Raw genomic sequence first — 144,179 nt, 5'->3', positions numbered from 1 at the left:
TATAGGACTTTAGGCAGTACATTAAGTATAGGACTTTAGGCAGTACATTAAGTATAGGACTTTATGCACTACATTAAGTATAGGACTTTATGCACTACATTAAGTATAGGACTTTAGGCACTACATTAAGTATAGGACTTTAGGCAGTACATTAAGTATAGGACTTTATGCAGTACATTAAGTATAGGACTTTAGGCACTACATTAAGTATAGGACTTTATGCACTACATTAAGTATAGGACTTTAGGCACTACATTAAGTATAGGACTTTAGGAACTACATTAAGTATAGGACTTTAGGCACTACATTAAGTATAGGACTTTATGCACTACATTAAGTATAGGACTTTAGGCACTACATTAAGTATAGGACTTTAGGCAGTACATTAAGTATAGGACTTTAGGCAGTACATTAAGTATAGGACTTTAGGCACTACATTAAGTATAGGACTTTATGCACTACATTAAGTATAGGACTTTATGCACTACATTAAGTATAGGACTTTATGCACTACATTAAGTATAGGACTTTAGGCAGTACATTAAGTATAGGACTTTAGGCAGTACATTAAGTATAGGACTTTAGGCAGTACATTAAGTATAGGACTTTAGGCACTACATTAAGTATAGGACTTTATGCACTACATTAAGTATAGGACTTTATGCACTACATTAAGTATAGGACTTTAGGCAGTACATTAAGTATAGGACTTTATGCACTACATTAAGTATAGGACTTTAGGCACTACATTAAGTATAGGACTTTAGGAACTACATTAAGTATAGGACTTTAGGCACTACATTAAGTATAGGACTTTAGGCACTACATTAAGTATAGGACTTTAGGCACTACATTAAGTATAGGACTTTAGGAACTACATTAAGTATAGGACTTTAGGCACTACATTAAGTATAGGACTTTAGGCACTACATTAAGTATAGGACTTTAGGCACTACATTAAGTATAGGACTTTAGGCACTACATTAACTATAGGACTTTATGCACTACATTAAGTATAGGACTTTATGCACTACATTAAGTATAGGACTTTAGGCAGTACATTAAGTATAGGACTTTATGCACTACATTAAGTATAGGACTTTAGGCAGTACATTAAGTATAGGACTTTATGCACTACATTAAGTATAGGACTTTATGCACTACATTAAGTATAGGACTTTTTTAGGCAGTACATTAAGTATAGGACTTTAGGCAGTACATTAAGTATAGGACTCTAGGCAGTACATTAAGTATAGGACTTTATGCACTACATTAAGTATAGGACTTTATGCAGTACATTAAGTATAGGACTTTATGCACTACATTAAGTATAGGACTTTAGGCAGTACATTAAGTATAGGACTTTATGCAGTACATTAAGTATAGGACTTTAGGCAGTACATTAAGTATAGGACTTTAGGCACTACATTAAGTATAGGACTTTAGGCAGTACATTAAGTATAGGACTTTAGGCAGTACATTAAGTATAGGACTTTAGGCACTACATTAAGTATAGGACTTTAGGCACTACATTAAGTATAGGACTTTATGCAGTACATTAAGTATAGGACTTTAGGCACTACATTAAGTATAGGACTTTATGCACTACATTAAGTATAGGACTTTAGGCACTACATTAAGTATAGGACTTTAGGAACTACATTAAGTATAGGACTTTAGGCACTACATTAAGTATAGGACTTTAGGCACTACATTAAGTATAGGACTTTAGGCACTACATTAAGTATAGGACTTTATGCACTACATTAAGTATAGGACTTTAGGCACTACATTAAGTATAGGACTTTATGCACTACATTAAGTATAGGACTTTATGCACTACATTAAGTATAGGACTTTAGGCAGTACATTAAGTATAGGACTTTATGCACTACATTAAGTATAGGACTTTAGGCACTACATTAAGTATAGGACTTTAGGAACTACATTAAGTATAGGACTTTAGGCACTACATTAAGTATAGGACTTTAGGCACTACATTAAGTATAGGACTTTAGGCACTACATTAAGTATAGGACTTTAGGAACTACATTAAGTATAGGACTTTAGGCACTACATTAAGTATAGGACTTTAGGCACTACATTAAGTATAGGACTTTAGGCACTACATTAAGTATAGGACTTTATGCACTACATTAAGTATAGGACTTTATGCACTACATTAAGTATAGGACTTTATGCACTACATTAAGTATAGGACTTTATGCACTACATTAAGTATAGGACTTTAGGCAGTACATTAAGTATAGGACTTTATGCACTACATTAAGTATAGGACTTTAGGCAGTACATTAAGTATAGGACTTTATGCACTACATTAAGTATAGGACTTTATGCACTACATTAAGTATAGGACTTTATGCACTACATTAAGTATAGGACTTTATGCACTACATTAAGTATAGGACTTTAGGCAGTACATTAAGTATAGGACTTTATGCACTACATTAAGTATAGGACTTTAGGCACTACATTAACTATAGGACTTTATGCACTACATTAAGTATAGGACTTTATGCACTACATTAAGTATAGGACTTTAGGCAGTACATTAAGTATAGGACTTTATGCACTACATTAAGTATAGGACTTTAGGCAGTACATTAAGTATAGGACTTTATGCACTACATTAAGTATAGGACTTTATGCACTACATTAAGTATAGGACTTTTTTAGGCAGTACATTAAGTATAGGACTTTAGGCAGTACATTAAGTATAGGACTCTAGGCAGTACATTAAGTATAGGACTTTATGCACTACATTAAGTATAGGACTTTATGCACTACATTAAGTATAGGACTCTAGGCAGTACATTAAGTATAGGACTTTATGCACTACATTAAGTATAGGACTTTAGGCACTACATTAAGTATAGGACTTTATGCAGTACATTAAGTATAGGACTTTAGGCAGTACATTAAGTATAGGACTTTAGGCAGTACATTAAGTATAGGACTTTATGCAGTACATTAAGTATAGGACTTTAGGCACTACATTAAGTATAGGACTTTATGCAGTACATTAAGTATAGGACTTTAGGCAGTACATTAAGTATAGGACTTTAGGCAGTACATTAAGTATAGGACTTTATGCACTACATTAAGTATAGGACTCTAGGAAGTACATTAAGTATAGGACTTTAGGCAGTACATTAAGTATAGGACTTTAGGCAGTACATTAAGTATAGGACTTTATGCACTACATTAAGTATAGGACTCTAGGAAGTACATTAAGTATAGGACTTTAGGCACTACATTAACTATAGGACTTTATGCACTACATTAAGTATAGGACTTTATGCACTACATTAAGTATAGGACTTTAGGCAGTACATTAAGTATAGGACTTTATGCACTACATTAAGTATAGGACTTTAGGCAGTACATTAAGTATAGGACTTTATGCACTACATTAAGTATAGGACTTTATGCACTACATTAAGTATAGGACTTTTTTAGGCAGTACATTAAGTATAGGACTTTAGGCAGTACATTAAGTATAGGACTCTAGGCAGTACATTAAGTATAGGACTTTATGCACTACATTAAGTATAGGACTTTAGGCACTACATTAAGTATAGGACTCTAGGAAGTACATTAAGTATAGGACTTTATGCAGTACATTAAGTATAGGACTTTATGCAGTACATTAAGTATAGGACTTTAGGCACTACATTAAGTATAGGACTTTATGCACTACATTAAGTATAGGACTTTATGCACTACATTAAGTATAGGACTTTAGGCACTACATTAAGTATAGGACTTTATGCAGTACATTAAGTATAGGACTTTAGGCAGTACATTAAGTATAGGACTTTAGGCAGTACATTAAGTATAGGACTTTATGCACTACATTAAGTATAGGACTCTAGGAAGTACATTAAGTATAGGACTTTAGGCAGTACATTAAGTATAGGACTTTAGGCAGTACATTAAGTATAGGACTTTAGGCAGTACATTAAGTATAGGACTCTAGGCAGTACATTAAGTATAGGACTTTAGGCACTACATTAAGTATAGGACTTTATGCACTACATTAAGTATAGGACTTTATGCAGTACATTAAGTATAGGACTTTAGGCACTACATTAAGTATAGGACTCTAGGCAGTACATTAAGTATAGGACTTTAGGCACTACATTAAGTATAGGACTTTAGGCAGTACATTAAGTATAGGACTTTAGGCAGTACATTAAGTATAGGACTTTAGGCAGTACATTAAGTATAGGACTTTAGGCACTACATTAAGTATAGGACTTTAGGCAGTACATTAAGTATAGGACTTTATGCACTACATTAAGTATAGGACTTTAGGCAGTACATTAAGTATAGGACTTTATGCACTACATTAAGTATAGGACTTTAGGCAGTACATTAAGTATAGGACTTTATGCACTACATTAAGTATAGGACTTTAGGCAGTACATTAAGTATAGGACTTTAGGCAGTACATTAAGTATAGGACTTTATGCACTACATTAAGTATAGGACTTTAGGCACTACATTAAGTATAGGACTTTAGGCAGTACATTAAGTATAGGACTTTATGCACTACATTAAGTATAGGACTTTAGGCACTACATTAAGTATAGGACTTTAGGCAGTACATTAAGTATAGGACTTTAGGCAGTACATTAAGTATAGGACTTTAGGCAGTACATTAAGTATAGAACTTTATGCACTACATTAAGTATAGGACTTTAGGCACTACATTAAGTATAGGACTTTAGGCAGTACATTAAGTATAGGACTCTAGGCAGTACATTAAGTATAGGACTTTAGGCAGTACATTAAGTATAGGACTTTAGGCAGTACATTAAGTATAGGACTTTAGGCAGTACATTAAGTATAGGACTTTAGGCAGTACATTAAGTATAGGACTTTAGGCACTACATTAAGTATAGGACTCTAGGAAGTACATTAAGTATAGGACTTTAGGCAGTACATTAAGTATATGACTTTAGGCAGTACATTAAGTATAGGACTTTAGGCAGTACATTAAGTATAGGACTTTAGGCAGTACATTAAGTATAGGACTTTAGGCAGTACATTAAGTATAGGACTTTAGGCAGTACATTAAGTATAGGACTTTATGCACTACATTAAGTATAGGACTTTATGCACTACATTAAGTATAGGACTTTAGGCAGTACATTAAGTATAGGACTTTATGCACTACATTAAGTATAGGACTTTAGGCACTACATTAAGTATAGGACTCTAGGCAGTACATTAAGTATAGGACTTTATGCACTACATTAAGTATAGGACTTTATGCACTACATTAAGTATAGGACTCTAGGCAGTACATTAAGTATAGGACTTTATGCACTACATTAAGTATAGGACTTTATGCACTACATTAAGTATAGGACTTTAGGCACTACATTAAGTATAGGACTTTAGGCAGTACATTAAGTATAGGACTTTATGCACTACATTAAGTATAGGACTTTATGCACTACATTAAGTATAGGACTTTATGCACTACATTAAGTATAGGACTTTAGGCAGTACATTAAGTATAGGACTTTATGCACTACATTAAGTATAGGACTTTAGGCACTACATTAAGTATAGGACTTTATGCACTACATTAAGTATAGGACTTTATGCACTACATTAAGTATAGGACTTTATGCACTACATTAAGTATAGGACTCTAGGCAGTACATTAAGTATAGGACTTTAGGCACTACATTAAGTATAGGACTTTAGGCACTACATTAAGTATAGGACTTTATGCACTACATTAAGTATAGGACTTTATGCACTACATTAAGTATAGGACTCTAGGCAGTACATTAAGTATAGGACTTTATGCACTACATTAAGTATAGGACTTTATGCACTACATTAAGTATAGGACTTTATGCACTACATTAAGTATAGGACTTTATGCACTACATTAAGTATAGGACTTTATGCACTACATTAAGTATAGGACTTTATGCACTACATTAAGTATAGGACTTTATGCACTACATTAAGTATAGGACTTTAGGCAGTACATTAAGTATAGGACTTTATGCACTACATTAAGTATAGGACTTTAGGCACTACATTAAGTATAGGACTTTATGCACTACATTAAGTATAGGACTTTATGCACTACATTAAGTATAGGACTTTATGCACTACATTAAGTATAGGACTCTAGGCAGTACATTAAGTATAGGACTTTAGGCACTACATTAAGTATAGGACTTTATGCACTACATTAAGTATAGGACTTTATGCACTACATTAAGTATAGGACTTTATGCACTACATTAAGTATAGGACTTTATGCACTACATTAAGTATAGGACTTTATGCACTACATTAAGTATAGGACTTTAGGCACTACATTAAGTATAGGACTTTAGGCAGTACATTAAGTATAGGACTTTAGGCAGTACATTAAGTATAGGACTTTATGCACTACATTAAGTATAGGACTTTAGGCACTACATTAAGTATAGGACTTTAGGCAGTACATTAAGTATAGGACTTTATGCACTACATTAAGTATAGGACTCTAGGCAGTACATTAAGTATAGGACTTTATGCACTACATTAAGTATAGGACTTTATGCACTACATTAAGTATAGGACTTTATGCACTACATTAAGTATAGGACTTTATGCAGTACATTAAGTATAGGACTTTATGCACTACATTAAGTATAGGACTTTAGGCAGTACATTAAGTATAGGACTTTATGCACTACATTAAGTATAGGACTTTAGGCAGTACATTAAGTATAGGACTTTATGCACTACATTAAGTATAGGACTCTAGGCAGTACATTAAGTATAGGACTTTATGCACTACATTAAGTATAGGACTTTATGCACTACATTAAGTATAGGACTTTATGCAGTACATTAAGTATAGGACTTTATGCACTACATTAAGTATAGGACTTTATGCACTACATTAAGTATAGGACTTTATGCACTACATTAAGTATAGGACTTTATGCACTACATTAAGTATAGGACTTTATGCACTACATTAAGTATAGGACTTTATGCACTACATTAAGTATAGGACTTTATGCACTACATTAAGTATAGGACTTTATGCACTACATTAAGTATAGGACTTTATGCACTACATTAAGTATAGGACTTTAGGCAGTACATTAAGTATAGGACTTTAGGCACTACATTAAGTATAGGACTTTATGCACTACATTAAGTATAGGACTTTATGCACTACATTAAGTATAGGACTTTATGCACTACATTAAGTATAGGACTTTATGCACTACATTAAGTATAGGACTTTATGCACTACATTAAGTATAGGACTTTAGGCACTACATTAAGTATAGGACTTTAGGCAGTACATTAAGTATAGGACTTTAGGCAGTACATTAAGTATAGGACTTTATGCACTACATTAAGTATAGGACTTTAGGCACTACATTAAGTATAGGACTTTAGGCAGTACATTAAGTATAGGACTTTATGCACTACATTAAGTATAGGACTCTAGGCAGTACATTAAGTATAGGACTTTATGCACTACATTAAGTATAGGACTTTATGCACTACATTAAGTATAGGACTTTAGGCAGTACATTAAGTATAGGACTTTATGCAGTACATTAAGTATAGGACTTTATGCACTACATTAAGTATAGGACTTTAGGCACTACATTAAGTATAGGACTTTATGCACTACATTAAGTATAGGACTTTAGGCAGTACATTAAGTATAGGACTTTATGCACTACATTAAGTATAGGACTTTAGGCAGTACATTAAGTATAGGACTTTATGCACTACATTAAGTATAGGACTCTAGGCAGTACATTAAGTATAGGACTTTATGCACTACATTAAGTATAGGACTTTATGCACTACATTAAGTATAGGACTTTATGCAGTACATTAAGTATAGGACTTTATGCACTACATTAAGTATAGGACTTTATGCACTACATTAAGTATAGGACTTTATGCACTACATTAAGTATAGGACTTTATGCACTACATTAAGTATAGGACTTTATGCACTACATTAAGTATAGGACTTTATGCACTACATTAAGTATAGGACTTTATGCACTACATTAAGTATAGGACTTTATGCACTACATTAAGTATAGGACTTTATGCACTACATTAAGTATAGGACTTTAGGCAGTACATTAAGTATAGGACTTTAGGCACTACATTAAGTATAGGACTTTATGCACTACATTAAGTATATGACTTTATGCAGTACATTAAGTATAGGACTTTATGCAGTACATTAAGTATAGGACTTTAGGCAGTACATTAAGTATAGGACTTTATGCACTACATTAAGTATAGGACTTTAGGCAGTACATTAAGTATAGGACTTTATGCACTACATTAAGTATAGGACTTTAGGCAGTACATTAAGTATAGGACTTTATGCACTACATTAAGTATAGGACTTTATGCACTACATTAAGTATAGGACTTTTTTAGGCAGTACATTAAGTATAGGACTTTAGGCAGTACATTAAGTATAGGACTCTAGGCAGTACATTAAGTATAGGACTTTATGCACTACATTAAGTATAGGACTTTAGGCACTACATTAAGTATAGGACTCTAGGAAGTACATTAAGTATAGGACTTTATGCAGTACATTAAGTATAGGACTTTATGCAGTACATTAAGTATAGGACTTTAGGCACTACATTAAGTATAGGACTTTATGCACTACATTAAGTATAGGACTTTATGCACTACATTAAGTATAGGACTTTAGGCACTACATTAAGTATAGGACTTTATGCAGTACATTAAGTATAGGACTTTAGGCAGTACATTAAGTATAGGACTTTAGGCAGTACATTAAGTATAGGACTTTATGCACTACATTAAGTATAGGACTCTAGGAAGTACATTAAGTATAGGACTTTAGGCAGTACATTAAGTATAGGACTTTAGGCAGTACATTAAGTATAGGACTTTAGGCAGTACATTAAGTATAGGACTCTAGGCAGTACATTAAGTATAGGACTTTAGGCACTACATTAAGTATAGGACTTTATGCACTACATTAAGTATAGGACTTTATGCAGTACATTAAGTATAGGACTTTAGGCACTACATTAAGTATAGGACTCTAGGCAGTACATTAAGTATAGGACTTTAGGCACTACATTAAGTATAGGACTTTAGGCAGTACATTAAGTATAGGACTTTAGGCAGTACATTAAGTATAGGACTTTAGGCAGTACATTAAGTATAGGACTTTAGGCACTACATTAAGTATAGGACTTTAGGCAGTACATTAAGTATAGGACTTTATGCACTACATTAAGTATAGGACTTTAGGCAGTACATTAAGTATAGGACTTTATGCACTACATTAAGTATAGGACTTTAGGCAGTACATTAAGTATAGGACTTTATGCACTACATTAAGTATAGGACTTTAGGCAGTACATTAAGTATAGGACTTTAGGCAGTACATTAAGTATAGGACTTTATGCACTACATTAAGTATAGGACTTTAGGCACTACATTAAGTATAGGACTTTAGGCAGTACATTAAGTATAGGACTTTATGCACTACATTAAGTATAGGACTTTAGGCACTACATTAAGTATAGGACTTTAGGCAGTACATTAAGTATAGGACTTTAGGCAGTACATTAAGTATAGGACTTTAGGCAGTACATTAAGTATAGAACTTTATGCACTACATTAAGTATAGGACTTTAGGCACTACATTAAGTATAGGACTTTAGGCAGTACATTAAGTATAGGACTCTAGGCAGTACATTAAGTATAGGACTTTAGGCAGTACATTAAGTATAGGACTTTAGGCAGTACATTAAGTATAGGACTTTAGGCAGTACATTAAGTATAGGACTTTAGGCAGTACATTAAGTATAGGACTTTAGGCACTACATTAAGTATAGGACTCTAGGAAGTACATTAAGTATAGGACTTTAGGCAGTACATTAAGTATATGACTTTAGGCAGTACATTAAGTATAGGACTTTAGGCAGTACATTAAGTATAGGACTTTAGGCAGTACATTAAGTATAGGACTTTAGGCAGTACATTAAGTATAGGACTTTAGGCAGTACATTAAGTATAGGACTTTATGCACTACATTAAGTATAGGACTTTATGCACTACATTAAGTATAGGACTTTAGGCAGTACATTAAGTATAGGACTTTATGCACTACATTAAGTATAGGACTTTAGGCACTACATTAAGTATAGGACTCTAGGCAGTACATTAAGTATAGGACTTTATGCACTACATTAAGTATAGGACTTTATGCACTACATTAAGTATAGGACTCTAGGCAGTACATTAAGTATAGGACTTTATGCACTACATTAAGTATAGGACTTTATGCACTACATTAAGTATAGGACTTTAGGCACTACATTAAGTATAGGACTTTAGGCAGTACATTAAGTATAGGACTTTATGCACTACATTAAGTATAGGACTTTATGCACTACATTAAGTATAGGACTTTATGCACTACATTAAGTATAGGACTTTAGGCAGTACATTAAGTATAGGACTTTATGCACTACATTAAGTATAGGACTTTAGGCACTACATTAAGTATAGGACTTTATGCACTACATTAAGTATAGGACTTTATGCACTACATTAAGTATAGGACTTTATGCACTACATTAAGTATAGGACTCTAGGCAGTACATTAAGTATAGGACTTTAGGCACTACATTAAGTATAGGACTTTAGGCACTACATTAAGTATAGGACTTTATGCACTACATTAAGTATAGGACTTTATGCACTACATTAAGTATAGGACTCTAGGCAGTACATTAAGTATAGGACTTTATGCACTACATTAAGTATAGGACTTTATGCACTACATTAAGTATAGGACTTTATGCACTACATTAAGTATAGGACTTTATGCACTACATTAAGTATAGGACTTTATGCACTACATTAAGTATAGGACTTTATGCACTACATTAAGTATAGGACTTTATGCACTACATTAAGTATAGGACTTTAGGCAGTACATTAAGTATAGGACTTTATGCACTACATTAAGTATAGGACTTTAGGCACTACATTAAGTATAGGACTTTATGCACTACATTAAGTATAGGACTTTATGCACTACATTAAGTATAGGACTTTATGCACTACATTAAGTATAGGACTCTAGGCAGTACATTAAGTATAGGACTTTAGGCACTACATTAAGTATAGGACTTTATGCACTACATTAAGTATAGGACTTTATGCACTACATTAAGTATAGGACTTTATGCACTACATTAAGTATAGGACTTTATGCACTACATTAAGTATAGGACTTTATGCACTACATTAAGTATAGGACTTTAGGCACTACATTAAGTATAGGACTTTAGGCAGTACATTAAGTATAGGACTTTAGGCAGTACATTAAGTATAGGACTTTATGCACTACATTAAGTATAGGACTTTAGGCACTACATTAAGTATAGGACTTTAGGCAGTACATTAAGTATAGGACTTTATGCACTACATTAAGTATAGGACTCTAGGCAGTACATTAAGTATAGGACTTTATGCACTACATTAAGTATAGGACTTTATGCACTACATTAAGTATAGGACTTTAGGCAGTACATTAAGTATAGGACTTTATGCAGTACATTAAGTATAGGACTTTATGCACTACATTAAGTATAGGACTTTAGGCACTACATTAAGTATAGGACTTTATGCACTACATTAAGTATAGGACTTTAGGCAGTACATTAAGTATAGGACTTTATGCACTACATTAAGTATAGGACTTTAGGCAGTACATTAAGTATAGGACTTTATGCACTACATTAAGTATAGGACTCTAGGCAGTACATTAAGTATAGGACTTTATGCACTACATTAAGTATAGGACTTTATGCACTACATTAAGTATAGGACTTTATGCAGTACATTAAGTATAGGACTTTATGCACTACATTAAGTATAGGACTTTATGCACTACATTAAGTATAGGACTTTATGCACTACATTAAGTATAGGACTTTATGCACTACATTAAGTATAGGACTTTATGCACTACATTAAGTATAGGACTTTATGCACTACATTAAGTATAGGACTTTATGCACTACATTAAGTATAGGACTTTATGCACTACATTAAGTATAGGACTTTATGCACTACATTAAGTATAGGACTTTAGGCAGTACATTAAGTATAGGACTTTAGGCACTACATTAAGTATAGGACTTTATGCACTACATTAAGTATATGACTTTATGCAGTACATTAAGTATAGGACTTTATGCAGTACATTAAGTATAGGACTTTAGGCAGTACATTAAGTATAGGACTTTATGCACTACATTAAGTATATGACTTTATGCAGTACATTAAGTATAGGACTTTATGCAGTACATTAAGTATATGACTCTAGGCAGTACATTAAGTATAGGACTTTATGCACTACATTAAGTATATGACTTTATGCAGTACATTAAGTATAGGACTTTAGGCAGTACATTAAGTATATGACTCTAGGCAGTACATTAAGTATAGGACTTTAGGCACTACATTAAGTATAGGACTTTAGGCAGTACATTAAGTATAGGACTTTATGCAGTACATTAAGTATAGGACTTTAGGCAGTACATTAAGTATAGGACTTTATGCACTACATTAAGTATAGGACTTTATGCACTACATTAAGTATAGGACTTTATGCACTACATTAAGTATAGGACTTTATGCACTACATTAAGTATAGGACTTTATGCACTACATTAAGTATAGGACTTTAGGCAGTACATTAAGTATAGGACTTTATGCACTACATTAAGTATAGGACTTTAGGCAGTACATTAAGTATAGGACTTTAGGCAGTACATTAAGTATAGGACTTTAGGCACTACATTAAGTATAGGACTTTATGCACTACATTAAGTATAGGACTTTAGGCAGTACATTAAGTATAGGACTTTAGGCAGTACATTAAGTATAGGACTTTATGCACTACATTAAGTATAGGACTTTATGCACTACATTAAGTATAGGACTTTAGGCAGTACATTAAGTATAGGACTTTATGCACTACATTAAGTATAGGACTTTATGCACTACATTAAGTATAGGACTTTAGGCAGTACATTAAGTATAGGACTTTAGGCAGTACATTAAGTATAGGACTTTAGGCAGTACATTAAGTATAGGACTTTAGGCAGTACATTAAGTATAGGACTTTAGGCAGTACATTAAGTATAGGACTTTAGGCACTACATTAAGTATAGGACTCTAGGCAGTACATTAAGTATAGGACTCTAGGCAGTACATTAAGTATAGGACTTTATGCACTACATTAAGTATAGGACTTTATGCACTACATTAAGTATAGGACTTTATGCACTACATTAAGTATAGGACTTTATGCACTACATTAAGTATAGAACTTTAGGCACTACATTAAGTATAGGACTTTAGGCAGTACATTAAGTATAGGACTTTATGCACTACATTAAGTATAGGACTTTAGGCACTACATTAAGTATAGGACTTTAGGCAGTACATTAAGTATAGGACTTTATGCACTACATTAAGTATAGGACTTTAGGCAGTACATTAAGTATAGGACTTTAGGCACTACATTAAGTATAGGACTTTAGGCAGTACATTAAGTATAGGACTTTATGCACTACATTAAGTATAGGACTTTAGGCAGTACATTAAGTATAGGACTTTAGGCACTACATTAAGTATAGGACTTTAGGCAGTACATTAAGTATAGGACTTTATGCACTACATTAAGTATAGGACTTTAGGCACTACATTAAGTATAGGACTTTAGGCACTACATTAAGTATAGGACTTTAGGCACTACATTAAGTATAGGACTTTAGGCACTACATTAAGTATAGGACTTTAGGCACTACATTAAGTATAGGACTTTAGGCACTACATTAAGTATAGGACTCTAGGCAGTACATTAAGTATAGGACTTTATGCACTACATTAAGTATAGGACTTTAGGCACTACATTAAGTATAGGACTTTAGGCACTACATTAAGTATAGGACTTTAGGCAGTACATTAAGTATAGGACTTTATGCACTACATTAAGTGTAGGACTTTATGCACTACATTAAGTATAGGACTTTATGCACTACATTAAGTATAGGACTTTAGGCAGTACATTAAGTATAGGACTTTAGGCAGTACATTAAGTATAGGACTTTATGCACTACATTAAGTATAGGACTTTATGCACTACATTAAGTATAGGACTTTATGCACTACATTAAGTATAGGACTTTATGCACTACATTAAGTATAGGACTTTATGCACTACATTAAGTATAGGACTCTAGGAAGTACATTAAGTATAGGACTTTAGGCAGTACATTAAGTATAGGACTTTATGCACTACATTAAGTATAGGACTTTAGGCAGTACATTAAGTGTAGGACTCTAGGAAGTACATTAAGTATAGGACTTTAGGCAGTACATTAAGTGTAGGACTCTAGGAAGTACATTAAGTATAGGACTTTAGGCAGTACATTAAGTATAGGACTTTATGCACTACATTAAGTATAGGACTTTAGGCACTACATTAAGTATAGGACTTTAGGCAGTACCTTAAGTATAGGACTTTATGCACTACATTAAGTATAGGACTTTAGGCAGTACATTAAGTATAGGACTTTATGCACTACATTAAGTATAGGACTTTAGGCAGTACATTAAGTATAGGACTTTATGCACTACATTAAGTATAGGACTTTAGGCAGTACATTAAGTATAGGACTTTATGCAGTACATTAAGTATAGGACTTTAGGCAGTACATTAAGTATAGGACTTTAGGCAGTACATTAAGTATAGGACTTTATGCACTACATTAAATATAGGACTTTAGGCAGTACATTAAGTATAGGACTCTAGGCAGTACATTAAGTATAGGACTTTATGCACTACATTAAGTATAGGACTTTAGGCAGTACATTAAGTATAGGACTCTAGGCAGTACATTAAGTATAGGACTTTATGCACTACATTAAATATAGGACTTTAGGCAGTACATTAAGTATAGGACTTTATGCACTACATTAAGTATAGGACTCTAGGCAGTACATTAAGTATAGGACTTTATGCACTACATTAAGTATAGGACTTTATGCACTACATTAAGTATAGGACTTTATGCACTACATTAAGTATAGGACTCTAGGCAATACATTAAGTATAGGACTTTATGCACTACATTAAGTATAGGACTCTAGGCACTACAATAAGTATAGGACTTTATGCACTACATTAAGTATAGGACTTTAGGCACTACATTAAGTATAGGACTTTAGGCAGTACATTAAGTATAGGACTTTATGCACTACATTAAGTATAGGACTTTAGGCACTACATTAAGTATAGGACTTTAGGCACTACATTAAGTATAGGACTTTAGGCACTACATTAAGTATAGGACTTTATGCACTACATTAAGTATAGGACTTTAGGCAGTACATTAAGTATAGGACTTTATGCACTACATTAAGTATAGGACTTTAGGCACTACATTAAGTATAGGACTTTAGGCACTACATTAAGTATAGGACTTTAGGCACTACATTAAGTATAGGACTTTAGGCAGTACATTAAGTATAGGACTTTAGGCACTACATTAAGTATAGGACTTTAGGCAGTACATTAAGTATAGGACTTTATGCACTACATTAAGTATAGGACTTTAGGCAGTACATTAAGTATAGGACTTTAGGCACTACATTAAGTATAGGACTTTAGGCAGTACATTAAGTATAGGACTTTAGGCACTACATTAAGTATAGGACTTTAGGCACTACATTAAGTATAGGACTTTATGCACTACATTAAGTATAGGACTTTAGGCAGTACATTAAGTATAGGACTTTATGCAGTACATTAAGTATAGGACTTTAGGCACTACATTAAGTATAGGACTTTAGGCACTACATTAAGTATAGGACTTTAGGCAGTACATTAAGTATAGGACTTTATGCAGTACATTAAGTATATGACTTTAGGCAGTACATTAAGTATATGACTTTAGGCACTACATTAAGTATAGGACTTTATGCACTACATTAAGTATAGGACTTTAGGCACTACATTAAGTATAGGACTTTAGGCAGTACATTAAGTATAGGACTTTAGGCAGTACATTAAGTATAGGACTTTATGCACTACATTAAGTATAGGACTTTAGGCACTACATTAAGTATAGGACTTTAGGCACTACATTAAGTATAGGACTTTAGGCACTACATTAAATATAGGACTTTAGGCAGTACATTAAGTATAGGACTTTATGCACTACATTAAGTATAGGACTTTAGGCACTACATTAAGTATAGGACTTTATGCACTACATTAAGTATAGGACTTTAGGCACTACATTAAGTATAGGACTTTAGGCACTACATTAAGTATAGGACTTTAGGCAGTACATTAAGTATAGGACTTTATGCACTACATTAAGTATAGGACTTTAGGCACTACATTAAGTATAGGACTCTAGGCAGTACATTAAGTATAGGACTTTATGCACTACATTAAGTATAGGACTTTAGGCACTACATTAAGTATAGGACTTTAGGCACTACATTAAGTATAGGACTTTAGGCAGTACATTAAGTATAGGACTTTAGGCAGTACATTAAGTATAGGACTTTAGGCAGTACATTAAGTATAGGACTTTAGGCAGTACATTAAGTATAGGACTTTAGGCACTACATTAAGTATAGGACTTTAGGCACTACATTAAGTATAGGACTTTAGGCAGTACATTAAGTATAGGACTTTATGCACTACATTAAGTATAGGACTTTAGGCACTACATTAAGTATAGGACTTTATGCAGTACATTAAGTATAGGACTTTAGGCACTACATTAAGTATAGGACTTTAGGCAGTACATTAAGTATAGGACTTTAGGCAGTACATTAAGTATAGGACTTTATGCACTACATTAAGTATAGGACTTTATGCAGTACATTAAGTATAGGACTTTAGGCACTACATTAAGTATAGGACTTTAGGCAGTACATTAAGTATAGGACTTTAGGCAGTACATTAAGTATAGGACTTTAGGCAGTACATTAAGTATAGGACTTTAGGCACTACATTAAGTATAGGACTTTATGCACTACATTAAGTATAGGACTCTAGGCAGTACATTAAGTATAGGACTTTATGCACTACATTAAGTATAGGACTTTAGGCACTACATTAAGTATAGGACTTTATGCACTACATTAAGTATAGGACTTTAGGCAGTACATTAAGTATAGGACTTTAGGCACTACATTAAGCATAGGACTTTATGCACTACATTAAGTATAGGACTTTAGGCAGTACATTAAGTATAGGACTTTAGGCACTACATTAAGTATAGGACTTTATGCACTACATTAAGTATAGGACTTTAGGCAGTACATTAAGTATAGGACTTTAGGCACTACATTAAGTATAGGACTTTATGCACTACATTAAGTATAGGACTCTAGACAGTACATTAAGTATAGGACTTTAGGCACTACATTAAGTATAGGACTTTAGGCACTACATTAAGTATAGGACTTTAGGCAGTACATTAAGTATAGGACTTTAGGCAGTACATTAAGTATAGGACTTTATGCAGTACATTAAGTATAGGACTTTAGGCAGTACATTAAGTATAGGACTTTAGGCAGTACATTAAGTATAGGACTTTAGGCAGTACATTAAGTATAGGACTTTATGCAGTACATTAAGTATAGGACTTTAGGCACTACATTAAGTATAGGACTTTATGCACTACATTAAGTATAGGACTTTAGGCAGTACATTAAGTATAGGACTTTATGCACTACATTAAGTATAGGACTTTATGCAGTACATTAAGTATAGGACTTTATGCACTACATTAAGTATAGGACTCTAGGCAGTACATTAAGTATAGGACTTTAGGCACTACATTAAGTATAGGACTTTATGCAGTACATTAAGTATAGGACTTTAGGCAGTACATTAAGTATAGGACTTTAGGCAGTACATTAAGTATAGGACTTTATGCAGTACATTAAGTATAGGACTTTAGGCACTACATTAAGTATAGGACTTTATGCACTACATTAAGTATAGGACTTTATGCACTACATTAAGTATAGGACTTTATGCACTACATTAAGTATAGGACTTTATGCACTACATTAAGTATAGGACTTTATGCACTACATTAAGTATAGGACTTTATGCACTACATTAAGTATAGGACTTTAGGCACTACATTAAGTATAGGACTTTATGCACTACATTAAGTATAGGACTTTAGGCACTACATTAAGTATAGGACTTTATGCACTACATTAAGTATAGGACTTTATGCACTACATTAAGTATAGGACTTTAGGCACTACATTAAGTATAGGACTTTATGCACTACATTAAGTATAGGACTTTAGGCACTACATTAAGTATAGGACTTTAGGCAGTACATTAAGTATATGACTCTAGGCAGTACATTAAGTATAGGACTTTAGGAACTACATTAAGTATAGGACTTTATGCACTACATTAAGTATAGGACTTTATGCACTACATTAAGTATAGGACTTTAGGCACTACATTAAGTATAGGACTTTATGCACTACATTAAGTATAGGACTTTATGCACTACATTAAGTATAGGACTTTATGCACTACATTAAGTATAGGACTTTATGCACTACATTAAGTATAGGACTTTATGCACTACATTAAGTATAGGACTTTATGCAGTACATTAAGTATAGGACTTTATGCACTACATTAAGTATAGGACTTTAGGCAGTACATTAAGTATAGGACTTTAGGCAGTACATTAAGTATAGGACTTTAGGCAGTACATTAAGTATAGGACTTTATGCAGTACATTAAGTATAGGACTTTAGGCACTACATTAAGTATAGGACTTTATGCACTACATTAAGTATAGGACTTTATGCAGTACATTAAGTATAGGACTTTAGGCAGTACATTAAGTATAGGACTTTATGCAGTACATTAAGTATAGGACTTTATGCAGTACATTAAGTATAGGACTTTAGGCACTACATTAAGTATAGGACTTTAGGCAGTACATTAAGTATAGGACTTTAGGCAGTACATTAAGTATAGGACTTTATGCACTACATTAAGTATAGGACTTTATGCACTACATTAAGTATAGGACTTTAGGCACTACATTAAGTATAGGACTTTATGCACTACATTAAGTATAGGACTTTAGGCACTACATTAAGTATAGGACTTTATGCACTACATTAAGTATAGGACTTTAGGCACTACATTAAGTATAGGACTTTATGCACTACATTAAGTATAGGACTTTAGGCACTACATTAAGTATAGGACTTTATGCACTACATTAAGTATAGGACTTTAGGCACTACATTAAGTATAGGACTTTAGGCACTACATTAAGTATAGGACTTTAGGCACTACATTAAGTATAGGACTTTAGGCACTACATTAAGTATAGGACTTTATGCACTACATTAAGTATAGGACTTTAGGCACTACATTAAGTATAGGACTTTAGGCACTACATTAAGTATAGGACTTTATGCACTACATTAAGTATAGGACTTTAGGCACTACATTAAGTATAGGACTTTATGCACTACATTAAGTATAGGACTTTAGGCACTACATTAAGTATAGGACTTTAGGCACTACATTAAGTATAGGACTTTATGCACTACATTAAGTATAGGACTTTAGGCACTACATTAAGTATAGGACTTTAGGCACTACATTAAGTATAGGACTTTAGGCACTACATTAAGTATAGGACTTTATGCACTACATTAAGTATAGGACTTTAGGCACTACATTAAGTATAGGACTTTAGGCACTACATTAAGTATAGGACTTTATGCACTACATTAAGTATAGGACTTTAGGCACTACATTAAGTATAGGACTTTATGCACTACATTAAGTATAGGACTTTAGGCACTACATTAAGTATAGGACTTTAGGCACTACATTAAGTATAGGACTTTATGCACTACATTAAGTATAGGACTTTAGGCACTACATTAAGTATAGGACTTTATGCACTACATTAAGTATAGGACTTTATGCACTACATTAAGTATAGGACTTTAGGCACTACATTAAGTATAGGACTTTATGCACTACATTAAGTATAGGACTTTAGGAACTACATTAAGTATAGGACTTTAGGCACTACATTAAGTATAGGACTTTATGCAGTACATTAAGTATAGGACTTTATGCACTACATTAAGTATAGGACTTTAGGCAGTACATTAAGTATAGGACTTTATGCACTACATTAAGTATAGGACTTTAGGCAGTACATTAAGTATAGGACTTTAGGCACTACATTAAGTATAGGACTTTATGCACTACATTAAGTATAGGACTTTATGCACTACATTAAGTATAGGACTTTAGGCAGTACATTAAGTATAGGACTTTAGGCAGTACATTAAGTATAGGACTTTAGGCAGTACATTAAGTATAGGACTTTAGGCAGTACATTAAGTATAGGACTTTAGGCAGTACATTAAGTATAGGACTTTAGGCACTACATTAAGTATAGGACTTTAGGCAGTACATTAAGTATAGGACTTTAGGCACTACATTAAGTATAGGACTTTATGCACTACATTAAGTATAGGACTTTAGGCAGTACATTAAGTATAGGACTTTAGGCACTACATTAAGTATAGGACTTTAGGCAGTACATTAAGTATAGGACTTTAGGCAGTACATTAAGTATAGGACTTTAGGCACTACATTAAGTATAGGACTTTAGGCACTACATTGTGACTAAAAGAAAGAGATAATAACGGTTGTCTGAAGCTTCACAGTCGGTGGTGCACGTCGGTGGTGTGTGTGTACTGTACACTAGCATGCTAACCCTAACCTGAACAGTGAGGGGGGGGGGAACTGACTTCCATAAGGTGAGTGAGCGGACTCTCACACATACTGTAGTGCTGAATTATCCCATTTTGACCCGAGGGCGATTCTACATCCCGACAGTTTTCTCGAAAAACTCACGTTTCTGTCATTTTCATGTCAAGGACCCCCAAAAATTATATGTATTTTGCCACTGACCCCCATCTGAAAATATGTTGTTCCAGGGAGAAGCAAAAACTCAAAGATTTTTTGCACCACATTTTCACGATAAAAAAAAAAAATTGCAGACCTACAAGCTCGTAGCGCTTGTAGATCTGCTATTTTTCAATAGCTAAATTATAACATAATGCTTATATGGGTTATATTAAACAAAATGCTGCCTTGGTTGTGTGTCACATGGTGTGTACTGAGAGGTTACCGTGCAAAAGGTTACTTACACAAATAGATCCACCTGGTTAGTGTCAACTTTCATTACAGAGCTCGGTTGAATGCCTGATGCTCAATCAATCACTAAACTCAGCGGTGTGTAATTTCTGGCTAACGACCTGCGGTTGAGGTTAGGTTAACCCATTCTGACCTGAGATCAGATTCATACGAGGTTTCCACTGGACAACACACTGGTCTGATGAACCCATTCTGACCTGAGATCAGATTCTAAAAATGTCAGTCGATTTTTCAAAAATAGCAGATCTACAAGCTCATATCGCGCCACTCGGTGGCGCGATATGAGCTTGTAGATCTGCTATTTTTCAATAGCTAAAGCATAACGTAATGCTAACACCAAAACGGGTTCCCGGTCAGGATGTGTTAATGAGCGATAATGACTGAGCTCAATAGCAGACTAATCAAAGGCTCAGAGCACCTGGCCGTGCAGCTTAATGCTGTGCTGAATCCAAGTTAAGTTTAAGAAACGTTTTATTTGGAAAGAATTCAGGATAAGAACCCAGATCTGTTTTGGATGTTCAGGTTGTTCAGTAATGAAGTTTTTTTGGAAAATGTATAGAGAAAGCATGGCAGTTACGTTGGAGAACGATGTATCCATGAGTAACTGTCTATTTGTGTATATGTATCATTATATTATATATGTACAATTTTGTGAGTGTCTTGTAAGCCGGTGCGGGCTGGGCATCTTATGATGTACAGTAGGACACTTTAATAAAAACTCTATCTATCTATCTATCTATCTATATATCTATCCATCCAACATGGCAGCCATGTAAATAAAATAATGCACAATGACATTTACAGCTGTACTATATACACACATGCACGCGCGCGCACACACACACACACACGCACGCACAGGATTTTATTGAAACAAAAATAATTAGCATATAGCTTTGAAGAAACAGAAGGAAAAGGGTATTAATAACTGGCTATACTAACATCATGTTTAACCTGACCTCATGCTAAAATAAACTACAATGCTCCTCATCTTTTCCTGTTCAACGAGCATGGACACGGGACTTCAACGGGAGAAAATGGGGAGAAATGACGGAAAGGATTTTCCACACAGCAGAGACGGACGACAACACACACACACACACACACACACACACACACACACACACAATGCAGACATGGCAGAGAGTCATCCTCTATACTATTGGGAGACATTTTAAGCCGTTACTCATAAGAGTGTGCACCCTAGCTGTGCTCAAGCAAGGTCACACAGAGGGACAGAAAGATTCCTATATAGTGTCTGAAAAGTAGAGACACGTCAGAGTTCTCCAGGACAGAATTCTGGTCTGCGCTTCAAGGGGCGCCCCGCCCCCGACCCACGGACTGATATGATCCAATCTCGTTCGTGATGTCGTATCCAATGAAGTGGATGTGCAATTGTGCATGCGTACGTACGTCAGACAGACAGCATGCGTACGTCAGACAGACAGACAGATCAGCTCCTGCATGCGTACGTCAGACAGACAGCATGTGTACGTCAGACAGACAGCATGCGTACGTCAGACAGACAGCATGTGTACGTCAGACAGACAGCATGCGTACGTCAGACAGACAGACAGCATGTGTACGTCAGACAGACAGCATGCGTACGTCAGACAGACAGCATGCGTACGTCAGACAGACAGCATGCGTACGTACGTCAGACAGACAGCATGCGTACGTCAGACAGGTCGTATTTGCTTTCATCTATGACATTGCTGTTCATATGCATATCACATGACCATTCAATTTGGGATAATTAAGTATCCCCGGGCAATCATTAAATAAAATATGCCGGATCTATGATTCCATGACTTATGTGTGTGTATACAGCCTGTTTATTGGACTATCAGATGACTCTCTGACGATAGTAAGGCATCACTAAACACACACAGAAAGAGCTGCATGTCATCTTTTCAGCCACAGCGACAGTGACGAGGGAGTCCAGAGGACCAGGACGCTGGTTTCAGGTTTCTTGTAAGCCTTTAACCCATTCTGGACTGAGGTCCATTAAACAAAAGGCTTCTAAATCCTAAATCTTTAATGAAAAACCCATGTTTCTATATGTCAGTGGTGCTCAAACATTTTCATGTCAAGCACCCCTAAGAATATATGTATTTTGCCACTGACCCCCCATCTGAAAATATGTTGTTCTAGGGACGTCACCCCACAGAAGCAAAAACTCAAAGATTTCCACCACATTTTCACGATTAAAACAAAATAGCAGACCTCAACCTTTTTCATGTCAAGGACCCCCAGAATTATCTCTATTGGGCCACGGACCCCCCCATCTCAGAAGCCAATATTTTAGTTCAAAATGTTCGCTCTGAAATCTATATTCAAAGATTTGCGCCACATTTTCCTGACTTTTCGAAAATAGCAGACCTATACAAGCTCGTAGCAGATCTACAAGCTCATAGCGCGCCACTCGGTGGCGCGCTATGAGCTTGTAGATCTGCTCCACCAGAAGGGGTTCCCGGCCAAAATGGATTAAGCCCCATTCTTGTCGTCACCCGTCCCGGACCTCCGAGAGGTCGCCACGGAGAGTCAGCGGCAACTAAAGGCACCTCTATGACCCCACGCTCTGAGAGATCAAACGGCATCACTTCATTGGATACGACGGACCCTCTCCAATCAGACGGTCTGTTTCACCATCTGACCCCGGATCAGATCTGGTGACGCCCGCTGCAAATGTATCCATTTGGTCAGAACTCTTTGGTGTTTACTAATTAATGTAACACAAATGGAGGGATATAAAATAATAGGGCATTGGTATGTGATTAATAATCATACAAATTAAGAATTAAGTCGATTATAAAAAATAAAAATAAACTTTGGGATCTTTTTTAAGTCAATTTGTTTAGTTATTAAATTATCAAAACAAGGTTCATGTTTTAGGTTGTCATTAGAGAAAGTAAAAGATGAGTGTTAATAGTTTTTAATTTGCTGCTTTCTTTCGTTTTAGGGATTTTAGCTGTTTTTGACAGGGGGGGGCGGGGGCATTCGAGCATGGGGCTAAATATGTATTTTTCTTACAAATTTTATAGCGGTTTATTTTTTTATTATTTACTGTAGTCCTACTAGACCACAATAAATTACATCTGGCCACGGAAGATCACAGGATCTACTGAATGTGAAGGTAGCCTACTGGGGGGAAGCCACACTGTAGGCTAAATATGTCAGTGTAACATTGCTTTTAATTGATCTTTTATTTTTTATTTTTGTTATTCATGTCCTCAATGTATTGCATTACTGCTTGTTCTTAATGTTGTTGCCTTGCTTTTCTTTTATTCTCCATTTTTCTGTAAAGCACTTTGAGCTGCATTTCATGTCATGAAAGGTGCTATACAAATAAAGTTTTATTATTATTATTATTATTAGTTTGACAAATAAAATAATAAAAAAATAAATCGCTATAGTACTTTGTACTTTTTGAGTTCATTAATTTAAATCGCCAACAAAAAAATCACATTATACTTTGAATGGTTAAATACCACTTAGCTATAGAGTCAAACCATAAAGATGTTGACACGTGTTCATATAAACTCACATTTTACTACAGATATATTCTATACATCACAATATTGGATGTATAGAAACGCGGTCAGACAGAATAAATAAATAAGTCCTTTTTGGACCCAATATGGTATGCAAGACTCTGAAACTTTCACACAAATCGTCTGAATGCTCAGATGTAATTATCTATTCTGTGCACGACCCATGTTCCTCTACACACACTCTAATCACATTTAAACCATTCTGACCTGAGATCAGATTCATACAAGGTTTCCACTGGACACACACTGGTCTGATTAAACCCATTCTGACCTGAGATCAGATTCTAAAAATGTCAGTCGTTCTTCGATTTTTCAAAAATAGCGGACCTACAAGCTCGTAGCGCGCCACTCGGTGGCGCGCTACGAGCTTGTAGATCTGCTATTTTTCAATAGCTAAAGCATCACATGATGCTAAGACCAAAATGGGTTCCCGTTCAGAATGGGTTAACCCATGACTAATTTAAATCATAGTATGTATAGCGTTGCCAGGATTATACAGTACATAAATAACATAACGAAAAACAATCTTTAAACCAATCATTTCCTTCAGCTACAGTATGTACTGTACCAGCCACTGCTGGAGTAGTGTGGTGGTGTTGGTTTATCTGCAGAAACACAGCAGTGCCCTCTTGCTGAAACTCAGTGTTTTCACACTTTGTTTTGGCAGACGGGGAAGGTTTTTGGTCTATACCAGGGGTGCCCAGATTGTGATCTACCAGTAGATCACAAAGGCTGTGCAGGTATAGAACACATGACATGCCCCTAAAAATATACATAATTTAAATATAAAAATGTATTTTTGCACCTGCCACTTGATTTAAGGTGACTTGATTGATTGACATCAAAAAGTGCCTGTCAGCTCAAACCCACAATGCAAGTCTTTGTTTTCAAGTGTATTGCGCACAGATGTCAGTAGCATTATACAGTTATATATATATTTAAAAACCCTACCAGTTCCATTTCCTCCCCTCCTCCCATCTATTCCTCAAGTGCGCTGCTAGGTACATTTAAAAATAAATCAGCAATGGGATAATACTGTTTTTGGTGGGTACACACTAAACCCAAGCGTTTAGGTTATAAACTGTTTTAAACACATAATATGTAACACTTTTTAAACGTGTCACAGTTTTTAGATTATAAACAGAAGAACATGTTTAATCGCCTGTAACACTTTTTAAACACATAAACGTGTTTAGTTTTTACAATCAAAGTCAGTCATATAGGTGTTTAGAATTTGAACACTATAGGTGTTCTCGTGAGGTGTTTGAGTGAACTTGTGTTCTACTGTATTGTATGAATATTAATAAACACTTGGCATTTTATTATTACACACATGGTGTTTAGGTTTAAACGCGTCACATGTTCCAGGGACTTACAGTGTAGATATTGGTGAGCTCGTCATTTTGAAAGTAGCTCGCAAGACAAAAAAGTGTGGGCACCCCTGCTCTATACCAAACCAAACAGTGAAAACAACCATGCAGCGAGAGAAATAAAAGCAATAAAAGCATAAGCGTTCTCATTATAAACATGAGAAATTGCATCCGGGGATGCAATCTTATATATATGCATCTTATAATTTTAAGTGCTGCTTTTTCCCCCATTTAGTTTTTAGATTATGAGTTAAGTCATTCTGAAAGCCGAGCGCCCTAAACTATAAACCTTAACTTTAAGGGTTTCCAAAGGAAGCCACAACACCTGCTTTTCTTTCTTTAACAAGCGAGAGAAATGTTTTTTTTTTATCAGAATGATCTGTTCAGCAAAGCTTACCGTCTGTGCACTGGCTTGAGGAAGGCTTGAAGATGTTATAGGAAAAGATGTTATAGATGTTAAAGGAAAAGAAAGGTTTCTGCTTACAAGTTCAGAAAGAAATTGAGACACTCTGAATGAAACGTCGATCGACTGTGACTGAAATAAAATCTATAGCCGATCACCGGCCTCTATATCTCGTGTTTTATAGCGCTCACACTCACACACACACACACACACACACACACACACACACACCTTTGACATTTATGCGGCCTCATTCAATCACACAGAGACAACAAACACACCCACCCACGTCGTACAACACACCAAATCACATGCACTCCTGCTCCTCCAGATCACAAAGGGGGCTTCCCCCGTAAAACCTTTCTACCCGCCCCGTACTCGCCTTCACGGCTCCACAATGACTCTCTATATTTTACAATAATCGAGTAAAGACAAGGAAACAACGAGGCACACACGGAACACGGTCATTCTTTACATCAGTCCATGTTTGAACGGTGGTCAGATTAAGGGCTCGCTCGGTAAACATGCTCTATTCTGTGTCTCCCTGTGTGTGTGTGTGTGTGTGTGTGTGTGTGTGTGTGTGTGTGTGTGTGTGTGTGTGTGTGTGTGTGTGCGTGTGTACTTACACACAGCCCCCTGTGTAAGTACACAGATAGACAGGCCTATTGTTTCTTAATGGTTGGATGAAACATGCATGTACACTTAAGCACACACACACACACACACACACACACACACATTTCAAAGTCAATGTCCAACACGCCCATCGTTGTCAGAGTTGAAGAGTGATTTATACGAGGCAGGACAAGAGGAAAGAGAGAGTGGGTGAGAGTGAGAGTATAGTGTGTGTGTCTATGTGTGAGAAGGAGTAGGCTTATCAGAACTGTTTCTAGACCCCCCTAAATGGGGATCTTATTCATTCCCTGTAATTCTACTTGGCTTATAATTGAACTAAAATGTTAATGTTACAGGGAACGAATAGGGATAGAGCCCTGACGCCAATATATATATATATATATATGCTTCATATATCTATGCTCAATTATGCTCAAAAAATATATATATATTCTAAATTCACTCTAAGAGTTGTCTGACTGAAATGGGAGGCATGCTTAATTTCTACTTATAACGTATAACGGTGTCACTCACGGCTCACCCACCGAAATCAGCAGATCTGCAAGCTCACAAACACATAGTTTGGCACCGTAGCACAATGAGGATGAATGTTTTGTTTGTTTAGTCCTGTCTTTTCCTGTACTATATTACTAGGGATGCACCGAAAGGGAAATTCTTGGCCGAAACCGAATACCGAATATAGGAAACAGTCGGCCGAAAACCGAATTCCGAATATGATTAATATTATATATTTTTTTTCCTACCATTGTTGTCATGGCCGTAACTTAAAGCTACCTGATTTATGGCAAAATAAATGGTTATGGCAAAACTTAAATAATAATCACTATTATGGTTCCATAAAACATGAATTCAGCTCTTTTGTATGCATTAATTGCATAAACTGATATATTTTCTGCCTATTCTGGCCGAAACCCGAATAGGCCGAAAATTTATTTGTAGCCATTTTCTGCCGAATATTTTCTGCAGCCAAATATTCGGTGCATCACTATATATTACTATATTATCCATTACATAAATAACATGACCAGAGTAAAGAAGAGCTCACTCACACACACAGCAGGACAAACAACCTGTTCCCTTTTTGAAGAGGTCATATTTACACTAAAGTGAAAACAAAGCACCACAAACGTAATCTAACACAGATAAGGTCTGGTAAACAAACAGCTTAGCCACGCGGACAAAGGCGCAAGTACTCTATGATACACACTCTGTCCATTTGTTCAGAAAATGCCATCCATTCTATGGAATATATACAGTAGGGCCCTCACCTCACGTACAGTAAGCCTATTCCAACAAAGATTGAGTTTACACACTTGTATATGGATAATCGTGAATCATGAGGTTTCTCTGAGGACGACCTAGAGACAACATGCTGTTATTATGGCTTTTGAGCCTGTAGCAGTAACTGCAAGCCCAAAAGCATCTTTTTATTATATTTACATATTTTACATCTTTATCATTGTTATGCTGGGAAAGAAACCGAGTTTCTGGCCTTGACAGGCCATACATCCATACATCCAAACAGAAAAGTCCTGTCCGATTGCGTTAAACAACGTTAAGCAACGTTAAACTCACTTTGCCACTAGAATTGCTATGCATGCGCACACCCTCTATTTCGCTAAAGCAATTAAGTGCGGAGGGGTGCCGCGTCGCTCTGAATGCGGTGACGTCAGAGTTCACCCCTGCTGCCTAAGACACAAGGGTTCACATGTAATTTATATTTGTAAGTGTAGCAACAGTGAAAACAGCACATTATATAGGTAAACAGTGCCCTTATTTTACATTCCACATACCAGAGAGCTATGGCCACGTTCAGGTGTTTATAGACAAATAAAATATCCTCTCTCAAACGAGCACTTGCCTGGTCGGGGCAACCTGAAAGCAAACTTCACCTGCCCGAACCTTTTATTTACCTGCCAAGTGCAGGCAGTGTACTGTCAACGCCTGGGGCTCTTTCAGACTACTGCAGGTCACACAGGAGACACACAGGGACTGATGAACTAACCCAGAGAGACAGGCAGGGGGCAGTAACACTAACATTATTAACAGGTTGAACAGATAGATAGATAGAGGTTTTATTAAAGTGTCCTACATCATAAGATGCCCAGCCCGCACTGTCTTACAAGACACTCACAAAATTGTATATATATAATAATACATATACACAAATAGACAGTTTGTCATGGATGCATCGTTCTCCAACGTAACTGCCATGCTTTCTCTATAAATTTTCCAAAAACAAAAACTTCATTACTGAACAACCAATTTAACACTGAACAACTGTAATGTGGAGGATTAAACAGCAGGGGGCAGACAAGACTCAATTCCATTGCACCTGCTGGTCTGGTACCACCTTAAAGGGCCAATTCACCCGTTTTTGAATTGGCTTGAATAATATGCCTATTCATGCATTAGTATAAGTTCACAAAAAAATACAAAGTGCAACTGTGTACAGTAAGTAGTCATGATATCAGTACTAGATGCATCAGTTCTGACTATAGTTAGGTGTAAACTACAAACTAAATTGTAATTAACCCATTCTGACCTGAGATCAGATTCATACGAGGTTTCCACTGGACACACACTGGTCTGATTAAGGAAGTGGGAACTGATCTGCGGCAGCTTAATTGCTTCCAACCTCACTAACGTTTCATCACCTAGGCAACTCAGCCTATAGTGACTGATGCTAAATAAACAAGTTAACTACCGGTACTCCTACTCCAAGTTATTTAGTTTATTATAGAAAATCTCCACTGCACACAGAATCAGAAGAATATGTCCAGACTCTGGACCACAATAATAACCAACACAAGGATCAATGCTAGCTGCCAGCTGGGCTACTTTAGATAGCCTATAAGTTGGACAATATGGTGGTCGACGTGTAGAGTAATTGTGTGTGAATAATTGCACACTACAACGGGTCGGGTGCAGTACTTAGTTTAGACAGTTTTTGGTTTAGACTAGTCATTGGTTAGACCAGTCATTAGTCCTACATCTACAACCTATCTCAAAGCCCTCACCCTAACCCTAACCTCCCACGGGGCAGCACACCTAAACCTAACCTTAACCCATGTCTAACCAATGACTAGTCTAAACTATAAGTATGCACCCCCACTGCAACTAAACATTAGCCGGCCCATGCTATAGCTCGCAAGCTGATAGAAGTTAGAACTCAAAAACAAAACTAAAATATCGTTTAAGTTTCAACAAACACGTACAACAGGCGAACAGTACACTGCCGCGTTGGGAGGGATGCGAGTGTGTCACTCACCGACAACCCTCCCATCTCTACAGTAAAGTATCTACAGTAGCCTACAGTACACGGACACTGAATTTGACACTCACGTCAGTCACGTGTCTCACACACACACACACACACACACACACACACACACACACAAACACACACACACAGCCATGCCATATGGGGCCAGGCAGCATCAAGTGTCATGCCTGCCTGCACCACAATAAAGCACACAGACAGGTGGAGCCAGGCTGCTCCTCCACTCGGCTCGCTCATCATGACTCATCCTACCTTTTGTCTTCTCCTTTCTCCCCTTATATCATCATCATGTCCGTCCTTTCTCCCGGCTTCGTGTTATTCCGAAGCAGAACGTCACCGCCGTCCACCGCGATTGGCTCCTCCATCCGACCTGCAGGCATCTTCTTCTACTACGGCATGTTTAGAACAACAACCACCGGGCCAGGTGAGGCGGGAAGCAGGTCAGCAGTAGCCTCGGAAACCCGGACGTTTTATTTCCTGGAAGAAAAGGTCAGCAGTGTCAATTTGCAGGCTCACTCTCTCTCTCTCTCGCTCTCTCTCTCCTGGATTTGGTAAGAACCTGTACCACTCTCTCTCTCTCTCACTCCTCTCCCCTCGCTGTGTTGTATGGGACGAACAGATGCTTGTGAATTTTTAATGGTGCTTCTATTATGCCTGTGTGTGTGTGTGTGTGTGTGTGTGTGTGTGTGTGTGTGTGTGTGTGTGTGTGTGTGTGTGTGTGTGTGTGTGTGTGTGTGTGTGTGTGTGTGTTAGTGGATTGGGAGGAGTGGATGCTGCCTCTAATGCTTTCAGAAGATAAATAAAACGGCTGGCCTGCCCGAGGAGGGATCTAAACAGGATGGGGGTCAGAGCAGAGGAGAGTGTGCACCTGTGCACCTGGTGTAAAGGTGTGCAGGTAAGCCTGTAATGCAGGGGTGTGTTCAACAAGTTGAATGACAACAATTAACAAATTGTGCCAAATGCCATTGTTATTTTATAGCCAACAATTAAATATTAATCTATAAATAATAACACAAGCAACCAAATATGAATGTTTAGGCCGGATAATTAATCTAGATTTGTAAATAATCCCAGGCCGAGGACAGCAAATTGAGTGTACTGGTGAATATATAAATCTGTGAAGTAGTCTAAAATAAATTAAACACATTTTGCAATGCAAGCATCCCACCATTACAAAAGAATTGCTCTTATTAGTCATTAAAAAATATATTTTGGATACTTGAATGAATCATGCCCTAGTCAAAAAGTCCAATAGGATTCCGATTGGAAATCCAGTTAAAAAATCCTATAAGATTTTGGAACAAATCCTATTGGATATTTTCTTATAGGATTATAATCCTATAAAAAACAGTCCAATAGGATTTTTTCTATGGGATTATAATCCTATAAGAAATTATCCAAGAACGTATTGCCATTAATATAGTGGTTGCAACTGTATTCATTGATTGCCCGATTGAGTCCCGTGGTGGGAGTTCTGCTCTGGTTTTTGTGAAATATTAAGTAGTTCCGGTCATTTCGTGGGGGGGGGGGGGGCACTGGAGCCACGCAGTAAAAGTAAATGAATCCACAAAACTAACATCAATCTTCGTTCCTACTCTCACCTATGGTCATGAAGTGTTCCTACTCTCACCTACTGTATGGTCATGAAGTGTTCCTACTCTCACCTATGGTCAGGAAGTGTGGGTCATGACCGAAAGAAGGTCGCGAATACAAGCGGCCGAAATTAGTTTTCTTCAACGGGTGGCTGGCATCTCCCTTAGAGATATAGGGTGAGAAGTTCAGTCACACGAGAGAGACTCTCGTGTGACTGACTGAACCTCTCCTTTAGGGTACTGGATTGTGAACACAAAATATATGCCCAGTAGGAGTCCCAGTGCCATGTGGTGACCCTCCCTGCAGGCTTTCAGCATCATCTTTACCTGGTCATCCATCGACAGCATGATGTGGTGACCCTCCCTGCAGCCTTTCAGCATCATCTTTGGTGTCGACATGTCAGTGCTGGTCTGAGCTTGGCCCTGGGGAGAGGGAATACCATTAACCATCAGACAAACACACACCCTCTGGCTAGTCTCCTGCAGAGCCACTGTGTCAAAAACAGAAACAACCTTTCTGTGTGGAGTTTGCATGTTCTCCCCGTGTCGCCTAGGGTAGGTACCCTCACAAAAAACATGCAGTGATCCTGGTCACTAAACTGCCTCCCCCTGGCCAGCCGGGGCGCCTGATGGAGGGGAAAGGAACTGGTTGGAATAACGTGTTCCTTCCACGCGCTACGTCCAACCAGGGAAACTCCCCCCTGTCAGGTGTAAAGGAGCAACTTGGACACTCAGGCATGAAGGAAGCATGAGTTCAAGTCCGTTGCTCTCCCATATATGGGGACTAGGTTGGTGGAGGGTGTGTAGAGCCCAGGATCACATTAGATGATTGACACAGGGGTGAAAAATGGGTTACAAAATCGTGGGATAAAAAATATATATATGGAGAAAAAAAAAAGAAACAAACAACCAGATGATAATATAAAAACTAATGCAATAATACAATGTGCTTCAATTACATAGTGCTTCTCACACTAGTGAACGGTTCATGGCTCACCTCAACTTCAAACAGCAACTCTGGTTTCTCCTTGAATAGTGCAGGCAAGAGCAGAATTGCTGCTTCCGATTGGAGGCCTTAATAAAAGAAAATACAATCATTTATTATAATAATGTTGTTTTCATAATCCTTTAAAATCACGAGAACAAATGTCAGTCAAGTAGTGAGTGAGTGATTCAGGGTGCTACTGCCATCAGTCAGTTTATGTAACTTGAAAATCTAACCAAATTAGATTCTGGCAATTACCTTTTTTCTGCCATCGCAGCGAGCTTATTGAGGATTTGTCGGTCCACATCAAAGTTGGCGATATCTCTCAGATCCCAAGCGAGCTTTAGAAGGCAAAGTAGAGGAAACGTGTATAAAATATAGTCATAACTCATGCAATTAAATGAGGAGACAATTGACACATTATTGTACTTGTACTATTTTGGATAGTCTGAGACATGGGAACTCTTCTGTGCTGTGGTTGGACAATTTTTGATTCGTGTCAACCTTTCTTGGGGAGCTCTAGGTCTGGATGGTCCTATTTCATGACTCTCAAATGTTCTTTAATGCTTCGGTAATCTTCTCCTGTAAAAATGCGTGTAAAAATGCATCCCATCAAACTTTCAGATGCTGTTTTTCTCCCAGTGTGGAAGAAGATTTAGGGTGGATGTTTACTGCCATCCCTTGCTCTTGAAATATACCTTGTTTTATGTTGTTAAGTATACAGTAGAGTACATGAATGGACCCCTACAATGACTGGTCAGTTATGATGATGTAACCTTTTCTCTCTCTCAAATGAAAATAATCTCTCCTCATTATTTGCAACATCCCGTGTGAGGTGGAATGGTCCATCTGACATGGATACTTCTAGGATGAATCTTTACATAGCGATACAGTGCAGTGCCGTGACAATATACTCAAGTTAGAATGGCATACGTAGTAGAAACGTATACATTGTTGTCTTACTGAGGTGGTTAAAAAGAGTCTGGATCAAAAGACTTGGTAGTTTTGTTTTACTTGCACTCTTCAGATCAGGATCTCGACTGTCTATATGGCCATCCTCAGCACTGGTGGACATCTCAACTTGGTTGGCTGGCGTGATCACATGATGTTCTTGTAGCGGGCTCTCTGCAGAGGAATAATGAGAGGAAGAAAAGATAACTCAGAGAGATGACCAGCATAAATGGTGAACTACAATGAAATCATCAGTATAGCTAAATTAATTACTATTCTGGTAATCTTTATGTAAACACATTTTCATACCAATACAACAAGTTATACATAACATAAAATAAAATAAATACATACTGGTAGATCAACTAACTTAACATTATATTACTCATGTTGGCTATTCAACATAATATCTGGTCTCAAGCCCCATTTTGCACCAGTGATTCCCATAGGAGATTTGTGGCATTAATTCAAAATTAAATCAGGACATTTCACAAAGTTTCAAGGAAAAAATAGCTCTAGCCAATCTACAAACTCACAGCCTATATTGCAATGCAATTGGCTTGCAATGCAATGTTGTGAGCTTGAGGATTGGCCATTTTGGAATAGCCAAAGTATAACATAGTGGTCTAACAGATTCTTTGCTATTTGACCTCCTGTACCCTAGCCCCTCTCTGGGGCCCATGGGTGAGCTCACCCAGGGGGTCCCGAGAGGGGCTACCAGCTGTACCCCGGCCCAGGCCCCACTTTGAGAACCATTATGCCCTACTATAGTCTACTTGCCAGCCCATAGAGACCCATTGTGAACCCGGACATGTTTGTTGAGTACACCAAGGTTTTATGTTAGAAATGTTGAGTATGGTTCCCCAGCATGGAGAAACTGCCGGATGCTAACTTGCATTATGTTGAGCAATTTTCATAACTGGCATAATATATAGAAGGCAAAAATAAATGTCATCATGCTTTATGTAGCACTTGCCCAAAATGTGCTGATGGCTATGTGGCCGTTCTTAGCCCAAGGTGTGTATTGTGTGCAAACCTAATGCTTGGTGTTACTGTCCCAGCAATGGGTATTTTGTAATTTTCTATTTCTATTTTATTGCTTACCTTTCTGAAAATATAATATGGGAACATTATAGGTATGGTTATTTGGGTACATATGGTAAATGCATGGTGATATAGTGCCATCTACTGTGCTCTGTTTGTGGGCTGTCTGGTTCATGGGCAGGTTGTATTAGGCTCACCTGTTCTAATCACCTCATTTAAATCACCTGTTGGGTCTTGGGCATGTCAGAGCAGAACAAACAGAGCAGAGCTGCAGAGAGAGTTTGACATGACAAAAAAGCTAAAGAAAATAATATAAAAAAGAACAAGAACTTAACTGAACTCCTAAAAATCTGTGCAGAAGGCGCATACGTTTTTCACTGTAACTGCTCCTAAACCATCTTCATCCGTAGGGCAGAAATAAGACAACGTCCCAACTGATATCTCTAGGCAGGGCCTTTTATTTTCCCAAGTGACAACGTGAAAAACTGTAACAAAAACATAACAATATTCTTTTAACTAAAATGAAACAAAGGAAATATGAATGTCCTTGTCAGTCAATCCTGATGTCCAATATGAACACAATGATATGTACACAAACACAATGAACTGTAAACAAACAATTAAACGATACAATGGCTATAACTTTTACAGAAACAAACAAACCAACGGGGAACATACCGTATGGGTATGCGCCTTCTGCACAGATTTTTAGGAGTTCAGTTAAGTTCTTGTTCATAATATTTTCTTTAACTTTTTTGTCATGTCAAACTCTCTGACATGAAAGAGCTCCTCTCAGCAGCTCTGCTCTGTTTGTTCTGCTCTGACATGCCCAAGACCCAACAGGTGATTTAAATGAGGTCATTAGAACAGGTGAGCCTAATACAACCTGCCCATGAACCAGACAGACCACAAACAGAGCACAGTAGATGGCGCTATATCACCATGCATTTACCATATGTACCCAAATAACCATACCTATAATGTTCCCATATTATATTTTCAGAAAAGGTAAGCAATAAAATAGAAATAGAAAATTACAAAATACCCATTGCCCATTGCCAATGACAGTTATGGATGGATTCAGCATCATGAAAACCCTTAAAGCATGATAAAATGTAGATGTTGTTTCCCTTATAGGTTGTTAATGGTAATTATGGTCACATATTATGCCAATTATGAAAATTGCTCAACATAATGCAAGTTAGCATCCGTCAGTTTCTACATGCTGGGGAGTGGGACCCATACTCAACATTTCTAACATACAATACAACTTTGGTACCGTGTACTCAATATGGCTGGGTTCACATTCTGGCAATTAAGTGGACTAATAATATATCAAAAAAGATTATCTACACCAACCGCCCTAAACAAGTCACTATGCGACCGTTGTGAGCTTGTCAATAGGGTATTTTCAATATTTTAACTTATGATTATGCCCTATATTGAAAATGGCCGAACTACAATTAAGCTGCGTCACATGTGTCGCGACGCCAGGGTTGACATGGCAGTTGTAAATTAATAATGGGCCTGCCCTGATATTGTTGGGCAACTGCACCCGAAGATAGTTAAAGCCTGTGTTTTTCCCCAAATGGAAGGCTTATATTAACAATACTTTATCCATAAACAGCCATTTCCACCGTCTTCAAAGCAACCATAACTTCAAAGCAACCATAACTTCAAAGCAACCACACCAAAACACGGTACAAAATAGCCCCTCCGCCGCGGTTCCATGTGTTATGCAAATAAAATAGCAAATTACCTAAATAAAGTTTCCCCAGTGACATAAAAAACGGAGTTCTTTGACATTTAATAAACAGTTAAAGACTCACCTAAAAAAAACGCTGAATAAACTGCTGAAAGTGCGAGTCCGACATCAGTCCAAGACGTGACGCAGTTTTTATTAATTTATTTCCCGACCGTTGTAAGCTTGTCAATAGGGTATTTTCAATATTTTAACTCATAATTATGCGGCTGCCCTATATTGAAAATAGTACAATTAAGCTCACATGTGTCGCGACGCCATGAGGGTTGACATGACAGTTGTAAATTAATAATGGGCCTGCCCTGATATCGTTGGGCAACTGCACCCGAAGATAGTTTAAAGCCTGTGTTTTTTTCCCAAATGGAAGGCTTATATTAAAAATACTCATACATAAACAGCCATTTCCACCGTCGTCTTCAAAGCAACCACACCAAAACACGGTACAAAATAGCCCCTCCGCCGCGGTTCCATGTGTTATGCAAATAAAATAGCAAATTACCTAAATAAAGTTTCCCCAGTGACATAAAAAACGGAGTTCTTTGCATTTTAATAAACAGTTAAACACTCACCTAAAAAAAAACGCTGAAAAAACTGCTGAAAGTGGGAGTCCGGCATCAGTCCAAGACGTGACGCAGTTTTTATTAATTTATTTCCCCTTCTGAAGTTCTGGAAGGTTCAAAGCTCCCGCTCAAAAACGAACAGATCTACAAGCTCACTCCGCATTGCGACGCGACGAGTTGTGAGCTTGTAGATCTAATAACATGAAACCGTGACGTAGCGTCAACCAATAACAAACAAGGAGGCAGTTTACGTCCTGCTTGAATCACGACAGTTTTCTGGGGGGAAATTCTAGAACGAGGTGTGTGTGCGCGCGTGTGCGCGCGCGTATCACCCCCGTCTCCCATAAATTCCATAGTAGCGCCTGTGTGTGTGTATTTATCACTCCCATTGTAACAATAACCTATATATATATATATATATATATATATATATATATAAACACATATATAGGACTAATAACCAAATTCCATTGTTATTTTATAGCCAACAATTAAATATCAATCTATAAATAATAAGCACCCAAATAATTAATCTAGATTTGTAAATAATCCCAGGCCGAGGACAGCAAATTGAGTGTCAGTAAATTATAAGTCTGTGAAGTAGTCTAAAATAAATTAAAACACATTTTGCAATGCAAGCGTCCCACCATTACAAAATAATTGCAAATAAAAACATTGAGAATATGCATAGCCATTTCAAGCCAGCTTGCTCTCATTAGTCATTAACAAAATTATTTTGGATACTTGAATGAATCTGGACTGAATTATGGACTCATTTAATTGATAGGAAGACATTCAGTATGTGTACACACCATTTAGTTGTTTAACCTGCATTTAACCATATGAAAATAACTAAATAAAATGTTTTAACAGCACCTGTTGGGGTTCTGTGAGTGTCTTTACTCAAGGACACTTCCACTTGGAGGAGCCGGGAACGGGATTGAAGAACCAGGAACGTTCCAATTCCCAAGAGGGACAAGAGGACACATCGTGTATTGATTCAGTCAGATGAGGGAAATAAGATGTGCCGATCATACATTTCCAGGAGAGCATCATGTTTCACTTGATCAACATTTCTAAGAATCCCATTAAGTTAACAATAATAATAACTTTATTTATATAGCACTTTTCTGGACAAAGTCACAAAGTGCTGTACAACAAATTGACTAAAAAGCAGGAAAATCGAACACATTTAAATGGATGCACCGATATAGCAAATCAAGAATTTACAGCCAGCTGGCCAACAGTAGAAAGCATAATCCGTCTATCCAGTGTAGCTCTTCGTGTTTGTAATTCACTAGTAACTTACAGTCATACATAAATCCACCCGAGTGACCCGACCAGCAGAACGCTTTTACTTACAGTGCATTTTAACGAGCATCGGCCGACACATCGCCCGGGAAGAGGAATTATTTGTATCTTTTCGGGCGACGATGCTCCGCCCACTGTTTGCCTGCTATCGCCGGGTCCTTGCACTTCAGGAAGGTTTGTCTGGCTGTCGCCCGCTGTAAAAGCTACTGTTAGAGCAGTGAACGGAGTCTGTAAAAACCTACTGTTAGAGCAGTGAACGGAGTCTGTGATTGAGAAATAAAACATTTGACAATTACATTTGTTTTTCTTTTCCTTTTTTGGAAATAAAAAGCAATTGCTTAGGGTTTTGCTGATTTGGAGAATGAATATCTATTAAAAAAAAAGTTACGTTGCCAGTAAATGGGTAATGAAAACATCAGAAACAAAAATAAATACAGGAGACATTTCAGCATTTTGGAATTTATTACTTTCTTACATTTTACTCTCAGAAAGCCATCTTTTTCCACAATCAAAAGTAATTGTAATGCAAAGTAAAATATGCCAATTTCCTGCCCATAACAAACTAATCAGCTCTGACCACTCTGGTTATAATTGCGTTGTTGTCGTTTAGTTTCATATATAAAATAAGAACGATGTTTTCATGTTGATTTTGCTGTGTATGTATTTACTCTGTACAACGGAGCTCTGAATACATCTTTCCTTTTCTTTTTGCACGCCAGCTCCTCCCACAAAATCGCCACTCCTCGGTCCAATCGGAAGGCCTGGTCTACTTCTTAACGATCTGAATGACATCTTCTCTGGCCAATCAGAAGGCCTGGTCCTACTTCTTAACGATCTGAATGACATCTTCGTGTTCCATAATGTGAGTAAGGCCCACCCTCTGAGGGTCAAACTTGGTGCTAGTGCCCTGGAAGACAGAAAATACAATCGCACTCAGATCTGACCTGAGATCAGATTCTAACGCACAGAAGAATGGTGGTTCTTTGACGCATTTTGACCTGAGGTCAGATTCAAAAAATGTCTTAAATCCTGACAGTTTAAAAAAATAGCAGACCTACAAGCTCGTAGCGCGCCACTCGGTGGCGCGCTATGAGGGTTAAAAAGGAAGCCGTGTGTCACAGTCATCACAGGAGGAAAGGGTTTTGACACCACAAATAGAATAAATCTAATAAAACTTACCCAAACCATGGCATAATTAATATGACTGGCTAAGGTTCTGTGGATACGATGGCACTGGAAGGCAGAAGAAACAATGTGTATTCATGAATACATTTATGATGATATGGACTTGTGCATTAATATGCAAATGTCTGGGTTTCATTTCATGTTACTGTACATGCAGAATATGCTGTTCAGGAGATGATCGTGGCCACGTCTATACCGTAGATATGTGTAAAGTACTCACCACATGTTCTACACTCGCTCCCCTTCTCATAATGATGGCATCAGAAAAGTCTGGACGCTCTGGCGAAGAAGAGTTTAGAATGCAATGAGCAACAACAATATTAATTATTGTGTGAACATGTGAATGTGAGGGTGTTTTCACACACTGTATACTGTACAACCAAGCCATGTAATCCATTTAAAAATCTTTACTTGCCATAAGGCCTGTGTCTGACAATTCACCATAGTTTCCTTTTCCACAGCAGTAATTATTCAATTCATGTGCAAAAAAAACATTGATAACATATTGTGGCGTCTCGATGGCAGAACACCGCCCAACAGGTAAGCACACCCCCGGAGGCCAGCAGAGGCAGAGAGAGAGAAGAGGAGCGCACCAACATTCCTTTCTGAGATATTAAATGCTATAAAGTTGAAGTCCAGAGACTTGGTCCCGTGACGACGACCCGAGAGCACCATCGTGTGGGAGAAAGAGGAACTGAATATTTGCCTGTCTTTAACCAGCTCTGCATTGACATTACATGAAAGTGATTGATAAACTGCTGTTTTGTCGAATTGACTCTGTGATTAAACGCCTTGGAATAGGCAAACGTCTTTCTGTCTCCTGGGTGTGTGTACCAGTCGCCACATTACTAGTATCATTACTCTTTCATTCAGAGTTTCACTTTTCCATAGTTCACGTTTTCGGAGTAGCCTAATAAAACTTGCATGGTAGAATGACCGATGGCTGTATAACGTTTCCTTTACCGATGCCATTAGGAAAGCCCAATATCCACTGGCAGCTTGTAAACAAAGATCACCATGGTTGTTTTGTTGTGCCCTGTGTTTGTTGAGTTCTCCTGCTAGTGAACTACTGTACTGTTACGTAATCATTATCATTTTCCCAGCCCATTGGTGTAAAAGTGTACCGAGTCGTGATCACTGTAGTGTCTGTTAAGGGTATCAATGCCAATCAGGCTCAACCCATTACTCTGGGACATCTCTAAAACCTGTCTGCTGCCTCTTTCCAAGAAGTTATTTAATTCATAAGAAATTAATAACAACACGGGTGTTGCACATTAATGTATTTAATTTAGGAAAAGGTGCAAAAGTGACGCTCCCTCTTCAGTTGAGGTGAACAAAGGCCCCGTCTACTATTAAAGGTTTTAAGGAAATTAGGGAAGAGTGCGTGTGCACGTGGGTCCGTGTGTGTGTGTGTATGTGCGTGCCACCGTGCCTACCTCCTCTCTTCTTGGTGTAGATGCAGATCAGAGCCAGGTATTCCCACAGCGTCTCCAGGAGGTAGTCCAGGTTCAGGCTCATCCCACAACTAGGGAACAAACACGCCCAGTCAGAATAACAACTATTCAATCACACAAATTGAAAACATTCATCTCTTGATCCTTTTATTAATTTTTTCCACAAGTACGCTTCATGTAGGTGCTCTTAGCCAACCTACATACAAGCTCACAACATGTCATAATGGGACAAATATGAATATTTTCACCAATGACCAAAATAGGAACGCCAGTTCTAGAACTCCATCTAAAAGTTAGATCTGTACGTGTGTTTTATCAATATTTAACCAATGAAAATAAACTCTGAGTTTCTTTTCTTTTTTGTATTACATTTTTTATCCCACAATTTTGTAACCCAGTTTTCTTTTCACCCAGTGCCAATTATCTAATGTAATACTGGGCACTACACTTCCTCTGCCAACCTGGGGGGGGCAGCGGACTGACCTCATGCCTCCTTCTATGCATGAGGAGTCCAAGCTGCTTCTTTTCACCTGACAGGGGGGAATTTCCCCGGCCGGACGTAGCGCGTGGAAGGGACACGTTATTCCGAACAGTTCCCTCCATCAGGCGCCCCGGCTGGCCAGGGGGAGGTAGTTTAGAGACCAGGATTACTGCATGTTTTTGCCTCAAAACAGTCGCTGAAGGCGGAACTACTCAGGCTGGTATTCCTAAACGTAACCCCAGTAAAACGGTGCCAAAAGCTAACCCTATTCCTAAATGTAACCCCAGTAAAATGATGCCAGAAGCTAACCCTATTCCTAAACTTAACCTCAGTAAAACGGTGCCAAAAGCCAACCCTATTCCTAAACGTAACCTCAGTAAAACGATGCCTAACCCTAAACTCATTTCTAACCTTATTCTCAGTAAAACAGATACAAGAAATACAAGAAGAACCGCCCCATAGAGCAGTCGGTGTGAGGGCGAGCGTGCCTGACCTGATGACAACGCTGTTCTCTCTGTGAGCCAGGCGGTTGACCTCAGACCTACCTGATGACAACACTGTTCTCTCTGTGAGCCAGGCGGTTGACCTCAGACCTACCTGATGACAACGCTGTTCTCTCTGTGAGCCAGGCGGTTGACCTCCGACCTACCTGATGACAACACTGTTCTCTCTGTGAGCCAGGCGGTTGACCTCCGACCTACCTGATGACAACACTGTTCTCTCTGTGAGCCAGGCGGTTGACCTCCGACCTACCTGATGACAACACTGTTCTCTCTGTGAGCCAGGCGGTTGACCTCAGACCTACCTGATGACAACACTGTTCTCTCTGTGAGCCAGGCGGTTGACCTCAGACCTACCTGATGACAACACTGTTCTCTCTGTGAGCCAGGCGGTTGACCTCCGACCTACCTGATGACAACACTGTTCTCTCTGTGAGCCAGGCGGTTGACCTCAGACCTACCTGATGACAACACTGTTCTCTCTGTGAGCCAGGCGGTTGACCTCCGACCTACCTGATGACAACGCTGTTCTCTCTGTGAGCCAGGCGGTTGACCTCCTCAATGGAGATCTGATCCACCTTGTTGTAGACCTTCAAATGAAACGAGCACACAAATGAAAACAACAGCTGTGCCACAACTTCAGGAAGAGTTAAAACATGCAAGGAAACACATGATGGCACAAACACAAAAGGGTTAGGGTGGGCCGGGCAGGGCTGGGAAATTAACCGAAAACATATCGAAAGAAACATTTTAGAAGCAATAACTGACAAATAACCGAATAATCGAGAAGCAAGTTTATATACAAAATATCCGCTCTGTAAACTCACAATGCATCCTAAAGACTGCTATAGGAAACCTCATAACTCTATAACTTTAGATTTTTTGGCATAAATCAGTGCTATTGAACACCCTTTACGTCTGTGTGTTGTTCCATAAATCAGTGCTATTGAACACCCTTTACGTCTGTGTGTTGTTCCATAAATCAGTGCTATTGAACACCCTTTACGTCTGTGTGTTGTTCCATAAATCAGTGCTATTGAACACCCTTTACGTCTGTGTGTCGTTTCATAAATCAGTGCTATTGAACACCCTTTACGTCTGTGTGTTGTTTCATAAATCAGTGCTATTGAACACCCTTTACGTCTGTGTGTTGTTTCATAAATCAGTGCTATTGAACACCCTTTACGTCTGTGTGTTGTTTCATAAATCAGTGCTATTGAACACCCTTTACGTCTGTGTGTTGTTTCATAAATCAGTGCTATTGATCACCCTTTATAAATGATGGTAAATTGATTTAGACGTTGTCGTACGTATAGGCAAGGCATATAAACTCGATTTCCGACGATGACGTCGATGAAGTCGTCCGGCGTGCTGTCCTCCCTGAACAGGACCTCTGCGTTGAAGATTTCTAAAGAATGACGTTAAAGATACAAACTCATTGGACATCGCAGTGATGTTGATCCAGAACATCTTTCTGTGTGAATAAAACGCTCTTATGACCATATATTAATACCATAACAAACGGACGAAAAAAATGGCACAAAAATATATTATTGATACAATTAATTATTTGCATAGCAAAACGATTCGATACTGATTATTTGCATTGCACAACGATACGATACGATACATAGTCATTGTTGCCGCTTTCTTTTCGATATACTTCGATTCTTGAAATTAAAATTGATTTTTCAATGCACTATATCGTTACACCCCTAACACACACACACACACACACACAAATGAAGGATACTGTATTCATGAAGAATAAGTTGCACAAGCTTCTCTGAGCACATGGTGAGGGGAACCGTTGAGTTGTACGAGAGGCCACCACCTTTCTTGGGCTACAGGAAGAGAAACAACATGGTGTCTGTCACATGGTGTCACACGGCACTTGTGTATGGACGAGAGGAGGATTTTGAGGAAATTATGTGGGGAAAGGAAAGGAAAACTACCTTGAAATAAATATTGGGTTTTTCCCTGTTGAGTCTAATGCCCACTGATTCTAACTCTTTTTCTAGGAGTAATCTGTAAGGGTTTAAAAAGGAAAAGAAACAGTTTTATACATAATAACAATTATGGGACAATATTCTTGGTAACAAACCATCACCCCTCATTCACACATTCATTCACCAACACTCAAACGCTACCACTTGCACACAACTACACACAATTTACAATTTACAATTTAGGCATTTAGCAGACGCTCTTAATCCAGAGTGACTTACATTAAGCAAGAACAAAAAGCATGGGGAATACATCACATAAAAACATGTATCATGAAACATGCGTAAGCTAAGAAAGTAACAGTGGAATATCTATAATGAAACTATACATATAAGCTATACATCTATACTACTATGATATACATTGTGTACTATGACGTGCTATGACTACATACAATGCACTTATGCTGTTTACATAACATGCTATAAGTCTGTATCAAATGCTATCTAAGTCTACAGAATTGCTATCTAAGGGGGTGGGGTAAGTGCTATACACAAGCACACACACACACACACACACACACACACACAGTAACAGCGATCATTCACCTCTGAACATCTCCCTTGGTGGCGTCCAACATCATGATGACAACATCTGCTGTCCTAGCAACAGCAATGACCTGCCGACCTCTGCCCTTTCCTAGTTAAGAGGTCAAATGTATAATTATCAAACTGCAGCAAACAGTGTTTGGCAAAACCTCTATTTGGAGTTTTAGCCAAAGAAATGAGAATACCTTGGGCAGCACCCTCAATGATTCCGGGCAAATCAAGCAGCTGTATATTGGCCCCTTTGTACTGAAAAGCAAGAAGGAATTATATAGATAGGACACTATACTGTAGCTTATTCCTGGAAATCCAACAATTGTTTGGGTCCTGGAAAAACCCTACTATATACAGTGGAGTGCAGTTCTGCAGAATTCAGCTGTTAAAAATCCAATTGTGAAGCTGTGTTCAACTTCTTATGAATGTAAATATATCATATATATTATCCATATTGAGTTTAAGTGTGCAACTGGCCAATTTCATTAAAGTGCAAGGACCCTTTGGTAGAGGTTTAGGGTTGTGTACAGAGTCAGGTGTAACAGCTCACTCTTTTAGCCCACAGTACTGCGAGAGTGAGGTCTAGCCAACACCAACTCGGGATTCCTGGATCGCTGCCCTCCACAAATTCCTATCCAACATCAGGTTCTTGAGCTCTGCAGCGTTGTCAGCCAAGCTGTCGCGCCGCAGCACGTCTACATTAGGAGGTTTACGCTTCTTTCCCCTCCTGGCTTTGCCCTGGGTTGGCTCCCATAGGGTCGATTTACTTGCCTCAAGTTCTGGCCTCTGGGTGCCCACAATACAGGTGAAACAGCTCACTCTTTTAACCCACAAATGAACACAAACAAAGCTGATTCTAGCACGTTTTCTGTTCCGCAGAACATCACTTCCTTGAACATCTGCTAGTGGAAAAATATATGGTAGGACAGTACCTTAGAGTATATATGAATAGAGAAGGCACCCGGAGGAAACCCTGAGGCGAAATGGACATAGTGGCCGAATTTGTCATTGCAGCTCGAGCCAGCGCTGCTCCGTTGACTATCATTGCGCACGTTCATGTGTTTGAGGCCATGACACGTGAACGAATGTTTCATACGTGAACGCGCACAAACGGCACAATAATAGTCAACGGAAGCGCGTTCATGTGTTTGAGGCAAATCCATCCCAGAATGCACTCTGTTCCTACACGGAAGGAGGAGTGAAATCGCCTCATGCGCTTTTGAGCAACTTAATGCAAGTGGATGGAAGGAGAACTCGGGTGTCTTCTCTATTCATATATACTCTAAGGACAGTACCCAAACATTAAGGAAAGAATCAACGATTTGCGTTTCCATGGTTAGCTAAGGCTATGTTTTCAAAGTGTGTGTGTGAGCACATACCTCTATGACGCCAGGTATGCAGGTGAGGGTGGTGAACTCATAGTTGGCTGCTTCACTTGCTGTTGATGTCATCAAGCTGAGGAAGGTGGACTACAGGAAACAAACGTGAGGATTTGTTTTAATGAGCCATTGTGATCACGAGGCTCACACACAACTAACTATTGCTATGCCATGTGTGTCATGAAAAGTATATTTACACTGTTGCATTAGCTATTACAGTGTGTGTGTGTGTGTGTGTGTGTGTGTGTGTGTGTGTGTGTGTGTGTGTGTGTGTGTGTGAGAGAAAGAGAGAGAGTAGTTTTATGGTCATGCATGTGATCCTGAACTCCCCCACTTAAACCCTATGCTATACTTCGTTCCCTATACTTACAGTAGTGGACTGTATTCCCAATTCCCCATGGGCTACACAAAATATCTTTGCGAACATAGCCGATCTACAAGCTCACTGTAGCCTTGTAGTTCTTCTATGTTTGGCGAGCCCAGAATGCTGGAGTTCAACTGGTTAAGACGTGAAGCACTGGTTTTTAGTGGCAGTGCAACCCCCACACCTCCCAGTTCTTCTGCGTGCACACAGATCAGAATCACACACGCGACAGTTTTGGTATGGAATGAAAATAATATAATAATTAAGCCTACATCGCTTTGGCTAAAACACTGAATTATGAAAAGGACAAGCAATGGGGAAAAAGCCACCCGCTGGCTCCCATTTTCAAATTATATTGTTATTATGCTTAATTACCTCGCTTTGGCTAAAGAAACGCTGAATCCCGCTGATAGAGTAGGCTATGTACATAACTACAGGCATCCATCATAACTACAGACATTAATATAGCCTACCGCATAGGATTTGTACAATTATGTAGCCTAAGCCTACATTTAACAAACAAGCTTGATTGACATTTCTAAATAAATAGGTCAATACAAAAACTGCTACGAGGATAAAACCAGGAAAAGCACCAAGACATCAGGTATAAAGTAAAAGGAACAAAGGAAAGGAAAGGTACTATGTTTACCCAGGATAACTGGACTAAGCTCAAGAACTTGTTTACAGCCAGGCCCTGCTCATAGAACATTTCATGGTAGAGGAGGTTCAATGCCTTGCTCAAGGGCACTTCAGCGGTGGTAATTTTAACGTGCCGGTCCGGGGATACGAACTAGCGACCTTCCGATATCAAGACCGCTCCGCAAACCGTTCGGCCAACGCTGCCCCTCAAGGTGTGGTAACGAGTGCTTTCGCGGTTAAGACCCCGTCCCCAAACCCCTTTCAGCTGACTCACCTTACCCACAGAGGGGACTTAAGACCCCTTTAGACTCACCTTACCCACAGAGGGGACTTAAGACCCCTTTAGACTCACCTTACCCACAGAGGGGAGTAAAGACCCCTTTAGACTCACCTTACCCACAGAGGGGAAACCAATGAGAGCCACACGAGCATCACCAGATTTCATGACATCGAAGCCCTCTCCTTTGGCGCTTGCATTTTTAGAAGGCTCTAGCAGCTGAGCTCTGTACTTGGCTAGCTTGGCCTTCAGTAAGCCCAGATGGTACTCAGTGGCTGGAATTAGAGATGGAACAAATTTCACATTGTGAAATAACTATTATGAATTGAACATGGTGGGCCCTATTGTAAACTGTAGTGTAATACTAGCGTCGTCCACAGTTAAAGGACCACTTAGCCACTTTTCAACCTATCTTCATATAATAGGTCCCCACTAAAAATCATGAAAACAATGGCGCAATTTTTTTCTCATAGGAGGGCTGTGGGCAGTTCAGAAACCGTCTTCCAGTGACATCATCGATGGGGAATACAAGCTAATAAAAACTGCAGGCTTTCTAGTCCTGAAAAGTTGCAATGCGAAAATGGAAGCCATCGTTCTCACGATAATGAAAAAAGAATCTGCCTAAAGATGGTTTCTAAACTGCCCACAGCCCTCCTATGAGACACAGATCGAGTAGGAAAAAAATCGTGCCATTTTATCATGATTATTAGTGAGGAACTATTATATGAATTATGAAGATAGGTTGAAAAGTGGTCCTTTAACAGTTTTGTATTGAGTTGTGCTTGAAATGTACTGTAATTCTCCAATATGTTAATAGATTCATCAATCAATCAAAAATGGTGTAGTTTATATGCCAAATAATGCAGAATATTAACACAAAGTGAATTAAAACTTTAAATCTGCTGGAGATTATGAGTACAAATATCTCATTCTCTAAAACTACAGCATCACCAGCATTAAGCACCACTTAACAATGACAGCACAGCAGAACAGTGACAAACTGACAATAGACATGGTTATCTCTTGTTAAATAGAGAGAATAGTTCAGAGACTGAGATCCTTTCATTGTTTGTCAGCTCATCTGGCAACAGTCGAGTCCTACCTTTGTTTTTCTGCGTACGGCCGATTTCCCTCTCTATTTCAGCGATTTTCTCCAAGATCCCCATGTTGGCGAGGCAAACGGTTCACCGATCACACTCCTGCAACACAATAAACCGTTTCTAAAAGAACAGAAACGTGTCAAGTGCTCTGTAGTAGTTAGCTAAATGGCTAGCTAAAAACAGCTAAATGCAAGAAAATAGTTGGTAAATCACATCAACAACCACTCGGGTAACGCATGCCGTTTTACCCGATCATTTGGGCGTACTATACATAATGACAGTGTGTGAATATAGCAGTAAAAGAACGTCAATTTACACTTTATTTCAGGTTGGACTCCGCAGCATGTACAGGAATATGACGTCACCAACCGGAACTAGACGTTCCGTCCGTGCGGAATAAAGTTCCGTGTGAAACAAAGAAGTCGAAAAAGTATATACCGGTATATCATCAACGTCGTTATGTTTCGTCTCGCAACCGGTAAAGACTACGTCACGTCACGGTCATTTAATTGTGTATATTTGTACTTTCCGAAGAATATAAGCGAGAGATTTTGAAATATAAACCTATAAACGATTGAAAATCTCCACCTACACTACAGTGCAATTATTGCGGTGATGTTGCATGACAGGAGGTGACTGACTGACTGTTAGGGGACTTGGAGATAAGTGAACATGGCTGCGTCCACGGGCACGGAGCCGCCGAGAGGAGCATCAGCCTCTCAGCCAGCCGGGTTTGAAGGCTTTCCTCTGGCCATGATGACCGGGATGACCGGCACTAGGCCATCGGAGGAGAGTCCCACCGGCAAAGAGGGGACCGAGGCGCCCAAAAAGAAGCCGTGTCGGGCCTGTACGGACTTCAAGTCGTGGATGAAAGTTCAGAAGACGCCTGTTCCAAGTGCAACGCAGGTGATCTGAGTTCATTGACTGGACTGGTTTACAGAGTATATGATTATGTCTGATAATGTACTGGAAGGTGTAGCTGTAATCATTACAGTGTAATGTAACAGCATTGTTAAATAATAGACCGTTATGGGTTTGCTTTGCTGCTGTATGAAGGTTGGCTACTATGCCTGTGTAGTGTAGTGTGTGTTTGTAATCAAATATTAACTTGAGCTATGCATTTGACCTTTGTACAGGTTTCGTTTCAGGACGACCAGAAATGTGGCTGTTGGGTTTTAATTGTCTGACAGACACACGACTATGTTATGTTTATCATCAACATGGATAGCTTGTACAGCCACTTGTCCTAAAACTAGTCCTGTACAAAGATCAAATGCATAGCTGTTAAGTTAATATTTGAGTACACAATTGATGAAGAATTGCTGTTCTCAAACATGACTCAAACATGTAAACCAGTATTTGTATGTGTAGTGTACTAGTGTCTACTTACTATTGTGTTCTATGTTACTATTCGTGTTTTGGCTTCTTCTGAAGCACACTTTAAAGACTAACGATTGATTTCACATACTTTGTGTTTCATGCCCACATTACCGTGCGATCTTTCAGGAGGCCGATACTGAACCCCAGAAGGAGCCACAGTGTCCATTGGACAGGGAACAGTTGGGGCGTAGCTCCTGGTCCTTTCTCCACACGATGGCAGCATATTACCCTGAGCGTCCCTCCCAGAGCCAGCAGCAGGACATGGGGCAGTTCATCAACCTCTTCTCCAAGTTCTTCCCTTGTGACGAATGTGCAGAAGACCTCCGGGGCAGGTCAGATCACTGTGTTATAGTCACACTGATTATGCCTAATAATAATGTATTTTTTATCTATAATCTATACCAGTGGTTTTCAACCAGTGGTCTGGGGACCACCAGTGGTCCTTGAGGGGGTTCCAGGTGGTCCCCGGCCTGCAGCTACATGATGGAGAGTTGGTACCCAAATGGACGCTATTTAGATCTTTAACACTTGAGAGCATCACGTTTTTTTCTTTTTTACAAGAAGTCTTTACAAGAAGTCTACACAATTAAGCTATAGAGAATGTAAATTAATTGTTATTTGTGGATGATAACATTTGTCTGAGAGGCCAAATCTCATCAAATGGTGGTTCCGTGTCTCAAATGCCGAATAAATATTGGGCCTTGATATGAAAAGGGTTGAAAACCACTGAGATCTATACCAATCAAAAGCATAACGGTCTAGTCAGATAAAAAAATAAAATCACTTTCAGCTTTGTGAGATACAAAACGAAGTAGTGGATTATTTAATGACGTCCCTTAATTCCTCTTCGCAGGCTAAAGAACAATCAGCCAGAGACGAGCAGCCGCCACACCCTTTCTCAGTGGCTCTGTCGGCTCCATAACGGCGTCAACGTCCGGCTTGGAAAGCCCGAGTTCGACTGCTCGCGTGTGGACGAGAGGTGGAAGGACGGCTGGAAGGACGGCTCCTGTGATTGACGCTTAATGTCTGGACACAGGCCAGGGACAGAGATGAAGATCCAGGCTGGACTATGGATTAAAACCCTAAGTAACCCGCTTAAACCCTACAGTTTATACTTCGTTGACTGGGGGGGGTCCCCCAGGGGTCTATACCTGCCCCCTACACCAAGGGCCCTTGGTACCCCTTATCCCTAACCCCTTATCCCTAAGCTTATTTGCCATTTTTTATCATTTTGAAAAATATTTTTAAGTAGTTCAACCAGCCGATTTAAATCGACACGTTGTGAGCTTGTAGCTCGGCTATTTGAACTATTTTAAAAGGTTTTTCAAAATAGTAAAAAAAAAAAAAAAAAAGGCAAATGTTTTTAGGGATATTTACGTTCTTGGCCTACTGGCCGTGTGTGTGTACAAGAAATGTGCTGCTGCACAGGCACGGTGGTCTGGAACCTCAGACACACTCAGACCCTCTTTTAGAAGGGAGTGCTATGCCATGAAGAATATTTATTTATAGATACTATATGGGGTCTGTTACCAAATAATGTGTTGACCACATGATTATCTCCTGTGTTTTGCATTGTCCTTACCCCCCACATCTGCCCTCATTTTCCTGTCTGCTCTCTTGTCTAAATAAAGCAGAAACTACACAAACAACAACCTATAAACCAAATACTGCAATTACCTCCTGAAATATCAGATCTGATTCTGATTCCAAGAATAAAAATAAATCAGATCTTTACTGAGTATTGAACAACATCCAGGAAAACCAAGTAAACTTTAAAAAAGCAATCCATAAACACCTTCACTCTTTTCGAGGGGCCAACACCTGGCTTGGCTTTGTGTGTGCCCCCGTGACGTCATGTTATATGGCTTAAGTCTATAGACTTTTTATTTTTACTTTGTTTGCTTTTGTGTGTGTGCCCCCGTGATGTCATGTTTGTATGTGCCCCCAAAAGTCTCCACTTCACACAAGTGTGATTTAATTTTTGGTGCTTTCATGCCGTTAGGAGATTTACAGTAGGGGAGTGACACGCAGAATCTGGACTGTGCCGCCCATCCATCGCACGAGACTCAGAATTATTTTTTACTGCTGTTTATTAACACCACTGTGCTGTAAAACACCGTAGAACTGACATACAAGACAACAAACAAAACAATTAACTTGGGACATTCATAGTTACATCCACAATAATACATGACTTTCACAATAAGATTCACAAACAAATACAATACTGACCACTTTGCCTGCTTGCACATGAATGGTGGGGGGGGGGGGGGGGTCGACTTGGATCCTTCAGTCTTTCTTGAAAACCCTCTTTATTTTCTCTATCACTTCTTAGTTTACTTTACTTCTTCTGGTCTACTCTGCTTTCTTCCTTCTGCACAGAGCTCTCTCTCTCTCTCTGTGATCTGCTCAGTGCACTCTCCTTCAGTGTAATGAGACTTCTGCCCTCTCTCTCACTCACACACAGGTGTAACCAACAAGCTTAATTATCAGAACACAGATGCAACCAAGACACATAATTGGGAACCCTCAACACATAGAACAACACATACTGAAACATGAAAACCTTGACATGGCTGCAGTAACATGGACACTATAATGGGTTCACGGGATAAGGACATACACACCTTCATATATCCTGCTGTCACACACACTGAGGAAGATGCGCGTACAGTAGCTGTCAAAAGAAAAACACACTGCTATTATTGGATCAACCGCACAATTGTTTTGCTTTGTTTATCATCACATTCAGTTTTGGGCATGTCAAGCCCAACATGATGTGCATTTGGCCCAGGGACCCACATCTCAACAATATGTTCTGCCAGCAGGGACCCCTAGAAGAGACCCCTAGAAGAGACCTCTAGAAGTGAAAGGTTGTGTTAAAAACAATCATCTTTGAGATTGTTCAATTATTTCCCGAAATAGCAGATCTACATCGCTGCACAAAGTGCACACGCTGTGTTTAAAATGATTGTGTGGTTCAGACGTATTAACACATTTCGCCGGGGACTTTAAAAATATGAAACATCCTGATGCAAGTTGTGTACATTTATGGAAATACTCTTGAAGTTTGACTCCTTTTAGTTGCTGATTGTCTCAATTGACCGCGAATTACAAGTAATATACTTTAATTTGCTCTTCTTGTACTATAGGTAATTAAGGCTCTAATTATAATAAGGCATAAATCTATGCCATATAATTATGACCTTGTATTCTTTATAAAAAAATACTTGAAAATGTTTAATACAATCGGTGTGTGTGCGTGTGTATATTTTATTGTAATGTCACAAGTGTGGGAAGATGTGTGTATTGAGTGTGTCTATATGAGCATGCACGTGTCCATCACTTTAGGTGTGTGTGTGTGTGTGTGTGTGTGTGTGTGTGTGTGGAGGGCATGTTAATTAATAGTGGAATGTGATGATTAGATGATTAATAACTGGTTTATTTGTCATTGTAATACCATGCACCATGCTATTGGAATGCTGTGTTATGTGCCATGCTGCTTCCTGTCTGTAGGGGGAGCTGTCATACCATAGCCATGTGGTTGTAATGTGTGTTATTAATAAAATATATACAGTACACCACCCTCTATTAATGAGATATCTTTGGAATCACTCACAAAGACACTGCATATAATATGGATTGGGTATAAATTCACCCAAGGCTCTCAGCTATTCTTATATATAATATATATGTTTATATTATTATGTATATTATAAAGCTATAGCAAATGGCCTAAAAGGATAGCAGGGTGAAACGATTTGATTGTTTAATAATGAATACAAGTCCATCATGTGTGGTCATAGAAACCAGAATTAAAAGTGTCCACCTTTTTTCCCCATGTGAAGCAGCGCCCTCTGGTGGTTGCAATCTGACCATGTGGGCGGTTGTGTTATTAATATATCTACGGTAATAATTCCCAGTGGGATGATGTGATGTGATGTGCATCGATTCATAACTACTAGAAACTACAAGATACCCTTACTCATATTGCATTATACTATATAGCACATCATCTGCAGAGGAGCTGTGTCTGTGGAATGCTGGTGATGCTGCTGGGCGGTATACTACTGTAGTCCTACAGTAGTAGTATTCCTACAGTAGTAGTATTACTACTGTAGGTATAGATGCTACCATCAGTGAGGAAACTGAAAGCATATATAAGCACTGACGCGGGCACACACATCGGTCGTGCGCGCCCCCGACCACCACAGCAGCAGGCACTGAGGCAGCACAGCCACACACAGCCGTGCGTCCCCCAGTCAGTCAGAGCAGAGAGAGAGGAGAGAGACCCGTCCCTGGTTACATCCATACAGCTGAGAGAAGAGACCAGTCCCTGCATCCATACAGCTGAGACTCAGAGAGAGAGGAGAGAGACCCGTCCCTGGCCTGGCTACACATCCATACAGAGAGGAGACCTGTCCCTGGTTACATCCATATACAGCAGAGAGAGAGAGGGGACCCGTTCCGGCTATACATCCATATAGCCCAGAGAGGAGACCCGTCCCTGGCTAGCAGAGAGAGAGAGGACCCGTTCCTGGCTACATCCATCCGTACAGAAGCAGCCCTGAGCCCCCTGCCCATCCATCCAGCCGTGGAGCCGAGAGGAGGAGCGCACCGAGGGAGAGCAGCGACGTCGTGTAACAGAAGATGGACGGAGTGGGGTCGTTCGGAGCGGGCCGGGCCGGATCCACCATCGACCCGATAGCCTTCGCCAAGCAGCCGCAGACCATCCTGCGGGTCCTGTCCTGGGTGGGTAACGTAACGTACGGCCGAGGGGCTGCTTCTCTCTCTCTGTGTTGTCGCTGCTGCTCAATGGGACCCGTGCCGTGACGTGTTCCAGCCGCAAATTAGGCTCTATATGAAATCTACCGATGATAATAATTGATGGGCAGGGTCTGTGTTGACTGTGCTGCACTGCTGCCTTCAGGCCTGTCTATGTGGATACATCATGATCATTACTGTTATCCTGTAATAAATGATAATTCAGTTGAATATAGCCTATTATAGGGACCATGGCATGGGCCTTGCAATTGATTAATTCCCAGATGTTTTGGGCTAGCCTATAGGACTTGGGCTATTTAATGTGAAACAGACTATAGGCTATACTACGTCCGCTCATTAATGTGTTCTTGGTGTATCAGCGCATTAAAGTATATAGCCTAGCCGATGGTCCATATGTGTGTCGACTAATAGGATGCTACAGGGCCTTATCCTTATATATGCCTGGCCCGATATTGAAATGCATGTGTACAGTACAGCGACCAGACCACCATAATCATTCTTCAGCATTCCACAACCTCATACTGTACTGTGGCCGTCATCGCTTCATTTACATTCTCTGTATAGGCATTAATTAACGAACTCGGCCAGCTTTGAGACTGCAGAGATTTTCGCTTTTCTTCTTCGCTCTGGACATTTTAACTTAAGGTTATTTTTCATATGATAGGCTAAACAGAAACCATACCAGTTATCCCTAATATCTACGCCAATTTAGCAGAACACGGTCGTGCGTCCGTGCGTGCGTGCGTGGGGCCATGCAGTCACGAGATGCGCGCGTCATTGCATCTTTGATTGGTATTGGTGGGTGATCATTAACGCACGCGATGGTCTGGAAACAACGTGGCGGTTCCTAACGTTTCATAATACTGCATCCTCCAGTGCATCGTCTGTGTGGACCAGGATGGATCACTGGCTGCTTGGAATATATAGGCTAAGATGCTATGGTTCTCCTGGTTCCCAACCACTGGAATATATAGGCTAAGATGCTGTGGTTCTCCAGGTTCCCAACCACTGGAATATATAGGCTAAGATGCTGTGGTTCTCCAGGTTCCCAACCACTGGAATATATAGGCTAAAATGCTATGGTTCTCCAGGTTCCCAACCACTGGAATATATAGGCTAAGATGCTATGGTTCTCCAGGTTCCCAACCACTGGAATATATAGGCTAAGATGCTATGGTTCTCCAGGTTCCCAACCACTGGAATATATAGGCTAAGATGCTGTGGTTCTCCAGGTTCCCAACCACTGGAATATATAGGCTAAGATGCTATGGTTCTCCAGGTTCCCAACCACTGGAATATATAGGCTAAGATGCTATGGTTCTCCTGGTTCCCAACCACTGGTACTGTAGTAGAATATATAGGCTAAGATGCTGGTTCTCCAGGTTCCCAACCGGTACTATAGTAGAATATATATAGGCTAAGATGCTGTGGTTCTCCAGGTTCCCAACCACTGGTACTATAGTAGAATATATAGGCTAAGATGCTATGGTTCTCCAGGTTCCCAACCACTGGTACTATAGTAGAATATATAGGCTAAGATGCTGTGGTTCTCCAGGTTCCCAACCACTGGTACTATAGTAGAATATATAGGCTAAGATGCTGTGGTTCTCCAGGTTCCCAACCACTGGTAGAACCAGAGGAGTCGCCCAAAAAAGGAGATAAAAGACAAAAGTGGAATGAAATATTTATATTATACAGGTACAGTAGGCCTATAGTTGTTCTACATGACCAAGCAATTGGTTGAAATAGCTGGGTTAATATATAGGCTATCCAGAGTGCTAAATGAGCATGGCAGCACACCTATAGCCTTTAATATATGATTTGAGAACGGATTAATGTGTGTGTGTGTGTGTGTGTGTGTGTGTGTGTGTGTGTGTGTGTGTGTGTGTGTTCCACATGGGAGACCCAGGTTAGGAGAGAGAGATCATCCTTATCCTGATGTCATATATTGAACTGAAAGCGAGAACATGTATAACGTCTGTTATTGGAGATTATTGAACTGTTTTCTCTTGGATCCATGTGGAAATTGACGCATCATGTTCCAATAAGGGCCTACAGGCCCTTATTGGAACATGATGCACAGGGGTTTATTTAACGTAAAGGTCTTTGACTCTTTTTTTCCCCAATTGAAAATACGAGGAATTTCTGAAATGCGAGTGATGTACTGTGAGCATCACTACACACATAGTGAGATATGGAGCCACTTTACCCCATTGTGTTTGATCTGTATCATATGACCTAAACCCTGGATGATGTGTGTGTGTGTGTGTGTGTGTGTGTGTGTGTGTGTGTGTAAGAGAGAGAGAGAGAGAGAGAGAGAGAGAGAGAGTGTGCGTGTGGATTTGTGAGGTGCATAGTGTGGGAGCAGACATCACATGGCCCTATTCTGCCACCAAGTGTTTGTCAGCTGATGTGTGTGCAGTGTGTGTGTGTGTGTGTGTGTGTGTGTGTGTGTGTGTGTGTGTGTGAGAGAGAGAGTTTTTGTTCCAGTAGTTTTTTTCAAGTGAGTTTTAGTGTTGGTTTGGGTTTTTTGAGTGGTGCAGTCTTGTCTTTGTCTTTGAGTGGTGCAGACAAGACTGCACCACTCAAAGACAAGACTGCACCACTCAAAGACAAGACTGCACCACTCAAAGACAAGACTGCACCACTCAAAGACAAGACTGCAACACTCAAAGACAAGACTGCACCACTCAAAGACAAGACTGCACCACTCAAAGACAAGACCCCCCCGGGGACCCCCACACGGAGTTGCACCACTCACTTCACACGGGTGTGATTTGTCAGGTTGAGATTCACAAAACGTATTGTGTAACAAAAACGACATACCATTTTAAAAATGGATTTACAGTTAAAGCTGCCACAGCTAAGACAATGGAAGATAGATGTCACTCACATCCACCCATAATACTAGGCTTATGTATGAATTATATTGCATAAAAACTGGAGAAACTTTCTCAATTATTTTTGTTTTGTAAATTTTACAATTACTATAGTAGTATTGTAAACACACACACTTTCGAGTTATCGTTTTTTTAATTTGTTTTAATTCATTCTGTTAAACATTTTATTTGTTTCTGTTTCTTTGTTTAGTTTTAGTTAACTATATAATAATCTTCTATCTGCTCTTTGTGTCCTGTCTCTCTACAGTCTACACACTTTATCCTATAGGAAATATAATATAATAATATAATCTTCTATCTGCTCTTTGTGTCCTGTCTACAGTCTCCTCTAGGAAACATGGCATGAAATGGCAGGGGGAACAAAGTGATCAGAGATCAACTTTCAAAATGTTGATCTACAGCCGTGGTTCCCAAACATTTTCATGTCAAGGACCCCCAAATTGACACTAATTAGCCTGCGGGCATTTAATGCCAGGGACCCCCATAAGAGAAGATTTATACAGCTCTACTTTCAAGGACCCCCAGTTTGACATGCATCTGGGACCCCCAATTTATATTGTAAAATCTATTTTAATTTAACTCTGAGAGTTACAGCTCAGAGTTACAGACCCATAAGAGTCCATTTTGGTTACAAACTATCATTTAGCTGGGGGGACCCCCTGGAACTCCCTCAAGGACCCCTGGGGGTCCACCGGACCCCACTTTGGGACCCAGTAGATCTACAGTGCAGTGACCTCATGTCCACCTCCCTTGCACCATGTGACGCACATCCAGCATCATCACACATGAATACACACTTTTCATCCACACAATCGCTCCATTTGTCTCACACGCAAACACACACACACATAAATCATGCATGTGATTTCCACGTGCACATTACTGTACTCTCTCACTACTCACTAATAAACAAACAAAACAAAACAAAACACACACGCACACACACACACACACACACACACACACACACACACACACACACACACACACACACACACACACACACACACACACACACACACACACACACAGAGCCCCAGGTCTGTGTGATTCTTAAAGGGAAGTGAAGCATCAACCTCTCCAGTCACTCAAGAGAGAGAGGAAATTAGGTCATGCCTTTGTTCTGATCACTCTCACGTACACGACATGTTCATTCATACCATGTTCGGATGTTTTCTTTTGTTAGTGAGGTGTGTACAGTGTGTGTGTGTGTGTGTGTGTGTGTGTGTGTGTGTGTGTGTGTGTGTGTGTGTGTGTGTGTCATTTGAATTGAATGTGTGCCATGCGTCTCACTGAAAGTCACTCATTAGAACCACAACCATTCCAGCTTCAGACACCTGTGCCTTTAACCACATCATGACACCCTACTGTAGTGTCCCCATTGTCCCCTATTTCGGGCATGTCATAATAGGTGTACATTCGGCAAACATTCGGCAAACAATGGAGCTCGCGTGTAACTAAACATGTTTCTGTATAATATACAGGGTTAAAGTGGTTAACCCTGTATAATGTGTATATTATACAGCAACATTGTTGGTGACAGCTATATGGGTCACGTGGTGTTGCGTGCTACTAGCCTACGTCACTCATAGTAAAGTCAGCTGTTCGCGAGGCGGCATTTCATGAATGGAAGGAGAGAGGGGGACAGGGGGTGAACGGGGAAGGTCCAACTTCGTTGACCGCAATCGCTTTCATTATGCTGTGATTCACTGTGGTATTTGTTCTAAGTTTAATAAAATATAACAAAGGAAGTACCCTGGACTGGAGCAGTGATTCTCATATATATGACAACGACTAAGGCAGCGAGTCTGACAGCTAAAACGTTTCCCCGCTTTAGCCTCTCAGCGTCATACGACATAGGTGCCATACGACACAGGCGCCATACAAACATGTTTAGTGTAACTAAACATGTTGCTGTATAATATACAGGGTTAAAGTGGTTAACCCAATTCTCTCTCTCTCCCTCCCTCCCTCCCGTCCCTCAGATATTCTCTCTGACGGTGTTCGCCTCCATCGTGAACGAAGGCTACGTCAACTCGGGCAGCGAGCGTCTCCACTGCGTGTTCAACCAGAACGCCGACGCCTGTAACTACGGCGTGTTCGTGGGCCTGGTGGGCCTGCTGGCCTGCTCCTTCTTCCTCCTGCTGGACTTCAAGTTCGCCTCCATCAGCTCCATCAAGGACCGGAAGAAGGCGGTGATGCTGGACGTGGGCTTCTCAGGTGAGGAGACGGAGACGAGCGTCGAGGCGTTGTTAGGACGGTTGTTACGATTCAGTATTTTAGCCGTGACGTGAGCGCCCCCTCCTTGCCGTCAGGACAAACAGGCTCTGCTGCCGACGTGATCATGAGCGCAATTTTACACAATATTATTACACTTGCGGAACTCGATTTTGTCTCGTTCCCCTACACCGCATCACTGTCGTGGCAATAATCACGTTAAACCAACACCCTCGAGTGTAATATTGCAATTCTACAACAATTACCCTTAAAACTAAGAAAATCGCTGAAAGAATATATTTTTTTAATGACAGATGTAGTCACTATACGACCACAAATGTCCCAAGAAACTAGCTAGCCTAGCCACCGAGCAGCTGATTTTTTTTTTTTTTTTTTTATATATTTTTTATCCCACGATTTTGTAACCCATTTTTCACCCCTGTGTCAATCATCTAATGTGATCCTGGGCTCTACACACCCTCCACCAACCTAGTCCCCATATATGGGGGACAAGGGGAGACCAACCTAGTCCCCATATATGGGGGACAAGGGGAGACCAACCTAGTCCCCATATATGGGGGACAAGGGGAGACCAACCTAGGGGACAAGGGGAGAGCAACGGACTTGAACTCATGCTTCCTTCATGCCTGAGTGTCCAAGTTGCTCCTTTACACCTGACAGGGGGGAGTTTCCCTGGTTGGACGTAGCGTGTGGAAGGAACACGTTATTCCAACCAGTTCCTTTCCCCTCCATCAGGCGCCCCGGCTGGCCAGGGGGAGGCAGTTTAGTGACCAGGATTACTGCATGTTTTTTGTGAGGGTACCTACCCTAGGGGACACGGGGAATTATTTGTTTTGATTAGGTGGTGAATGGTGCTGGTTTTATCCACGGCTAGAAGCCGTTTCAACCAATCAGATTGCTTCCTCAAAACGACCTGTTGTAGAATTCCCGTTCTTATGACAGCGACTGGAGGTGTGGTTTTGAGGACAACTGATTTGAATTGCTATTATTGTTCAAAGACAATCTGCAAAGTGTGATGGTGTTTCCATTGCATCTTATGAGAGGCGGGGTTATTTCTGGTGCTGCCCGTATGCGCCGTATGCTTTACAGTGTGACATAAGGCGTCTATTAGTCCAATCAGTGGCTGAGGAGCGGGGGGCGTGGCATAAGTCACATCAGGTCCACTGAAGCCAACCTCCTGAAGGTCCGCAAGGCCAAGTACCGCACCTGGACGGACGGACAGGGCCTTCTATGTTTCGGCCCCCAACCATCTCAGAGTTGCTCCCTCTCTCCTCTCCTTCAAAACCTCACTCTAAACCCACCTCTTCAGGATAGCTTTCCCTCCAGCTGAGGCCTCGTTTATCCTTTTATCTTTTTAACCCTGTGCTGTTGTTGTATCCGTTATGTTTTTCTACTTTTTTTCCCTTCTTTTCGTATTAAAGTCCGTTCTTAGTGTTCCCTTGTAAAGCGCTTTGGGTATTTAGAAAAGCGCTATATAAATTTGAGCTATTATTATTATTATTATAAGTTGGATCCCAAGATCCATTCCATACATCGCTCAATTGTGTTTTATTTTATTAGTAACCTAAACATTCTCATTGGCTTATTCAGGTTTTTGGACCTTCCTGTATTTTGTGAGCTTCTGCTTCCTGGCCAATCAGTGGTCTCAGACCACTCCGGACGAGCTGCCACTCAACGCGGGGGCGGATGCAGCGCGCGCCGCTATAGCCTTCTCCTTCTTCTCCATAATCACCTGGGTAAGGTTCTCCCAGTCTTCTCCATAATCACCTGGGTAAGGTTCTCCTTCTTCTCCATAATCACCTGGGTAAGGTTCTCCTTCTCCATAATCACCTGGGTAAGGTTCTCCTTCTTCTCCATAATCACCTGGGTAAGGTTCTCCTTCTTCTCCATAATCACCTGGGTAAGGTTCTCCTTCTCCATAATCACCTGGGTAAGGTTCTCCTTCTTCTCCATAATCACCTGGGTAAGGTTCTCCTTCTTCTCCATAATCACCTGGGTAAGGTTCTCCTTCTTCTCCATAATCACCTGGGTAAGGTTCTCCTTCTTCTCCATAATCACCTGGGTAAGGTTCTCCTTCTTCTCCATAATCACCTGGGTAAGGTTCTCCCAGTCTTCTCCATAATCCCCTGGGTAAGGTTCTCCTTCTTCTCCATAATCACCTGGGTAAGGTTCCCAGTCTTCTCCATAATCACCTGGGTAAGGTTCCCAGTCTTCTCCATAATCACCTGGGTAAGTTTCGCCTTCTTCTCCATAATCACCTGGGTAAGTGTAACCGAAGTCAAGGGCTGATCTTGGTGTGGGATAATGCAGAGAGATGCCAACCTTAGCGAAGTATCGTAAGGGATGGATAATGGGGTCTCTTGAGGCGAGCTGGTAAAAAGTTCTTAGGTCGATGTCACGATCTTGGTTCTTAGGCACCTATATTTATAGTGTTGAGATGTCATGTCAGAGGTATGTTAGAGTGACGTCACATCTGACACCACGGAGGCACTTCGTTCCTTCGTAACAGTAAGGTTTGACTGATACCTGTCCATTTAAACTCTAGACGGGCCTGTTGACTGATACCTGTCCATTTAAACTCTAGACGGGCCTGTTGACTGATACCTGTCCATTTAAACTCTAGACGGGCCTGTTGACTCTAATGAAGTACTGTCACCTCATAAACACATGACATAACAACCACACTGAGGGCTCTAATGAAGTACAGTCACCTCATAAACACATGACATAACAACCACACTGAGGGCTCTAATGAAGTACAGTCACCTCATAAACACATGACATAACAACCACACCAATAAGGGCTCTAATGAAGTACTGTCACCTCATAAACACATGACATAACAACCACACCAATAAGGGCTCTAATGAAGTACTGTCACCTCATAAACACATGACATAACAACCACACCAAGGGCTCTAATGAAGTACTGTCACCTCATAAACACATGTCATAACAACCACACTGCGGGCTCTAATGAAGTACTGTCACCTCATAAACACATTACATAACAACCACACCGAGGGCTCTAATGAAGTACTGTCACCTCATAAACACATGACATAACAACCACACCAAGGGCTCTAATGAAGTACTGTCACCTCATAAACACATAACATAACAACCACACTGCGGGCTCTAATGAAGTACTGTCACCTCATAAACACATGACATAACAACCACACCGAGGGCTCTAATGAAGTACTGTCACCTCATAAACACATGACATAACAACCACACCAAGGGCTCTAATGAAGTACTGTCACCTCATAAACACATGACAACCACACCAAGGGCTCTAATGAAGTACTGTCACCTCATAAACACATAACAACCACACCAAAGGGCTCTAATGAAGTACTGTCACCTCATGAACACATGACATAACAACCACACCAAGGGCTGTAATGAAGTACAGTCACCTCATGAACACATGACATAACAACCACACCAAGGGCTCTAATGAAGTACTGTCACCTCATAAACACATGACATGACAACCACACCAAGGGCTCTAATGAAGTACTGTCACCTCATAAACACATGACATAACACAACCACACCAAGGGCTCTAATGAAGTACTGTCACCTCATAAACACATGACATAACAACCACACCGAGGGCTCTAATGAAGTACTGTCACCTCATAAACACATGACATAACACAACCACACCAAGGGCTCTAATGAAGTACTGTCACCTCATAAACACATGACATGACAACCACACCAAGGGCTCTAATGAAGTACTGTCACCTCATAAACACATGAAAATCTGCCTGTAATCTCTTTCCCTTCCTCTGCCTGCCCTGACCCTGGGTCTCTTCTTCTCTGTCTTTTAGGCGGGCCTGACGGTGCGCGCGGTCCAGAAGTACCTCCTCGGTACCGACATGACCCTGTTCACCACCGACCACGTGGACGGCGGCGGCGCCCCTCAGCCCGCTCAGCCCTACCCGTCCAACGCACCGGAGGGCACCACCGAGACCACGGACACCTACCAGAGTCCGCCGTTCACCGAGAACAACGGGGCGCCCACGTACCAGGTCCCCATTTACTAGGAGGAGGAAGACGTTGGTTTGACGGATGGAGAGAGAGAGAGAGAGGGGGGCGAGAGAGGCTTATGGATGGAGAGAGAGAGGGGGCGAGAGAGAGGTTTATGGGGGATGGAATGAGACCAGAGTATAGGAAGAATGTGATGTCATACGTGATGTTGTCGTTCGTTCAACCACTGGATTCGGGGCGAGTTTCGATAGCGTAGAAGTGGCTTATTTCCTCCACCGCTGACTCCTGTCCATTCTTTAGTTTTTTTTCTCCTCCTCACTTTAACGTTCCAGCTATTTTCTCCATGGACTATTTAGTACTGGACAGGAGACATTGACCTACTGTAGCTAGAACCCCTTTTGGTTTAGCTATTGAGAAATAGCAGATCTACAAGCTCATAGCGCGCCACCGAGTGGCGCGCTACGAGCTGGTAGGTCTAGCTATTTTTGAAAAATCGAAGAACGACCGACATAGAAACATGGCTTTGTCAGAAAACTGTCAGGATGTAGAAGACATTTTTAGAATCTGATCTCAGGTCAAAATGGGTTAAGATCCGTGTAGAAGAAAGGGGGTTCTGTAGGGTTCTAGTGAATGCAAGGAGGAAGGACAGGAGATGTGGCCACTCTGCACTATTGAAACTCGTCCTCGGTTCACCTTTAACAAAAAGGAGGGATACAGACTGTCAACAGGTTAGTGACTCCACCAAAAAATCATAGTGAGATTATGAAACACATGTGCAGCAGTCTCTCACATACAGTAGATTATGAAACACAGTGCAGCAGTCTCTCACATACAGTAACCTATACGTTTAAAAGAAAATGTCCATTTGTTCAGTCTTCGTAGCACCTCGAAAGCAATTGTTGAATTTTCTTTTCATGCCAAACAAAATGGGGGGTGATTTATAGGTATTATTTGTTTGTCCCCTTTTTCACTGCTGCAGTTACAACTGACGACATGTATTGAATCTGCATGTTTCTGAATTTTAGAGAACAATTAAGTGCCATACTGTACTGTGTGTCTCAAAAAGTGACTTAAACTAGTAGTTTACCATATGCTGTAAAAAAAAAAAAAAAAAGTTAAAAAAAATTACATGACAGCAACAATGACAATATTTGTGACCAAGTGCAATATCTCATGTTCTGTAGATAGGTGGGTAGGTAGTTGGGTAGTTGGTTAGGTAGGTAGTAGGTAGATAGGTGGGTAGGTAGTTGGGTAGGTAGGTAGTAGGTAGATAGGTGGGTAGGTAGTTGGGTAAAACCACTGTCACATTAAGCCATGTCTCAAATCACACCCTGCCTCCACTGCTTTGTAGCACACTAGAAGCCTATACATTTGTCCTGAGAAATATTTAAGAAAAATGCATTCTTATCTCTGAACAAATAACATGTTGTTGATCAGGTAGACTCTACCGCACCAGGTGAGCTCATGGCTTTACCCGGTAGAGGGATGAGCTCACCTGGTGCGTGTGGAACGAGTTCCTTTAAACAGAAAAGGTGTGAAAAGGTTCAAAGATAATCCCCGAACATACTTTCACAAGACTATTAAAATAATAATACATGCTTATTGTTGAATTTCACAGTTGATTGATTCCAAGACTGGACTAGTAATTAGAGAGGGATTCAGATTTGTATAGGAATGTGTACAGTACACTGCAGGGATGTTGTTATTTGAGACACTGGCAAGGGTTGAGGGGTGAACAAGGGAGGGGTGAAGGGAGATTCTGGGCCAATCAAGTCTGTTTTGTTTCATTTCTAGAAGCTGCCAAACTGCCCTGTGTTCTAACGTCTTATTGCCATCAGGTCTGTCTGCCTGTCTCTGGTTGTTAAAGAGACACTTCACGCTTTTTGCAAAAAAAAAATAACATGTTAATGACGTTTAGAAGCTTTAGAACACTTTCATGGGGGTCTTTATGTGTGTAATATGTGGTTTTAGATGTTTTAGATTGTGGCAGTGAGCCCAGTGTCTCTGATGTCATGGACACTGGGCTCACTTCCTTCCTGGACTACATGTTGTCTCAGTAAGACAGCTCTCCCCCCTATCCACAAGGGGGAGCAGTGCACCAAATAATTATGGGAATTGTAGTCCAGGAAGGTAGTGAGACCAGTGTCCATGACATCAGAGACACTGTGCTCACTGCTACAATCTAAAATAGCTAAAACCACATTATTATTACACACATAAAGACCCCCAGGAAAGTGATCTAAAGCTTCTAAACGTCATTAACATATATTTTTTTTGCAAAAAGGGTGAAGTGTCCCTTTAACACAACTAAGGATTTAATTGTGTTCACAAAGCAGGAACAATGGGGTTTTAACCACTTGAAACCTATATGGGGTCCATTATATTCTGGGCTGCGAAAATAGCAGATCTGCAAGCTCACAGCGGGTCACAACATGACGCATTGTGAGCTTGTAGATCGGCTATTTTCGGCAAAAAAAATTATATGAGGGGGCCTGGCAGAACCCTGTGGTACTCCGGGTCAACGAAGTATATATATATATATATATATATATATATATATATATATATATATATACACAGTATATATAGGGTTTAAGTGGCTAATTATTTGATGATGGCGAATGATTCAGCTTGGTTTAAGAGGAAGAAAAAAAGAGGAAAAATCAGCTAATGTCTTTTTTTTTTACTAGACTTATTTGGTGTACAAAAAAGTATGTGTGTGTGTGTGTGTGTGTGTGTGTGTGTGTGTGTGTGTGTGTGTGTGTGTGTGTGTGTGTGTGTGCTTGTGCGCGCGTGCAAGCAAGCGAGGGAGCGTGAATGTGTGTGTTTCACATACATTAACCACTGAAGATGGTTTATGAGTGTGAGAGCATGTGTGCCTTTGTGTGTGTGTGCGTGTGTGTGTGTGTGTGTGTGCGTGCTTGTGCTCATAATATGTAATTTGTACGCCAGTCTGCCTGTTTGACATTGTGTGTGCGTGTATATACAGTATCTATGTAATTATGGAAATCAGAAAAACAGTGTATACAGTTTTTTTTTTTTTATCTGTGGGTTTCTTTGTGATTTGGAGGAATATATACTGCTGTGGACTTCATTGTGCTGGGGAGTTCTACTTCATTGTGCTGGGGAGTTCTACTTCATTGTGCTGGGGAGTTCTACTTCATTGTGCTGGGGAGTTCTACTTCATTGTGCTGGGGAGTTCTACTTCATCAATATGCGTTAGAATTCTAATTCTAAGAATTGTGATCAACATTCCTGCCACACACAATCATAGGCTGTCAACTAAACTGTATCGTATTATATTTATGGCACTTTCAAAACTATATGAACCCAACAGATTTCTTTGTTGTTATTATTGATACTTATGATGAATAAAAGGAGCCAAATATGAAGAGAATACTGTTAACCGTCCGATATCATGTTAATATTATTATATTATATTATTGAACTCTAGATTCTAGAATGCCTCGCCTGTGCTCTCCTTATTATCTGGCCCGATGTAAACGGCACCCCCTGCAGGTGAGGAAGAGTATTGCGCTGCAGGAGGGGGGTAAATAAAATAAATAGCCACTCGCAGAGAAATCTGTACAATTTTGATGAACGTGCATGAAATAACTTTACTGGGGTGAGTCACTATACATGTTGATTGATATGACTTTTAGTGTACTTTGATATATATATTTTTTCTATTCTTAAAAAATGTAAAGAGTTGATTTTTTAGCAATTTGAGATTAGCCTGATTTTGCAGAATCCATTGCTGCTCTCTCTTTGGTTCATGCAATGACATCATCTCAGCCTAATGTTTGAGGACCAATCATGTAGCCATACTCGTGGTGGTGTTTGTGGGGGGGGGGGTGGTTGGCACTGTTGGGTGGGTCAGGTGGTGAATGATCAGTGAGTACTACTGGGTAATATTTAGTTCAGGTCGTATTACTTGTTCTCAGTGCTTCAGTCTCTTCAGTGTGGTAGATTATGATAAAAAACAGCATTCTCTCTGTGTTCTGTGCTCTGGTCTTATAGGCCCACATGTACACTATTATACCGTGGTGTTGGTTGATTGTAACATTTCAGTATACGTAATATTGAAGTAAAATGGAACCTGTGTGTGCTGGTGGTGCTGTCCAGGGTCAGGTTTGTCCTGTACTACTGACCATAAGAATAAGAATAATTACTAATAATCATTAATTATTTAATACACACTCTCGTTTTTTGTTCAATCTTAAAGAGGCTGACTGCACCAAAGTCTAAGTTTTCACACCCTGTCATGCTGTGCTATATTTCGACCGAATGAATACATGTTTGACACCAACCAGCCACAGTAATAATACAGCATTATCATTTGCGGTGATGCAATGTTTTTTTATATATATTACAATTTTAGTGGATGTCACACAATTCCTTTGACCCAAGAATAGATTAATGATAATAAATAAATGCCCAAATGGAGTTCACGAATACATAAAGCGGGAAACATTGGTTTTGTAGCGTGCGGCCCCTTTGATGTTGTTAATCTTCAGTTTCTTCCTGTTCTGGTGGTCGTTTGACCTCCTCTGTTCTGGTGGTCGTTTGACCTCCTCTGTTCTGGTGGTCGTTTGACCTCCTCTGTTCTGGCGGTCGTTTGACCTCCTCTGTTCTGGCGGTCGTTTGACCTCCTCTGTTCTGGTGGTCGTTTGACCTCCTCGGTGTATATAAGTTACTGTACAGAGATGTATGTCACTGTCTATTATTATTATGAATGTCTCTGGACTGCAGTCTGACTGTCACTTGAATACATAAATAAATAAAGCAGACATGTTTTGGACCACTGGTCTCCACCACGCCATGTTATTAACGTCAAGTCCCAAATTCACCTTGAAAACAAAAAGAGTTGTAGAATTGTCTTTGTCATCAGACATTTTGATCTGTAATGAAGTGCCACAGTATTTTTGCCAGGTCATAATGTATACATAATAGTTGGTTAATTAGGGAGTTATCAATACTACAAATAATTTTGCATCCTTAGTTGGGCAGATAAATCATTCATGTAAACGTTAAAGAGAGCTGGTGAAAGTATCCCCCCAATATTGCCCCAGTTGCCCCGTCATCAACAAAGTCAATAAATACAGCTGACCTTTCAAGGCATTGATACCAAAACCCTCGCCTCCGAAACACAAGTCACCCCGAGTGCAAATCTGACGACCTCGGTATGGCCTCTACCTGGTATTCCTAAACATATCCTAAACCTAACCTCAAACCATGCCTAAACCTAACCTTATTTCCTAACCTAAATCTCAGTGGCCTTGTGGTTAGCCCTGAGACTGGGAGGTCGGGGTTCGATCCCCGGCCGGGTCATACCAAAGACTGTAAAAATGGGACCCAGCGCCTCCCTGCTTGACACTCAGCATCAAGAGTTGGATTGAGGTGTAAGTCCCTACTAGCGTCATGTCCAGGGGGTGTACTTGTACATCAAGCTGCCTCACGCTACAGAAACAGGAGATAGGCTCCTGCCCCTATGGGACTCATGGCTACAGAAACAGGAGATAGGCTCCTGCCCCTATGGGCCTCATGGCTACAGAAACAGGAGATGGGCTCCTGCCCCTATGGGCCTCATGGCTACAGAAACAGGAGATAGGCTCCTGCCCCTATGGGCCTCATGGCTACAGAAACAGGAGATAGGCTCCTGCCCCTATGGGCCTCATGGCTCGGCAAGGCTACTTAATCTCAGTAAAACTGTGCCTACAGTATATGCACAACCCTAAACTAATTTCTAATCTTATCCTCAGTCAAACAAATACAAAAATACAAGAACCGACCCATCGTGCGGTCGGCGAGCGGTGGAGTGTGTTTTGGGGCGAGCCTTACGGTTACTACGGCATACACAGATCGGTATGATTATCGATTATTGTATCCTGGCATGTTTTTCAGGGTTTTATGAAGACGACCTAGTCATAGTCACCACCTAGTCACACTGAATGCCTAGTCCTGATTGGCTGCCACACACGCTTGCCTAAGCCAATGGGAGTGTAGTATGATTGCCTGCCTCCTACCTAAGCGAAGGGGCTGATTTCCGCACCACAGCGAGCAAGCTTTACCCTGAGGCCCTCATTTATCAATAGAGTGTAAAATCTGCCACAGATTCGAGTGCAGGTTTCGTAGTACACCCACGTCGCCACGGCATTCATGAAGTGCTTTACATAGAACTACCACTGCAGCCTTAGAGTATATATGAAGGCTTTACATAGAACTACCACCGAGTATATATGAAGGCTTTACATAGAACTACCACTGCAGCCTTGAAGCAACGGTACTAATGTTATATAATGTTATGAGCTGGACAGCAGGAAATATAATGTTATGTTATATAATGAGCTGGACAGCAGGAAAGCCACAGCAAAACACAGTCATCACAACCCATGATGATATATTATGTGTGTAACATATTCATTGTTGTGGAGGACAACAGTGTGTCGGTGTTAAAATAAGAAATAATGGCCCCCTGCTTTCCAGGTGTTGTCAATCATCAACATTTGATCGATCATTAATTTGAATGCATGATTAATCATTTATTTCTTCTTAACTGCACTGTGGTGTGACGTTTTGTTTTATGCAAAGTTAGTGTTGTGACTTTATATATTTATATATTGTCAATTACTTTATATATTGTCAATTACTTGCATGAGAGCGGGAGAGGTGGAGTTGGAGGGTCCAATGGAGTTAAGAGGTTTTGTCCAAAACGTTTTTTTTTACTACTTCCCATTGGTTCAATATTTTCGAAACAACACACGGACATAAAGGGTGTTCAATAGCACTGATTTATGCAAAAACCTCAAATGGAGTCAGGAGATTCCCCCCCGACAGCCGAATATATCATAGACAGGACATAATGAAACTTACAGTATGGAAAGCAGGCAAGAAAACCGTTTAATTGCTTTAGGTCAAAAAATAAATGTTTCCCAATTTCAGAAAGAACCAAAAAAAAATATTTCAATGACAACCTGGGCAACTTAATCAACCATGGGTTTATAATAATAAACATTAGCCATTTAAATATTTTCATTGATCAGGCAATAATCTGAATCCAATTCATTATGAGACAGATGTTCAAAGTGATTAATTATTTTAGTTATAAAAGCTATTCCAGATCCCAATGTACTTTTTGCAATGGGTTTAGGATACAGTAAACTAAGGCTTAGTATCTTGTTGAACAATATGTATCAATATCATAAGTCCCACAAATCAACACTTTTTGTTTTTTTAAACCACAGATCCAATTTATAATAATTAAAAAAAAGAAAAGATGCACATAACAAGCGTAACAATATTTTGGAAAATCTTTTAGGCTTGTGAAATCAGGGTTTTTCGGTCAAAGACCTTCTTCAGGCGTCTCGATTCCTGAATAAAAGCCTAATAAAAGTGTTCATATTGCCAGAGAGCGAAGGTGTGCGGTCTGTGTACTTTAGTTTATGTGCATTTATTTTAATACTCTGAGCACTGCCTTACGCAGTGCGCACCGCTCTGAGCACTGCCTTACGCAGTGCGCACCGCTCTGAGCACTGCCTTACGCAGTGCGCACCGCTCTGAGCACTCCCTTACGCAGTGCGCACCGCTCTGAGCACTGCCTTACGCAGTGCGCACCGCTCTGAGCACTGCCTTACGCAGTGCGCACCGCTCTGAGCACTGCCTTACGCAGTGCGCACCGCTCTGAGCACTGCCTTACGCAGTGCGCACCGCTCTGAGCACTGCCTTACGCAGTGCGCACCACTCCGAGCACTGCCTTACGCAGTGCGCACCGCTCTGAGCACTGCCTTACGCAGTGCGCACCACTCCGAGCACTGCCTTACGCAGTGCGCACCGCTCCGAGCACTGCCTTACGCAGTGCGCACCACTCTGAGCCTGACGGATGTGCATAAGATATTGTTGTGTTATTAATGACATACTTTAACACCACATGTTGTGCATAAATCAAAAACCCTATTATGGGAATAAAACATTGGAAATCTGGAGAGAGAACCCATTGAGAACCTCATTGAGATAGAACCTCATAGAACCCATTGAGAACTCTTCCCTGGAGAGAGAACCAATTGAGAACTCTTCCCCAGTTTCACGTAGCCTGGTTTCCAGCCTGATTCACTGCTTTGAATTCAATTTAATTTAATCTGCCCACGTGCGATGTTCCCATGGACTGCCGGTTGTATTTTACATGTTGCTCTCTTACATATTGAAATAATGCTTTATTTTATCCCCTTCTTTCTGTTTGCCTGTATGTTATTAATATGCTTTGTAAATGTGAAGCACTTTGGTTCGACCTTGGTCGATGTAAATGTGCTATATAAATAAAGTTTGATTTGATTTGAATCTGTTTTGTCGAAGTGACGAGACAGATTCGTGGAACGCAGCGAATCAGAAGACAGATTCGTGGAACACAGCGAATCAGAAAACCAGTCAGTCCAGAATCCAAAAACACTCTTACTTTATGTACCTCTGCCAGCAAACAGTATGTAAAAATGCTCAACTAAAACCAACCAGGAGTTTCTCTTTTTGTCATCGATTTTGTTTTCTTAAATAAAAATTGTGGAAATGTGCAAAGCACACAAAAGGAACGAGAAAAAACTAAAAAATATAAATCAATAATTAATTATACACAATTATTCTTGCATTTAAGGAGCACCATCGTGTTGTACTCTTCAAGTAAAGCATTAGTCTTTCTTTTCCCCCCTCTCTTTTTTAAACAACAAATCACCAGTTTCTGATTGGGGTTGCCATGAGCCGGGGCAAAGGTCCACAATTGATTCCGAGCTAAAATAAGGGGCAAATAGTCGATAATGTGGCAACCCGTATTTCCAACTGTAGTAGCCAAAAAGGGTCAAACCTTTCACACTTAGCAGATCAATCCTATCCTCACCAGAACCTACAGAATGTAATGTAAAAACACAGCTCATCCTTTAAGTCGCCTTCTTAGTGAACTACAGGCCCCCCCCCCCAAATCCTCTCTGGCGCGGTCGCCTCGGCAACAGGCTCCTTTCTCGTCTCAACTGGCCGCTGCCGGGCTTTGTTCTGGCGGTAATAACGGTACCTCTGGGTTTCGCCTGCGAGAGCCAACGTTCAGTGACGAGAGGGCGGAGGAAGCAGGCACGGGGCTAGCTGATGATGCGGCTGATGGACTGCAGCGACGGGAACTCCTCGTTCTGCCCCATGTGCAAGGTCTTATGGGAGTTGAAGTCTTTCAGGGACAGCACCTGTCTGCAGGTGGGGCACACCTGGCAGTCCAGCTCGGCGGCCGCGTTGGCCGCGGGCGTGGCCGTCTGCCAGGCGCTCTTCTTGTTCTTGTTTTTCTTTCCTCCTCCTCCTCCTCCTTTCTCCAGAGCCTTGGAGTCACCGTGGGCCGTTAGGAGTTCCTGCTGTTTGTTGGTGTCTGGGAGGAGAACCAGCAGCTCATTGAAGATCCGGTAGAAGTTGTCTCCCAGCAGGTCCTTACAGCTACGATGGTACTGGGCTGCCGAGATCACACCCTGAGAAGGAAGGACGCGGTTAGAGGTTCAAGTTCAAATGGACTGAGATACATAGATCTTTATTTGTCATTGCTTACATGAAACAACGGAATTCAGTTTAGAGCTTCACCTTCACCTTCACCACTGGCATCACATAATATCCATACTGTACAGTAACCCAAGTGCAATAGTGCTGGTGCAATGTAATAGTACAAAAGTTCAGTGCAAGTCCAAGTCCATTTTCCAGTACCCTTTAATACTATAGAGGGGGGGGGCTCGGCGATGGGGGGGCGGGGGGCAGGTTGTTCATTCAGCAGACTTTTTAACTTTTTCTGTGACATCTACGTTTATACACGTAGCTAGGCTAACGGAACCTCCTGTATGTCCGTAGACAACCGTTTACTCCATATATGAAAGTGACGTCCGTCCGTTTACCTTTTTAGCATTGCTCCGGTCACTACGGAGAGCCTCCGTCTCCGCCAGCCTCTGTTGAGCCTCCATTATAACAGGATTTATCTCCAAAGGTTCGAGAGCTGTCCAAGATGAGCCGCCGCGCACACGACCACCGAAGAACGATCGTTCACGAAAACCCACCAATAAGCCCTTCAGACTTGGATGGTCAGAGCGGCGTGATTACATACAAAGTCAATGCAAAGACGAGAATTGCACAAACGGGCGCAGCGCGACCTGCCGCGGTACAAACTGGACGAACCGAGGCGAATATATATTCAGGTCTGAACGCAGCTTATCCGACACAAATTAACTCATCTTTCTCAGCTGTACAATTTCACTGGAGCGCAGCGCGCATATCTAACTGCATGATGATCACTTATTGTTTGATTAAACATATAATGTGCCACGAAAAATAGCTTCCAAAGCTTGTTATGTTTGCATCGAGGAGGTAGCCTATGTGTCCATACATGATTATCGGCCAACAAAAGACATTAATCTCCCTCCCAGTGAGGGAAGAGCACTGATGCCCGATTTATTCTTCGTCGTACAAAGTGCGTGCTGAAAATAGCTGATCTACAAGCTCACAACGCGTCGCGTCTGCGACACGTTGTGATCTTGTAGATCAGCTATTTTCAGCATGCGGAGATATGCAGGATCTGAGAGCAGCTTTCACAAGTTGGCCCATGAAGAGGAAAATGATTAAGAATTAGTTGGCATTTCACATTGCAAAAGATTTTTTCCAAAAATGTAAAAAATATTATAATAAGGAATTAATTTGGATAATGGTAATGGGATATTGTAATGAATTGATAATGAATTGCATTTTTATAGCGCTTTTCCAAGTGCTCAAAGCGCTTTACAATGGTTCATTCATTCATACATTGGGAGGTGAAGCGGCGAACAGTCGACGCCAGCGTCCTCACTTCCCACCCCCAATCCAACCCTTGATGCTGAGTGTCAAGCAGGGAGGCACTGGGTCCCATTATTTAGAGTCTTTGGTATGACCCGGCCGGGGATCGAACCCCGACCTCCCAGTCTCAGGGCGGACACTCTAACCACAAGGCCACTGAGCCTGTACTGTACTGAGCCTGTACAAATTGTCACTTTATTAATCCAAAAGGTTTGGACTGCATTTAATTTTCAACACAAAACCTTAAACTGACTTTCTGTGTGTGGAATATAAATATTGCCTTTATTGACTGAGTGACTTTGTGTTGGGTTGAAACCATCTATAGTGTTCTGAAGTATAACCAGGTAGGTTGTGGTTTTTACACAGTGACCTTTGTAGGGGGTTTTATGATTCAAACCTTTAATGGTGGAAATCACTACAAAAATAAATGGCATGATAAAATCATGTATTAATACCACCTGGTCCAATTGGCCAAAGGGGGGCACTATATAATTTTTTTGAAAATGAAACCATAACTGTTTGGTGAACACATCTGTCACTTTGACCAGTAAGCTCTGCCCTCATATTTTCCACCATTTTGAGCAGTTTGAAAAACTCTTATACCCGCCTGGATTATTGAGCAATTTGCGTGAAACGTTCTACACAACAATCTATGGACCGTTGTCTGAAATCCCAGTTGAAGAGAAGTTTGTACGTGAAAACATGAACAACGGACACACTGTAGTAGTCCCCAAAACCAGGGGACACATAATAGTCATCAAAAACACTGAATGATTTTACCGTTAACAAAGACAACCGATTGTGTCTGGATTGCTCAGTATGTAAAAACAAAGTCATGGGTTCAAATCTGGACACCGCCAACTCTGCATACGAGTCTTTAAAGAACCCCGCCCCCCCACCATTTAAACTGACCGGGTCAAGAACCCTGCCCTCCCACCATTTAAACGGACCGGGTCACAATTACAGTCTTCTTCTTCTCAAGTTCAATCTCCCATGTTTCTATGGCTTATTGTGCACATTGTTCTTATTGCCCTCTTGCTTGGGGCCGATTCATACTCCTATTTTACCGCTGTTTCGGCGCTGTAGAGCCGAAATGATTTCGGCTCGTCAGACATTTTCAGTAGCACCGAAGAGACGACTTTAGGACGGTACCCGCGTACCCACTACATTTTATGTAGTCATAGCACTTTATAGTACACATGTATATTGTATAATATCTAATATAGTATAGTATGTAATAGTTGACATATAGATACTCCACTGTTACGTTCTTAGTTTATGCATGATTCATGATAACTACTTTTTATATATGTGATGTATGACATGCTTTTGCTTAATGTAAGTCGCTCTGGATCAAGAGCGTCTGCTAAATGCCTACATTGTAAATTCTATGTGTGCACAACGTCCCTGTAAATATGTGTAAGCGGTGGTGACTCCAGGAAGCCCCGCCCCTTACCTGTCGGAATTGTCCAGAGAAGTTCTTGAACTGGTTGAACTGGGACTCGTCGTTGTGGAGGTAGTCTTTGATGGACTGGATCAGCTCCATGTTCCTCTGCTGGAAGTTCTCTGGCACCAGGTACACGTGCACCACCTGGGGGGTACTGGGGAACACACACAGTCACACATGTTACATTACAATTGGTCCAAAACAGAGCTGCACGTATTGCTCTGTGCTGTTACAAAAAGAACAAACGCCAACAGAATGCACGCCACTTTGGGATGGCCACCGATGATGGAGGACAGACTTCATATTATTTCCCTGCTGTCTTTTGTCAGAGGTATTATTGCATCTAAAGTTACCGGCTGTCCTGTATTGCAGGCTGAAGTTCAGCTCTGATGAACACAACCTACAATACCAGACATTCAGCACAAGGCCTTTTAACACCTACAATACCAGACATTCAGCACAAGGTCTTTTTACACCTACAATACCAGACATTCAGCACAAGGTCTTTTTACACCTACAATACCAGACATTCAGCACAAGGTCTTTTTACACCTACAATACCAGACATTCAGCACAAGGTACAGTATTTTTACGTTTTCCCGTCTCAAAAACAAATGCAATGCAACACACAGTAATATATAGAGCAATGAAAGCGCTGCACATAGTCTTCCATCACAAATCAGACGGGCAACAAGTAAATCAGATTTTAAAAATATCTTTTGATGACGGTCATTGAACACTGTTTAAAATCTTTCATACTGAACGGTAGGCTACTCAAACTGACATCGTATTCATGGTTGGCGATGTTATATTTATTATATTTAGTTGTTTTTCTTACAGTCTTATGTAAAATGTATTTCATATGATGTAATTGTAATGTATTTTATGTGTGGACCCCCAGGAAGAGTAGCTGCTACTAAGGTAGTAGCTAATGGGGATCCAAATAAACACACAGGTACATGTGGACCACCTGGGGGGTACTGGGGCAACGCACACACAGGTTAGTGTGGGAATAGGACATACAATTATTAAAGTAATACGATCTGTGGTAAAAAATGAGAAACGATGATTAGAATAGTTTTCCTTCTTTCTAGCGGTCACTATGTAATGTATTATGTTGCTCCACACACACACCCAACTGGATATATACCTGCCACAGGGTGGCGCTATACTAGAGCAGTGTTTCTTAACCTGTGGGTTTGGACTCCCATAGGGGGGTCCCCAGATGACAGGGAGACATTGTTTGATACCTCAAAAAAATGAAACGAATAAGATCAATACTACATCAAAAGTAATCAACAAACTACAATAGAACTAAATTTGTTAAGGTTAGGTTTAGTTTTACTGAGGTTAAGGTTAGGTTTAGTTTTACTGAGGTTAAGGTTAGGTTTAGTTTTACTGAGGTTAAGGTTAGGTATAGTTTTACTGAGGTTAAGGTTAGGTATAGTTTTACTGAGGTTAAGGTTAGGTATAGTTTTACTGAGGTTAAGGTTAGGTTTAGGCTGTCAATCACAGCGTGTCCTTGCACAACCCGTGTGGGCGTTGGTATGACGTGGAAGTTCTTTCCAAAATGGCGTGTGTGTGTGCACCAGGGGGGCAGTCAGACAGATATTTTGTGAAGCCACTAAGGAAATGAAAGTTCATATAATGGCCTGTTGTGGCGCTGTCACTGGACCCAGAAAAACCCATAGCCCCATAGAAGTCCATGCATTTGGGCCCAACTTCACCTAGACTGTATTACCTTAATAAACATGGTCATGAATACTTTCTGCTTCCAGTCACTAGTTTAAAGTCTCATTTCTAATGTCATAATATTCTTTTTGGAAAATTATGGTCCCATTTATAAAAAAAATGACCATAAAGTTGCGCATGTTCTGAGGGGCGTGGCTACCGTTACAGTCTATGAACGGGATCCCCCACCCACTCGAGTCAAAATAAAAACCAACGAAGAAGAAGGGGGAAGTCCCGCCTCGTTGTCTGGGCCAGCCAATGGGCCAGCTGGCCTGAGCTGGGCCAAAACGGATCTAGAAAGATGGCGACTTCCATTGCGAGGACTGACAGGCTTCATTTTACGTTCATGCTAGACCCGCGGAACGCTTTGTCCATATTTTTTACAGTCTATGGTGTGCACAGTGCACACTGCTGCTCCGCTCACCTGTTCACCACGGGCTCGATCACGTTGCTGTTGAGGGGGATGCCGGTGAAGCCGGGAGGGGGCTTACTGCTGGGCGTGCTCCCCAGGCCGGGGGGCGGTGGCGGGGGCATGGTGGTGGTGGTGGAGCCCACGGCAGGAGACGAGGCCTTTAGAGGAAAAGAGCTCTTGAAGCCCAAGCCTGGAGGGACACAGACACACACACGGCACATATAATAATAATGATAATGAATTGCATTTTTATAGCGCTTTTCCAAGTGCTCAAAGCGCTTTACAACAGTTCATTCATTCATACATTGGGAGGTGAAGCGGCGAATTATTTTTCTGTTCCACCTGCGTGTGTTCGTTCGTACCTGGTGGAGGTTTTTTAGAAATGAGGGCAGGGAAGTCCTCCTCCTCGTCTTCTGGAGGTGGGCTTGGATCGGGGCTCCGGACCGGCACCTTAGCGGTCTTCTTGGTACCGTAACCCGGCGGAGACGCTTTCTCTGAGAAGCCGTTGGTTATTTCACTCACGCCTCCTCCTCCTCCCTGGGACACCGGGGCAGCTTTCCTTCCTCCCAGAGCTGGGAAGTCGTCTTCTTCTTGGTCCCATGGATCGCTGTCCTTCATGGAGGAGGGGGGCGGGGGGGCTTTGCTGGCCTTTTCTGGAACGTTCTCCTTCTGCGCCCTCGGCGCGGCGGCCGTCGCTGCCGTCTTCGGCTGCTGCTGCTGCTGCTGTTGTTGTTGACTCTTCTTTTTGCTGGCTTTGGCCGCTGCGAGGTTGGGGCTGGAGGGGTTGGAGGTCTTAGTCGAGGAGGGGTTGGAGGTCTTCGTGGAGGAGGGTTGACCGAGGTTCAGGCTGGAGGGGCTGGAGGTCTTGGTGGAGGAGGGTTGACCGTTGGAGGTCTTGGAGGAGGGGTTGGAGGTCTTGGAGGGCTGAGCGCCTCCTTTAGTGGTGAGCAGGGAGGAGATGTCCAACATGGTGGGCACCGCCCGGAACTCCTGCTGCGTCAGCCCGCCGCTCTCGTTGTCCTCCGAGGAGGGCGGAGCCGGCTTGGCGTTCTCCGCCCCTTTCTTTTTCCTCCGCGACGCCATGGAGGACGTGGCCGAGGAGAGGGGCTGGGGCACCGAGGACACGGCGGGGGGCAACGAGGGGGCAGAAGAAGAAGAAGGGGGCACCTGACCGCTACGGCCGGAGGAGGAGGAGGAGGAGGAGGGGGGGGTGGCGGGCTTGGCCGAGGCGGCGGCGGCGTGCGCCGACCAGGCCGAGCGGTTGCTCACCGACGGCTTCAGCGTCCGGATCTTGGAGACGAGGGCGGGGAAGTCCTCCTCCTGGAAGGACGAGGCGTTCCGGGGCTGGGAGGAGTACGCCGGGGTCATGGGGCTGGAGAGGACGGAGGACGACAGGCTGGGGAAGTCGTCCTCCTTCAGGGGTCCCTGGGGGGCCTTGGTGGGTGGACCGGGCTTCAGACTGGAGGGATAAAAGTAAAACACATTATTATCATTATGGGTGGACCGGGCTTCAGACTGGAGGGGACAGAACACATTATTATTATTATTATTATTATGGGTGGACCGGGCTTCAGACTGGAGGGGACAAAACACATTATTATTATGGGTGGACCGGGCTTCAGACTGGAGGGGACAAAACACATTATTATTATGGGTGGACCGGGCTTCAGACTGGAGGGGACAAAACACATTATTATTATGGGTGGACCGGGCTTCAGACTGGAGGGGACAAAACACATTATTATTATGGGTGGACCGGGCTTCAGACTGGAGGGGACAAAACACATTATTATTATGGGTGGACCGGGCTTCAGACTGGAGGGGACAAAACACATTATTATTATGGGTGGACCGGGCTTCAGACTGGAGGGGACAAAACACATTATTATTATGGGTGGACCGGGCTTCAGACTGGAGGGGACAAAACACATTATTATTCTGTTGGACCGGGCTTCAGACTGCAGGGGACAAAACACATTATTCACAAACAATGTACGCACATAGTGGTGGGGAAAAAAACCGATTGTCGCGATGCCGTCATGGGCGATAATTCATCGATGCACAAATGTCAAAAATCGATCGGAGGCAAAAGGACGGAACTAATCTGCGACTGCGCTGCGGCGTCGTACCGGACCGTTTAGAGTGACGCACACAGCGCTCGCACACGCTTTCGCTTTCAACAACCAAAACAGAACGAGTTACCAACGCGGAGGGGAAGAGAAAAAAGATGACAGAAAGGGAACATTTTGGATTGTATGAGGTCGAGGGGACACGAGAACTCGATAAAACTCACACCATCGACCGCCTGTGAAATGTGGCCCAGATGGGACGATGTAGTGTGGCTCCAAAGTGCTAACATGGCCCGGAATCCGTCGCTCCCCACGACCCAATGTGAACGTAAATCCTTTGCAATAAAAGTGCCGATGGACTTCGTAATTCTAGTCGCCTTTTCTGAGTGCATGGGCAGCTGTCCGTGTGTTCGGGATCGGGATGGTTGTCTTGACTGCATCTCTGGATGTCAGTGGGCAATATCTTGTACACGTTGTGAGTTGTATCGAGTTCCCGTGTCCCCTCAACATCATAGAATCCAAAATGTTGCCATACACTTGTGTGCAAACAAACAGAAAAGTGCAACATATAGTCTCAAGAACTGACCCAAAGCTTCCTTAATGACACTTCAGTAACTGAAATCTATGATTTCCCCTGAATAAGGAAACAAAGAAAAGCACCCTTTTTGTCCTAACAAAGAATAAAGACAATTTGACAGAGTGCTGCTGACCTCAACCCAAATCCTGCCCATGTATTTCTATGACATGACATCTTACTGTATGTCATGCTTGTACAAACTCATTCTTTTTAAAGAAAGCTGCTTAATGTTTCTAAGAGTTTGATGGGGAGGAGCTGGCCTGAGTGTTCGATTAATCTGTTTATTGCTGTTCTGCATTTGACCACGGACCCCCCCCATCTGAAAATATTTTCTTCTATGGACCCCCCCCCAGAAGCAAAGCACTGTGAAATAATATATATATTCATAATCATTAGAAAGCACTTTGTTTATTAGTCACACAGTGACTGAGTGATTAACAGTGAGTGATTAATCAGGATTAAATCGAATCGTAATGTAGCCCAATTAATCGGGATTAATCAAATCTTGACACTCGTGAATCGATATGTAATCGCATCGCCAGGTACCTGGCGATATATATACCCATATATATACCCTAGTAACGCACACTGTTTTACAGAGAGAAAACATTTACCTTCCATACATTTTGGTAAACTTTGTATACATTTTTGCTTTTGGACAAAAATATATTTTTACGGAGTGGCACCGAAAGGGTCCACTGATCCAGAACAGGGTAGATCTGTACATTATGTATGTACAGTATGTACAGTACATTATGTATGAGTGTCTCTACAGAAGTAGACCCTTGTTTCTAAGCTCACTTTAGCACTTCTTTACTTCCGTTTACAAACTGCATAACCAGTAACTTCCAACCCATAGCTACAGATTGTGGCAGAGAAGCCATGTTTGTGTGTGTAACTGTGTATGCGACTGCTAAGCTGTATCTATGCCTTATGGGGCAGCGGTGGCCGAACGGTTTGCCGAGCGGTCTTGATATCGGAAGGTCGCTAGTTCGTATCCCCGGACCGGCACGTTAAAAAAATTACCACCGCTGAAGTGCCCTTGGACAAGGCATTGAACCTCCTCTACCATGAAATGTTCTATGAGCAGGGCCTGGCTGTAAACAAGTTATTGAGCTTAGTCCAGTTTACCCTGGGTAAACCTAGTACCTTTCCTTACCTTAGTCCAGTTACCCTGGGTAAACATAGTACCTTTCCTTTCCTTTAGTCCAGTTACCCTGGGTAAACATGGTACCTTTCCTTTCCTTAGTCCAGTTACCCTGGGTAAACATAGTACCTTTCCTTAGTCCAGTTACCCTGGGTAAACATAGTACCTTTCCTTTCCTTAGTCCAGTTACCCTGGGTAAACATAGTACCTTTCCTTTCCTTTAGTCCAGTTACCCTGGGTAAACATAGTACCTTTCCTTTCCTTAGTCCAGTTACCCTGGGTAAACATAGTACCTTTCCTTTCCTTTAGTCCAGTTACCCTGGGTAAACATAGTGCCTTTCCTTTCCTTTAGTCCAGTTACCCTGGGTAAACATACAGTAGTACCTTTCCTTTCCTTAGTCCAGTTACCCTGGGTAAACATAGTACCTTTCCTTAGTCCAGTTATCCCATAGCTACAGATTGTGCAGAGAAGCCATGTTTGTGTGTGTGTGTGTGTGTGTGTGTGTGTGTGTGTGTGTGTGTGTGTAACTGTGTATGACCTGCATGCTAAGCTGTGTACCTAGGCATCATGGGTGGGGCGGATTTTCCTCCCAAAGCTGGAAAGTCGTCCTCCTTGTCCATCGGGTCCTTCATGGTCCTCAGCGCCCTGGGCTGGACCATGTTCTGGACCATGGGCTGGACCGCTTTCCTTCCTCCCAGAGCCGGGAAGTCGTCTTCCTTCTCCGTTGGATCCTTCATGGTCCTCACGGCGGTCCTGGGAATGGGGGGCCAAGGTTATAATAGTTAACTATAATAACAAAATACATACATAAATGGATGCGCCTGGGACGTATCCTCAGTGATGTATCCCAAGGTCATCGGGGTTTCGGGTCTCTCAACATCATACCCCTCACTCAGGTGACCCAGCCGGGAGTGATCAAGTCCCGACTTACGTCCCAGTAGCTACCCTCGATAAGTCCCATTAGGGAAAAACCAGGGCCACACAATCCATTCCTCCTGAACTACTCTGCCGGGACTGGGAGGTACCATTCTGGCACATGGAAGGACTAGGCTCTGTGGGTTGACACCTGTCCGGGCCCCTCCTACGTCTCACCAGGTCCACTCCTGCTCTCACCAGGTCAGGCCCTGTGCGTTGCACCAGACTCCCAGCACCAGGCACTTTATTCAGGAATGGTGGATTCTCAAGCCGCAACGGTTCCGCACTACCCTAACTAAAACCAACTAAAAAACGAAAACTAGAAACTAATAAAAATAAATTAACTAAAAATAAATTAAAAAACGATAACTAAACTGAAACTGTATTGTGTGTCCTCAAAACGAACTAAAACGAACTGAAATTATAGACAAAATCCCTTAGTTTTAGTTTTTATCAATATTTATATGCCTTTCGGATATTTATAATATAATCCTTTTAAATTCATTCGATTTCCTCATTTCTCCAACAAGTTTTACGTACGAAAAAAACAAAAACTAAACTATAACTAAACTAAAACTAAGCATTTTCAACCAAAATTTAAACTAAATTAAAACTAGCAAACCCGCTCTAAAAACTAGCAAACCCGCTCTAAAAACTAGCAAACCCGCTCTAAAAAACTAAGTAAAACTAACTGAATTAGAAAAAAATATGTAAAAAACTAACTAAAACTAAACTATAATGAAAAAACCCCCAAAACTATTCTAACCTTGTGGGACCGCTTGGGAGCGCTTTCCTTCCTCCCAGAGCTGGGAAGTCGTCTTCTTGGTCCCGTGGACTGCAGCCGTCCATCATGGTCTTCATGGTCGTCCTGGTTGTCGTGGCGGGGGGCGGGGCAGCCTTCCTTCCTCCTCCCAGGGCTGGGAAGTCGTCCTCCTGGTCCCGCGGGTCACTGTCCTTCATGGTCCGCACGACGGTCCTGATCGGGGGCGGGGCCGCCGCTTTCCCCCCCAACGCCGGGAAGTCACGGTCTTCGTCCAGCGGATTGTTACACCTCATGGTCCTCACTGTCAACATGAGACACACACACACACACACACACACACACACACACACACACACACACACACACACACAAGGAATCATGTACCATACCATACCATACCATACCATCTTTATTTATATAGCACATTTTAAAACAACAACGTTGTACCAAAGTGCTTTACAGTAAAACATTAAAAAACACAACTTCATTTAAAAACCACAAAAACAACCACAAACAACATGCACAGTGTCACATTAAACATCGAAACATCTCATACTGTGCTTGGAAAAGCCAAGGAATAAAGGTAAGTCTTGAGGCGTGACTTAAACACCTGGAGGGTGGGGGCTTGTCTTGTGTGCAGAGGCAGCTCATTCCAGAGCTTGGGAGCTGCCACTGCAAAGGCTCGGTAACCTCTGAGCTTCAGCCTGGTTTTAGGCACCACCAGGAGAAGCTGGTCAGAGGACCTGAGCGTCCGTGTCGGAGCATAGGGTTTCAGCAGCTCAGATAAATAACTACCAATAGTAATAGTAATTGTCACAGGGCAACCCGTGCCCAATATACAAAGACACAAATTGCTTTCTATAACATGCAAAGACTATTTTTAAAGGTAACAAGAACACTCGGCGGATTTACCCTTTTTGCCGACTTCTCAAGACAAGTCGGCAAACCGTGGAGAATATTCGGCAGAATGTGAAGAAGATTCGCCGCGCGACGACTCTTCTTCAGATTCTGCCGAGATTTCTTCCCCTTTCGCCGACTCTTCGTCACTTTCCGGTCCGAGTTCTGTCTGAGAACTCGGACGGAAAGTGACGAAGAGTCGCCGAAACGGGAAGAAATCTCGGCACTGGAGCGCGCATCTAGCTACTGACTAATGATCATGCACGCTGATCAGACAGCAGATCAATAATAGCATGCAAAAGCATTCAGCTTTCACAAGTGTGCCCATATAGAGAAGGAAAATAATTAAGAATTCGGTGGCATTTCTTTCACATTGCAAAAGAGCAATTTTTGCTCTTTGTCCTAGATAGAAATGTGATGATTTTTGTATAGTTGTGGATTAACAAATTATAAAGCACAGGGCCTCGCATTTTTCAATGAATAGCTAGCCCAGTGTTTTGATATGTCCAGGTGTGCCGCCTGATTTGTCAGAAAGTAGCCTAACACTAAGTTAGTGTTACTTTCTGTCAAAATCCTACTGGGCTGCAGGCTTCCTATTGTTGCGTTGTCACATGTCTAACCGTCTAACCATTAGACGTGCGATAACAACAACACGGAACAATAGACTCTAACGACCCTCGGCCATTGAAATGTTAATGCTTAGACGCTAACACTGAGGAGCTAAAGTAAACGTGACGAATGTCACGTTGTTGTGATGAAACATAATGTGCCACGAAAAATAGCTGTCCAAAATAGCTGTCCATAGATGTCCAAACATGATCGCCTCGTTCGGCCAGAAAAGGAAAGCATAAATCACAAGCAATGATCCTGTGGTGATCACAAGGATCGAAACGTCTGCTCTCTGCATTGACAACTTGTAAACTGACAGCGGAGCATATTGGTCCCAACTTTTGACCCAATACACCATCTAGTGGCTGAACGACGGAAGACATAAAGGCATCATCATTGTTAGCGTTGCTATTCAGATGTAATTCAGTCAGGAAGTAGAGTAGTGATGTCTGATTTGATGATGATGGCTACTGCTAATGACATATTTGGCATATTTGGCAACAATGATGATGATCAACAATTGATTATTCTAAATTATATTGATGTAAATAGTAAAAACTATTATTCTCTATGTCTGCATATCTTATCAGAATACTTCACAGTCACATCAGAATATTTCACAAGAATATAACACAAGAGTCAAATGTACGGTCAAATGTAATGAATTCAGATGTAATTCAGTCAGGAAGTAGAGTAGGTCTATTAGAACAAATATGTGTAGCCATCATCATCATCATCGTTGCTATTCAGATGTAATTCAGTCAGGAAGTAGAGTAGGTCTGCGGGCTATATAATTTTGCATATTTGCATCTCGTTAGTTACGTTAGAAATGTAATTACGTCCGTTAGTGGTTCAGCACACTACCGTAGAGAATGAACGGGAAAGCGTTTCCGTTTAGCTATCCCAATGCAGCAGGTCCTGTCAACGTTGTATGGACGTCACATGGACGTCTTTTTTGCAACGGACTGAGTCTGCATGTCGTCTCCTGAGTTTGACTGTCAGGTCGTCTCGACGACGTTGTACGGACGTCGTATGGACGTCTGGCTGGGACGTCGACCTGGACGTACGTTTTGGGGTTGGGTTTACACTTTACAGAGAGGTCTGTTTGACGTCGTATGGACGTTGTATGGACGTCCCGTTGGTTATGCGCTTAGAACGTTTTGGGGTTGGCGTTTATAGAGAGGTCTGTCTATTAGAACAAATATGTGTAGCCATCATCATCATCATCGTTGCTATTCAGATGTAATTCAGTCAGGAAGTAGAGTAGGTCTATTAGAACAAATATGTGTAGCCATCATCATCATCATCGTTGCTATTCAGATGTAATTCAGTCAGGAAGTAGAGTAGGTCTATTAGAACAGTGATTGATCATTTGCATTTTCAGAACTAGCCTACAACAGAACTACAACAACAACATGAACTCTGTGTGGTAGATCACTCGACTTAGCATACCAAGTGATGATCAATTGCATTCGAGGCTGCGGGCTATATAATTTTGCATATTTGCATCTCGTTAGTTAGCCTATTCTGTACTGTTGTAGTAGGCTAGACATTTACATTACATTTATCTGCCACTGCACTGTTTTATACAGTATCACAACAACGTCACGTTTACTTTAGCTCCTCAGCAGTGTTAGCGTCTGTTTGTTTACTTTAGCTCCTCAGTGTTAGCGTATGTTTTGGTTGTGTTGCTTTAGCATCGTTAGCACATTAGCTAACATTCAGAAACTTGCAGCTGCAGAAAACCCCGAATATTCTCCCCGAAACGTGGAGAATATTCGGCAGAATGTGAAGAAGATTCGCCGCGCGACGACTCTTCTTCAGATTCTGCCGAATATTCTCCACGGTTTGCCGACTTGTCTTGAGAAGTCCGTCCGAGTTCTCAGACAGAACTCGGACCGGAAAGTGACGAAGAGTCGGCGAAAGGGGAAGAAATCTCGGCAAAGATGAAGAAGAGTCGGCGACCCGAGTTCTCCAGTATTCTTTTTAAATGGTGTGGTGGAATTGAAATGATCACCGATTGGTTATTTGTCTCTCCTGCACTGCTGGTGGCATTTCCCTTGATGAGGAAGGGCCCCAGGTGCTATGCAGGAGAGGGGTGTTTCTTATGCTGTCTTATAATTGTCATTGAGTTTCATGCTTGTTTAATTGTAACACATAATTAAGAATGTGTAGGTTACTTTTCTTCAAGGTGTTATTTATGGAAGTATTTATATTGAAAGTATTTATCGAGAAGAAATGTTGTTAATTGATTCCGTGTCCTGTGGTAGGATCCACTCCTATTTAATGGAGGCTGCAGGGACAGGCTAGTGAGTTAGTGGTGGGCTTTAACACGGGTAACATCCCTGAGGGAGAGCTATACAGGGCCTTGTGTGATCAGGGTACAGTTGGCTTTTGTTCTATAATGTTTGCTCAAGTCTTTCATTCATTTTTCAGTATTATTGCCATTTTCCTGTTTTTGCACTGTTGAATCTGTACTGGACTTTGGTGGAGGAGTTTTAGGGGAAAATAAAAACCCTTAAACTGCAATACTGACTGTTCTTGGAGCCTTGACCGTTCGGCAACTTCACAGTAATAATAGTAATAAAGCGGATTAAATAGTCGGCACGTTTCAAAAGGCTTGAAGAACGGTCCTTTGTTTGGGGTCTACCTGGAGGTTCTGGTCCAGTTCTGTGTCTGGACTCCTCCTCCGACTGGGCCCGGTCCCTACCTGGAGGTTCTGGTCCAGTTCTGTGTCTGGACTCCTCCGACTCGGCCCGGTCGCGGTCGGGCCGCTCCAGCCTCTCGTGGCGTTCCTCCTTGCGGTGTTTGGCTCCGCCCCTGTCCTGCATGGCGCCGCGCTCCTCCATGCGCCGTACCGCCATGGAGGCCCGCATGGCGGCCGCCACGTCCCTGTCCTCCTCCTCCCTGTGTACGCACACACACACACACACACACACACACACACACACCACACACGCACACACACACACACACACACACAAACACACAAACACACAAACACACAAACACACACACACACAGTAAGACACAGCCGGAAAATAGACTAACGCGAACAATCCTATAGAGCGTTCCAGTCCCGCCCCCTCGAGAGACCCGGAAAATAAATCCCCGTTCATTTTCCCCTCATAGACTTTTCAGAAAGTATTTATTTAAAGACGTGTATACGCCGCGGACAAAGACAACTCTTGTCGTGACAAATCATGACAACAAAACACAATTTTTCAGGCCAAACAAAGAATTAGAAAGTAGAAAAAAACGTCAGGTTACAACACTTTTTTCTTTGTAATTATTTGTTTGGTCCAAAATATTGTGTGTGTTGTCATGATTTGTCACGACAAGAGTTGGCTTCGTACGACGCTTAAAAGGTCTTTAAATAAATACTTTTTTAAATGTCTATGAGGGGAAAGATGCATTGGGATTCATTTCCTGTGCCTGCGAGTCTGAGGCTAGACCGAGACCAATGGAAGGTGTTTCTTTTTAATTTGGTACAGAAAACAGTGCGAGAGCAGAGCAGGCATGGCATCAACTACACTCTACTTAACAAGAGAGCTGTCTGGAAGAGCCAGGCAGACCGAGACCGAGTAAATTAAAATCCCTATTGAAGTACTACAACACTAGTCCTACACATCAAAGTCAGACTCACCTGGTGTACCTCCAGCTCTTCTGCTGTCCGCCCTGAGCCCTCTGGGCTCTTCCTCCTCTTCTCTCCTCATAGTCCTCCCCCGTCACCACCATAGCTGAGGACACACCATAGACTGTAAATAATATGGACAAAGCGTAGAACATACGCGACTTTATGGTCATTCTTTTTATAAATGGGACCATAATTTTCCAAAAAGAATATTATGACATGAGAAATGAGACTTTAAACTAGTGACTGGAAGCAGAAAGTATTCATGACCATGTTTATTAAGGTAATACAGTCTAGGTGAAGTTTGGCCCAAATACATGGACTTCTATGGGGCTATGGTTTTTTTTGGGCCCAATGACAGCGCCACAACAGGCCATTATATGAACTTTCAGGAAATCCCGATTTCCTTTAGTGGCTTCACAAAATATCTGTCTGACTGCCCCCCTGGGACACACAGACACAGACTATGACCTCTAACACAGAATAAAGCTAAATAAAATGTCAAGAGTGAAAATGTAATGATGTTTTAGGCCAGCTGAAGAAATCACGACATTTCCGAGACCATTCATGTTTCTGCATGATGCTCCTAAACTTGTATTCTATTGCTAGTTTGATCACTTCAAATACTTCATATAAAATGACTAATGACCGAAAGTAGCCAATCTACAAGCTCACAACATGTGGCACTGCAACGTGTTGTGAGCTTGTAGATCTGCTATTTGCGGTGTTCACAGAAGACACGCTGGCTGTCTTCTATGGAAACCAAATGACTGAAATCAGTTGTGGGACTTGAGAACTTGAATCCATGCACAGTCAGTAGTTGTATCATTTTTGATGAATTGAACAAGGTGGACCGTGTTGTAAACAAGTGTAATGCTTAATTGGGTCGTCCACTCACAGTTAACAGTCTTTGTATTGAGTTTGTGCTTGAAATGTTACTGTAATTCTGCAAACTGTTAAAGGACCACTTCACCACTTTTCAACCTATCTTCATATAATAGGTCCTCATTAATAATCATGATAAAATGGCACGACTTTTTTTCCACTCCGTCTGTGTCTCAGAGGAGGACTGTGGGCAGTTCAGAAACCGTCTTCCAGTGACATCATCATTAGGCAGATTATTTTTTAAACAAGATTTGTTTACAAAAATGTTTAGATTTTCATTATCGTGAGAACGATGGCTTCCATTTTCGCATTGCAACTTTTCAGGACTAGAAAGCCTGCAGTTTCTATTAGCTTGGATTCCCCATCGATGATGTCACTGGAAGACAGTTTCTGCCAACAGCCCTCCTATGAGACACAGACCGAGTAGAAAATAATTGCGCCTTTTTTCATGATTATTAGTGAGGACCTATAATATGAAGATAGGTTGAAAAGTGGTGAAGTGGTCCTTTAATAAATATTTCAATCAATCAATGGTCTTCATCTGTTGGGCTCTTTGAGGTTTACCTTCGTTCCTCCTCAGCTGCTGCTGCCGGGGAGCGTAGGTGAACTGCAGGTCGATGTGTCGGTTCTGACGGGCCTCGGCCCGGTTCTTGCTGTGCACCTGAGCCTTGTGGGCCTTGAAGTCTATCTCCGTGCGGAAGGCGTGCGTGAACTGTTCCGTGGCACAGCGGCCCTCCTCACAGAGGTAGTGTCTCTCTCGGAAGTGCTCACTCAGGTACTGGTAGTCACTGTTAAAATCACACACACAAAAAAACACATACAACTGATTAATATGGAGTGCCAGCCAGTGTAGGGTGTTGAAGTGAGCCTGCGCATGTCGCAGCGGGAGACGGGAACTCCATGGGTATTTGTGCGCGAGTGTTGAAGCTACTGTGTGAATGGATAGTGGGAGGCCTTGAGTGCAAATCACTGACTGATTGAATAAGAGAAGGAAAAACTGAGCTAAAGCCAATTAATTCAGTCAGTTTGTGGTGGTTTGTGAGAAACAGCATGCGAGAGGGTGTGCGAAACAGCTGTACAAACCAGTAGTAAAGTAAGTAGCCTTGCCGAGCCATGAGGCCCATAGGGGCAGGAGCCTATCTCCTGTTTCTGTAGCGTGTGGCAGCTTGATGTACAAGTACACCTCCTGGACATGACGCTAGTATGTCGCAGGGACTTCCTGTAGTATTAGAGGGTGTGCCAAACAGCTGTACGAACCAGTAGTATTCCTGTAGTAGTATTAGAGGGTGTGCCAAACAGCTGTACGAACCAGTAGTATTCCTGAGCGCCGTCAGCGTCACAGAAGTGACAGAAGTAGTGGTCCCTCCGGAGGTGCTTGAGCAGCTCGTCGTTGTCCAGGTAGCGGTCGTCGCAGAACTTGCAGAGCGGGTGTCCGCGGTGGCTGGTGTCGTCCGGGTCGCCGTGCGTGCGGTGGCGTGCCAGGTCCTTCCGGTTGTACCACTTGCGTTCGTGCACGAAGATCTGTGGGAGGAGGAAGGGGAGGGGCCATGGTTAGACTATAGGCTGTCAAGACTGGTTTTTAGATTTGCAAAGGAAAGGAAAGGTACTATGTTTTATTGTTTACCCAGGATAACTGGACTAAGGAAAGGAAAGGTACTATGTTTACCCAGGGTAACTGGACTAAGGAAAGGAAAGGTACTATGTTTACCCAGGGTAACTGGACTAAGGAAAGGAAAGGTACTATGTTTACCCAGGGTAACTGGACTAAGGAAAGGTACTATGTTTACCCAGGGTAACTGGACTAAGGAAAGGTACTATGTTTACCCAGGGTAACTGGACTAAGGAAAGGAAAGGTACCATGTTTACCCAGGGTAACTGGGTGTAAATTTATACTGTATATGTTAGCAACTTGCATTGTGATGGTTTCACTTTTGCAGCAGTCTATCATTAGCTGCTAAACAGGTTCATTTGTGAATGGTTTGACTTTGACACAAATAATGCACACAGCTTTGCCGGTGTTGACCGTCTGGTTCCCTTTTATCATTGAAACTAATTAATTATTACTCACACTGTTGTAGGACAGTGTCGCAAGTCTCTAATGAATTAGCCTAAAATGGCTGTTCTCAGGGCTTAAAGCAAAAGAAAATCCCAAGGCAGTGGTGGCCGAACGGTTTGCGGAGCGGTCTTGATATCGGAAGGTCGCTAATTCGTATCCCCGGACCATTGCCATTGAACCCCTACCATGAAATGTTCTATGAGCAGGGCCTGGCTGTAAACAAGTTCTTGAGCTTAGTCCAGTTACCCTGGGTAAACATAGTAACTTTCCTTAGTCCAGTTACCCTGGGTAAACATAGTACCTTTCCTTTCCTTAGACTGAAAATTATTTTTTGCAAATCTGCACTGATCTCATTAACTGAATGACCCCTATGAAATCCTCAGGACTGAAATCCGTATTTTTGGGCAAGCGAAACTGTCGCACAACATCGTAAATCAGGCTTAAGCTCAAAATGCAGTGGCCGTGACACCCTCTACTGTACTGTACTGTACTGTACTGTACTGTCCCCTGCCGTGACACCCTCTGCCTGCAGTAGGCATCTTTCTCAGCTGAAACTGTGCATGCTCTGCACTACAACAACAATACAGTACATCATGTCAGATTAATAGGAGTGACGGTAGGATCATATCTTCGAGATTTCTAAATGCCCTGGTGTTATAATCTGATCGCCCATGGCTGTGTACTACTTGTACAGTATGTGAGACACAGTGTACTTGATATGTATTGTGTACTGCCTGAACTGTGGCATACTTTAACCCATTCTGAACGGGAACCCATTTCAGTGTTAGCATCATGTTATGCTTTAGCTATTGAAAAATAGCAGATCTACAAGCTCATAGCGCGCCACCGAGTGGCGCGCTACGAGCTTGTAGGTCTGCTATTTTTGAAAAATCGAAGAACGACTGACATTTTTAGAATCTGATCTCAGGTCAGAATGGGTTAATCAGACCAGTGTGTGTCCAGTGGAAACCTCGTATGAATCTGATCTCAGGTCAGAATGGTTTAATAGTTAGGCTACGAGAGACGTCTCGGTGACAGCAAGGTCAGCCTTGCTGCAGTTTAGGCAGGTTATTATGTCTGATGTCTTGTGGTCACGTCATTATGATCCAACACTATAATATGTTCCTGTTTGTGTAATAAACGTTGTGAACCTTTAGCGTGATACTGTCTCGTGTCGCGTTATTGTTCTCCCGGGCCCGCCGCCGCAGTCGCCGTACCATGAGGTATACTTCAACCGGATTATCACACACCACCCAGAACCACACACTACCTGTCTGTCAGAACCACACACCACCCAGCCTGCACACACTACCTGTCTGTCAGAACCACACACCACCCAGCCGGCCCAGCACACACTACCAGTCTGTCAGAACCACACACCACCCAGCCTGCACACACTACCCGTCTGTCAGAACCACACACCACCCAGCCGGCCCAGCACACACTACCAGTCTGTCAGAACCACACACCACCCAGCCTGCACACACTACCTGTCTGTCAGAACCACACACCACCCAGCCTGCACACACTACCTGTCTGTCAGAACCACACACCACCCAGCCAGCACACACTACCAGTCTGTCAGAACCACACACTACCCGTCTGTCAGAACCACACACTACCAGTCTGTCAGAACCACACACTACCAGTCTGTCAGAACCACACACCACCCAGCCTGCACACACTACCTGTCTGTCAAACCAGACGAGGGTTCAGTACTTTACAACACCTGGTATACCAAAATACCATTACATTGCCCAAGTCTGGTGGCCAAGAGTCTCAGGGCTATATTTTCTTGTTTAGTCTAGTTTTAGTTTAGACTAAATCTACAGGTGATTTAGTCGACTAAAATGTGTTTTGGCGGGCATTGATGCCGTCATGATGACCGTTTTTACACTTGCTGAAAATAGCCGACCTACAACCTCACAGCTGAGCTTGTAGAAGTGTAAAATGACTCATACTGGATCTCTTGTCCACTAGTCCCCTCCTAACATTTTAGTCTAGTTTTCATTTGTTGACAAAATCGACAGTATATTTAGCCATTTAGTCATCATGGCTTAGTTTTTATTTCGTTTTAGTCAGTGGAAAAAAAGCTAGTCAACGAACATTTGTCGTCGTAGTTTTAAGTCGACGTAAACAATAACTGCAGTACACCGAGTGGCTGTACCTACAATTTACAATTACAATTCAGGCATTTAGCAGACGCTCTTGATCCAGAGCGACTTACATTAAGCAGAAACAAAAGCATGTCATACATCACATATACAAAAAGTAGTTATCATGAATCATGTATAAACTAAGAACGTAACAGTGGAGTATCTATGTCAACTATACATACTATACAATATTAGATATTATACAATATACATATGTAGTGTACTATAAAGTGCTATGACTGCATAACATGCAATTCTAGTGCCGTCTACGTAACGAGCTATAAGTCTGTCTAAAATACTATCTACAGTAAGTCGACATAAAATGCTATCTAAGGGGCTAGGCTAGGGCAAGTGCTACGGGCCATGGTGGAGTAAAGGCTCATACATAGTCTGGATTTTCGGTGGTGAGGTGACCACCGAACTACAACATGACGTCACTGAGGTGACCACCAAACTACAACATGACGTCACTGAGCCGCGGTGAAGAGCAAACCGCCACCGCTCCAGCCCTTCTCTCTGTTTTTACTCACCACACGGCTCAACGTTATTTCAGCTCCGGTGGTCAGCTCACCACCGGAGCGGTGGTCACCTCACCACCGGAGCGGTGGTCACCTCACCACCGGAAATCCAGACTATGAATGGGCCTTTAGAGGTGGGTTTTCAGACTACGGCGGAAGATTGGGAGTGAGTTACCTTGAGGTGTTTGGTGCAGAGCTTGCAGCAGAAGAGCTCATGCTGCTTCCTCATATGGTGTTCAAGCTCCTCAAACTTGGAGAAGACCTTGGGCTCTGGACAGTGGGGGCACTCTGGTAACAGCAGCCTCCTGCAGACGTATTATTATTATTATTATTATAACAGCAGCCTCCTGCAGACGTAATGTAGGCACAGACCAGAACAACTTCATCCATTCTGACCTGAGATCAGATTCTAAAGATCTCTTCTACATCCTGACAGTTTTCTGAAAAAGCTATGTTTCTATGTCAGTCGTTCTTTGATTTTTCAAAAAATAGCTAAAGCATAACATAGTGCACCAAACACCAAAAGGGGTTCCCGCCCCAAAATGGGTTAAATGTCCACATACTCCTAATAAGACCCGGCTTTTTTCTTTATAATTATTTCTGTATAATGTTTCTTATTACTGCAGCCCTCGAGATTATCTTTTGGCTGCTACAAATTTGAAACTCAGGCGACAGGTCCAAATTGAATTTAGGAATTATAAGAAATTTGACATGCATTTCTCAGCCAAAGGCTGTCCTTGATATAAAGCACCGTTGGAAACCATGCATACGAGAAGTCTGTGGCATCTCTGCGTTTCTAAATAGCGCAGTGGGAGAGATACAGGAAAGATACACTGATCTGACATCTGCACACACGTGCACTTATTGCACGAGTAAATTGTGGAACTTAAGCAATAAAGGATATCCTCCCACCATGTAGTGCCATTTGCGTTAATGTCTTGTGTATGCAAATGCATTGTGCACGTGCAAACGCAGTAACACAAACTCAGTAACACAAACGCAGTAACACAGAACAGTCAACACTTTTATTCCAAGAAGAAAGCAGTGGGGAGGATTCTATTTTAGCTGGATATGTTTAGACTTTTCTGTGTGTGTGTGTGTGTGTGTGTGTGTGTGTGTGTGTGTGTGTGTGCGCCACACGCCATTTAACATAAAGATGTATGAAGTACAATGACATGGTCCTTATTATTATTATTGACATGGTCCTGAGCATTACCTGAACTTGGCATAGATGTTGGCATCACCAAAGTAGATGTCGTGTGACTTCTCACACTGGAACTGCTGGTAAGGCAGCGAAGAGAAGGCATTCAGTTGATTCACAAACACCACCTGTAAACAGGAGAGAAGGCATTCAGTTGGTTCACAAACACCACCTGGAAACGACAGCAAGAAATCACTACCAGGGTTGCAACTTTAGGATTATAAAGCCATATATATTTTTTTCCTTTCGTGGGTTGTGTTTTTTTGGACTAGTTTTGAAAATCTAACAAGCCAACATTTCATATACTATAATTCCACATAGGTTTGGAGACCAGGGGGAGTGTCATTTACGTCATATTGTCTCTTTATTGTTAATGGCGTTTAATGTTTGCGTTTGCACTGTTTGTTTTACATCAGATCGCATCACCTAATCAATACGAGTTAAACTTTAAGATATTAGCGCCCCTCACTTCACACGGGTGTGATTTGGCTTATTTCTATCAAGATTCGGCTTGTTTTTGCAGGTGAGTTGGCTTATTTCTCTCTGTCAGAACTGTACAACCGTTTCACACATCCTATTGACACAACTCTAGACACTTTAAGTGTGGTGATCTTGTGGATGTTATGAATGCTGTTGTGGTTTTATAAATAATAAATATACAGAACCATGACAGTATTATCTTCAGTCAAATAATCATATGGTTATGGATATTTTAAGTATACAGTCAAGTATTAAATCGAATGATACCTTACAAATTCTCAATCAAGCTTAATCTAATATGATGACAGTCTTGACAGACAATCCAGCATGATGTGTTCCTTGAATGACCCGGTGTGGTCAAAAGGCCACTTGACAGCACGGTCATTTGACTCATTTATTATAGGGTGGTTCCGCTCTATGGAACAAGCTAGTTCACACACTGTAAGGAACACGCTGCTAATACACAGCCTTATTACAGGTTACATAACCCTATAGTAAACAACTGATGATAGCTGGTTACTTTAGCATGCTCGGTGCCTTCAGGAATAAAACCTTAACATTTAGACCAAATCTATGCCTGCAGGTCACTGAATGCTGACAATGGTATAGTTACTAGTGAATCAAAGTGACAACATGCTAGCGTGGCTCTGGTTATCTACCCTGCGCTAACACCGGCTCTGGCTGCTAATAGTGGCTAATGTAATGTTGGTGGGTTTTCTGTTTGCTAAAGGTTTAATATCCCCCTAAAAACCAACTCCAACCCCCAGGAGTCACGGGGTTGCTCTGGATGTTACACAGTTTATTCATATTACTTTACAGATGGGGGGGATTTGTTTTTTAACTTAAACGCGGCCAGTCCGGTCGGCATGCGGCCTAGTTCCCCCCGCAGCCCCGGACTAGAGTTCCAGGGAGAGGCCGCACCTTGTCCAGCTCCTCCCGGCACACGGCGCAGTACTTCTGCTCGCAGAGCACCCTCATCTTGGTGGAGCAGCGATAGCAGACCGGGTGGTCGCACTTCCCCAGGGCGAATATGTCCAGTTCCATGCAGCACAGGACGCAGTTCCCCTCGGGCTCCCCCTTGGCAGATGATGAATCCATGGCGTTTAATTTTTAATAAAAAAGAAAGGCACAAATTCCTTTAGTTAATTGGGTCTCAGATTGGGCTATCTCTCTCTCTCTCTCTCTCTCTCTCTCTCAGTCAGAGACGCTGGCTGAAGTGCTTACGTAATATGAAAAGTCGGGTGCGAAAGAACGCCACGCACGGGCCGTCAGCGTTGGAAGCGCAGATCTGTATAGCATGTGTCGGGCCTCTCCCCAGTGTTGGAGCTGCACAACTGCAGCCGCTGACCTGCTTGTTGCTCAGCACTTCCGGGGGGGCCGTTTTGCGCATGCGTCCTCTGCTCCACGTGCCTGTTTCTGCCTTGCCTCAATGAGCTGTCAGTCACCATGAGTAGTAGACCAGTTAGACTCCAGACCTTATATACTCTAAGCTCCAGACTCCATCCTCTGGTCTGGTCTATGGTCTAGTATGGTCTGGTCTATGGTCTAGTTAGTATATGGTCTGGTCTATGGTCTAGTAGTTAGTAGACTATATCGCCTGGTCAACTAGTAACTACTAACTAGTCTAGTATTTGGTCTGTTCATACTAACTGACGCATACAAGTCAAGGGGTTACTAGTACTGGTGGCTGTATTTCACTTGTGCAGCACACTTCATCCATATAAATTGCAGTAGTGTGATAAGATTACAATTTACGATTTAGGCACTTAGCAGATGCTCTTAATCCAGAGCGATTTGCATTAAGCAAGAACAAAAAAGCATGGGAATACATCACATAAAAAGCATTTATCATGAAACATGCGTAAGCTAAGAACGTAACAGTGGAATATCTATATAATGAAACTATACATATATACTATACTATGCTATACATATGTACTATGATGTGCTATGACTACATACAATGCAATTCTAGTGCTGTCTACATAACATGCTATAAGTCTGTATCAAATGCTATCTAAGTCTACAGAAATGCTATCTAAGGGGGTAGGGTAAGTGCTATGGGCCATGATGGAGTCTGAAAAGGTGGGTTTTCAGACTACGGCGGAAGATTGGGAGTGATGCTGCAGTTCTGACTGCAATGGGAAGTGCATTCCACAGTTTTGGAGCCAGAAGGGAGAAGAGTTTGGGACGTGTGGAGTGTTGTTGTCCCGGCGTTTTTAGTGAGGGTACTTCCAGCTTCCCTGCGTTGGCTGATCTGAGTGCGCGGGAGGGTTTGTAGATAAAACATTATAAATAATGGCAAACAATGTTTTAATTCATTTAAATGTGTGCAGCTGGGACACTAGCCAGTTGGATTATGGATAACTATGAACTTATGTGCTTGTGCTAAATTCATTTCATGCCAGACTGCAACTCAAATATGAATTGAAATATAAAACCATGACAGAGAAATATGAAATGTAAAGATTTATTTATTTATTTATAAACAATAAACTCTTGGAGTTCCAGTCCAGATAAACCTATATAAAATCACATCCCTTAAGTCATCTTACTGTCACTAAAATAAAACAGAACAAAAATAATGGATTTATTATAAACATCAATGGCAGGAACTTGCATTCAAATCATTGCAGATCTCCTTTGACAAATCACGTTAATAAATGTGCTGTGTAAAATAAAAAATAAACAGACATACAGACTTCAAGTAGAGTTCCCACCAGTGTTGTTTTTTTTAACTCCCCTGGCCCCGCCCCCACACATGTAAAGCACTATACACGTCCCAGATGAGATATTATAACTTATTTCTACTATATGGCTGACACCTTGGATGCATTGGTCACTCACTCACTAAAAGACTATAGCCTGACATGGCCAGACTAATATGCGTAGATATTAGTCTGGAATGTCTGTGTGGAACCTGAAACCAAAGAAATGCGGCCCTGGGGATACAGATACACCCTCCACCCCATAGTTGCCTACTGGGAGCACCACTTCAGGGGCAGGGAAATCCAGTCACAGCGGCCGAGTGGGGCCAGAACAAAATGTGCACTGCAATTTTACTCAATAATCTGGTTTCCAGGCTACTAAAAGACAGGATATTAAAATAGTAAATGCGTGAATCATTGTATTATCAATTTAAAAAAAAAACTTCAGTACATCTTCTTGTTCATGAAAAATAAACTGGATAAAATATATATTTGAATAATGAAATGGATTTAGTCACTGCAGAAACCTCAGACATATTTTGAAGGATTTGTCTAGGATTCCTGCTTTTATTACTAGTAGCCTGGAAGTAACACTAATACAGCTGTGGCACAGAGCACACATTTCTATAAATTATTGCAATATTTTTATATCAAATAATTCAAAAAGGACACGTACAGCTCGACCATTAAAATATTGATCACTCAACCTGATCCATCTAGTCTAGCGAGACTTTCATTGATACATTATACCTAGCAACATTCAGTACAGCCGTTTGACCAGCAGAGGTCATATTTGTCACTGCCCCCATCAAGTGCTCGTTTAAGACAGTTAACTTTAGAAGCAGGCCCCAGAGCAGATACAGTAGGTTTAAAGTGCTCAAAGATGTCTAACTAACATTGTGGGGATTTGGACATTTCTTATGGAAATGTCTTGTTTCCGTTTTTCGTAATTACTAAAGAGAATGAGGATAGCATGAGGGGAAAGGAAGGTTTTCCCCACACACACAAGCATGTACACGTATTCACTTTGCAAAGGTCTGTGGTTGCCTACGTAGTGTTTCTTGAAATATTGTGACTGCTGTGCCGATTGTAAAGTAGTGTATTACTAATACAAAGGATGGTTTAAATCCTAAACGCCTTCATTACCTCCCAGATTAAAAAAAAAATCAAATAGTACACAGTTGTGCCAACAAGAAAAACGTCTGCTGTATATCAGTAATGATAAAGACTGCCGTTACAAAGGGCAGCTGCAACTCAAGGTATGTCTATATGAGTGCAGGCTGTAGACCAGTCTGATCTGGCCTTCATTATACAGTGTGCAACAACAACAGGGCAAAGAGTGCTCTACATTCTAATAAGTGTCCATAAATGCTAACCCGCCATCACAGCTAGCGGTTGCTGTAAACGGGCTTGGTCAGTCCCATGACTCTGAAGGTGCTGCTGGCTATCTTTTCATAGAGCAGGAACATGAGAGCGGCAGTCAGCACCGTCTGAAGCAGTTTGGCCTCCAGTCCTTTGAACAGTCCCAACATGCCATACTTCCTACAGGAGGACACAGGCGGAGAACAAAGAACAAAGAAAAAAGGTGAATACACAAATAAGTACAGCACACCTCTCTAGTTAATAAAGGAGTCTTCAAATCAAGATCCTCTTAGCATCAAGTAAAAAAAGCAATCACACAACGCTGGTGCCAACAGGACCCACCAACGAAAGATCAATGGATGGACATTATTGAGGAACTGTATTCTATGGAAAAACTAACATTCATACAGAGACTACAAGAGGATAAATTCTATGAAAAGTGGGAAAAGTGGAATCTCTTCTCTCAGCCTAGCGATATTGCAAATAGGATTTCATTGAATGTTTGTTGTAATATGAAAAATGCAGCCTTTTTTCTTTTACTTTTTGTCTTTTTCTTTCCGTATCGTCTTGTTAGTTGTGTTTTCTTCCTTCAATAAAAATTAAGTGAAAAAAATAAAAAAAATAAAGGAGTCTTTAAGTGTAAGCAGAGTTGAAATAAAGCTGTGCCACAGCGCAAATGTAAACACAACCTAACACAGGACTACATTCTCATAATCTCATCATCGGTTCTAGTGAGCAGAAAGAATCAATAATAAGCAGACTTGACAACCTGACTGTAGAAAGTAACAGTACAGTAAAGAACCTTGGGGGTCATTATTGATTCTGAATTGAATTTTAATTCACACATTAATCATGTCACCAAGATTGCTTCACTGCACTGGCTTCCGGTTGTTTTTAGGATTGATTTTTAAATTATTTTACTTGTGTATAAAGCCCTCAATGGTCTCGCACCTTCCTACCTACATGACTGCCTGCCTAAATATGTCCCAAACCTTCCTACCTACATGACTGCCTGCCTAAATATGTCCCAAACCGCCCCCCTAAGGTCTTCCACTGCTGGCCTGCTCGCTTTGCCTAAAGAAATGGCAACCAAACAATACGGGGAAGCAGCTTTTTGCTTCTACGGGCCGTCGGCATGGAACAAGCTCCCACTGTACCTTCGTCAGGCAGCCTCTGTAGACATTTTTAAAGCTCAGCTCAAGACCCACTTCTACAACATTGCTTTTAATTGATTGTTCTGTCAGAGAGAGCCCAGATGCAGGCAGGAGGGGGAACTGGTGAACTCAGTACTGTCAGGTTAGGAGGTTCTGTCTGATAGAGCCCAGATGGAGGCAGGAGGGGGAACTGGTGAACTCAGTACTGTCAGGTTAGGAGGTTCTGTCTGGCATCTCCCTGAGGGATAAAGTCAGTTATTTTTTGCAAGACCATGTTTGAGTGGAACCAGTTCAACCGGCTCTTGTGTGTAGAAAGGAGCCAGTTGAGGCAGGTGGTTCTGGTATCTGGTAAGGATGACTATTGGTCGCTTCCCCATGTCTAGCCAGAGGGAGGTCATGGTTCCTCCTCCTGGCTCCTCAAATATCCATCCATGGAAGGATGGATGATTTATGTTTGCGTGTGTGTGTGTGTGTGTGTGTGTGTGTGTGTGTGTGTGTGTGTGTGCACAAACCTCACTCTGTTCACCAGTAGACATTTGATAGTCCTGAGACTGGCCAGTAGTTGTGATTTGTCAGTGGGCTCTTTAAGCTGACCAAACTGAAAAAGAAGAGTGAAAATAATTTAACGTTTTAGGCATGTCGCCAAGCCTTAGATAGAAGCATATACACACATACGCAGTTTCACACTCGTGCAGAAAGTGTTCAAGAAATGCGTACACACCAAAAACTGCCACTTGTCTTAAGGCCTATATATTTTGTCACGCAACAAATACCAGAAATTGCATTTTTATAGCGCTTTTTCGTGTGCTCAAAGCGCTTTACAATGGTTCATTCATTCACACACACCAATGGTGGAAAGCTCGCACAGACCAACTCATTGGAGGCAATGTAGGGTTGAGTGTCTTGCCCAAGGACACTTCGACATGTAGACAGGAGGAGGAGCCGGGATTCGAACCGCCGACCCAGGGATCATTGGACGACCTGCTCTACCTCCTGAGCCACAGCCGCCCAAATTAAGCACTGTAAACCCCGTTTCTAAATAGGATATACACGTCTGCATGTTTTATTGTGCGTCCCCCCCACTTCTAAAAGTAGCACTACAACACTGAATGACACTACATTCATGTCACGTATCGTATATAATAAGGTGGCAGTGAATCTGTGGGTTAATGTTGTTAACTGCTGGAATAAAGCTGGGGTTTCTTTGGACCTACAGCATCTTAACCTACCCTAAGGATGGACTGGATAGTCTGTAGTGGGTCTTAACCTACCCTAAGGATGGACTGGATAGTCTGTAATGGGTCTTAACCTACCCTAAGGATGGACTGGATAGTCTGTAGTGGGTATGTGGCGGTGGTGGCAACAGCTTTTGCAATGGCACCAATCAGGAACACCTCCACAGAGGAGAGCTGGAGAGGGAAAAAAAAAAACATTATTCAAACAATCAAAAACCCGTCTAGATCTATGATGATTTAATAATTGTGTAACGGTGTGACCATCGATGTACTGTCTGTGACTGTTGACGTGCCCTGAGGTTCAAGTTGGTTATGCAGCCCTTTATCACCCTCTATAGTTGGAGTGAGGTATATACATGATTATGTATTTGTCTGGTTTCCGTTTGGAGTAACAACGGACAAAATAAGCGTGTAAAGCGTGATAAGCTGTGACTATCTTATACTAGCTGTGACTATCTTATACTAGCTGTGCCGTCGCATCAGACATCACGAGAGCAGGCTTACCAAGTCTACATATCTAGTGCCTAGTCATCCAGATGATTACTTCATCTCCTTTCATGTCCTGCTGATTTCTACAATCTCATCTGCTCTTCTGTAAGGCGGCTTGGGCTAGTGGCAAAAGCTGTAAATTACTTTACCTTGCGGTAAAGTTCAGACCTTAACCCTCCCAACCCCCTGGTCATCTAACCCTGCATCCTCCTCACCTCCCTCTGGGCTCCTCTCCTCAGCTGTCTCTTCAGACCTTCATAGATCATGAACTGAACCGCCGGGTTCAACACCAGGAGCAGTGAGGGGAGGGTCCCGTTCCACAGGGCCCCCACGCCCTCATAACGAACAATCTGCGCAAAGGCATCTGGGAAATAAAATAAAATAAATAAATAAAGAGAATCTAAAAGGTGAAAGAGAAACTAAAAAAGGTGATAAATGCTAATGTTTGTTATGATGAGGGCAATTGGTGCCTGCAAAATGTGAGACGAAGCAGCAGAATCTGTACAGCTGGCAATAAATCCCACAGCGGTAGTTAATTGCACTCAATGCTGCTAAAAAATGATCTGTTGCTGCGACACATTTTAGTTTTTTATTTTAATTTAAGTACAATAAGGGTTTGTTGTGCGATAACAGCTAAAATTACATGTTTGTGCATTACTAGTGCTCCAGGGGTTGTGCAATAACAAGAAGTCATGTGTGTTTTGTTTTAGCTTGTATGTTGTTTTGTGATATGATGCACCGATTGGTTGGCACTTTTAATTTCGTTGTACACGTTGCAATGACAAATAAAGATCTATCTATCTATCTAAAAGGCGCTGGCAGGCTTTATCCAACTCAGACCATGGAGATTTTACCCAGCATGCCGGAGTAGCTGGTGGGTCGGATGTCTGCATTGCGGAAATGTGCTCCCTGAAGCTTCAGCCTGGTGTTCACCACCCACAGAGGAGTGGTCGCAAGCACATTTACAACACCTGAGGAGGACAGAAGGGACCAATGTTAGAGGGAGGGATGGAAGGAAGAGAGAGGAAGAGGTTGGAGCCAAACATGCACTAGTATATAGTGCATGCTTGGATTACAATGGACATAGTGTTTAGTGCAAGATTGCAGCAACAGTGTTTTCATTATGTTATGTTTGTATATTAGCTAGCCATTTTAAATGTAGTCGCAGCCTGTGGAAGTTATCATGCTTCACTCCTTTGTATTCCATATATATTTTTTAATATTAAAGTAAATGTTAGTTAAATAGCTTTACATTGTGATAGTAATCATTGTCTGTTCAACAACAGGGGTCTCCCCATCTCATCTATAGCTCTTTAGTAAACAGAAAATAAATGTTCACATCCGGGATACCGCTTCTATCCAATCGGGAGAGAGAACTCAGAAAGGGTACAGGATAAATTAATTAAGGACACGAGCAGACTATAACGTTGAAGCTGATAAATGGTTCCTCATTCCTTGTTAAATGAAATTGGTAAACCACCTGAAAATGTATTTCCAGTTTATTGAAGATAAATTGATGATATTAATTAGAGTTGGGGCGACACATCACTTACAGTGTGTTTACGTTTAGTAACTATTACTAGTACCGAAATAAGGGTGTTCGGCCTAAATAAATAAAATACAATACAAAATTCTCACCTGCAAAAATACCTATAATTAAGTCACTGCTGGTTGTTGATTTTTGGCCCCTAAGCCAGCTAGCCTTCATGCCGTGGAAGCAGTAGAAGTACACAAAGTTGGAGCAGCAAAGACTGCAGATGACCGGGAACCACCCTCTGTAAGGAGCTAGTCTGCACGGGGGAAAACAGAACACAACCACCCTCTGTAAGGAGCTAGTCTGCACGGGGGAAACAGAACACAACCACCCTCTGTAAGGAGCTAGTCTGCACGGGGAAAACAGAACACAACCAACCTCTGTAAGGAGCTAGTCTGCACGGGGGAAACAGAACACAACCACCCTCTGTAAGGAGCTAGTCTGCACGGGGGAAACAGAACACAACCAACCTCTGTAAGGAGCTAGTCTGCACGGGGGAAACAGAACACAACCACCCTCTGTAAGGAGCTAGTCTGCACGGGGGAGACAGAACACAACCAACCTCTGTAAGGAGCTAGTCTGCACGGGGGAGACAGAACACAACCAACCTCTGTAAGGAGCTAGTCTGCACGGGGGAAACAGAACACAACCACCCTCTGTAAGGAGCTAGTCTGCAACAAGAGAACCAACCTCTGTAAGGAGCTAGTCTGCACGGAGGAGACAGAACACAACCACCCTCTGTAAGGAGCTAGTCTGCACGGGGGAAAACAGAAAACAACCAACCTCTGTAAGGAGCTAGTCTGCACGGGGGAAAACAGAACACAACCAACCTCTGTAAGGAGCTAGTCTGCAACAAGAGAACCAACCTCTGTAAGGAGCTAGTCTGCACGGGGGAAAACAGAACACAACCAACCTCTGTAAGGAGCTAGTCTGCATGGGGGAAACAGAACACAACCAACCTCTGTAAGGAGCTAGTCTGCACGGGGGAAACAGAACACAACCACCCTCTGTAAGGAGCTAGTCTGCATGGGGGAAACAGAACACAACCAACCTCTGTAAGGAGCTAGTCTGCACGGGGGAAACAGAACACAACCACCCTCTGTAAGGAGCTAGTCTGCATCCAACCATCTTCAACCAGACTTCCCTCTCCAGAGCAACATTAGTGACTTCCTCCTGGGGGATCCCAAGACGTTCCAAGGCCAGTGAGTCGATGTGTTTCCTCCAACTGCGCCTTGGTCAGCCTCGGGGTCTCCTCCCAGTGGGACGTGCCTCGACGACCTCCCTAGGGAGACGCCCGAGAGGCATCCTAACCAGATGCCCCGGACCACCTCAGCTGGCTCCTTTCCAGGCGAAGGAGCAGCGGTTCTACTCGGAGTCTCTCTCTAGTGTGACTGAACTTCTAACCCTATCTCTAAGGGAGATGTCAGCCACCCGTCGAAGAAAACTCATTTCGGCCGCTTGTATTCGCAACCCTATTCTTTCGGTCATGAACCACACTTCATGACCATAGGTGAGAGTAGGAACACTTCATGACCATAGGTGAGAGTAGGAACACTTCATGACCATAGGTGAGAGTAGGAACACTTCATGACCATAGTTGAGAGTAGGAACACTTCATGACCATAGGTGAGAGTAGGAACACTAGGATCTAGGAACGAAGATTGCTCGGTAGACGGCGAGCTCAGTTCTCTTTTCGTCACAACAGTGCCGTACAGCGACTGCAATACTCTGCTCTGATTCTCCGGCTGATCTTCTTCTCCGTCCTCCCCTTACTCGTGAACAAATTCCAGAGATACTTAAAACTGCTTCACCTGGGGTATCACCTTCACCTGGGGTATCTCAGGGTTACTAAATTGTTTTTACTTCTGTAAAGCGACTTTGGGTACCTAGAAAAGCGCTATACAAATTGTATATATATATATATATATATATAATTATTATTATTATTAGGGGAGGGGGACATTACAGACAAAGTCAGTCATCAGTCTTTCACCGCAACTTGTGTGAAATGAGTTGAGTTGTACTATAATATCATGTATCATATTCAGGACATCAGGTTTGGTCAAGACACTCCCTTCTATTATACTCACAGTCCCTCTTCTTTGACAATCTCTGCCAGAATGGTTGGAGTCGACTGAGCCTTCCGCTTATCGTCCACTGAACAACCCAGAAACAAAACAATGTAGAGAACCAATGTCAGGAAGATAGTTTTCAACCTCAAAGCCTTGATCATCTTTGCCATACTACTGCAAATGTAATACCATAGCTACTACTAGTATGGAACAGTATTGTTATTCATTCTGCTTGTTCATGTGTTGGTTTGTAAAATACACTGAGAACAGATGGGCAGATTTTCATGCAACTTGTAGACTACTCTAGACTACATACTGTAGAGTAATCTTTGGGGCAAAAAAGTCAAGTTCAAAATGTAGACTTGCTGCTAATTATCAGTAGACGATTCAGTTTTGGGTTGAAAATGTCCAAATTGAAAAATATAGAAGATTTGTTTAATTATCATTATTATGCAGATTGTGTTCCTTTGACTCATTCCATGTGGAACACAATGTTAGAAATGCTTACTACGCATCAACCTTTAAGGGTTTATTGATTCACAATATCAATATCACCACCTTTACGTCTATTTTCTACCATTGCTGTTTACCTTGAAGTCTTAAGCGTGCAGTATCCAGGGGGAAGAACACCGTCATTGCAGTCACACTTCCCTGAAACATGTCATAAGCATAAACAGGAGAAATACAAACGCAGAGATAAACATTGAGATAAAAGTGTTGAGTTAAAAACCTGTTTTAATGTAAGTTTGGTTTGATTTTAAAATAATATAAATACAGGTTTAGAATGTCAACATGTGGATGCATGTACTGTGACCGCGTTGTCAGATTGTTTTCTGCTGAAATCTAGACCAATTAATAGGATTCAACAACATTATGGATAGGCTATATTATATACTGTATGTTGTGGATGTGAACCCCTGAAGCCTCGAACAGTCATTTAACGTGATGTGATAACACGAGCATGAGTGAATCGTGATAGACAGGGTATATAGTTATATAATTGTAGAGGTACAGAATTATATTCACGTAAGCAAATGAAAAACTAAATAAAAACAATAAAAACTAAGTTGTTTACCGCTGCTCCAGCAACCGCGTGCACCAAGCTTTCGTACGAGAAAACCTCCATGAATCTGAAATCGCCAGAGTTCATTTTGACAGATGATCTATAGTGTTCGCTTGGCTCAAATTAATCGGGATATGTTTATGATTTCAGGTTGATTTCAGTCAGATCAGACAGTCACCACCATACAGATACCTCACCACTAGAACTCCTGAAGTTCCTGTTTATCCGAGACCGAGTCCACAGGAAATAACCAATCAACAACCATCACGTCAGTCCACTAATTCGATTGGCTAGCATGTGATCGCTACTTTCTCCTGATTCGTTATTACAGCTGCCACACAAAACAGAGACTACGCCCAGGACCCCCAGTTCTACAGGTAACAAGAAGACTCGCCACATTTACTCTTTTTGGCGAGTTATCTTGACAACTCGCCAAAACGTGTAGAAAATTCGCCAGAAGTTATCTTGACAAATCGCCAAAACGTGTAGAAAACTCGCCAGAATGTGAAGAACACTCGCCGCGGGACGACTCTTCTTCACATTCTGTTCTACAATTAAGTCGACTTATAAACATTTTATTGATTAAAGAACCATAAAAGAAGAGAGATAAATTGTCATATGTGGTCAGGAATTCTGTTAGTGTCTGTGTAGACCTACAACAGTATATAATTCTGTTAGTCTCTGTGTAGGCCTACAACAGTATATAATTATGTTAGTGTCTGTGTAGGCCTACAACAGTATATAATTCTGTTAGTCTCTGTGTAGGCCTACAACAGTATATAATTATGTTAGTGTCTGTGTAGGCCTACAACAGTATATAATTCTGTTAGTGTCTGTGTAGGCCTACAACAGTATATAATTCTGTTAAGGCTCATACATAGTCTGGATTTACGGCGGTGGGGTGACCACCGAACTACAACATGACGTCACTGAGCCGCGGTGAAGAGCAAACCACCGCCACCGCTCCAGCCCTTCTCTCTGTTTTTACTCACCACCGCAACGTTATTTCAGCTCCGGTGGTCAGCTCACCACCGGAGCGGTGGTCACCTTACCACCGAAAATCCAGACTATGAATAGGCCTTTAGTGTCTGTGTAGGCCTACAACAGTATATAATTCTGTTAGTGTCTGCGTAGGCCTACAACAGTATATTCTGTTAGTGTCTGTAGACCTACAACAGTATATAATTCTGTTAGTGTCTGTGTAGGCCTACAACAGTATATTCTGTTAGTGTCTGTGTAGGCCTACAACAGTATATTATGTTAGTGTCTGTAGGCCTACAACAGTATATAAAGCAGTGGTTCCCAAACCTTTTCATGTCAAGGACCCCCAAATTGACACTATAATTAGACCTCCATTTGAAAAGATATGCCAGGGACCCCCATAAGAGAATATTTTTACAGCTCTAGCAAAACCTGTTTACTATCAAGGACCCCCAGTTTGACATGCATTCGTCTACAGACTCTACGTGGCTGACTACAGTACATTACAAGCACAACTCAATACAAAGACTGTTAACTGTGAGTTAACGGGGGCGACTGTGGCTCAGGAGGTAGAGCAGGTCGTCCAATGATCCGTGGGTCGGCGGTTCGAATCCCGGCTCCTCCTGTCCTGTGCTGGTTGGTACCTTGCATGGCTTCCGCCGCAAATCGGTGTATGAATGGGTGAATGTAATGCATAATCTATGTAAAGCGCCTTGGATAAATGCACCATTTACCATTTGAGTGGACGACACCATAAAGCATTACTCTTGTTTACAATAGGGCCCACCATGTTCAATTCATCAAAACAATTAGAGACACGATACACAACTATACAGTCAAAACAGGAAATGCGAGTGAACCCGGGTGCGTTGTTGAATCTCGGGCAATGCGAATCATGGCCAGCAGGGGGACCAGCCAACCGGATTCGGAAAAGGTTCGAGAGAAACGGACTCGGTCCATCTCATTTTAATCCCCTATTTGAGAACGCCTTTGAAGGAGTCTAGGGATTCACATTTATAACGACTGTTGGTACCACCCTACCAACAGTCATAAAGGAATGTGGATTTTTTTTGGCATTGGAGAACGAACTCGACCCCTTGTTGTTTGAGCCAAATCTGGGCTGCGATGTTTAAGTCTCACTTGTTTCGTCATGTCATAGTTTTACATCTTAATGTCAAACCCTGACCGATGAGCTGTGGCCAAACTGCCATGTGACAACACCATGGCCAATGAGCTGTGGCCAAACTGTCATGTGACAACACTTTGAATAATAAATAAATACACAACAGAACCACGACAGACTTTCACCAATCCGTTTATTAAATTCACAGTTTATCATTTAGGCACTGAGCCATTTACAGTAACAGGTTTTATCATTTAGGCACTGAGCCATTTACAGTAACAGGTTTTATCATTTAGGCACTGAGCCATTTACAGTAACAGGTTTTATCATTTAGGCACTGAGCCATTTACAGTAACAGGTTTTATCATTTAGGCACAGAGCCATTTACAGTAACATGTTTTATCATTTAGGCACAGAGCCATATACAGTAACATGTTTTATCATTTAGGCACAGAGCAATGAATCCCATATACAGTAACATGTTTTATAATTTAGGCACTGAGCAATGAATCCCATTTACAGTAACATGTTTTAGAACACCACAAAGTTGACTTTAAAATAAAATACACCATGAATTAAAATACACCATGAAATAAAATACACCATACAATAAAATACACCTTTGGCCCAGCCTGTAACAGGAACATCTGTTCATAGGCCTACAGTAAAAATCACACCTGTGTGAAGTGAGGCATACTCTTATCATCGTACATCATCTCATCCCGACCAATCACAATCTGCGTCCCCACCTTCGCCATCAGTGTGTGTGTGTGTGTGTGTGTTCACACTTTAACCCATTCAGGCCTGACGTCGACATTTAAATAATGTCTTCTAAATTCTGACCGTTTTCTGAAATACCTCGTGTTTCTGTATCAGTGGTTCTCAATATTTCATGTCAAGAAGCCCAAAAATGATATGTAATATGCCTCCGTCCCCCCAAGCAAATATTTGAATTAAAATGTTCACTCTGTAATAATATATCTTCAAAGATTTGAGGCACCTTTTCACGATTTTTCAAAAATAGTTCAAACATCGATCACTCTCTGCTGATTTGTGATCGCCTGCATCTTTGTTAAATTGGCACGCGCACACGCACGCACTCCCGGCGGATCCTGCCGGGAGCTGCCTATGCGCCATAGAGAGCATTGGACCCCAGGAAAAGCTCCCTGTGGTGATGACTGGTTCAAACACAGAGGGTCTAGTTAACTAGTGACAACCGTGTGTCCGAACTGACACACGGTCAGGGGGGGTGGACACAGCACTCCCTGTGGGGGGGAGGGGACACTGCACTCCCTAGTGACGTAGACGTGCGTACACACGTGCACACACAGAGACGTAGGCGTGCGTACACACGTGCACACACACAGACACGTGGTGCATTTATTATAGGATATATATTTGGAGTGGACTGGAGAAACAATTCTACTGGAACACAATATGTTCAGCTGGAGGTCGGAGGTCAAACCATATCAATCTGGAGGTCAGAGGTCAAACCCTATCAATCTGGGGTCAGAGGTCAAACCTCGCTCACATCGAGACTCTGCTCACACAGAAACACTGAGGAGCCAGACAACAACCTGAACCCAACGCAGAGGGGTTCAGTGGACGTGGTCTGGAAGGTGTGCAGGTGGGTCAGAGTGTCCTCTGAGGACACGTCATAGAAGGACAGAGTCCCAGCGGGACGGTCCACATACACTCCTACTCTGAAGACCCTGTCCTCCCTGTCCTCACGGTCAGCATCCACTGCTGCTCTGATGGAGCGTCTAGAGGGACCGACAGGGAGGGCAGTCCCCTCCCCATTGTGTCTGACATAGTAACTGTGACCACACTGCAGACTCCATGACATGCCATAGCCTCCAAGCCAACAGTCATCACCACGTCCTTTCCTGCTGATTGCTCTGTCAGTCCCTGCTATATGAACCGTTCCACTGCACTCTACCTCAGAGTAGCAGCGTTCGCTCACACTCTCTGCAGTCAGAATCTGAGGACGGAATTCAAACCGTTCAGTATGATCAGGATACTGATGACCCGGTCCATCCTCCAGTGTGACCTTCCTGTTGTCCTCAGACAGAGTGAGGTCACAGTTTGCTGTGTTTGTGTCCAGTGAGAGACGCTGGGAATCTGATGAGAAAACACACAGTAACCATTAAGTACATCATTCACTGACACACACACACACACACACACACACACACACACACACACACACACACACACACACACACACACACACACACACACACACACACACACACACACACACACACACACACACACACACACACGTGTTTGCACCCAGTCTCTCTCACACACAGTGCGTTTGCACCTAGTAACGTAATGTAATGTCAATAGTGAGAGATACTCACGTCCTTGAATGAGATGAGGATTGAACCGATCTTCTCCACCATGTTTCACTCTGTAGGAAGTAGAACAACAATGCATCAATGTCTGACTGTCTAACACAGGGGTGCCCATTACGTCGATCGCGGTCGACCAGTCGATCGCAAGCGCTGCGCAAGTAGACCGCTTGGCCCTGACATGAAAAAAAAAGAGAAAGAAAACAATCCTCGAGTCGCCTCGGCAGGCGGCGGCTTTAAAACCCCCCACAATGCAGTGCCTTGTTTTCAAGTGTGGGGAACGTCGGGTCTGTTATTGTTAAACAAACAAATTAAAAGGATCTATCCATCATTGTTCATATAGCAAGACGCGCGCGGCAAAGAAGCCTAAAACATATCACTTCCATGCAGAGTGGGAAGAAGATTATTTTTTCACGATGTCACATTCCAAGTCCAACTGTGTTTGCCTTACTCGAGCCCATCGCTACATTCATGTGCTTCCCATTCAGAAGCTGATGTTGATTCCATTGCCTCGAAAATAGCAACACTTTTTAACATGAACTCTTCTGTGTTGGAGAATGAGATCATGGCGCTGCAGGCTGACATACAGTTAAAGTTGCGCGCCCGCGATGGAGAGTATTGGAACTTACTCGTGAAGGAAAAGTATCCAAACATCAGGACTTGTGCAGCCTCGCTCACAGCGTTATTTGGCTCCACATATTTATGTGAATCAGCGTTTTCCCACATGAAGATAATTAAGTCCAAATATCGTTCCACGTTGACGGACGATCATTTGGAGGCCTGTTTAAGACTGTCAGCAGTGACTGTCCGGATTACGCAGCGCTGACGGACTCAATTCAGTGCAAGGCTGAAAGCAGTCATCTGATTAAAGGGATAGTTCAGATTTTTTTTAACTTAAATTGTATGAAATACTTTCCATTAATAGTGGTTGCAACTGTAGGCCTATTAATTGATTGCCAGAGTCCTGTGGTAGGAGTTCTGCTCTGGTTGAGTTGAGTGCATTATTCCTTCATGTGATTGTGTATGCTTTTTATGTGTGATACTTTTAATATTTGTAACATTTTATGAGCAATATGTTATTACAAATTGAAATTGATTGACGTTATTACAAAGAGTACCTTTAACAAAATAAAGGTGGTAAATAAATAGAATTGATTGATTGAAACAGTCCTAATGCCTTAATGTTATTTATTTTGAGTATTTTAAGTAATGGGATAATATTTCTTTGGTTGGTAGATCACCTTGAGCTGGCAATTTTAAAAGTAGACCTCAAGTCAAAAAAGTGTGGGCACCCCTGGTCTAACACAACGTCTCCACTAGCTGACACTACAGTGTTTCACTCTGTAGGAAGTAGAACAACAATGCATCAATGTCTGACTGTCTAAAACAACGTCTCCACTAGCTGACACTAGTGTTTCACTCTGTAGGAAGTAGAACAACAATGCATCAATGTCTGACTGTCTAAAACAACGTCTCCACTAGCTGACACTAGTGTTTCACTCTGTAGGAAGTAGAACAACAATGCATCAATGTCTGACTGTCTAACACAACGTCTCCACTAGCTGACACTACAGTGTTTTACTCTGTAGGAAGGAAGTAGAACAACAATGCATCAATCATCACATGTCTGAAAATAGTAAAATTGTGGTGATGCCCCACAAACATTACCCACACATAGTAAAGGGTTCTGCTGTAAACCGGGCCCCACAACAGGGTCTACTCACTTGAGATTCTCCAGCCCAGCAGAGAACAGCATCTTCATTCCTGACTCATTCACCACGTTGAGACTCAGGTCCAATTCTCTCAGATGGTGGGAGGGATTAGAAGTTAGAGCTGAGGCCAGAACTTCACAGCATCTCTCTGTCAAGAAGCAGTTCTCCAGTCTAAATGAGAGAGAGAGAGAGAGAGAGAGAGAGAGAATGGGCGTGTGCAGCACACACACACACACACACACACACACACACACACACACACACACACACACACACAAGTCCGTCCGTCTTTCTCTCTCTACTCTGCCAATGCGAACGGAAATAAAAGCCTGTCTACTGAAGGATAGTCTGTCTCAGTCCCTCATATCTCTGGACACTTTCTTCATACTGAGCAAGCACAGAAACGCTATTGGCTCATTTTGGACTGAGGTCGATTAAAAAAAAGGCTTCTAGATCCTAAAATTTTTCTGAAAAACCTATGTTTCTATGTCAGTGGTGCTCAACCTTTTTCATGTCAAGGACCCCCAGAATTATCTCTATTGGGCCACGGACCCCCATCTCAAAATATGTAGTTCCAGGGACCCCCCAGAAGCAAATATCTTAGTTAAAAATGTTCGCTCTGAAATATATATTCAATGATTTGCGCCATATTTTAACGATTTTTCAAAAATAGCAGACCTACAAGCTCGAAGAGCGCCACCGAGTGGCGTGCTATGAGCTTGTAGATCTGCAATTTTTCAAAAGCTAAATTATAACATAATGTTTAACCCATTTAGGCCTGACGTCGAAATAAAAAAAAGTCTTCTGAAACAATATATATATTCAAAGATTTGTGTTGCCTTTTCACGATTTTTCAAAAATAGCAGACCTACAAGCTCGTAGCGCGCCACTCGGTGGCACGCTATGAGCTTGTATGAGCCAAAAGGGGTTCCCGCCCAAAATGTGTTAATTATAAAGTAAGCTATGCTACTACGCTTTCATATATGGAGTATACGGTTGTCTACGCACATACTGTACGCGTAGTTAGCACCATTAGCTACCGTTAGCCTCGCTAGTTTTATAAACGTAGATAGCAGCAAAAAAGTTAATATAAATATCATTCAAAACTAGGGGATGACACTCTGACAACATAACACATTGAACCACTCAGAGGTGTTTAGGTTTTAAATGTGGTATCTCAGCACAAAGACTACATACATTAGTCACTGTATCTTATCAATATTATGGTCAGTGTGAGTTACCATGATATTAACCTTATCCACTCTTCAAATACTACCACCATCATAACTACATTATAATCACTTACTATAACAGAACTTTACTTAACCAAATACAAATAAAAATGTTAAATGAATCTGACCTGAGAGTCTCCAGACAACAGTTTGGGCTCTTCAGTGCAGCACAGATGAGATCCAGTCCAGAATCCTTCAAGCCGTTTCCACTCAGGTCCAGTTCTCTCAAATGGGACGGTTTGGAGCTGAGAGCTGAAGCCACAACTTCAACGTGTTCCTTCTTGAGGTCACAGCCAACAAGTCTGTAATTACAGATTAAATGTAAAATCAGAGATGATCAAAACAGAACAGACCATGTTCACCGTCAAGGAGGTTCCCTGTGGTCTGAAATGTGTGTGTGTGTGTGTGTGTGTGTGTGTGTGTGTGTGTGTGTGTGTGTGTGTTTGGATACTTTTCTAACTAAGCAAATAGCGGCAGTGAGTAACACATATTTAATTGAAATGTGCTCATCCACTGTTGTCATTTGATTGTAATACAAACATTAAATAATTAAAACGATCCAAACTCGCTGCTGTTGTTCCACTCTATGGCAGTGAAGTGAAGAAATGTTCCGTCAACAGATGAACAGTCTGTACGACCGCATGCCATGGCAAAATCACCCTGATATCACTAAGTATACTAAACACTAATCACACTTGAATTGGATTGCAATACTAATATATATATAAATATGAAGTGAGTCTCTCTCTCTCTCTCTCTCTGTTTTTTATTGAATGAATGAAGTATATAGTGATCTAACATGTTAACATTCACACTACTAACCTGGCTGTTTTGCAGTTCCTCACAGCTGGGACCAGTCTCTGTCGCCCGTCCTTTGATGTGTTGTATTTCTGCAGGTCCAACTCCTCCAGAACCTCCTCTGACATCTGCAGCATGGAGGCCAGAGCTGAACACTGGGGCACAGAGAGTTCCTTCCCTGAGCTGTTCTCTGACTCCAGGTACTGTTGGATCCCCCGACTGACTGACGGGTCGTTCATCTCCATCAGACAGTGGAAGATGTTGATACATCTGTCAGGAGAGGCATCACGATCATTAATCTTCTTCAGGTTGTCGATGACTCTCTGGATCTCCTCTGGACTGTTCTCTGTCTGACCCAGCAGGCCTCCTAACAGACTCTGGTTGGACTGCAGTGAGAGACCATGAAGGAAACGGACAAAGAGGTCCAGTTGTCCACTCTTACTCTGCAGGGTTTTCTTCATAGCAGCCTCCAGGAAGTCAGACAGGGAACGTTTACTGTCGAAACGGCAGTCTCCCAGGAATGTCGTCAGGACCTCCGTGTTCCTCTGAGTGAAACAGTGGGACAGGTAGACTGCAGCCAGAAACTCCTGGATGCTCAGATGAACGAAGCAGTAGACCGTTTTGTCGAAGAACAAACCGTCTTCTTTGAAGAAGGTTGTGCAAAAGCCCAGGTTTTTCAAGTCCTTGTTCACATCAAGACCACACGCGTTCAGGTCCTCCTCATAGAAAATGATGTTGCCTTTGACCAGTTGGTGAAACGCCAGCTTGCCCAGCTTCAGAAGAACTTCCCCTGCATCCTTTATGAGCTTCCCTCTGTCTGCCTCGCCTTGTTCAGGATTCCCCCGCTGTATCTCACCCATCAGGAAGTGACAGAACAGCTCAACCAGGGTTTTGGGCAGCCTGAATGTCGCCCCCGTGTTCTTCACCATGTTCTTCACAACGGTAGCAAGGATCCAACAGAAGACTGGGATTTCACACATGGTGAGGAGGATCTTTGATTCTTTGATGTAAGAGAGGATTGATTTGGCCTGGTTCTCATCATTGAACGTCTTCTGGAAGAACTCCTTCTTCTGGTCATCTCTGATGAACCCTCGTACTTCTGTCATCCTGTTTACAAACTTCTTAGGGATCTGATTGGCTGCTACAGGTCGCGAGGTTATCCAGATGCGAGCAGAGGGGAGGAGCTCTCCCTTGATGAGGTTTACAAGGAGATCTTCCACTGGGTAAGAGTCGTTGACATTCATGAGGCCAATTTCTTTGATGAAATCAAACTGGAATTTATTTTCATCATAACCATCCAGAACAAACATGACTTTGAAGGGGCTGTTGCTGTAGTCTCCTGACTTCTGCAATTCAGTGAAGATATGATTAAGAACATCTTCCTCGATAAATATGGTTTCCTTGATGCAGCGGTGAATTAGCTGTGCCAAAGTAAACTTCTGTCCCTTGAGCAGATTTAACTGCCGGAACTTGAGCGGGAACACGAGGTGTGGGTCTTGGGGGAAACATTTCTTGGCCCAGTCGAACATAAATTTGTGTACGAGGAACGTTTTTCCAATCCCTGCACAGCCAACGGTCAGCACTGTTCTTATGATTCGTCCAGAAAGGTCTTTGAACATCTGACCCAGTTGGATTTCCTCTCTTGCCTTCTTCATCTCCATCTGTCTGACCTCATGATGGCGGTAGATGTCTGTTCTTTCGATGTCTACATTGTAGAGCGGAGCGAAGACGTTTTTAAACACAACCTCAGTCTGTGTGCCCAAATGTACCCTCAGATATGTGTTGTTCATTTTGCGTTGAAGCTTCGTTTCATAGTCAGTGATTTGACGATATCCTGGTGTTTTCTTCAACAGACCTGTAGCGAACAAAGCAATTCTATGTTTAACAGCCTTGTCTCCACACACACACGCACACACACACACACACACACACACACACACACACACACACACACACACACACACACACACACACACACACACACACACACACACACACACACACACACACACACACACACACACACACACACACACACACACACACACACACACACACACACACACACACACACACACACACACACACACACACACACACACACACACACACACACACACACACACACACACACACACACACACACACACACACACACACACACACACACACACACACCTCTCAGTTTGGCGGCTCTGTGTCGTCTTTCCTTCTCTTCTTCTGTGAAAGCTGAAATGTGAGACAGTGATTGGTCAGTGAGATGTGAGACAGTGATTGGTCAGTAAAAGAGATGTGAGGCAGTGATTGGTCAGTGAGATGTGAGACAGTGATTGGTCAGTGAGATGTGAGACAGTGATTGGTCAGTGAGATGTGAGGCAGTGATTGGTCAATGAAGGAGACACTATAGGATCATTCTCGTCTTCACATAATGACACAGAGATGGATGGATTTTAGAGCTGGGACTCGATTAAAAAAATTAATCTAATTAATCAGAGGCTTTGCGATTAATTAATCTAGATTAATCGCATTTTAATCGCATATCATTATTTGACCCGAGAACAGTGAGAAAGCAATTTTTTCAAATGGATTTTGGTATTATGACTTTATGAGTAAAGGAATGAATAGCTAAAAAAAAAAAAGCTATATGTAGCACTTTTTGCAGCCCCATATCTTCGACCACCGCAAGTGGTCTACAGTTGACTGCAACCCAGTAAGCCAGGGAGTTTGTTATTTTGTCAGACTTGGACTTAGTCATATTGCCTCTGAAACCAGGCATCAGGTCGAGTGTAGGTTGCGACGTTGAAGAAGACGGAGTAACGTGAACTTCCACGCTAGCAGCAACATGTTTGGCATTGATGTGATATGTGAGGGACGATGTGCTGCGGTGATAGGCAAATTCTTTGTTGCATAACATGCATACAACTGCATTTCTGTCCACGCTTCCATCCGCTCGCTTTTTAAATCTAAATTTCCCACTAAATTTCCCAAGCTGCGCGTTCTTATTTGAGTCTGCATTCATGCTAACGTGTGCTGTTTCAGTTTGTTGTTATCGTCTAGTACTAGCGGAAGTGAATGCTCAGACAGCAATGTTGCTGCTGGGTGCGTCAGCATCTTAGGTAAGTGGAAACGTGCGCCCAGTGAGAAAAGTTCCGGTTCGGCGGTGAAAACAAAATATGCGATTAAATGCGTTAATTATTTTAACGCGTTAATTTTTCTGTAGTTAATTAATCTAAATTAATCGCAATTAGTCCCGGCCCTAATGGATTTATATCAATATAGATTGTAAATAAATCTAGTAACAAATAAATTCAAGACTCACGAGGTTTCTTGTTCCCGTATAAAGCTACCAGTGCTACTGCGTACATGAAGAGAGTAACAGTAAGCCCTGGTCTGCCTCTGACTGTTCCTTTAGGAGCTGAAAGACAGAAATATAAAACATAAAACATAAATAGAAAAGAAAGTCTCTTTACATTTTTAAATTCCCCTGCGAATGCTTCCTAGTAAAACAGCAAGTGAACAGATCCACTTCCGGGGTGCACAATCTAGCTCCACCCCCCTCATAGAGTTGTGGGAGGAGTTTCAAGAAAATCAGACAAACCGGAAGTAGGAATTATAGTTTCATGGAATTGGAAGTCCGTACGGCCAGCCACCAGGTTTGGGACCTTTAGCATGCTGCAAACTGGAGTTATGGCTGTTTGAAGCCCAGCCAATAGGATTCAATAATGATAGTCCCCCTAGCAACCCCTCAAGGACCGCCCGGGGGTCCCCGGACCGCACTTTGATAACCACTGGCATGGCTGGCAAATGGGAGGAGACATGATGTGTGACAGTAGGGCTATGTATGCGATGGACTACAAGGCCCAGCATGCTTTGCATGCATCAGACTTCCGGGGACTAGTAAACAAGGGTTGTACTACTAGCTACTAGCTGTGTCCCGTGTCCTGTCATTTAACCCATTTTGGTGTTAGCATCATGTCGTGCTTTAGCCATTTAAAAATAGCAGATCTACAAGCTCATAGCGAGACACAGAGTGGCGCGCTACGAGCTTGTAGGTCTGCTATTTTAGAAAAAGCGACTGACATAGAAGACATTTTTAGAATCTGATCTCAGGTCAGAATGAAAACTGTCAGGATGTAGAAGACATTTTTAGAATCTGATCTCAGGTCAGAATGAAAACTGTCAGGATGTAGAAGACATTTTTAGAATCTGATCTCAGGTCAGAATGAAAACTGTCAGGATGTAGAAGACATTTTTAGAATCTGATCTCAGGTCAGAATGGGTTAACAACATGGATGGAAACCCCTGGGCAATGTGTGTGTGCGCGCGCGTGCCCGTCGGCAGGGGGGTAAAGGGTACAGTTGTACCCGGTCCTGGGGCAGGGGGGGCCCGGCGGGTCAGGGGGGGCCCGGGGCCTGCTCCTACCCGCGGAGGTAAACGGGCTCTCTCTCTCTCTCGACCATAGACACACGCTGTTATGCATGTTATGTAGACAGCACTATAATTGCATTGTATGTAGTCATAGCACGTCATAGTACATATGTATAGCATAGTATAGCATAGTATAGTATATATGTATCTAGTTTATATGTATAGTTTCATTATATAGATATTCCACTGTTACGTTCTTAGCTTACGCATGTTTCATGATAAATGTTTTTATGTGATATATGATGCCGTTTTGTTCTTGCTTAAAGGGACACTTCACCCTTTTTGCAAAAAAATACATGTTAATGACGTTTAGAAGCTTTAGAACACTTTCCTGGGGGTCTTTATGTGTGTAATATGTGGTTTTAGATATTTTAGATTGTAGCAGTGAGCCTGTTGTCTCTGATGTCATGGACACTGGGCTCACTTCCTTCCTGGACTACATGTTGTCTCAGTAAGACAGCTCTCCCCCTATCCACAAGGAGGAGCAGTGCACCAAAAAATTATGGGAATTGTAGTCCAGGAAGGTAGTGAGACAGGCTCACTGCTACAATCTAAAATATCTAAAACCACATATTACACACATAAAGACCCCCAGGAAAGTGTTCTAAAGCTCCTAAACGTCATTAACATATATTTTTTTGCAAAAAGGGTGAAGTGTCCCTTTAATGTAAGTCGCTCTGGATTAAGAGCGTCTGCTAAATGCCTAAATTGTAAATTGCTGTTAAGTTACAGTCTGTGACTAAGAAAGACTACGTTTCCTGTTTAGTTTTCCTCTTTAGAAATGTTTTCGGAACGGGTCGGAAACCGGTAAAATGACACAGATTAATTTTATTTATTTATTTTTGGATCCGTGCAGAGCTCTGGACCAAGGACCAGATGGAGGAAACACATGGACTCACTGGCCTTGGAACGTCTCGGGATCCCCCAGGAGGAAGTCACTAATGTTGCTCTGGAGAGGAATGTCTGGTGGAGATGTTGCCCCCGTGACCCGATTATGGATAAGCGGTTGAAGATGTATGGACAACAACCACTATATTAATGACCAGTATGTCCTACAGCTTTAACCCCATTCTGACCTGAGATCAGATTCTATAAATGTCTTCTACATCCTGACAGTTTTCTGAAAAAGCTATGTTTCTATGTCAGTCGTTCTTCGATTTTTCAAAAATAGTGGTGCGCTACGAGCTTGTAGATCTGCTATTTTTCAATAGCTAAAGCATAACATAATGCCAACACCAAAAGGGGTTCCCGCCCAAAGTGTGTTAATACATTATAATTGCCCTCTATAACTAAAATCTAACATTTAAAACACCTAAAATATATTTTTTATTTCATAAATTGATAATCTTTCACTCAATAGGGGGAACTCCTGTTGCAAGTTGATGATGTAATATGTCCTTGCGTGGTCTAGCCCTATGGAACGTATGGAAGGCTTTGTCTTATTATCCAGGGTTCATTTTAAGTCCAAACATCTGAACTACCCCTAACACGCACAAACACACAATCAGTAAACTACGCACCTCTGTAAAGCGGGTTGTCTACAGCCTCGCTCTGCTCCACACTGAACGGGTTCTTTATCGCACAGGATATTCTTTTAACTCTTCTCCATTCCTCGTCGTTGCTGATCGTCACCGTCCGGGAGTCGGGCCCGGTCCATTCCTCATCGCTGTAGATCCTGGTCTCGTCGGGTTTGGGTCGAGTCCATTTCTCTCCGTGGAACCTCCACCGATAGACGACCTCGCCCGACTCTGACTTGACGTCTCCCAATACGCTGCACTGCAGCGTGCAGCTGCTGGAGTTGGAGTCACATGGTGTCACGATGGATAGCTCTGGATGTGGGACTCTCTCTGTTGAGGAGACAGAATGAGTCACATGGTGTCACGATGGATAGCTCTGGATGTGGGACTCTCTCTGTTGAGGAGACAGAATGAGTCACATGGTGTCACGATGGATAGCTCTGGATGTGGGACTCTCTCTGTTGAGGAGACAGAATGAGTCACATGGTGCCACGATGGATAGCTCTGGATGTGGGACTCTCTCTGTTGAGGAGACAGAATGAGTCACATGGTGTCACGATGGATAGCTCTGGATGTGGGACTCTCTCTGTTGAGGAGACAGAATGAGTCACATGGTGTCACGATGGATAGCTCTGGATGTGGGACTCTCTCTGTTGAGGAGACAGAATGAGTCTGTGAGTCATACTTACTCATCTCTTTAAGCAGGTAAGTCTTGTAGTTTTGTCTGCCGTTGATCTCCACAGAATACAGCCCGATGTCTTCTGCGGTCATGTTGTCGATGACCAGCCGTCCGGTGTGTGGGTCCAGTGTGGAGCGGTCTCTATACGTCCCGTAGTAATCCAGACTATGACCCAGATCCCAGTCCGCTACCAAGCTGCGTCCGCGCTTCCACAGGATGCTGGTGACGGCTTCAGGAACAGAGCGGTAGTCTGGGAACATCTCCACGCGGATGCCTCTGCCTCGTGGTGGAAGGTACGTCACTGTGGAGAGAAACGCATGGCAGTCAAGTTACAATTTAGGCATTTATCAGACGCTCTGAATCCAGAGCGACTTACATTAGGCAAGAACAAAAAACATGGCAATACATCACTATACATAAAAAGTAGTATTCAAGAAACATGCGTAAGCTAAGAACGTAAAAGTGGAATATCTATATAATGAAACTATACATATAAACTATACTATGCTATACAATACTATAAAGTTCTATGAAAACATACAATGCAATTCTAGTGGTGTCTACGTAACATGCTATATGGCTACAAAAAGTGCTATCTAAGGGGCTAGGGCAAGTGCTACGGGCCATGGTGGAGTCTGAAAAGGTGGGTTTTCAGAATACGGCGGAAGATTGGGAGTGAGTCTGTAGTTCTGACTGCAATGGGAAGTTCATTCCATAGTTTAGATTGGGAGTGAGTCTGTAGTTCTGACTGCAATGGGAAGTTCATTCCATAGTTTAGATTGGGAGTGAGTCTGTAGTTCTGACTGCAATGGGAAGTTCATTCCATAGTTTAGATTGGGAGTGAGTCTGTAGTTCTGACTGCAATGGGAAGTTCATTCCATAGTTTAGATTGGGAGTGAGTCTGTAGTTCTGACTGCAATGGGAAGTTCATTCCATAGTTTAGATTGGGAGTGAGTCTGTAGTTCTGACTGCAATGGGAAGTTCATTCCATAGTTTAGATTGGGAGTGAGTCTGTAGTTCTGACTGCAATGGGAAGTTCATTCCATAGTTTAGATTGGGAGTGAGTCTGTAGTTCTGACTGCGATGGGAAGTTCATTCCATAGTTTAGATTGGGAGTGAGTCTGTAGTTCTGACTGCAATGGGAAGTTCATTCCATAGTTTAGATTTGGAGTGAGTCTGTAGTTCTGACTGCAATGGGAAGTTCATTCCATAGTTTAGATTGGGAGTGAGTCTGTAGTTCTGACTGCAATGGGAAGTTCATTCCATAGTTTAGATTGGGAGTGAGTCTGTAGTTCTGACTGCAATGGGAAGTTCATTCCATAGTTTAGATTTGGAGTGAGTCTGTAGTTCTGACTGCAATGGGAAGTTCATTCCATAGTTTAGATTGGGAGTGAGTCTGTAGTTCTGACTGCAATGGGAAGTTCATTCCATAGTTTAGATTGGGAGTGAGTCTGTAGTTCTGACTGTAATGGGAAGTTCATTCCATAGTCATCATAGCTTAGGTTTTATTTATTTTCCATTTAGTTTTCGTCGGTGGAAAAAGGTAGTCGACGAACATTGTTGGTCTTAGTTTTAGTCGACGGAACCACTGATGTATAAATGTGAGGGAGTTTTGGAATGCTTAATTTTAAATGAAAAAACCTCTCCCAGCAGGAGCTGATGCAGGAGAGATGGGAGATGGACGACAATTGGACCGTCGCATGTGACGCCGGCCACGCATCAGGAAGAAAGCCAAGCCAGGCTAAACCTCATCAAATGGGTCTGAGTGGCTAAACCTCATCAAATGGGTCTGAGAGGTTAAACCTCATCAAATGGGTCTGAGAGGCTAAACCTCATCAAATGGGTCTGAGTGGCTAAACCTCATCAAATGGGTCTGAGAGGTTAAACCTCATCAAATGGGTCTGAGAGGTTAAACCTCATCAAATGGGTCTGAGAGGCTAAACCTCATCAAATGGGTCTGAGTGGCTAAACCTCATCAAATGGGTCTGAGAGGTTAAACCTCATCAAATGGGTCTGAGTGGCTAAACCTCATCAAATGGGTCTGAGAGGCTAAACCTCATCAAATGGGTCTGAGTGGCTAAACCTCATCAAATGGGTCTGAGAGGTTAAACCTCATCAAATGGGTCCGAGAGGCTAAACCTCATCAAATGGGTCTGAGTGGCTAAACCTCATCAAATGGGTCTGAGAGGTTAAACCTCATCAAATGGGTCTGAGAGGTTAAACCTCATCAAATGGGTCTGAGTGGCTAAACCTCATCAAATGGGTCTGAGAGGTTAAACCTCATCAAATGGGTCTGAGAGGCTAAACCTCATCAAATGGGTCTGAGAGGCTAAACCTCATCAAATGGGTCTGAGTGGCTCAAAAGTTTCGTGGCTCAAAAGCCGAATACATAATGGGGCCTTGTTGAAAACCAACCGTCTTAAAGAATAAAATAAAAACATTATTTGGATAACAAAGAGCAGGTCTTACCAACGTGGAGCTGGATGTCAGCGCTCTTGTCATTCTCTGGCCACCAGCAGCGGTAGGTTCCCTGGTCCGACAGCCTGACCCTGGACAGCGTCAAGTTCATTACACCCCCGGACAGCTCCGACAGGGACAGTGTCGCTCTCTGCCTGTCAATGGGGGAAAGCAAGTAAGTACTTTTACTTAAGTATACTGTACTTAAGTACTATTATTATTTTACAAAATATTATGCTGATTTCTTTTTTTATAGTCCTAATAGACCCCTGGAAATTACATCTGGTAGATCACAGGATCTACTGAATGTGAAGGTGGATCACAGGATCTACTGAATGTGAAGGAGGATCACAGGATCTACTGAATGTGAAGGTGGATCACAGGATCTACTGAATGTGAAGGTGGATCACAGGATCTACTGAATGTGAAGGTGGATCACAGGATCTACTGAATGTGAAGGTGGATCACAGGATCTACTGAATGTGAAGGTGGATCACAGGATCTACTGAATGTGAAGGAGGCCTACTGGGGGGAAGCCACACAAATATGTCAGTTTGACACATTCAGTAGATCTCGTGATCTTTTGTGGCCAGATGTAATTTCTTGGGGTCTAGTAGGACTATAGTAAATAATACAAAAATGAATCATTACAAAAAATACATATTTAGCCCCGTGCTCGAATGCCCCCGCCCCCCTGTCAAAAACAGCTAAAATCCCTAAAACGAAAGAAAGCAGCAAATGAAGAAAAATGAACACTCATCTTTTACTTTCTCTAATAGAGCGCCTTTCAGAACAACGAGTGGCCCAGGAAATGAAACCCCAATGCATTCTCCCATCGGCAACTTCTTATTTCATTTATTTAAAGACGGTTTACGCCGCGGACAAAGCCAACTCGGATCGTGACAAATCATGACAATGAACACAATGTTTTGGGGCCGATCAAATCATTAGAAAGAAGAAAAACAAAACAAATAGTGTCGTCTCCTGCCTTTATTTCTGACTTTCTTCTTTCTAATGATTTGATCGGCCCCAAAACATTGTGTTCATTGTCATGTTTTGTCACGATCTGAGTTGGCTTTGTCCGCGGCGTAACCGTCTTTAAATAAATTAAATAAGAAGTTGCCGATGGGAGAATGCATTGGGGTTTCATTTCCTCGTTGTTCTGAAAGGGGGAGGGACTGCGGTGCTCTATAACAACCTAAAACATGAACCTAGGTAAAGGGGGAGGGACTGCGGCGCTCTATAACAACCTAAAACATGAACCTATAGGTTGATAAAAACTAAAGTAAAACAAGTGAGTACTTGTAGTCCGAGCTCTGGTTCTGGTGCTGGTACTGGGTGAGGTACCGCCCAGCCTGGACGGCGACGACAAGCAGGGTCTGTCCGTCTCTGGTCCACACCACCGTTCCTGAACTCTGCATGCTGATTGGTGGGTGGATGCGACATGGGAGGATGGCCACGCCTCCCACGTCGGCCAGCAAGGGTTGAGAGGAGCCAATCACCCGATATCCTTAAAAGTGACATAAAAATAAAAATAAAAAAGATTTAGAATCATTTTATTTTGATTCTTTTATAGTTATGTTAACTTTATGAACTAAAAACAAATATAATGGACATAGAAAAAAAGACAATAACATTTAGTAATTATCTGATATTCTGATATTAACCTGAGGGCCTCATGTGGCCCCCAGTTGATATTAACCTAATGTTAATATTTCAGTTAAAATATAGCAAAAATAGCTGATCTATAAGCTCACAACGTGTCGCAGTGCGACGTGTTTTGAGCTTGTAGATCTGCTATTTTTGCTATGACAGTATACTGTGGCCCCTCGGGAGTGAGTGTGGAACTATAGTGGCCCTCTGGAGTGAGTGTGGAACTATAGTGGCCCTCTGGAGTGAGTGTGGAACTATAGTGGCCCTCTGGAGTGAGTGTGGAACTATAGTGGTCCTCTGGAGTGAGTGTGGAACTATAGTGGTCCTCTGGAGTGAGTGTGGAACTATAGTGGCCCTCTGGAGTGAGTGTGGAACTATAGTAGCCCTCTGGAGTGAGTGTGGAACTATAGTGGCCCTCTGGAGTGAGTGTGGAACTATAGAGCGCAGCAGTCCCGCCCCCTTTCAGAAAAGCGAGTGGCCCAGGAAATGAAACCCCAATGCATTTTTCCATCGGCACTTCGAATATAATTTATTTAAAGACGGTTACGCCGCGGACAAAGCCAATTCGGATCATGACAAATCATGACAATGAACACAATGTTTTGGGACGATCAAATCATTAGAAAGAAGAAAATAAAGGCAGGAGACAACACTATTTGTTTTTGTTTTTCGTCTTTTATTGATAAATCAATTGCATATTTGGCACATTGGCAAAATATTGCCGACAGATTGAACGCGTAAATTGTAAAGCATATTATATATATAGGCCTATAGTCGAAGTCCATAAATATATAATTCAGTGAACCTATAGCCCCGAGTTATTATGAACTCGGTAGAATCTGCACCTGGCTCGCTGATAACAAACTATCCTTACACCTGGGAAAAACTGAATCCATTCTCTTCGGATCAAATAGTAATCTCAAAAAGGCAGATGGCTTCTTGGTTAGAGTTGGTGATGATATTATCACACGGAAGGATCAAATTACCTACCTAGGTTCCATCCTGGAGGCCAATCTTTCCGGTGATAAGATGGCCACCAACGTAATCAAAAAAGTCAATCAAAGAACAAGATTCCTCTACAGGATCTCCTCACTGGTCGACAAAAACACCTTGAAGACCTTAACAGGAGCCCTTGTACAAGGTTTCTTTGACTATGCATCCACCTCCTGGTACCACAGCACCTCAAAGGCCCTTAAAACAAGGCTCCAGACCTCCCAAAACAAACTGGTCAGGCTCCTACTTGGCCTCACCCCCCGAACCCACCTCACCCCTGCCCACTTTGACAGGCTGGGATGGCTTAGGGTCGACGACAGAGTACAGCATCTTGCAATGGGTCTGGTCCACAAGATTAGATACACCACCAAGATACCCATGTACCTGTCTAAATACTTCCTTAATGTAAACGAAGTCCACACCCACAACACCAGAGGGAGTGCAACAAACCATGTACAACCCAGATTCGGCACAAACAAGGGACTAAATTCTTTTCGCTCCTATGCGACCAAAATGTGGAACGCCCTACCAACAGTCATTAAGACATGTGAATCCCTTGGCTCCTTCAAAACTGCTCTCAAAGGGCACCTACGGATGGCTGCAATTCGAAACTGGCCTCTGTAAAAGCTGAATTTGTATCTGGATTGTACTATGTTTTTGTATGGACGTGGTGTTGGGTGCCTGCACATATGCACACATGGCATCAACGCATGGTGTTGTGTGCAGGCGCCCTACACTCTGTCTTTGTACTATGTTTTTGTATGGACGTGGTGTTGGGTGCCTGCACATATGCACACATGGCATCAACGCATGGTGTTGTGTGCAGGCGCCCTACACTCTGTCTTTCGTTTTCTTTTCTTTTATCCCCCTGTTCCCCTCACTGTATATATACTTTTTTTCCCTTTTCGCTTCCTATATGATGAATTCCTGTTCTGTTCTTTAACTACATAGAAGTGTCTATTTGTTTGTCTCTAAATGTTTTGATGAATTGAACAATGTGGACCCTGTTGTAAACAAGTGTAAGGCTTAATTGGGTCGTCCACTCACAGTTAACAGTCTTTGTATTGAGTTTGTGCTTGAAATGTACTGTAATTCTGCAAACTGTTAATAAAGATTTCAATCAATCAAAGTTGTGGAGGGTGAGCTATAGGCCTAGTTCCAAACGACCTTAAACTTTAAGGGCACTTTCTCGAAATAGCGCACTGAGCTCATTTGTGTAATGCAAACGCCAAACTAATAGGCGAGTGCGCTCCGGATTCGGTACGGTATGGAATTATTGCGAATGCAATGAGCACTTACTATGAGACCTAGTATCCTACGATTCCTACTAATCTACATGTATTGTGCGCCATGAAATGTTACATTACATTAAGTCTGTCTGTCTGTCTGTCTGTCTGTCTGCTCTGCATGCACTGTAGTGTCACGATTGCATGGCATGGCAATACCGATTTTTCAGAATGTATTATTCCATCATAATTTGAGCCTATAAATGTCTCAAATTTGAAAGCACTATATTTCTAAAACTATGAAACATTTCAAAGATTCCTTTTCAGGCACACATGTCCACCGTATGATGAACCTAAATAGGTTTGAATGGGGTTTCTAGGTGTAAGTATGTAGGACTATGGGTGAAACGATAATGGTAATATATGTTGTAAAACAATGAGTAATGGTAATATTTAGTGGGTTTTCACTTTTACAAAAAGGCATACGGGGTGCTTGTGCAATGTTTTAGTTCGTAGTTTTCAATAAAGAAGTGGTTTAATCCAGTTTGCGGCCAAACGCCATTCCCCTCCCCTCGTTTACTTCCTGTTTACATTGAGCGTAATTCCGTTTTTCACAGCTTCGCTCCCTCCCCCACTATACGGCCGTTGGGGAAGTTCCGACAGAAATCGGCCTGGATTAAAAGACTAATTTATTGAAAACTACGGACTAATATTTATACATTGTACAAGCAAAACATGTCAAAATCCATCAACTACATCTACGATAAGAAACAAAAAACAATCTAAATCTTAGGCTACCGTTAGCTATAGTAGCATAAGTCCCAGAGTGTAAATAAAGTTGTATTATCGTTACCTCTCACAGGTGATGTGTAGTAACCGCTCCACAGTATCACCAACATGTAGAAATACATCCTCATCGTCCAACAGCAACAGCCCGTCTGTGTGACCGAGAGAGAGAGAGACGCCATCACTACACTCCCGACGGCCCAAAAAACCAAGAAAGAATGTTCACTCACTCCCGACCAGTGTTGCCAACTCTCCAGTAACGGAAGTAGCTAGTGGCTCCTCGAAAAGTCGCCAGGGGTGGGATATGCGCGCGCGTAGCGCGCGCCGCCCCTAGCGACTTTTTTGCGTCCCTAGCGACTTTTAGGCGCCCCTTAGTGCACTTAGTTTGTATCATCTCTTCATTTGATAACACATCGTTTAAACTTGATTGATTGATTGAAATCTTTATTAACAGTTTGCAGAATTACAGTACATTTCAAGCACAAACTCAATACAAAGACTGTTAACTGTGAGTGGACGACCCAATTAAGCCTTACACTTGTTTACAACAGGGTCCACATTGTTCAATTCATCAAAACATTTAGAGACAAACAAATAGACACTTCTATGTAGTTAAAGAACAGAACAGGAATTCATCATATAGGAAGCGAAAAGGGAAAAAAAGTATATATACAGTGAGGGGAACAGGGGGATAAAAGAAAAGAAAACGAAAGACAGAGTGTAGGGCGCCTGCACACAACACCATGCGTTGATGCCATGTGTGCATATGTGCAGGCACCCAACACCACGTCCATACAAAAACATAGTACAATCCATAGTACAAAGACAGAGTGTAGGGCGCCTGCACACAACACCATGCGTTGATGCCATGTGTGCATATGTGCAGGCACCCAACACCACGTCCATACAAAAACATAGTACAATCCAGATACAAATTCAGCTTTTACAGAGGCCAGTTTCGAATTGCAGCCATCCGTAGGTGCCCTTTGAGAGCAGTTTTGAAGGAGCCAAGGGATTCACATGTCTTAATGACTGTTGGTAGGGCGTTCCACATTTTGGTCGCATAGGAGCGAAAAGAATTTAGTCCCTTGTTTGTGCCGAATCTGGGTTGTACATGGTTTGTTGCACTCCCTCTGGTGTTGTGGGTGTGGACTTCGTTTACATTAAGGAAGTATTTAGACAGGTACATGGGTATCTTGGTGGTGTATCTAATCTTGTGGACCAGACCCATTGCAAGATGCTGTACTCTGTCGTCGACCCTAAGCCATCCCAGCCTGTCAAAGTGGGCAGGGGTGAGGTGGGTTCGGGGGGTGAGGCCAAGTAGGAGCCTGACCAGTTTGTTTTGGGAGGTCTGGAGCCTTGTTTTAAGGGCCTTTGAGGTGCTGTGGTACCAGGAGGTGGATGCATAGTCAAAGAAACCTTGTACAAGGGCTCCTGTTAAGGTCTTCAAGGTGTTTTTGTCGACCAGTGAGGAGATCCTGTAGAGGAATCTTGTTCTTTGATTGACTTTATAACTCATTGTAATATTAAAAAAAAACATACCTCAATTTAACTAATGTTTAGAACGCTATTTTGTTCCGATCCATACAGGAATTAGAAGGTTAATACTTTATGCATCCGAGTGTGTATTTTATTTTTTACTAGCAGACTAAACTGAGCTGCCAGTGCTTCCTCCTTTCTTGCTCTGTCGAGCTCGAGGGGCGCGTTCGGAAATACCGCACCGGAGCGCACTCGCCTAGGCAGAGCAAGAAAGGAGGAAGCACTGGTAGACAGTCTGTGCAGTGTGCACATAACCGAGCCGAGGAAGCCACTGAGCCTGCTGTGACCTGTGAGCCAGACCAGACGCGCCGACCACTTTTAGTTTTGCCAATTTCGCGGATTTGAGGCTGAGAAAAAAAAAAAAAGATTTTATCTCTGGCGCATATCTGGCGCCTGTCAACACGATTTGTCCCCAATTCACCAGGGGAAAAAAGCTAGATTTCTCGCCAGAAGCTTTTCACTAATTCAGTCGCTAGGGGGGTCTGGAAAGAAGCTAAATATGACGACAAATCCGCTAAGTTGGCAACACTGCTCCCGACCCCATCTGGCGTCAGGTTACTCCCCCGACCCCCACAAAACCAAAGAAGAATGTCTGTCTGTCCGTCCGTCCGTCCGTACACACACACACACACACACACACGCAAAAACTGAGGAAGACAAGTGGTAACAGGCCCCTGTTCCATCTCGCCCCACTACTCTACCTGGCTGTAAATAACAAACTCAATTCAAGTTGGTGATGATGATATAAAAGGTATTATCATTATCATTGTTAAATTCACTCTGTGTGTATATCCACGGGCATATAATAGCATGATGATGCCATTACGAAACATGGGCTACATGGAATAAATGTGTTTAATAAAACGAAACTGCTATATAGAATATATATACTAAATTAACTTATTTAAAAAGTCATCGTCTCTGTCTCATGTTATTCCTTCTTAATTCGACAGAGTATAGAGATCGACTATACAATCAAATAAATCTGTATACAAGATCATTTCAGATTTCAGAGAGGGAGCGAAATACTAAATTACGACCCCCACGACAACCCGCGGCTATACTCCTTAATGTAAACAAAGTCCACACCCACAACACCAGAGGTAGGTCAACAAACCATGTGCAACCCAGATTCGGCACAAACAAGGGACTAAATTATTTTCGCTCCTATGCCACCAAAATGTGGAACGCGCCCTACCAACAGTCATTAAGACATGTTGTGAATCCCTTGACTCCTTCAAAACCGCTCTCAAAGGGCACCTACGGACGGCTGCAATTCGAAACTGGCCTCTGTAAAATCTGAATCTACCTGTATAATATACTTACTTACGAGATGTATCCTCACATCCCAGGCTTGAGGGAAATACAGTAGTTAGTAGGTTCAATTTAGTTTGCAGGAATCCCACAGATTAACTTCCATTACAACTCTGCTCCTCACTCCTCAGACAATAAATGTCTCAAATATGATTTTTTTTGTGTGTTCTTTTTATGCTGTTTTATGCTGTATTGGAGACACTGCTTTACTTGTATTATTATTCATCAATCATGATGCGATTGTTTGACTTCATGGGAAGAGATAATCTTTTAATATTAATAATCATAACAAAACGCTTGTTCACATGTATTTGGCTTACAGTAGTAATACAAAACATGCCAAGCGGTCAGCAAATAAAAAACGTATTTCACGCTGTAAAAACATTCACAATCTATTTATAAGAATAAATACCAAAAAACGAGACACAGAATAGATCAACCCACAAGATGGTGCTACTGAGTAATGTCAGTCCCCGGCCCATTCACTCAGCCACTGTTGACACTTCCTCCTCTCTTCCTCCTCCTCCTCCTCAGACCTCTGTCCCCTCCCCTCCTCCTCCTCCTCCTCCTCCTCCTCATCCCCTCTTCTCTCAGTCCCCGGCCCATTCACTCAGCCACTGTTGACACTTCCTCCTCTCCTCCTCCTCCTCCTCCTCAGACCTCTGTCCCCTTCTCCCCTTCCTCCTCCTCCTCATCCCCTCCTCTCTCGCTTGGCGCTCTGCCTCCTCCTCCTCCTCAATCCGTTTCCTCTCCAGCTCCTCCGTCCTGCGGCCCATAATGGCCTCCACGGTGCCCTCCACAGGCCTCAGCGAGCGCTGCGGGCGCCACTTGGGGTCCACGGCGGGCAGAAAGGGGTCCCCGGCGGCGACCAGCAGGGGGCGGGGTTCCAAGGGGATGTGGAGGAAGTGGGCGTGCAGCATCATGCGGTACGGGGCGGCGTCCGCTCCCCGGCTGTAGGTCACGTCTCCCACGATGGGGTGGCCCATCGCACTGCAGTGGACCCTCAGCTGGTGGGTCCGGCCTGGAAGTACAGTACACCTACTGTTAACCCATCTACTGTTAACCCATCGCACTGCAGTGGACCCTCAGCTGGTGGGTCCGGCCTGGAAGTACAGTACACCTACTGTTAACCCATCTACTGTTAACCCATCGCACTGCTGTGGACCCTCAGCTGGTGGGTCCGGCCTGGAAGTACAGTACACCTACTGTTAACCCATCTACTGTTAACCCATCGCACTGCAGTGGACCCTCAGCTGGTGGGTCCGGCCTGGAAGTACAGTACACCTACTGTTAACCCATCTACTGTAAACCCATCTACTGCTGTGGACCCTCAGCTGGTGGGTCCGGCCTGGAAGGAAGGACGGTACGTTAACCCATCTAGACCTGAGAGCAGATTCTACAAATGTCTTTTAAATCAGTTTCTATATCAGTTATGATCAAACTTTTTCATCATGTCAAGGAGCACTAAACTTATACGTAATGAAAATATGTTGTTCCAGGGACCCCCCAGAAGCAAATATTTCGCTAGGAAAGTATATATATTCAAAGATTTGCACACATTTTCAAGATTTAAAAATAAAAAGCTTGTATGAGTTCGTAGATTTGCTATTTTTCGTTTCGGTTGATGGCTTTATTTTTTTTAATTCCGCATCTGCTCCACAATGATTAAAATGTTGCTTAGCTTATCTGAATAATTGACTCAATGATTAGCTAAACTTGCATTACCCACTACATACAGTAAGAAGCCATGAATGTTTTAATTTAGTTTATAAATCAATTAAATATTTTCCCCGGGGGCATTTCTGACTATCCGTGCTTTAAATTGTATTAAAATCTAACAATAACTTGAACAAAGTTAATTTTGCGATACAGCGTTGTAACAAGCTGACCACTCATTTTGCTGACTGCTTGTGTACTAAATGTAAGCCAAGCTTTACTATTATTTATGGAATCCAATGGCTGTCTCAAAAGAAATGTTTTTAAAAATGTGTTTGCAGCAATGTCAAGTATACTGTGAGGTGTAGTCATCAGTGTACAAAACATACAGGACTGCAGGAAAAGTCCATTAAAAAGTAGAATGCCCAGACAACCAACAATGTGTAAATTAGAATGTGTGTGACTACTGTGTGTGTGTGTGTGTGTGTGTGTGTGTGTGTGTGTGTGTGTGTGTGTGTGTGCGTGCGTGCGTGCGTGTGTGCGTGCGTGCGTGCTCTGTACCAGTCAGAGGCTGGAGAAGCACCTTGGTGACAGGGTCTCCATCATACGTCCCGTACTCCAGCACTGTGACCGACGTTTGACATGGCTTAGGGTTCTCACAACCTGAGGCCAAAGGTCAAGCAAAGCAGGGCAAAATATGGAGACAAATATATATATATATATGAACATCATCAAAATGCAACATGTCAGTACAATTATAAAATTATTAAATGCATAAAAAATGTATAAAGACGTATACAAAATACAAAAATACACAAATATATGTCCACAACAACACATACCCTCTGTTCCTTCGATACACATCATGTGTGTCTTTCCCTCTGTGGAGTTCTTTCCAATAGAGAAGTTCAGAGTGCTGGTCTCCCCATCCACCTGGTCCACCCATCCACGTAGCTGTTAACACAACAATACTAGTTCAGAGTGCTGGTCTCCTCAACCACCTGGTCCACCCATCCACGTAGCTGTTAACACAACAATACTAGTTCAGAGTGCTGGTCTCCTCATCCACCTGGCCCACCCATCTGTTAACACAACAATACTAGTTCAGAGTGCTGGTCTCCTCATCCAGCCTGGTCCACCCATCCACGTGGCTGTTAACACAACAATACTACCAATGAGCTTCATTTAACAAAATGACCATTAGCTATGACACTTTGATTTTTGATTTAATAACATCGCTCCAGCTATCTAGCCATTTAGAATATCTGTCAATCTATTGTGTGGTGTGCAGGAATGCGTTTGAAGTTGAAGTATTAAAGCTACATTAAGAGAAACAACGTTATGGTTGCACAATGCACTGTGCACAGCAGCACGCCCACAGAGAAGTGAAAATAATAGAATCCAGGCAAGGTCTATTACAGTTTCTTTTCAAATTATGAGAATTATTATTATGCCGAAAGTAATTGTCTCCAAAACAATAGTAAGAACTGCAATGACAATAATTTTAAATGCCGCCATTTAATAAACTGAAATCTAACAATTGTTGAACTGGCAGGAAAAAGCAGTACATATTACAAACAAACACCAGAGTATCATAATTATCACACATTGCAAAGTAGCCACAGCAACAGAAAGCGCCAGATATAGAGACAGACAGACAGACAGGCAGAGACAGACAGATATAGAGACAGACAGACAGGCAGGCAGAGACAGACAGATATAGAGACAGACAGACAGACAGACAGGCAGAGACAGACAGACAGACAGGGGTCCATACCAGGGCGAGGTAGGCCTTGGTGACTGTGCGGTCCTTGAAGCATCGGTAGGCCCGGCCGGCTGCGGCCTTGTTGAGGGCCACACACAGAGCCCCACTGGTGGAGAAGTCCAACTGGTGACAGAACCTGGCAGGGAATCACCACAGGGGGGCAGCATTGGACAGGAGAACCTTTGCAAAATATAGAGCTTCCTTGTAATGGATACGTTTGATTGGGACTTTGGGATGGAGGTTTTGAGAAGCAAGTGTCATGATACTATTGTATATACAGTAATCACTGCAATACAAAGTACTAGGTTAACTTAGTCCTCTCTCTCTCTCTTTCTCTCTCAATTCAATTTCAATTAAATTCAAAGGAGCTATATTGGCATGAGAAAACATACGTTTACATTACTTAAGAAAAAGTGGAACAAAACAATCATCTCTCTCTCTCTCTCACCTGAAGCCGTAGTAGGTGTCAGGATCAGCCAGCTCTGGGAAGCGCTGTCTGAGTTGTGTCTGCACCGTGTGAGTCTCGTACCACATCTTGCTGTCAATGCGGACGTCCCAGTGCTTGTCCACCACGATGTAGTCACGGTCCTGATGCAGTACGCGCAGCCCGTCCAGACCACAGGCTGGCTCTGCTGCTGTGGTGGTGCCTGGCTCTGCTGTGGTGGTGCCTGGCTCTGTGGTGGTGGCTGGCTCTGCTGTGGTGGTGGATGGCTCTGCTGTGGTGGTGGCTGGCTCTGCTGTGGTGCCTGGCTCTGTGGTGGTGGCTGGCTCTGCTGTGGTGGCTGGCTCTGCTGTGGTGGTGGTTGGCTCTGCTGTGGTGGTGTCTGGCTCTGCTGTGGTTGGCTCTGCTGTGGTGGTGGCTGGCTCTGCTGTGGTGGTGGTTGGCTCTGCTGTGGTGGTGCCTGGCTCTGCTGTGGTGGTGGTTGGCTCTGCTGTGGTGGTGGTTGGCTCTGCTGTGGTGGTGCCTGGCTCTGCTGTGGTGGTGTCTGGCTCTGCTGTGGTGGTGGTTGGCTCTGCTGTGGTGGTGGTTGGCTCTGCTGTGGTGGTGCCTGGCTCTGCTGCTGTGGTGTCTGGCTCTGCTGCTGTGGTGTCTGGCTCTGCTGCTGTGGTGACTGGCTCTGCTGCGGTGGTGGCTGGCTCTGCTGTGGTGGTGCCTGGCTCTGCTGTGGTGGTGTCTGGCTCTGCTGTGGTGGTGGTTGGCTCTGCTGTGGTGGTGCCTGGCTCTGCTGTGGTGGTGCCTGGCTCTGCTGTGGTGGCTGCCATGGTCAATGACTGACAAACTCAACTACCGTTGTCCTAAAGAGAGATAAACATTCTGTTTTGACAGTTGTTTTAGTTAAGTATTTTCCCCTCTGCAAATTAGTATTATTATTATTATTATTAGTAGTAGTAGTAGTAGTAGTAGTAGTAGTATAGTAGCATTGATAATCAATTTGTAAATGATTGGGTTTTAAACAAACTCAGATGGATGTGCCTGGGCATAGACAGCCGTAGCCCTGAAACATGACTGCCATGATAATGATCAGTCAAGAACCAGCCGACTGATCTGAGAGTTTCACTTGTAATGGGAAATAGAAGCTATACTTTGTAACTGACAGTGGTACAGATGTATGTAAATACAAATGGGTCATTATGTAACATGTGTGTGCACTCTCAAAAAAACATTTTAAGGGTTAGATCGAAGTTGTAGATCGATCACTTTAGAGATGTGATGTGCATCATGTGTGTTAGCACTTAGCACTGCACCGCTAGCTAAAGCTTCCCGTGAGAGTGAGTAACAACACTGCCAACTGACAAAAGGCCATGTGAATTGAAGAAGTTATAGTTTACCTTCATAAAGGAATGAACACAGCTATAGGGCACCACGTGGTGGAAATCATAGACGTAAACAAAAGACGCCAGGAGTTTTGTTTACATCTGTACTCTGACAGCACACTGCAGGACAGTCACAGAGGACGCATGCGCGTTCCCTCCGATCAGCTCCTCCAACGTCCAGCCCCTCCCTCCCGCATCCACCCACAGCATCTCACTAGTCGGTTAACCGTTACCTCACCTAACCAGGCTTTCCACTCAGTGCGTCTCACACAGAGTATTACAAACGTCTGCGTTAGTAAGAGAGTAAACTCAGTCCTCCTATAGCCTACGTTCCTTCAGGGTGAGAGATTCATGACTTATTCTCTGTTAATAATATGTTGTAAAAGTCAATATAATGTGTTTTCTAACTTATTCTACGTTGTAAAGGTACATCTAATGTGTTTCTAACTTATTCTATCATATAAAAGTTACTTTAATGTATTTTATTACTGATTCTAAGTTCTAAAAGTTATTGTAATGTGTTTTATAACTTATTCTATATTGTTAAAGGTAATGTTGTATAAGTGTGTTTTTATAACTTATACACCTTCCTTCTAAACCTTCTTTACTTTCATTGTATACTCATTACGCCTTCGCCCTCTGCCTGCCATGTGTGTAGCAAATATCTTGCTCCAATCTCTGTCTTGTGCGTGCATGTGTGTGTGTGTGTGTGTGTGTGTGTGCGTGTGTGTGGGCGCGTGTGTGTGGGCGTGTGTGTGGGCGTGTGTGTGGGCGTGTGTGTGTGTGTGTGTGTGTGTGTGTGTGTGTGTGTGTGTGGGTGCGACAACAAGTCAGAACAGGACATAACTTCATTTTCACATAAAAGTGGTTGATAATCCCTACATGCGACCTGCTGCTGCAAAACCTTTGGAAGAAACCAATATTCAGGCTTTTTGCTGAGACTTATATTGTATACAATTTTATAAAATGTTGCAGATAAAACTTTTTCTGTTTCTTTTTTTAGGCTAAACATTTCATAGCCAGATTCATAGATTTGTTTGACAGCAAACTGTCATCAGAGTTCTGTCAATTTATGTTTTATTCTTTCCACTTTCTATCTAATTGGATAGAAAGTGTTTTTTAATTATTATTATTATTTAATTATTGTTATGTGGATTTTCAGACATTTAACCACTCGTCTCTCTACTTGTTCTACAAGCTCACAACACATCACTCACAGCACGTTATGAGCTTATAGATCTGCCATTCTTTTGTAGAATGTTCCCCCGCAGAATAGTGATGCTGGGGTTGAAGTGAAAAAGAGAAAAGCTGTGTGATCTATTTCTTTGAAGCGTTGACAGGTTTAACAAAGACCTAAAGATGAGTCAGTGTGTGGAGAGAGAGGAGGAGGGAACTGACAGACCAGACTCTCCAACATTTACATCCAGCTGTCTCGTCTAACTGGCCTGACTTCACTAATACACCGGGACCTTCACACACTTTATATACAATATACACAACAAAGGAATATTAAAGTAGTCCTTTAATAAGGCTAGTCCTTTAGTGTGCAGGAATTACTGCAGGCCACATCCTCAGGTCCAACATAGCAGTGATGATGAGGAACAGCTTGGAGTCCTGTCTTCTTCAGGCTCTCCACCAACCTCAGCCAAGAGCAAACATGGATGTTTTTCTTCAGAACAGGTCTTGAAGGTGTGTCTGTCTGTGGACAGTCAGCAGACACACCTTTCAGGCTTTGATCAATATCCCTCAAGCAGTAGATGTGTGTCCACAGAGAACACTCACTGGACCCTTCAGAAGATCCAGACATAGAACAGCAGAACTGTTCTTGGTCCAGTTGAACACTTCTTTGTCTGCAGACTAACTTTCTTTTGTTAATATTTCCTCATTATCTCATGGGAAGTTATTCCTGGCTGGTTGTTGTTGTTGAACCTGAGTATTATGCAACTAATGTAATAACTACCCCGCCCCCACACGAGACACGACCCAATTCATTTAAAAGGAGCTTTATTGGCATGAGAAAACATACATTTAGTATCAAGTATCAAATCAACAACAATTTAAGAAAAACATGGGGAAGGTATGTATGTACAGTTGGAGAGGGTTACTTACAGTATTGCAAACGTTTTGGAGATGTTTAAGTGGGCTCTGATGAGGTTGAGAACCACTAGACTACTGTCACCCCTAGTTTGCACATTAGTTCACAAGTGCCACTCATACATACAATGTCCTATTGAAATCGTACCATCCATTTTGCTTGTTTGTTTGCCAAGTCTAGTGCCAATGAGCATGAGTTTGCACTAAAGCCTTACATTTCTCTGCATTTTGTGGCTCTCTGACATTTCGGTACTACTACCACCAAGGTGTGTGTGTTTGTCAGTGTGTATGTTTGTCAATGTGTGTGCGTGCGTGCGTGCGTACGTACTTGCGTGCGTGCGTGTGAGTGTGAGCGTGTGAGTGTGCGTGAACAGCATAAACACGCAGCTATAGCTGCAATTGAGCCTCCCTCCTGTAAAAGCAAGTATAATTTTAGTGTGTGTAGGAGTGAGGTGGCTGGCCCACTCCTACGTCAATCTCCAAAATAGAGATCTGCAGTAAGACAAAGAATATATAATAATTTATTGCATGCAGCCCTCATACAGAACTCAGTAGTTCAGCCCTCAGATACAGAACTCAGTAGTTCAGGTATGAGAAGGTAGAAAACACACACACAGTCACACAGTCACACAGTCTCTCACACACACACACACACACACACACACACACACACACGCCTGGGAGATGCTCAGTGCAGACACAATCATGTTGTTTATGATTGCCTACCGTACCAGTTGACCAGGGGATTCCAGGGTTTTGGTGGAAGGTCAAAGTTGTTCTTAGTCTCAGAGGGATTTCCTTTCTGAAATAGATGTAGTGCAATATGACAACAAATTAAAGATGAATCATATAATATTACCTATATACTGTATACTGTATTTACATGCAGTCTAGTATTATTTATGTGCAACTGATGCTAACGTGGACAAAATGAGTCAGCGAACAACCGGGTTATTACCAGTATTTTATAACAAACTCGACCAAAACCATGCCCAGTGCATGTCTGAAAGGCCTTCACAGTTTTAGAAGGCTACACTATAGTCACACACAGACAGTAAGTGTTCTTCTGTGCATATTATTAATTAAGTATATACTGTATATACTGTACGTCTGACTATAGCTCCTTACATTTGGACAGCAGCAGCTCTGATCTCCGGCAAAGTATTTTAATGAGCTACAGGGATGAAGAAGATGCGTGATCTCACTAGGTGTGTGTGTGTGTGTGTGTGTGTGTGTGTGTGTGTGTGTGTGTGTGTGTGTGTGTGTGTGTGGGGAGGGGCGGGGGGGGGGGGGGGGGGTGTTTGTGTGTTTATGTAATATTCATTTGTATGCATAGATATCACAGATTTAGTTATAGTATTGAATAGATTATTGAATGATATTTAGTATGTATGGAAAGGGGGGTGGGAGCAATAAGCTATGCTTCTTCTCACTCCTTTTGAATTTGCTTTTTTTTTGCTGTTATTCTGACGTTTCTGTTTGTATTGTTTTGTTTTTTTAATTGCTTTATTCAAATAAACATTTCAATCAAGCAATCATAGAATAGCAAATGCTCCATACACAATCTAAGATTTAAATAAATACATAAATAAACTAGAACTGCCCTCTGTCGAGTGCATACTTGCTTCTTGCACACTAGTAGGTCATTTGCGCAAGCAGAGCGCGCAAGTACTGTCGAACTGTCAAATCTCAGCTTCTCTGTGAAGGAACGTTTGAAATGTTGAATTATTAGGTTTAGCTATTTGCTACCTACTTTATGCATGTAAAAAAGTAGTATTATGAAGTATGGTCCTTCCACTTCCAGCTCCTTCCAGCTCCGTCCAGCTCCACAGTCCTACTCAAGGACTCCTGTCCGAGACCAGCAGTGCCGAGTCATCTGCGAACAGGAACAAGTTGCAGTCACAAGCTGATGTTGTCAACATGCTGTCATGTTGTTTACATATATTAGGAACAGAAAAGGCCCTAGTATGCTTCCTTGTGGAACTGAGAGGGGGGGAGGGGGACAGATGGAATGAAGCGAGCCGCTGAAATGAACATGAAAGAATAAAACATGGACCATGCACAACACCGTCAGCTTACATTTGAATAAAATCAATCACATATTGCCAGAGGGTTTACCTGGGAATAATCCATGACCGGGACAAGGGAGCATCAGTGGGAGGAGCTTAGGGGACAAAACAGACACAGACAGACACACACACACACACACACACACACACACACACACACACACACACACACACAGACACACACACACACACACACACACACACACACACACACACACACACACACACACACACACACACAAACACACACACACACACACAGAGCTCGGCCTCTAGTGTGAGGTGAATTTCATGATGAGAGTGATTTTTTTTCACAGCGTCATTGCTCGTGGGGTGATATCTGACTGCGTGTGCTTCATGGGTCAACGGCATCAGTTGTTGAGTCAGACTACGCAGTTTCACGTGAACCTTCTCAGCCTCACATCAGTCTGACAACTTCAAATCACTGTCGTCTTGTCTGGGGGTTAGAAAAGAGAAGACGTTTTAAAGCTGTTTTCACCACTGGAGAACAACAATGAACGTTATACTTATAGCTGGACGTTAAACTTGAGACTTGATTAGGAATCAACTTCGTACTTTGCCCTTTATTCAGATTTGATTCCTTGCTGAACTCTCTGCTGAGAGGGACGATACAGGGAGAACTCTCTGCTGAGAGGGACGATACAGGGAGAACTCTCTGCTGAGAGGGACGATACAGGGAGAACTCTCTGCTGAGAGGGACGATACAGGGAGAACTCTCTGCTGAGAGGGACGATACAGGGAGAACTCTCTGCTGAGAGGGACGATACAGGGAGAACTCTCTGCTGAGAGGGACGATACAGGGAGAACGCTCTGCTGAGAGGGACGATACAGGGAGAACTCTCTGCTGAGAGGGACGATACAGGGAGAACTCTCTGCTGAGAGGGACGATACAGGGAGAACTCTCTGCTGAGAGGGACGATACAGGGAATCAGGAAAGGAGCCTTTTGGGTCTTTGGGATGTTTTGCTGTATCTGGATGGTTGACACTGTGTTGTTGGAGTCAGCAGCACGCTGATCCTTCTTGGATCTATCGCCCATGATTTCAGGACAAGAAGGTATTTGAAGCCTCTCTCCCTGCTCTGCCGGTTGTCTCCGACACCCATCTGTGTGGTTCTGGGATCTGTTACCATTTGAGAGATGGACTCATTGTCTAACAGAGAAAACTATTGATTTACATTCTTGGGGGGAAACAAAATGATGAATGACCCCGAGGCTCATTGTTCGAGCTGACGTCTAAAATACAGAGGATTCCGTGACCGTCTGCAAAAGCATTCAAATTCTCTCAACTCTCTCATAACTTCACGCTGAAGGCTTTTTGGTTTTTACCACCAGCTTTTTTGACCTCCCACTCTGTCTGCGCTGCAGACAGCGTTGTCATTTGAGCAGCGTACAGGTGAACCTCCTCCCTGTACCCTATAGTATAGGGTACAGGGTGTAGGGCCCTATAGTATAGGGTACAGGGTGTAGGGCCCTATAGTATAGGGTACAGGGTGTAGGGCCCTATAGTATAGGGTACAGGGTGTAGGGCCCTATAGTATAGGGTACAGGGTGTAGGGCCCATACCACCACCACCACCACCACCAGCCATGGAGAACAGAAAGTCCTTCCTGCACGCGCGCTGCGAGGAGCCCATCGTGACCTCCAACTGGGGCCTGCCTCTGCTGCTGGCTCTGGTGGTTCTGGGTCTGGTCTACGCCTTCCTCTACCTGCCCGCCATGGCCCAGCACGCCCTGCTGGAGCAGGCCCTCCACAACCACACCACGGCGCCGGTACTGACGACACCGCCCACACCTGGCCCGGATGACTGAGAGGGAGAGAGAGAGAGACAGAAGCTGAATTGGGTATTGGAATTTGGCTAGAGAGAGAGTGAGACCTGGGTGAAGGCCCACAGGTGGACAATGAGAGAGATTGAGTTGGAAAGGAGGACAAATTGAGGGACATAACCCAAGGAATGCCATCTTCTAT

At 42.0% G+C, this 144,179-nt stretch overlaps 7 protein-coding genes and 1 long non-coding RNA gene across 11 annotated transcripts; 2 read left to right on the top strand and 6 right to left on the bottom strand.

Moving 5' to 3' along the window:
- Positions 1–32,543: 32,543 nt before the first annotated feature.
- Positions 32,544–33,492, bottom strand: LOC308323535. The gene is made up of 3 exons (XR_013964820.1): positions 33,455–33,492; positions 33,209–33,285; positions 32,544–32,634 (listed from the first exon to the last, which is right to left on the bottom strand). It is a non-coding gene; the product is annotated as an uncharacterized lncRNA (long non-coding RNA).
- Positions 33,493–39,267: 5,775 nt separating this feature from the next.
- Positions 39,268–49,129, bottom strand: drg2 (developmentally regulated GTP binding protein 2). The gene is made up of 15 exons (XM_080775435.1): positions 49,066–49,129; positions 48,752–48,848; positions 47,764–47,924; positions 46,370–46,459; positions 45,185–45,245; positions 45,000–45,090; positions 44,400–44,472; positions 44,198–44,288; positions 43,755–43,852; positions 42,958–43,034; positions 41,446–41,534; positions 40,230–40,288; positions 40,004–40,057; positions 39,675–39,731; positions 39,268–39,620 (listed from the first exon to the last, which is right to left on the bottom strand). Exons 2-15 carry the CDS (start codon positions 48,813–48,815, stop codon positions 39,591–39,593), a joined length of 1,095 nt encoding a protein of 364 aa, XP_080631561.1. The 5' UTR covers positions 48,816–48,848; positions 49,066–49,129; the 3' UTR covers positions 39,268–39,590.
- A 78-nt stretch (positions 49,130–49,207) lies between these two features.
- Positions 49,208–53,661, top strand: gfer (growth factor, augmenter of liver regeneration (ERV1 homolog, S. cerevisiae)). Its single transcript, XM_080774891.1, has 3 exons — positions 49,208–49,655; positions 50,256–50,461; positions 50,983–53,661. The coding sequence occupies exons 1-3, from the start codon at positions 49,422–49,424 to the stop codon at positions 51,143–51,145; spliced, it is 603 nt and encodes a 200-aa protein (XP_080631017.1). The 5' UTR covers positions 49,208–49,421; the 3' UTR covers positions 51,146–53,661.
- Positions 53,662–54,779: 1,118 nt separating this feature from the next.
- syngr3a (synaptogyrin 3a) lies at positions 54,780–64,111 on the top strand (the record flags this gene model as incomplete). The annotated part of the gene is made up of 4 exons (XM_080776101.1): positions 54,780–54,881; positions 59,800–60,034; positions 61,643–61,788; positions 63,896–64,111. 4 exons carry the CDS (start codon positions 54,780–54,782, stop codon positions 64,109–64,111), a joined length of 699 nt encoding a protein of 232 aa, XP_080632227.1.
- Positions 64,112–70,930: 6,819 nt separating this feature from the next.
- znf598 (zinc finger protein 598) lies at positions 70,931–97,579 on the bottom strand. 4 transcript variants are annotated; one of them, XR_013964943.1, is made up of 14 exons: positions 97,305–97,579; positions 95,919–96,031; positions 94,878–95,007; positions 91,282–91,493; positions 90,537–90,760; positions 89,100–89,211; positions 88,104–88,360; positions 83,951–84,248; positions 82,828–83,022; positions 78,838–79,934; positions 78,488–78,665; positions 76,342–76,486; positions 72,124–73,543; positions 70,931–72,056 (listed from the first exon to the last, which is right to left on the bottom strand). XR_013964943.1 is itself a non-coding variant. In XM_080776830.1 (13 exons), the coding sequence occupies exons 1-13, from the start codon at positions 97,479–97,481 to the stop codon at positions 73,172–73,174; spliced, it is 3,510 nt and encodes a 1,169-aa protein (XP_080632956.1). In that variant the 5' UTR covers positions 97,482–97,579; the 3' UTR covers positions 70,931–73,171. The 4 variants fall into 4 exon arrangements, 3 of the variants coding, with proteins under 3 accessions (XP_080632956.1, XP_080632958.1, XP_080632957.1); XM_080776830.1 differs by having other exon boundaries at positions 70,931–73,543; XM_080776832.1 differs by having other exon boundaries at positions 70,931–73,543; positions 88,164–88,360.
- A 1,321-nt stretch (positions 97,580–98,900) lies between these two features.
- On the bottom strand, positions 98,901–108,182 carry slc25a17 (solute carrier family 25 member 17). Its single transcript, XM_080774975.1, has 9 exons — positions 108,013–108,182; positions 107,528–107,588; positions 106,956–107,022; positions 104,970–105,121; positions 104,186–104,302; positions 103,547–103,695; positions 102,921–103,016; positions 102,120–102,205; positions 98,901–100,633 (listed from the first exon to the last, which is right to left on the bottom strand). The coding sequence occupies exons 1-9, from the start codon at positions 108,085–108,087 to the stop codon at positions 100,480–100,482; spliced, it is 957 nt and encodes a 318-aa protein (XP_080631101.1). The 5' UTR covers positions 108,088–108,182; the 3' UTR covers positions 98,901–100,479.
- Positions 108,183–110,308: 2,126 nt separating this feature from the next.
- LOC308324004 (NACHT, LRR and PYD domains-containing protein 4-like) lies at positions 110,309–130,124 on the bottom strand (the record flags this gene model as incomplete). Its single annotated transcript, XM_080775900.1, has 12 exons — positions 110,309–112,225; positions 112,471–112,520; positions 114,186–114,344; positions 115,534–115,707; positions 116,228–118,058; positions 118,382–118,432; positions 119,523–119,618; positions 122,152–122,478; positions 122,838–123,128; positions 125,297–125,439; positions 126,587–126,794; positions 130,010–130,124. The coding sequence occupies 12 exons, from the start codon at positions 130,122–130,124 to the stop codon at positions 111,621–111,623; spliced, it is 4,050 nt and encodes a 1,349-aa protein (XP_080632026.1). The 3' UTR covers positions 110,309–111,620.
- A 3,261-nt stretch (positions 130,125–133,385) lies between these two features.
- Positions 133,386–138,168, bottom strand: rpusd1 (RNA pseudouridine synthase domain containing 1; the record flags this gene model as incomplete). Its single annotated transcript, XM_080777072.1, has 6 exons — positions 138,047–138,168; positions 136,665–137,512; positions 136,229–136,352; positions 135,294–135,405; positions 135,013–135,114; positions 133,386–133,816 (listed from the first exon to the last, which is right to left on the bottom strand). The coding sequence occupies exons 2-6, from the start codon at positions 137,477–137,479 to the stop codon at positions 133,386–133,388; spliced, it is 1,584 nt and encodes a 527-aa protein (XP_080633198.1). The 5' UTR covers positions 137,480–137,512; positions 138,047–138,168.
- Between the last annotated feature and the right edge of the window lie 6,011 nt (positions 138,169–144,179).

This window comes from Protomyctophum bolini (genome assembly GCF_963924005.1).
Source record: "Protomyctophum bolini genome assembly, chromosome: 11".
Taxonomy (NCBI): Eukaryota; Metazoa; Chordata; class Actinopteri; order Myctophiformes; family Myctophidae; genus Protomyctophum; species Protomyctophum bolini.
This window is presented reverse-complemented; position numbering and strand designations above follow the sequence as displayed.

Bases quoted from the DNA above. Each gene is read 5' to 3' on its own strand.
- drg2 (XM_080775435.1), bottom strand. From the start codon at position 48,815: ATGGGGATCTTGGAGAAAATCGCTGAAATAGAGAGGGAAATCGGCCGT. The intron at 44,289-44,399 runs GTAGTTTTCCTT...CTCTTCCTGTAG, and splicing joins AACCCAATATTTATTTCAAG to CCCAAGAAAGGTGGTGGCCT. The intron at 43,853-44,197 runs GTATCCTTCATT...GTCATTCTTTAG, and splicing joins ACTTATTCTTCATGAATACA to AAATCTTCAACGCAGAGGTC.
- gfer (XM_080774891.1), top strand. From the start codon at position 49,422: ATGGCTGCGTCCACGGGCACGGAGCCGCCGAGAGGAGCATCAGCCTCT. The intron at 49,656-50,255 runs GTGATCTGAGTT...GCGATCTTTCAG, and splicing joins CTGTTCCAAGTGCAACGCAG to GAGGCCGATACTGAACCCCA. The intron at 50,462-50,982 runs GTCAGATCACTG...TCCTCTTCGCAG, and splicing joins GCAGAAGACCTCCGGGGCAG to GCTAAAGAACAATCAGCCAG.
- znf598 (XM_080776830.1), bottom strand. From the start codon at position 97,481: ATGGATTCATCATCTGCCAAGGGGGAGCCCGAGGGGAACTGCGTCCTG. The intron at 96,032-97,304 runs GTGCGGCCTCTC...TCCTGTTTACAG, and splicing joins GCCGGGAGGAGCTGGACAAG to GTGGTGTTTGTGAATCAACT. The intron at 90,761-91,281 runs GTTCGTACAGCT...TGATTTTAACAG, and splicing joins GGCGCTCAGGAATACTACTG to TGACTACCAGTACCTGAGTG.
- slc25a17 (XM_080774975.1), bottom strand. From the start codon at position 108,087: ATGAACTCTGGCGATTTCAGATTCATGGAGGTTTTCTCGTACGAAAGC. The intron at 107,589-108,012 runs GTAAACAACTTA...GACATGTTTCAG, and splicing joins ACGCGGTTGCTGGAGCAGCG to GGAAGTGTGACTGCAATGAC. The intron at 103,017-103,546 runs GTGAGGAGGATG...TTCCCTCTCCAG, and splicing joins GGAGAGGAGCCCAGAGGGAG to CTCTCCTCTGTGGAGGTGTT.